General features: G+C 33.8%; 8 protein-coding genes, 1 long non-coding RNA gene and 2 pseudogenes across 10 annotated transcripts in view; 7 read left to right on the plus strand and 4 right to left on the minus strand.

Annotated features, from left to right (window-relative positions):
- Window positions 1–3,521: 3,521 nt before the first annotated feature.
- Window positions 3,522–6,481, minus strand: LOC144835633 (uncharacterized). The gene is made up of 2 exons (XM_078690713.1): window positions 6,350–6,481; window positions 3,522–5,503 (listed from the first exon to the last, which is right to left on the minus strand). The coding sequence occupies exon 2, from the start codon at window positions 5,427–5,429 to the stop codon at window positions 3,522–3,524; it is 1,908 nt and encodes a 635-aa protein (XP_078546839.1). The 5' UTR covers window positions 5,430–5,503; window positions 6,350–6,481.
- Window positions 6,482–6,777: 296 nt separating this feature from the next.
- LOC144834729 (uncharacterized) lies at window positions 6,778–10,016 on the minus strand. 2 transcript variants are annotated; one of them, XM_078689634.1, is made up of 3 exons: window positions 9,915–10,016; window positions 9,214–9,306; window positions 6,778–7,336 (listed from the first exon to the last, which is right to left on the minus strand). In XM_078689634.1, exon 3 carries the CDS (start codon window positions 7,327–7,329, stop codon window positions 6,793–6,795), a length of 537 nt encoding a protein of 178 aa, XP_078545760.1. In that variant the 5' UTR covers window positions 7,330–7,336; window positions 9,214–9,306; window positions 9,915–10,016; the 3' UTR covers window positions 6,778–6,792. The 2 variants fall into 2 exon arrangements, with proteins under 2 accessions (XP_078545760.1, XP_078545759.1); XM_078689633.1 differs by lacking the exon at window positions 9,915–10,016 and having other exon boundaries at window positions 9,214–9,672.
- Window positions 10,017–19,207: 9,191 nt separating this feature from the next.
- On the minus strand, window positions 19,208–48,975 carry LOC144834630 (uncharacterized). The gene is made up of 2 exons (XM_078689511.1): window positions 47,149–48,975; window positions 19,208–19,240 (listed from the first exon to the last, which is right to left on the minus strand). The coding sequence occupies exon 1, from the start codon at window positions 48,973–48,975 to the stop codon at window positions 47,428–47,430; it is 1,548 nt and encodes a 515-aa protein (XP_078545637.1). The 3' UTR covers window positions 19,208–19,240; window positions 47,149–47,427.
- On the plus strand, window positions 36,966–38,826 carry LOC144834731 (uncharacterized). Its single transcript, XR_013611002.1, has 3 exons — window positions 36,966–37,748; window positions 38,081–38,185; window positions 38,309–38,826. It is a non-coding gene; the product is annotated as an uncharacterized LOC144834731 (long non-coding RNA).
- Window positions 41,453–44,372, plus strand: LOC144835634 (lymphocyte-specific helicase-like; annotated as a pseudogene).
- On the plus strand, window positions 44,281–94,082 carry LOC144835635 (lymphoid-specific helicase-like; annotated as a pseudogene).
- Window positions 75,023–76,603, plus strand: LOC144834730 (lymphoid-specific helicase-like). Its single transcript, XM_078689635.1, has 2 exons — window positions 75,023–75,650; window positions 75,832–76,603. The coding sequence occupies exons 1-2, from the start codon at window positions 75,635–75,637 to the stop codon at window positions 76,284–76,286; spliced, it is 471 nt and encodes a 156-aa protein (XP_078545761.1). The 5' UTR covers window positions 75,023–75,634; the 3' UTR covers window positions 76,287–76,603.
- Window positions 89,965–91,127, plus strand: LOC144834637 (lymphocyte-specific helicase-like). Its single transcript, XM_078689520.1, has 4 exons — window positions 89,965–90,085; window positions 90,377–90,477; window positions 90,687–90,854; window positions 91,029–91,127. Exons 1-4 carry the CDS (start codon window positions 89,968–89,970, stop codon window positions 91,125–91,127), a joined length of 486 nt encoding a protein of 161 aa, XP_078545646.1. The 5' UTR covers window positions 89,965–89,967.
- Window positions 94,083–98,807: 4,725 nt separating the features above from the next.
- On the minus strand, window positions 98,808–101,035 carry LOC144834638 (uncharacterized). The gene is made up of 4 exons (XM_078689521.1): window positions 100,922–101,035; window positions 99,831–99,863; window positions 99,143–99,643; window positions 98,808–98,875 (listed from the first exon to the last, which is right to left on the minus strand). The coding sequence occupies exons 2-4, from the start codon at window positions 99,838–99,840 to the stop codon at window positions 98,808–98,810; spliced, it is 579 nt and encodes a 192-aa protein (XP_078545647.1). The 5' UTR covers window positions 99,841–99,863; window positions 100,922–101,035.
- A 12,084-nt stretch (window positions 101,036–113,119) lies between these two features.
- LOC144834639 (lymphocyte-specific helicase-like) lies at window positions 113,120–116,791 on the plus strand. Its single transcript, XM_078689522.1, has 7 exons — window positions 113,120–113,136; window positions 113,284–113,386; window positions 113,596–113,754; window positions 114,033–114,175; window positions 114,544–114,775; window positions 115,038–115,780; window positions 115,962–116,791. Exons 1-5 carry the CDS (start codon window positions 113,120–113,122, stop codon window positions 114,680–114,682), a joined length of 561 nt encoding a protein of 186 aa, XP_078545648.1. The 3' UTR covers window positions 114,683–114,775; window positions 115,038–115,780; window positions 115,962–116,791.
- Window positions 116,792–141,012: 24,221 nt separating this feature from the next.
- The window catches only part of LOC144834712 (uncharacterized), a 3,356-nt gene continuing 189 nt past the window's right edge, over window positions 141,013–144,179 (plus strand). Inside the window, exon 1 of the mRNA XM_078689608.1 lies at window positions 141,013–144,072. Within this exon, the coding sequence (XP_078545734.1) occupies window positions 141,379–144,072 (2,694 nt within the window). The 5' untranslated portion in view covers window positions 141,013–141,378. The remainder of the gene's footprint in view (window positions 144,073–144,179) is intronic.

The following is a 144,179-nucleotide window of genomic DNA, read 5'->3' on the forward strand; positions in this document are numbered from 1 at the left end:
AAAAAACGACTAGAGAGCAGGCGGTTTATGGTTTGGTATCAATTCACACACACAGCGCGGCCTTTATGAATAATATAAAAGGTGTAGGCCTAGCCTGTTCTTCTAAGAGCCACAAAACTTAGGTAAGCTGGTTGTTTATAGTTTTTTTCTGTTTTGGTATTACGATAGGCCTACTGGTGCCTGCCTGGCACCTAACTATATCACACACAGCCAGCCAGTAGGGTGTACCACTCTTTTCTCCCCTAGAGGCCTAGCTCACAAACAACTCTGGAGAGTCGGAGGGAAGTGTGAATTCTACTTTTAACTAGCCTAGCCTAGTTTAGTAGTCTACTACTAGGCCTAGGCCTAATTAACGTAGGTGACCTCAATGTCTGATCAGAATTGTCTTCATCTTCTCACAGCAGGATTACAGCTGCTATAACGACCATGGAGTTATTAAATATTAATTATATTACCTCCACCACGACCATGTAGGCCTACAGCTATACCTCCTGTTGGCTGTTGACAGGTAAGCACTCATGGATACAGAGTAAAGAAACAACTATGTTTTTGCCAATTTGTAAATGTAAATTATAGTTAATGCACAATTAATGGCCAGTTAATATAGACATTTCATTCATTCTGATTTTAGCAGCAACTAGGCCTACTGCATGCTGTATTATTACGTTTCTGTGTTTTTTTTTAAAGAATTAGTGCAAGAATGTTTTTACTGATAGACAACATGTAAGTATTTCAGAATACGTCAGAGTAAAGAGAAAACTTAATTCAGTTGGCCAATGTGTTTGTCTTCATTTTTACACGTCCAAGTAATGATAACTATCTTTAATACAATAATATCAGTTGGACTTGTAGCAGGCCACAGACCATGTTTTGTTTTGTTTTGTTTTTTCATAATAATAGCAGCCATGAATCACGTTAATTTGTTTTTCAATGATTAAAAAATAATGGAAGATTGTTTTCTTATCTTTCTCAGACTAGTAATTTCAGCAATGATCCTGATTATTTCATCTTTCTGCTTTTAACAAGAGTTGGTGGGTTAGGTATCAACTTGACAACAGCTGACCCAGTCATTATATATGACAGTGATTGGGTAAGTTAAATAAATAATTACTACATTTTATTACAGCCTGATCAATAATCTGCCATACGATTTACACACAGAGTGCAATATATGCTTTTTTGCTGCGCACTTTTTGCACTCAAGTGCATGATAGTGAAAAAATAAAGAGCGCACACGTGACTCATTTCAGCGCGTCTGATTGACTACATCCTTGAACCCATGTTATAATAATTAGTCACAAGCTTGTGGTGTAATGTTTGATTTAGTGTAGTGACTTTCAATACATTGTAAAGTAGCATTTATATAGTTGTAGAATCCAGTCAGATCTACAAGCCCAAGATAGATGCCACAGAATTGGTCAAGAAAAGCCAGTGATTGTGTACAGGTTAGTGACCATTAACACCATTGACCAGAAGATAGTGGAGAGAGCAGCTGCAAAGAGGAAGCTGGAGAAGATGGTCATTCATCAGTCAGTCAGTTTTGTCTTTCACACCTCCCTAAAAACCCTCCTGAACAATTCGAATAAATATGTTAAATTAATCATATGGTTTTATAGACTTCTACAGTAAAAAGCTGTGATGGATACCATGGAACTACTAAAAGTGTTACGCTCCACTGATCACTCTGGCATTATCAAAAACTGTGAAGAACAAGTCATCAGCGACGCAGATCTTGAGCTCCTATTGGATCGCAGCGACCTTGTTGAGAATAATGCGGGAAAAAAATTGAAACCAGTAAAGGAGAATGAAGTGTTTAAGGTTCTAGAATCCTGCGATGAGAATGTCATGGCGTTAAGGATCTCAGTACTGGGTTCACATACTGTATACCCAATATTGCACAAATTGAAATCTGGGATTGTTAATGGTATTTATGACATTTATTTCTATGCAAGTAGTTACTGTTGTTTTCTGCACAGCACAGTGTTCAGGTTTAAACTATTGTTAACACCAATTGTTATTACAAGTCAGCACAGTGTTCAGGTTTAAACTATTATTAACACCAAGTGTTATTACAAGTCAGCACAGTGTTCAGGTTTAAACTATTGTTAACACCAAGTGTTATTACAAGTCAGCACAGTGTTCAGGTTTAAACTATTGTTAACACCAAGTGTTATTACAAGTCAGCACAGTGTTCAGGTTTAAATTATTGTTAACACCAAGTGTTATTACAAGTCAGCACAGTGTTCAGGTTTAAACTATTGTTAACACCAAGTGTTATTACAAGTCAGCACAGTGTTCAGGTTTAAATTATTGTTAACACCAAGTGTTATTACAAGTCAGCACAGTGTTCAGGTTTAAATTATTGTTAACACCAAGTGTTATTACAAGTCAGCACAGTGTTCAGGTTTAAACTATTGTTAACACCAAGTGTTATTACAAGTCAGCACAGTGTTCAGGTTTAAATTATTGTTAACACCAAGTGTTATTACAAGTCAGCACAGTGTTCAGGTTTAAACTATTTTTAACACCAAGTGTTATTACTCTTACAACATAAAGAAAATCAAAGACTGTACACAAATATATCTGAACATTAAGGAGAACTTTTAATTATTCCAATCTATATATTTTCACCCTTAAATTTATTTTATACAGAATTATATTTCACTATTTCTACATCATAACATAAAAAATAAGTCTACATCCAAAAATATATTTAAAAACACCAATGAAACTAATTATTGATATCAAACTATATTATATAATGTCTTCATTGTTTGATTTTTGTCATTTTACAAATTCTACTACAACTTTGTTCTGTTGTTGTTACTGTGCCAAAGACATCTCATAATGTGTTTATTTGTTAATTTAATTTCTAATTACGTTTTCATTTAATAAAACTGCTTTTGATAACTAATTACGTTTCATCATTATGTTCATGTTATGTTTTGTAGTTTCAAGTTGTACCACTTTACTTTTAGTATTGGATGGTTAAAACCATCCAACCTAATTATAAAGAGTGAAATTACATTTACGATTTAATATTATTTTATCACATAATATTATCACATAATTACTTTAAAACACGCACAACCAATTCTATACAATATATCAAGTAAAAAACATTGCATTATTATAAAAGAATCATTATCATTAAATATGGCAGCACAGCTTATAAAGATTATAATGAATAAGAAACAAACATTCTTGTTTATCTGCATGTTACAGCTGTTAATAATTATTACTTCCGTTGCTAGTGTGCCGCGTGCGGAAGTACGCGCGCGCGCTCCGTCGATGAAGGTAAGTATGTCAAAATAAAATGTTTAAAAACATTTTATGTTTTAGATTATCATATTGATTTAATCTACTATACGATTTATATATAAAAGGTCGTTTTTATATTGATTACAAATTTAATGTTAGAAATGCAATTATTTGCGATATTAAAAATTGACACCTGCTTGCTGCGAGATTTAAAAATGTGTTTGTTATATAGTAGAAGTAACATACGTTATCAGTGAAAACTAACAATGATCAAATGTAATATTTCTTATTGCACACTTTTCAGACACGTGACGAATGTCGTCAGCTGATAGATTGCAATCCCTCATTCCAAGCCACCTCAGCTTAGGACACATAATGAGAAATGAAGAAAATGTATTAACATCAATGTTGTGAAGTTTACTATCAGAGATACCGAGAGCACGTGATGCTAATTGAACTTGTTTGAGAGAACATTCTGATACAAAGTCATTAACTACATCATGTGATAGATTCTCAATCCAAACACTGCCACATTTATCGTCAATGCCTAAAATGTGTGCAATAACTCTTCCCTTTCGCTCCAATGCCATCTTACTACAAAAGACACTGACACTATCACGATCATATTGCATACAATACAATTGCATAATTAGACGTATGAAATGCCCGTCACATTTTACACCTGGACTAATGTGATCAATAAACATTCTTATGGAGGTAGATATATCATCCAAATGATTATTTATTTCTAAATCTTTGCTTGTCATGTAATTAATTAATTCATTTACCACATCATCTTTATGTTGTTTTTTAACAAAGTTTAAATTTCTCGGCAGATTGCGATATGTTGACAAACTATTTGTAACCCAGTGCTTGAGGAAACCGCCAGCTTTATCACCAAGGAAACCAATTGCAAACTCTCTCGCTCTGTGTAAATGCTCACTCTCTCGTATCACCTCCCACTCATCATCATCCAATGGTGTAAGTAATGTTCGTACATCTGAGCACTCATTCTCCATACCTTCACTTTCACATAATTTGCACAAGTAAAATCCCACCAATGACTCTACTATCAATTTGTGAGGAGGCATAAAAACGTTATCAAAATTCGATTTTAAAATCGGTGTGTCTTCGTAAACAAATCCAAGTTTCACGGACATATCAACCAAATCTGTATTCGTATGTTTATCATTCAAATCTTTCATGTTTATTGAAAGTTGATTTACTTTCAAGCTATCATACATACATTTTCCTAGCAATATCATAGCATTTACGTATTTTGCTGGTGTGTCTTCAAATTTAGAAAGCTTTGCGAATTGTTTTTGTTTGTTGAACTGATTTAAAATATTACGAAATATTTCTTTAAAGAGTTCAGCTTTGTCTTTAGGAATGCTTTGACTGTCTTGCCATAGCAAACAGATTGAAAAAAGCAGCATTGGATTTTTGCACATTTCATACGCTTCAGGATGTTTTCTCCCAGCCCGGTAAGTGTCAATATCCAATTCGTTTCGAAGGGATTTTCTCAATTGTGGTTTTTCAAAATACTCAAAATGTTTGTCAATGTACTTTCCTATGCTCTCGTCATTAAATCCCTCAACCCTTACATGTACGTCACTCTCTTTTACGAATTCGTCTATGTTTTCAGATCGTGAAGTAAGTATCACGGTACTTTCTTCTAGGTTGTTCTTTTTGAACAGACTAATTACGCTTGGATTATTAAATCTCAATTCGTCTAACCCATCTAGTAGCAGTACAACTTTATCGTCATGTTTGTTTATGAATTTCTTAATTAACCGTGGATCATCTGGGAGATCTGTTTTTAAATTAAAATCTTCCATATCCAGTTGCTTTACAATGAGATCGGAAATGTTATCATCTTTGTCTAAATCCCGTACACTTAAAAGAAATACAATTTTACCTTCAAATGATTTAATTGATTTAATTGATTGAGTAGCCGTAGCCCAGTTGTATGATAAATGCCTTAATATGGTAGTTTTACCTATCCCACCCTCGCCATCAATAAGAGCTCTACATCCAGGTGTGGAGCTGATAACATCTACCACTTCTGTTAATGTTGTTGGTTTGCAGCCTTTATTCTTGTCACTTTCTTTGCGTAGTTCCAAATCAGTGAACATCTGTGAAATGTCAACTTTGTATCTATCACGCATTGTTGCTGGTGTAAATTTACTGGCCTGTCTACACAATTTCTCTTGTCTTTGAAGCAGATATTCTTCAATCTTGTCTAGATGCGAAGAAAAATGACAAAAACAATATTTAGTAAAATAAATTTATTTTATTTAATAATGGCATTGTAATTTCTAGTACTGTAATACAATAAGTAGTGCTGTGGCCGCGCCGAAGTAGTAAACCAAATAAATAATATAGAGGGCGACAAACATAATTTATTATCAATCAGAAAGAAAACTCTGTTAAACGACTGGTGGTCGCCAGCAAATCGTAACAACCGATAAATGTAGAGCAATCCACCTCCAGCTGTCCATAGCAACTACATTAGCTATGAACTGAAGTAACTCACTTGAATCTGATTTTATCAAGCCCAATCTTTTGAAAAAAGTAACAAAGCAAGATTTTCTTGATAATATCATGATTGTTGTTAATGCATAAGAATGTTTTATTGTTACAAAAACTTCGTTTTTCCATTGATTGTAGTATAGGCGGAATTGTAGAGGGCGGCAAACAAAATTTTTAATCCATCAGGGGTTGTCTAAATATGCTCAACAGAGGGCAGCAAACAGAAAAATAACAATTTTCAGAGCCGTACACCGTGCGGAGTGTTAGTGTATTAAAATACTAATAAAACATAAATATTTACTCTGAAAATCTAACTTTTTAGTAGACCTAATTTTATTTGTATTTAGTAAACAAACTTTGCAATACGGATTAGAATTAAGCTTATTGGATCTCAAAGAATAATAATATGTGTAAGTCTTACTTATTATGATGTTAACAACATTTCGTTTTCAAAACAATGAACCTTCCTAATTATTATATCGTTCTACATGTGGTCAGGATTGGAAATAAACATCAAAAAGGATTTTGTTTAAATATTATTCTGAAAGCAACAAACCTGTTTCTGATGTACCCTCTTTTCGAATTCCTTGTTTTTCTTTACTACTGGTTGCCACTTGCCCTGTTTTAATAATAGAATAATAATAATAAGAACAAAAATTAGAAATATTTATTCTACTTAAAAAACTACCGATTGAGAGCAAAATTATACTTATTAGTAACTAACCTGTTTCTGATTTAACTCCTTTTCGCTTTCCTTGTTCATACAATTATTTTACCTAAAAATCTACCGATTGGGAGCAAAATTATACGGTACACTTTTAGTAAACTAACCTGTTTCTGATTTAACCTCTTAATATTGTGTACTGTATATGTAAATCAAATATCTAAAAACCCGTTTTATAATAATATTATAAATAATAAACTTTGTTATATAGTTAAATACAAAAATTACGTAATTAATTAGGTTCTATTGAAATCAAATGATCTCAAGTAAGTGTATTATGCATAATAATGTGACGATCTACCTTTTAGAAAACTTTGTGCATGTTGGTTTATAAGCTTTGCAAAAGTGTCACGGTCGTCTTGTGAATTCAAGCGTCCAGCTTTCTCAATGTGATATACAACATCCCATATGTTGTTATAGTTGTAGGCACTCAGTTTGTAGAAACCAATAACCGTAATCAAATCGTCTTCGTCAGTGTTAGTTAGCACATTAAACATTGCTCTGCGATATGCTGTTAATCCTACACCTGCTGTATCGCTACTTTGGATAGTGTTTTTATATTTGTCTATGCGTTTTGTTGCTGAGGCCATCGTGGTTACTTCAGCAATGTCCGACAACAGCTTAACATCAGTTTTGGAAATACATCCACGGTCAGTAAGTTGATTAAATAAAACTAGGGCTGATTTTTCATCAAGAGTTCCAATGGGTATAATACCAAATAGAAGCATTCTCAGCCATCGCATCTTTACACCAGCATAGTATTCACTGAGTTCACTCAGAAATGTTTGGAATTCTACAACATTTTCATCCATTTTGAATCTGTAAAGAATAATAATAAATTTAATTTTGTCGAATTTTACTTTCTTACTGATTTTAGCAACTTCGATAGAAATGTCTTTTTTTCTACCGTTTTTAAAAATACTTTTTGAATTGTACACATTTTCAGAATATTATTAATAAGCATAATAGACCATTATTTGATTGTATTATAGAAATAATGCTCTCATTTTATGTTTTATTCAGTTGGACCAAAAATGTCAAAAGTCATTTGATTTCGCACAGTTCATTATACCAGTACATTTGTTTTTCATAGGCGTACGTTATTTACCATATACCTAGCAGCATTGTCTTGAGTTTTAAATATGAAATAGAACGAATATTATATAAAAACATTCATTACCGTATTTGTTATAGAACATCGAAATAGATTCTTGTCATTGCCACTGTCATTGTTCTGATCTCGTTGTGAAGGAGCGATCGCGTGGTGCGCGTCACAGAACAGACGGTGCTGTATTGGATATACGCGAAAAATGAAAAAAAAAGTACTTTTTCACGATCGGATAGTACGTACTATTTCACGCCATGTGATACAATCGAATGTATGTAGGTGTTATATAAAATTATTTAATTCATTGGATATCACCTTTTAAAATTAGTGGCACAGAAAAAAATCAAATATAAAATACATAAAACATAATATTATAAGAAGTAGGAATCAAAATAATATTCAAGAGTGAAAACACAATAAAAAAAAAATAGGTGGTTTTGATTGATTACAACTATTACGCTATGCTCGCTTTTGTACAGTATTATAGGAATTATATCAAGGTATCTCCAAAACAAACACAATTAAATGCACACATCAGGATTCACAATTTCTTTCCTTTCATTCCATAAAGCGCGGCGAAAAAATGTGAACACGGTCATACATATTTTATATTGATTCGTATTTTCGTTTGTAGACATTTTTTTATAGAATAGTAATTTTTTCCACGTACTTTAGTTGAAAAAGAGAATTCAAAAAAAAGTTTAACCATTCCATCGAAACATACAGTATTATAAGGTTATTATTGCTCGTTCATTCAGAATCAGAAGCCATTAGGGATGTCACTATTTGCCCAGTTCTTTTTTGTAGCCCTAGTTTTTACAAATCTACGCGCCACATTATAGAGGAGTTGAAACAAATCTAAACCATATGTGTTTGCACAATTATTTATCAATGTCATCAAACAGCGTCCCGTATCTTTTCTTTCGACTAAAAAGCATTTTTAGCGTATTTTATTTTCACGATTTGTCTAGAAAAAATGTTCAATTAACAATGACTTTCCTGAATGATACCTGCTAAGTTAGTAGTAATGTTTCCTTTTAACAAGAAGACCCTTAAGGGTATAATTTGGATAAATTTAGGTTTTATCTTAAAACATATTTACCTCTGTATGAGTCTGTTGGATCAGATCAATAGGGTTGGTGAAATATATGTCAAACTTATGAAGTGACGATCGTTTCATACCAAGTATTGAACTTGGTATGAAACGATCGTGTGCAGTTTGTTCATAGTCAATTAGTGACGAGCATCCGGGTAATTTATAATGTTCTTTATGTTTCGCACGCGTACTTAGTATTATATTGGATAGGTTGGGTAATCAGTGACGACAAACTGGAGTAACCTCACCAAAATGGAATAGTCAAGATTAAACGAATTTACTGTATTACACTAGCATAGTAAAATGATTAAAACAGAAATGTAAGTATTTTATCTGTTGTGTTTATTGTGATAGCCACATTCTGAATTGAGAGACGAGAAAATGCATGCGTTGTTGTTAAGAGTGTATACATTATATTATTAGCAAAGAAAGGTAAGAATGGACAAAGTCGATGATTCTCACCTCAAAACAGAAACAAATATGATTACTTACAGGTTAACGAGGTCGTCTGTTGCTATGAACAATGTTTCCTCTGAGTTCGTTGTCAGGGTCTTTTCACTTAAGTACCAACTGTTGTAATGTTTCCTTAAGTTGCAATACAAATGTATTATTGTAGTTGGCGGTGTTAGTATTGCGCAGAACGCAAGAGGAGTGAACACCCGCTACATTTATGATTAAGATCAGGTTCGGTAATCAGCCGAGAATTATGATCAGGTTCGGCAATCACCCGAGGATTATGATCAGGTTCGGTAATCACCCGAGGATTATGATCAGGTTCGGTAATCACCCGAGGATTATGATCAGGTTCGGCAATCACCCGAGGATTATGATCAGGTTCAGCAATCAGCCGAGGATTATGATCAGGTTCGGCAATCACTGGCAAAATGAGATTGAATGTTAGCTTTGTATAGGACCGTACTCAAATATAAAAAACATACATAAGTATTATAATTATCTTATAATATGATATATTTTGTGTGTTGTGATGGCATTCTTTTGTTACTCAGAGAAACTCGCCGTTTGTTGACGATTAGTGTGTGGTACACAGAATAGTACGTTCAGTGATATTAACAAGACCTTTACCACAACCCACACTCTACTCTAAATATCCATGGAAGCATAACCATCAGGACTATGCCTTATATTCTCATATTATTGTTCCGAACTATATTAATGAAATATTGTAAACTTACAATTTGGCTTAAGACTGGACTGTAACTGGATCTCGTATCTGGACTATCAATATACCGATACAGTAAAATGTGACGATTTGTAGCATCAACTGCACCACTCCCTTTGACGACAACTACTGTGTAATTATTATTCATAATCCACGTATGTATGCTATATTGACTTTGTCCGTGACGTCACAAAAGCTATTCCATGGTACAACGCTCTTTCTGTTGAAACACAATGTACACGATTATATCGGCAGCGTCGTACGATGTCTATAAATATTCCATTCAAAATTCCATAGAAAGTATTTTTAGAAAATTACCAGCTAAAATCTTTTTAAATAATATTTAAAAACTGCAAAATGAATGTTATGGAAACACCTAAATGGAATTGGTACTAAAAGAAATGAGAATTCACATTTGTGTATAAATATAGACGGCATTAACTGTTTTAATACTTGTACTATATCTAATCATTTTAATAACTATTTTAATATTGATTCTGATCTGGTATCTGAACTCTATTTGTGCAATACTTCATAATTATACTGACTCTAAATTTATTTAATCATTTTACAACTCTAGAAATGTGTTTCCGAACAAATTAGTTTTACCTGAAGTTACCGAAGAAAACATTTTAGATAAAATTCCAGTCAGATTCTTAAAAAGCCTTTAACGTTTATTATTAACAAATCTATAATTAAGAATTCTGTTCGTGGTGATATGGAATTAGCTAAGGTGTTGCCTCTCCATAAGGAAGGTCCCAAAGATAATATAAAGAATTACATATCAATTTGTATTTTAAGTACCGTATCTAAAATTTTGAAAAAAGTAGTTTATAAACAACGTGAAAAGTACTTGTCTGACAATAATTTATTGTCTACTTTTCAAAGTGGTTTTAGAAGAGGCTTCTCTACCGACTCAGTCCTCATTCACCTAAATGATTGTCTTATAAAAGGCTTCTCTACCAACTCAGTCTTCATTCACCTAAATGATTGTCTTATAAAAGGCTTCTCTACCGACTCAGTCCTCATTCACCTAAATGATTGTCTTATAAGAGGCTTCTCTACCGACTCAGTCCTCATTCACCTAAATGATTGTCTTATAAGAGGCTTCTCTACCGACTCAGTCCTCATTCACCTAAATGATTGTCTTATAAGAGGCTTCTCTACCGACTCAGTCCTCATTCACCTAAATGATTGTCTTATAAGAGGCTTCTCTACCGACTCAGTCCTCATTCACCTAAATGATTGTCTTATAAGAGGCTTCTCTACCGACTCAGTCCTCATTCACCTAAATGATTATCTTAGAAGAGGCTTCTCTACCGACTCAGTCCTCATTCACCTAAATGATTGTCTTATAAGTCAAATTTCAAAAGGTAATTTTGTAGGGGACACATTGCCCCTAGGGCACACATTGCCCCTATAGGGCACACATTGGTCCTAGGGGACACATTGGCTCTAGGGCACACATTGGCCCTAGGGCACACATTTCCCCTAGGGCACACATTGCCCATGGGCACACATTGGTCAGGACAACTAAAAGCTGTTAATTCTGAACATAAACAACTGAGTTAGATTTCTAAGATAGTCTTCAGGTATTATTATAGGTCCACGCCTATAAGATATACCATGATGTAGATTCCACTATTATAGGTCCACGCCTATAAGATATACCATGATGTAGATTACACTATTATGTCCACGCCTATAAGATATACCATGATGTAGATTACACTATTATATGTCCACGCCTATAAGATATACCATGATGTAGATTCCACTATTATAGGTCCACGTCTATAAGATAAACCATGATGTAGATTCCACTATTATAGGACCACGCCTATAAGATATACCATGATGTAGATTACACTATTATAGGTCCACGCCTATAAGATATACCATGATGTAGATTCCACTATTATAGGTCCACGCCTATAAGATATACCATGATGTAGGTTCCACTATTATAGGTCCACGCCTATAAGATATACCATGATGTAGATTACACTATTATAGGTCCACGCCTATAAGATATACCATGATGTAGATTACACTATTATAGGTCCACGCCTATAAGATATACCATGATGTAGATTACACTATTATAGGTCCACGCCTATAAGCTATACCGTGATGTAAATTACACTATTATAGGTCCACGCCTATAAGATATACCATGATGTAGATTACACTATTATAGGTCCACGCCTATAAGATATACCATGATGTAGATTACACTATTATAGGTCCACGCCTATAAGATATACCGTGATGTAAATTACACTATTATAGGTCCACGCCTATAAGATATACCTTGATGTAGATTACACTATTATAGGTCCACGCCTATAAGATATACCATGATGTAGATTACACTATTATACGCCACGCCTATAAGATATACCATGATGTAGATTCCACTTTTTTAGCAGACAATTTTACAAATATTTCTAAACAACATACGTACTGTACGAGGAAATTAAATGAACATTTTGTAATTCCTAATATCAAAGTGTTAGCTTCGAAAACATTTTATTATCATACTATATTAAAGATTGGAATAATGTTCCACCAAACATAAAAGGTATAAAAACACCTAATGAGTATAAACGTGTAGCTTTATGTTAGTAATGTGCATAGCTAGACTGATGTCTATGTTTTTGTTAAGGACCCCATTGGAAAGCTTAGATCTATGGGTAATCCTTGGTATGTTGATTGTACCGAATAAAACAAACAAACAAACAAATGTATCCGACATAGTAATAAAAAATTGCAATTCGTGATTGCAGATAATAATTTTTATGGTAGGTAGATTGATGATTGTATCCAAAAACACTTATACAAATATAAATTGCAAAAGAACTATTAATTATTCCAATATTCATTTGGAAGCAACTGCACCCTTTTTAGGTTTTAACTTTAATATCACGATCACATGTCGCTATTGACTTTGGCCTTGACGTCACAAAAGCTGTTTCACAGTTTAGTGCAGGTCTTTCTGTAGAAGCACAATAGGATTACTGAAGTCTATACTTATTCACTCAAAATTACACTAAACTATTTTTAGAAAAACACACAGAATCCTCGATTTAAATGTCAAGATCAATATACATAATATAATTTAAATAAAACGTACGGTAACCTATTTGGTTCTGAAAATGACGTGAGTTTCTCAACGTTTCGATCAATTATGCTTTGATGTTCATAGATAATTATGATCCGACGTCCTGCTTAAGAGTGAGGAGTTTGTTTTCTGATTCTCACAAACAGGATGATCAAAGTAAATTAATGATTGAAACGTCGAGAAACCCAACAATTCATTCATTTCAGAACTCATATATACGCGTACGTGGGTACTGCAGTAGTACAGTACAGTTTTGTTCCTCCCACTGATGCCAGTCGCATCCAAGAGGCAGTCTTCTCTAGCATCCAAATATATGCTGGGTCCGACTGTTGAAGGGCTTCCTTGACTGGGTTAGCTTCTTAGCTTGACTAGGATCGCACTGAAGGACATTGCTTAATTTGATCCATGGGTCACGATAGTATAGTTTTCGGGCTTGTGCAAAGAGCATTCGTTTTGTTAATGTGTTATTTGGTTCTCGACAGATATGGGCTATGTACTTCAGGTAGTGAACATATATATAATCTTTTAGTGGAGTTGCACCGAAGATATTTTCAACATCTTTATTTGAGAACAGGAGACTGAAAATTCCATCTTCTGTAGATTGCTCTTGGTTCCCTGTAACCTTCGCTTCTTTACATTTATATCCTCCTCTTATATACATTTGATTTCACCAAGCAAACCTTCAAACAATTCTCATATTGTTCCATTGTCTTTCTTTGTTCAGTCGGCATTCATCATTTTATACCTTTTATATAATTATTTGCTATAGTGTTTTTTATGCTAAAACTGGCATCTTTACCGTCATCATGATGATGACTCAGCATTATCGCATTGTCACTGCGCCGACAATATTACAAAACAATTGTTGTTGTATTGTATTTAAATTCTGGGTAGGAAAAAAAAAAAACGAATAGAGTTATATTTTGATATCGAAATAGTGATGAAAAATTAAATTGGTAAAATAAATTATTTTTAAAAAACTGGTACGGTGTCATGTTGTCCGTTGAAGGCGCTCTTTGGTTTCTATTTAAAACGAGTGGAGCAGGTGGTTATAGTTTGGTATCAATTCACACAGCGCGGCCTTTATGAAAAATAAAAAGGTGTAGGCCTAGGCCTAGGCCTACTAGGCCGGATGTAGTTTCTTCTAAGAGCCACAAAACTTAGGTAAGCTGGGTGTTAGTTTGTTTCTTTTTTGGTAATATGCTAGGCCTAGACTCTACTGGTGCCTGCATGGCACCCAACTTAGTAACTAACGTGACAATTATGAACACATCAATTGTTATATCCCTTCTACTAATAATAGGCTTCCACCACGACGCACAGGCAGCCAGCAGTAGTCGTGCGTGTACCATTTTTTCCCCTCTCTTTTCTAGCCCACACAAACTAGAGAGTCGCAGCGCAGGAGGGAAGTGTGACTTCTAACTAGCCTAGTTTAGTAGCCTACTACTATCTAGGCCTGGGTAGTAATTTTAGCAATGATCCTGATTATTTCATCTTTCTGCTTTCAACAAGAGCTGGTGGGTTAGGCATCAACTTGACAACAGCTGACACAGTCATTATTATATATGACAGTGATTGGGTAAGTTAAATAAATAATTACTACATTTTATTACAGCGTGATCAATAATCTGCCATACGATTTACACACAGAGTGTCATATGTAAAGAAGTATTTGTGCTGAGTGAAGTTGAGCCTAACCTAAATTGATTCTACCTAAATTGATTCTACCCAGCTTATATTTCACATACCAACTTAAGTCTGTTCATAACCTACTTACCTACCACTTTCACTGTTTGGAAACCACCATCATGTTTATAGAAATATCTCAACATGTTTGTAATGAATTTATAGCAGTGCAAATTTGCCTCCAACTTTATACAAGCTATTAAAATAATAAGGTGGTAAGATAAATTGTTTGATTTGTATTCAACTATGTTTATTTTAGAGAACTAAAGACGTACCAATCTGCCAACAGACTTCTACTTACTGGTACTCCACTTCAAAACAACCTGTCTGTGTTGTGGTCTATGCTAAACTTCTTACTACCAGAAGTGTTTGATAATCTACAAACGTAAGTATTAATTGTTATCAATTTGGATCCGGTCCTGCTCCAGTTGAGGTTCGCAACAGATTGTGCGTCGTACAGCATTAGTGACTTTTTTTTTCATGACGTGTCATGCAGCTACACGCATATCGAGGAAAAAGAACATGGAACATTGTGCGTCGTGAAAACAAAACAAAATGCGACATGATTTTTATTTTCCGGAGCAGGTGTGAAAGGCAAACATGTCAATCACTGCCCACCAAACAATTTCCCTCTGTATAAGAACAAAACTGATGTGGATGTTGTAAATTTTCTTTATTTTATTTTTCAGGTTTGAATCCTGGTTTGATTTTAATTCATTTTCAAGTCACGAAGATGAAGAAGCCATTGTAGCTAAGGAGAGAGAACAAGATGTTATATCCATGATGCACCAGGTACTGCCAACAAATCAGTTAACAGTTTCTTAGATCAAAAACGAAGGGAACGACCAATTATAGTCCCGATGAGATTGGAACAGATTATACTGGGCTTAAATGCATGCACAGATTAATGTTGATATTTTCAGTTTGTAATTTTATTCTGTATTAAAACTGTTTGTATCTTATAGATCTTGACGCCATTTTTATTATGACGCTTAAAGACAGATGTTGACCTGACAATACCTCCAAAGAAAGAGATCATTGTAAACGCACCAATGACGAGTATTCAACAAGAATTCTACGCATCAACTCTAGACAGGTCAATTATTGATAAGGTCAAACCCAAGGTAAGAACAGTGCATCACGTGCCATGGCTCTGTTATAATCAACCTAGCTGCCTACAAGCCAGAGTGGCTAGGGTTAGTTAACATGAAATTAGAAACACATGCTAAAATAAATGAGGCGAGATTCTGCAGCTGAAAAATTGCCATAAGAATTAGCCAATGATTGGTTGATAACTAAAAGTTAAAAAATCGAGTGCCACACTTTCTATAGTTTGTCTTTCTGCTGCCACCTAAGAAACCACAACTACTGTCGTCTAGATGGCAGCATGGCTTTTGCTGAGAGACAACAACAGGTATATGGTGAAGATGAAGAAATTTAGAATTATTTGGAAGAACTTGTAAATATAAATGATACTGAATTAAGTTGATACACACATTCTGATTTTAGCAACTACTGCTGTATTATGTTAATTAGTATTATGAATGTTTTTACTGAGAAAAAATGGAAAATGTGTTTGTCTTAATTTTTACCAAATGTCCACCTAATGCTAATTATCTTTAATATCAGTTGGTTGTAGCAGCCACAAATCATGTTTGTTTTTCTCAATTATTCAAAGTTAGTGGAAGAAACTTGTGTTATTATCTTTCTCAGATTAGTAATTTCAGCAATGATTCTGATTATTTCATCTTCTGCTTTCAACAAGAGCTGGTGGGTTAGGCATCAACTTGACAACAGCTGACACAGTCATTATATATGACAGTGATTGGGTAAGTTAAATAAATAATTACTAAATTTTTTATTACAGCGTGATCAATAATCTGCCATACGATTTACACACAGAGTGCAATATACTTTTTTGCTGCGCACTTTTTGCACTCAAGTGCATGATAGTGAAAAAATAAAGAGCGCACTAGTGACTAATTTCAGCGCGTCTGATTGGCTACATCCTTGAACCCATGTTATAATAATTAGTCACAAGCTTGTGGTGTAATGTTTGTTTTAGTGTAGTGACTTTCAATACATTGTAAAGTAACATTTATAGTTATATTATAGAATCCACAGTCAGATCTACAAGCCCAAGATAAGATAGATGCCACAGAATTGGTCAAGAAAAGCCAGTGATTGTGTACAGGTTAGTGACCATTAACACCATTGACCAGAAGATAGTGGAGAGAGCAGCTGCAAAGAGGAAGCTGGAGAAGATGGTCATTCATCAAGGTCAGTTTTGTCTTTCACACCTCCCTAAAAACCCTCCTGAACAATAAACGCCCGGGGCATTTATTCAAATGAATACGTTAAATTAATCATATTGTTTTATAGATTTCTACAGGAGTATGCAAACTTCTAGGCATTGATTGTTCTCATTCATTTCAAAAATTCATTATCTTGTTTTTTTTAGGTAAATTCAAAGGCAGTAAAACTATGGTGAGAGACTCAAAAGCTGTGATGGATCCCATGGAACTACTAAAAGTGTTACGCTCCACTGATCACTCTGCATTATCAAAAACTGTAAAGAACAAGTCATCAGCGACTCAGATCTTGAGCTCCTATTGGATCGCAGCGACCTTGTTGAGAATAACGCGGGAAAAAAATTGAAACCAGTAAAGGAGAATGAAGTGTTTAAGGTTCTAGAATCCTGCGATGAGAATGTCATGGCGTTAAGGATCTCAGTACTGGGTTCACATACTGTATACCCAATATTGCACAAATTGAAATCTGGGATCGTTAATGGTATTTATGACATTTATTTCTATGCAAGTAGTTACTGTTGTTTTCTGCACAGCACAGTGTTCAGGTTTAAACTATTGTTAACACCAAGTGTTATTAGAAGTCAGCACAGTGTTCAGGTTTAACACCAAGTCGTATTACAAGTCAGCACAGTGTTCAGGTTTAACACCAAGTCGTATTACAAGTCAGCACAGTGTTCAGGTTTAAACTATTGTTAACACCAAGTATTATTACAAGTCTGCACAGTGTTCAGGTTTAATCTATTGTTAACACCAAGTGTTATTACAGGGAATAATTTCGCCAGTGTAGCATAGCAAAAAGCTATACAAAACAACCTTATTGCTACACAGTTCTAAAATTGTGTAGCAAAAATTACAATACAAAACTATGTTTCTGGACTAAAAAATTAGTTTGATTAGCAATATTGCTAAACAAAATTTTAAAATGAAATTTTTCCCTGTATTACAAGTCAGCACAGTGTTCAGGTTTAAACTATTGTTAACACCAAGTGTTAATACAAGTCAGCACAGTGTTCAGGTTTAAACTATTGTTAACACCAAGTGTTATTACAAGTCAGCACAGTGTTCAGGTTTAAACTATTGTTAACACCAAGTGTTATTACAAGTCAGCACAGTGTTCAGGTTTAAACTATTGTTAACACCAAGTGTTATTACTCTTACAACATAAAGAAAATCAAAGACTGTACACAAATATATCTTATGTAGAACTTTTAATATAATACAAATAGTGATAAAAAAAATGGTAATCCATAACTTATCAACTTTAAATTTATTTTATACAGAATTATATTTCACTATTTCTACATCATATAGAAAAAATATTTCTACATCAAAAAATATATTAAAAACACAGCAATTAAATGAAACTAAATGCAAAATTCATTGATATCAAACTATATTATATAATGTCTTCATTCTTTGATTTTTGTCATTTTTAGTTTTACAAATTCTACTACAACTTTGTTCTGTTGTTACTGTGCCAAAGACATCTCATTATGTGTTTATTTGTTAATATAATTTCTAATTACGTTTTCATTTAATAAAACTGCTTTTGATAACAAATTACGTTTCATCATTAATATGTTAATGTTATGTTTTATAATTTCAAGTTGTACCGCTTTACTTTTGGTATTTAACCAGCCAACCTAATTATAAAGAGTTGTATTAATTACATTTAATATATAATACTATCACATAATTACTTAACCAATTCTATACAATATATCAAGTAAAAAACATTGCATTATTATAAAAGAATTATTTTCATTAAATATGGCAGCACAGCTTTTAAAGATTATAATGAATAAGAAACAAACATTCTTGTTTATCTGCATGCTACAGCTGTTAATAATTATTACTTCCGTTGCTAGTGTGCCGCGTGCGGAAGTACGCGCGCGCGCTCCGTCGATGAAGGTAAGTATGTCAAAATAAAATGTTTAAAAACATTTTATGTTTTAGATTATCATATTGATTTAATCTACTATACGATTTATATATAAAAGGTCGTTTTTATATTGATTACAAATTTAATGTTAGAAATGCAATTATTTGCGATATTAAAAATTGACACCTGCTTGCTGCGAGATTTTAAAATGTGTCTGTTATATAGTAGAAGTAACATACGTTATCAGTGAAAACTAACAATGATCAAATGTAATATTTCTTATTGCACACTTTTCAGACACGTGACGAATGACGTCAGCTGATAGATTGCAAAACCTCATGGCAAGCATCTCCAGCTCAGGACACATAATGAGAAATGAAGACAATGTATTAACATCAATGTTGCGAAGTTTACTATGATAGATATAGAGACGACGTAATGCTAATTGAACTTGTTTGAGAGAACATTCTGATACAAAGTCATTAAATACATCACGTGATAGATTCCGAATCCAAACATCGTCACATTTATCTACAATGCCTAAAATGTGTGCAATAACTCTTCCCTTTCGCTCCAATGCCATCTTACTACTAAAGTCACGGACACTACCACTATCAAATTTCATACAATACAATTGCATAATTAGACGTATGAAATGCCCATCACATTGTACACCTGGACTAATGTGATCAATAAACATTCTTATAGAGGTAGATATATCATCCAAATGATTATTTATTTCTAAATCTTTGCTTGTCATGTGATTAATTAATTCATTTACCAAAGCATCTATATGTTGTTTTTTAACAAAGTTTAAATTTCTCGGCAGATTGCGATATGTTGACAAACGATTTGTAACCCAGTGCTTGAGGAAACCGCCAGCTTTATCACCAAGGAAACCAGTTGCAAACTCTGTCGCTCTGTATAAATGCTCACTCTCTCGTATCACCTCCCACTCATCATCATCCAATGGTGTAAGTAATGTTTGTACATCTGAGCACTCATTCTCCATACCTTCACTTTCACATAATTTGCACAGGTAAAATCCCACCAATGACTCTACTATCAATTTGTGAGGAGGCATAAAAATAATTTCAAAATTCGATTTTAAAATCGGTGCTTCTTCATAAACAAATCCAAGTTTCACGGACATATCAACCAAATCTTTAGTCGTATGTTTATCATTCAAATCTTTCATGTTTATTGAAAGTTGATTTACTTTCAAGCTATCATACATACATTTTCCCAACAAAATCATAGCATTTACGTATTTTGCTGGTGTGTCTTCAAATTTAGAAAGCTTTGCGAATTGTTTTTGTTTGTTGAACTGATTTAAAATATTACGAAATATTTCTTTAAAGAGTTCAGCTTTATCTGTAGGAAGGCTTTGACTGTCTTGCCACAGCAAACAGATTGAAAAAAGCAGCATGGGATTTTTGCACATTGAATATACGTCTTCATGTTTACGTGTTTCCCAATACTCATAGTCTATGAAAATATCCAATTCGTTTCGAAGGGATTTTCCCAATTCTGGTTTTTCAAAATACTCAAAATGTGTGTCAATATACTTTCCTATGCTCTCGTCATTAAATCCCTTAACTCTTACATGTACGTTACTCTCTTTTACGAATTCATCTATGTTTTCTGATCGTGAAGTAAGTATCACGGTACTTTTTGCTAGGTTGTTCTTTTTGAACAGACTAATTACGCTTGGATTATTAAATCGCAATTCATCTAATCCGTCTAAGAAAAATACAAATTTATCGTCATTGGTTATTAGAAAATCTTGAATTAACTCTGAATTTCGTGGAAGTTTTGTGTTCCTGCTAAAGTCTTTCATATCAATTTGCTTTAAAATTAGATCAATGATGTCGTCATCTTTATCTAAATCCCGTACACTTAAAAGAAATACAATTTTACCTTTAAATGATTTAATTGATTGAGTAGCCGTAGCCCAGTTGTATGATAAATGCCTTAATATGGTAGTTTTACCTATCCCACCCTCGCCATCTATAAGAGCTCTACATCCAGGTTTGGAATTGATAACATCTACCACTTCTGTTAATGTTGTTGGTTTGCAGCCTTCATTCTTCTCACCTTCTTTCAGTAGTTCCATATCGGTAAACATCTGTGAAATGTCAACTTTGTATCTATCACGCATTGTTGCTGGTGTAAATCTACTGGCCTGGCTACACAATTTCCTTTGTCTTTGAAGCAGATATTCTTCAATCTTGTCTAGATACGAAGAAAAATGGCAAAAACAATATTTAGTTAATAAATGTATTTTATTTGCAATTTTCTATTATTATACAATAAGTAGTGCTGAAGCCGCGCCAAAGTAATAAACCAAGTAAATAATATAGAGGGCGACAAGCACAATTTATTATCAATCAGAAAGAAAACTCTGTTAAACGACTGGTGGTCGCCAGCAAATCGTAACAACCGATAAATGTAGAGCAATCCACCGCTTATGGTAAAACGATATCAATCATTGATGCTGATGGATGGCCGCTTTTAGGAAGAAAGCAAGGCGGTCGCTTTTTTTTAAACAAAGGTTCAATTTTGTAAAAAATATAATAATTCTATGCTGTCGATAGTAAAACTACATTAGCGTGAGGCAATTTCGTTACTCCATTAACTGTTGACTGTTCTACATAAGCTGTGTGTATTTCTACTAGCTGGAAGTTTTAGTAAAGCTGATTTTTCTAGATTCATTGTTTACAACATTAGCATTACGGTAACACGCATATATTCATTTTTTTGTAGGTGAAATAAAAAATGAGTTGTACAGTAGTATAACAAAATAAGATTTTTCATTCATCTCAGTACAACTTTTGTTGAAAGCAATAAAAAAATAACAGATATAATAGAAATTGCGTTCAAAGTAATAGTTTTGACAATTAACTTTAATAGTAAAAGTTAAAATTCCAATTAAATTTGCTTTTATTCAAAATTGAAATATTGCACGCGTGTACGAAATAATTGAATTAAAAACCTTGCCATAATATCCTAAATTAAAATTAACTGGTAATTATCGTGGAGCTTATGTTGTAAACACACGTTTGCAATATTAAATATAATTGATTTTACATATTCTATTCTTTGGTCTTTCGTGAAAAGAGTTATGATACACGACCCAGGGTGTGACATGTTGTTTTTTTATAATACCATGCATGTATGTTATTATGTTAAAAGGCTATTTGTTGCGTAAGATGTTTATGATTGAAACTTAATTCACAATTCTCTACGTCATAATCACATTTATTTATGATTATCCACAATTTTTTGCCAAATGGCATATACCATTGGGCATTTATAGGCCTTAATAAAATGCTCTATCCATCAAAATCAAAGGGATTATAGAGGGCGGCATACATAATAGATCATTAATTAGAACGAAACTTTAAACAATGTTATACATTTGAACTAAGATGATTGTAACTGCAGTACATGAAATATTACGGTGAATTACTATTTTTGAATTTGATTACAAAATCACATTAATTGTTTTATGAAGACATTTTATTTTCAAATTAATTATGATTTTATAATGAGCAAGACGATGTGATTTTATTATTCATTCAATCTTTTATTATTTAATCTCGGAATCTCTGGTCCATAGAAATTAAAATTACATATAAATGAATTAAAAATAAAAATTATTACTACTCATCTCATGTTTTTTAATGCTTTAAGAATGTTTGATTGTTACAGAAATGTAGTATGAGGCCAAGTATTCACTTACAAATTTTCCCATGTATATATTATTGTTGTTTATGTTTTCGCCAGTATCAGAAACTTTAATCACACACTTTATGGTTAATGGAGTTATTGTTGCAACTTTCGTGTTTTCATTGAATAACCCCTGGACCGCTTGTTGTCGAATAAAGAAATGAAATGAATTGTAGTATAAGCGGAATTATAGAGGGCGGCAAACACAAATTTTAATCTATCGGAACTAGTGACGTCCTCTTTTTAGTAGACCTATTATTTGTATTCAGTAAACAAACTTTGCAATGCGGATTAGAATTAAGCTTATTGGATCTCAAAGAATAATAATATGTGTAATATGAGTCTTACTTATTATGATGTTAACAACATTTCGTTTTTAAAACAATGAAGCTTCCTAATTATTATATCGTTCTACATTGTGGTCAGGATTGGAATTAAACATCCAAAAGGATTTTGTTTAAATATTATTCTGAGAGCAACTAACCTGTTTCTGATTTACCCTCTTTTCGAATTCCTTGTTCTTCATTACTACTGGTTGCCACTTGCCCTGTTTTAATAATAAAATAATAATAAGAATAAAAAAAATGAAATACTTATTCTACCTAAAAAACTACCGATTGAGAGCAAAATTATACGGTACATTATTAGTAACTAACCTGTTTCTGATTTAAATCTTTTTCGCATTCCTTGTTCTTCATTACTACTGGTCGCCACTTGACCTATTTTAATAATCAAATAATAGGAAAAAAAAATTAATAAACAATTATTATTTTTATTCTACCTAAAAAACTACCGATTGAGAGCAAAATTATACGGTACATTATTAGTAACTAACCTGTTTCTGATTTAACTTCTTTTGGCATTCCTTGTTCTTCATTACTACTGGTTGCCACTTGACCTATTTAATAAATGAAAGTAAAAAAACCTGAATTTACAATGAATGTTTTATACATCTTAATAATTCAATTATTGGGAGCATTAATTTAATATAAATTATGTTTCATTCAAATATAACTAACATAACAGAATATTTATGTTCATAACATGCACCTTTATTCGGACTTAACATGGGTGTTATTTTGTTTATTATTATTAATTTTGAAACTGTGAAACTGAGAAAAAACAAACTGGCCCAACCGAGATTGGTTTTATAATAATATTCGTAAGTAAGTGTATTATGCAAATAATGTGGCAATCTACCTTTTAGAAAACTTTGTGCATGTTGGTTTATAAGCTTTGCAAAAGTGTCACGGTCGTCTTGTGAATTCAAGCGTCCGGCTTTCTCAATGTGATATACAACATCCCATATGTTGTTATAGTTGTGGTCACTCAATTTGTAGAAACCAATAACCCTCATCAAATCGTCTTCGTCAGTGTTAGTTAGCACATTAAACATTGCTCTGCGATATGCTGTTAATCCTACACCCGCTGTTTCGCTACTTTGGATAGTGTTCTTATATTTGTCTATGCGTTTTGTTGCTAAGGCCATCATGGTTACTTCAGCAATGTCCGACAACAGCTTCACATCAGTTTTGGAAATACATCCACGGTCAGTAAGTTGATTAAATAAAACTAGGGCTGATTTTTCACCAAGAGTTCCAATGGGTATAATACTAAATAGAAGCATTCTCAGCCATCGCATCTTTACACCAGCATAGTATTCACTGAGTTCACTCAGAAATGTTTGGAATTCTACAACATTTTCATCCATTTTGAATCTGTAAAGAATAATAATAAATTTAATTTTGTCAAATTTTACTTTTTTACTGATTTTAGCAACTTCGATAGAAATGTTTTTTTTCTACCGTTTTTAAAAATACTTTTTGAATTGTACACATTTTCAGAATATTATTAATAAGCATAATAGACCAAATATTTGATTGTATATAGAAATAATGCTCTCATTTTATGTTTTATTCAGTTGGACCAAAAATGTCAAAAGTCATTGATTTCACACAGTTCATTATACCAGTACATTTTTTTTTCATAGGCGTACATTATTTACCATATACCTAGCAGCATCGTCTTGAGTTTTAAATATGAAATAGAACGAATATAAAAACATTCATTACCGTATTTGTTATAGAACATCGAAATAGATTCTTGTCATTGCCACTGTCATTGTTCTGATCTCGTTGTGAAGGAGCGATCGCGTGGTGCGCGTCACAGAACAGACGGTGCTGTATTGGATATACGCGAAAAAAAAAGTACTTTTTCACGATCGTTAAATAGTACGTACTATTTCACGCCATGTGATACAATCATCCAATCAAATGACATAAATGTATGTAGGTGTTATATAAAATTGTTTAATTCATTGGTTATCACCTTTTAAAATTAGTGGCACAAAAAAAAAATCAAATATAAAATACATAAAACATAATATTATAAGAAGTAGGAATCAAAATAATATTCAAGAGTGAAAACACAATAAAAAAAAAATAGGTAGTTTTGATTGATTACAACTATTATGCTATGCTCGCTTATGTACAGTATAGGCATTAATTATATCAAGGTATCTCCAAAACAAACACAATTAAATGCACACATCAGAAATCACAATTTAATTTCTTTCCTTTCATTCCATAAAGTGCGGCGAAAAAATGTGGTCATAAATATTTTATATTGATTCGTATTTTGGTTTGTAGACATTTTTTTATAGAATAGTAATTTTTTCCACGTACTTTAGTTGAAAAAGAGAATTAAAAAAAAAGTTTAACCATTCCATCGAAACATGCAGTATTATAAGGTTATTATTGCTCGTTCATTCAGAATCAGAAGCCATTATGGATGTCACCATTTGCCAAATTCTTTTTTGTAGCCCTAGTTTTTACAAATCTACGCACCACATTATAGAGGAGTTGAAACAAATCTAAACTATATGTGTTTGCACAATTATTTATCAATGTCATCAAACAGCGTCCCGTATCTTTTCTTTCGACTAAAAAGCATTTTTAGCGTATTTTATTTGCACGATTTGTCTAGAAAAAATGTTTCAATTAACAATGACTTTCCTGAATGATACCTGCTAAGTTAGTAGTAATAATTCCTTTTTAACAACCATTTTGGTATAATTTGGATAAATTTAGGTTTTATCTTATCTTTATCTTATTTACCTCTGTATGAGTCTGTTAGATTAGATCAAATAGGGTTGGTGAAATATGTCAAACTTATGAAGTGACGTTTCATACCAAGTATTGAACTTGGTATGAAACGATCGTGTGCAGTTTGTTCATAGTCAATTTAGTGACGAGCATTCGGGTAATTTATAATGTTCTTCATGTTTCGCACGCGTACTTAGGATTATATTGGATAGGTTGGGTAATCAGTGACAAACTGGAGTAACCTCACCAAAATGGAATAGTCAAGATTAAACGAATTTACTGTATTACACTAGCATAGTAAAATGATTAAAACAGAAATGTAAGTATTTTATCTGTTGTGTTTATTGTGATGGCCACATTCTGAATTAAGAGACGAGAAAATGCATGCGTTGTTGTTAAGAGTGTATACATTATATTATTAGCAAAGAAAGGTAAGAATGGACAAATTCGATGATTCTCACCTACAAAACAGAAACAAATATAGATTACTTACAGGTTAACGAGGTCGTCTGTTGCTATGAACAATGTTTCCTCTTTTGTCGTCGTCAGAGCCTTTTCACTTAAGTACCAACTGTTGTAATGTTTCCTTTAAGTTGCAATACAAATGTATTATTGTAGTTGGCGGTGTTAGTATTGCGCAGAACGCAAGAGGAGTGAACACCCGCTACATTTATGATTAAGATCAGGTTCGGTAATCAGCCGAGGATTATGATCAGGTTCGGCAATCACCCGAGGATTATGATCAGGTTCGGTAATCACCCGAGGATTATGATCAGGTTCAGCAATCAGCCGAGGATTATGATCAGGTTCGACAATCACCCGAGGATTATGATCAGGTTCGGCAATCACTGGCAAAATGAGATTGAATGTTAGCTTTGTATAGGACCGTACTCAAATATAAAAAACATACATAAGTATTATAATTATCTAGCTTATAATATGATATATTTTGTTTGTTGTGATGGCATTCTTTTGTTACTCAGAGAAACTCGCCGTTTGTTGACGATTAGTGTGTGGTACACAGAATAGTACGTTCAGTGATATTAACAAGACATTTACCACAACCCACACTCTACTCCAAATATCCATGGAAGCATAACCATCAGAACTATGCCTTATATTCTCATATTATTGTTCCGAACTATATTAATGAAATATTGTAAACTTACAAATTGGCTTAAGACTGGACTGTAACTGGATCTCGTATCTGGACTATCAATATACCGATACAGTCAAATGTGACGATTTATAGCATCAACTGCACCACTCCCTTTGACGACAACTACTGTGTAATTATTATTCATAATCCACGTATGTATGCTATATTGACTTTGTCCGTGACGTCACAAAAGCTATTCCATGGTACAACGCTCTTTCTGTTGAAACACAATGTACACGATTATATCGGCAGCGTCGTACGATGTCTATAAATATTCCATTCAAAATTCCATAGAAAGTATTTTTAGAAAATTACCAGCTAAAATCTTTTTAAATAATATTTAAAAACTGCAAAATGAATGTTATGGAAACACCTAAATGGAATTGGTTTAAATACTAAAAGAAATGAGAATTCACATTTGTGTATAAATATAGACGGCATTAACTGTTTTAATACTTGTACTATATCTAATCATTTTAATAACTATTTTTTTAATATTGATTCTGATCTGGTATCTGAACTCTATTTGTGCAATACTTCATAATTATACTGACTCTAAATTTATTTAATCATTTTACAACTCTAGAAATGTGTTTCCGAACAAATTAGTTTTACCTGAAGTTACCGAAGAAAACATTTTTGATAAAATTCCAGTCAGATTCTTAAAAAGCCTTTAACGTTTATTATTAACAAATCTATAATTAAGAATTCTGTTCGTGGTGATATGGAATTAGCTAAGGTGTTGCCTCTCCATAAGGAAGGTCCCAAAGATAATATAAAGAATTACATATCAATTTGTATTTTAAGTACCGTATCTAAAATTTTGGAAAAAGTAGTTTATAAAATCAACGTGAAAAGTACTTGTCTGACAATAATTTATTGTCTACTTTTCAAAGTGGTTTTAGAAGAGGCTTCTCTACCAACTCAGTCCTCATTCACCTAAATGATTGTCTTATAAAAGGCTTCTCTACCGACTCAGTCCTCATTCACCTAAATGATTGTCTTAGAAGAGGCTTCTCTACCGACTCAGTCCTTATTCACCTAAATGATTGTCTTAGAAGAGGCTTCTCTACCGACTCAGTCCTCATTCACCTAAATGATTGTCTTAGAAGAGGCTTCTCTACCGACTCAGTCCTCATTCACCTAAATGATTGTCTTATAAGAGGCTTCTCTACCGACTCAGTCCTCATTCACCTAAATGATTGTCTTATAAGAGGCTTCTCTACCGACTCAGTCCTCATTCACCTAAATGATTGTCTTATAAGAGGCTTCTCTACCGACTCAGTCCTCGTTCACCTAAATGATTGTCTTATAAGAGGCTTCTCTACCGACTCAGTCCTCATTCACCTAAATGATTGTCTTAGAAGAGGCTTCTCTACCGACTCAGTCCTCATTCACCTAAATGATTGTCTTATAAGAGGCTTCTCTACCGACTCAGTCCTCATTCACCTAAATGATTGTCTTATAAGAGGCTTCTCTACCGACTCAGTCCTCATTCACCTAAATGATTGTCTTAGAAGAGGCTTCTCTACCGACTCAGTCCTCATTCACCTAAATGATTGTCTTAGAAGAGGCTTCTCTACCGACTCAGTCCTCATTCACCTAAATGATTGTCTTATAAGAGGCTTCTCTACCGACTCAGTCCTCATTCACCTAAATGATTGTTTTATAAGAGGCTTCTCTACCGACTCAGTCCTCATTCACCTAAATGATTGTCTTAGAAGAGGCTTCTCTACCGACTCAGTCCTCATTCACCTAAATGATTGTCTTATAAGAGGCTTCTCTACCGACTCAGTCCTCATTCACCTAAATGATTGTCTTATAAGAGGCTTCTCTACCGACTCAGTCCTCATTCACCTAAATGATTGTCTTATAAGAGGCTTCTCTACCGACTCAGTCCTCATTCACCTAAATGATTGTCTTATAAGAGGCTTCTCTACCGACTCAGTCCTCATTCACCTAAATGATTGTCTTAGAAGAGGCTTCTCTACCGACTCAGTCCTCATTCACCTAAATGATTGTCTTAGAAGAGGCTTCTCTACCGACTCAGTCCTCATTCACCTAAATGATTGTCTTATAAAAGGCTTCTCTACCGACTCAGTCCTCATTCACCTAAATGATTGTCTTATAAGAGGCTTCTCTACCGACTCAGTCCTCATTCACCTAAATGATTGTCTTATAAGAGGCTTCTCTACCGACTCAGTCCTCATTCACCTAAATGATTGTCTTATAAGAGGCTTCTCTACCGACTCAGTCCTCATTCACCTAAATGATTGTCTTATAAGAGGCTTCTCTACCGACTCAGTCCTTATTCACCTAAATGATTGTCTTATAAGAGGCTTCTCTACCGACTCAGTCCTCATTTACCTAAATGATTGTCTTATAAGAGGCTTCTCTACCGACTCAGTCCTTATTCACCTAAATGATTGTCTTAGAAGAGGCTTCTCTACCGACTCAGTCCTCATTCACCTAAATGATTGTCTTATAAAAGGCTTCTCTACCGACTCAGTCCTCATTCACCTAAATGATTGTCTTAGAAGAAGCTTCTCTACCGACTCAGTCCTCATTCACCTAAATGATTGTCTTATAAAAGGCTTCTCTACCGACTCAGTCCTCATTCACCTAAATGATTGTCTTAGAAGAAGCTTCTCTACCGACTCAGTCCTCATTCACCTAAATGATTGTCTTATAAAAGGCTTCTCTACCGACTCAGTCCTCATTCACCTAAATGATTGTCTTATAAGAGGCTTCTCTACCGACTCAGTCCTCATTCACCTAAATGATTGTCTTATAAGAGGCTTCTCTACCGACTCAGTCCTCATTCACCTAAATGATTGTCTTAGAAGAGGCTTCTCTACCGACTCAGTCCTCATTCACCTAAATGATTGTCTTAGAAGAGGCTTCTCTACCGACTCAGTCCTCATTCACCTAAATGATTGTCTTAGAAGAGGCTTCTCTACCGACTCAGTCCTCATTCACCTAAATGATTGTCTTAGAAGAGGCTTCTCTACCGACTCAGTCCTCATTCACCTAAATGATTGTCTTATAAGAGGCTTCTCTACCGACTCAGTCCTCATTCACCTAAATGATTGTCTTATAAGAGGCTTCTCTACCGACTCAGTCCTCATTCACCTAAATGATTGTCTTAGAAGAGGCTTCTCTACCGACTCAGTCCTCATTCACCTAAATGATTGTCTTATAAGAGGCTTCTCTACCGACTCAGTCCTCATTCACCTAAATGATTGTCTTAGAAGAGGCTTCTCTACCGACTCAGTCCTCATTCACCTAAATGATTGTCTTAGAAGAGGCTTCTCTACCGACTCAGTCCTCATTCACCTAAATGATTGTCTTAGAAGAGGCTTCTCTACCGACTCAGTCCTCATTCACCTAAATGATTGTCTTAGAAGAGGCTTCTCTACCGACTCAGTCCTCATTCACCTAAATGATTGTCTTAGAAGAGGCTTCTCTACCGACTCAGTCCTCATTCACCTAAATGATTGTCTTATAAGAGGCTTCTCTACCGACTCAGTCCTCATTCACCTAAATGATTGTCTTAGAAGAGGCTTCTCTACCGACTCAGTCCTCATTTACCTAAATGATTGTCTTATAAGAGGCTTCTCTACCGACTCAGTCCTCATTCACCTAAATGATTGTCTTAGAAGAGGCTTCTCTACCGACTCAGTCCTCATTCACCTAAATGATTGTCTTATAAGAGGCTTCTCTACCGACTCAGTCCTCATTCACCTAAATGATTGTCTTATAAGAGGCTTCTCTACCGACTCAGTCCTCATTCACCTAAATGATTGTCTTATAAGAGGCTTCTCTACCGACTCAGTCCTCATTCACCTAAATGATTGTCTTAGAAGAGGCTTCTCTACCGACTCAGTCCTTATTCACCTAAATGATTGTCTTATAAGAGGCTTCTCTACCGACTCAGTCCTCATTCACCTAAATGATTGTCTTATAAGAGGCTTCTCTACCGACTCAGTCCTCATTCACCTAAATGATTGTCTTAGAAGAGGCTTCTCTACCGACTCAGTCCTCATTCACCTAAATGATTGTCTTATAAGAGGCTTCTCTACCGACTCAGTCCTCATTCACCTAAATGATTGTCTTATAAGAGGCTTCTCTACCGACTCAGTCCTCATTCACCTAAATGATTGTCTTATAAGAGGCTTCTCTACCGACTCAGTCCTTATTCACCTAAATGATTGTCTTATAAGAGGCTTCTCTACCGACTCAGTCCTCATTCACCTAAATGATTGTCTTATAAGAGGCTTCTCTACCGACTCAGTCCTTATTCACCTAAATGATTGTCTTATAAGAGGCTTCTCTACCGACTCAGTCCTCATTCACCTAAATGATTGTCTTATAAGAGGCTTCTCTACCGACTCAGTCCTCATTTACCTAAATGATTGTCTTATAAGAGGCTTCTCTACCGACTCAGTCCTCATTCACCTAAATGATTGTCTTATAAGAGGCTTCTCTACCGACTCAGTCCTCATTCACCTAAATGATTGTCTTATAAGAGGCTTCTCTACCGACTCAGTCCTTATTCACCTAAATGATTGTCTTATAAGAGGCTTCTCTACCGACTCAGTCCTCATTCACCTAAATGATTGTCTTATAAGAGGCTTCTCTACCGACTCAGTCCTTATTCACCTAAATGATTGTCTTATAAGAGGCTTCTCTACCGACTCAGTCCTCATTCACCTAAATGATTGTCTTATAAGAGGCTTCTCTACCGACTCAGTCCTCATTCACCTAAATGATTGTCTTAGAAGAGGCTTCTCTACCGACTCAGTCCTCATTCACCTAAATGATTGTCTTAGAAGAGGCTTCTCTACCGACTTAGTCCTCATTCACCTAAATGATTGTCTTATAAGAGGCTTCTCTACCGACTCAGTCCTCATTCACCTAAATGATTGTCTTATAAGAGGCTTCTCTACCGACTCAGTCCTCATTCACCTAAATGATTGTCTTATAAGAGGCTTCTCTACCGACTCAGTCCTCATTCACCTAAATGATTGTCTTATAAGAGGCTTCTCTACCGACTCAGTCCTCATTCACCTAAATGATTGTCTTAGAAGAGGCTTCTCTACCGACTCAGTCCTCATTCACCTAAATGATTGTCTTATAAGAGGCTTCTCTACCGACTCAGTCCTTATTCACCTAAATGATTGTCTTATAAGAGGCTTCTCTACCGACTCAGTCCTCATTCACTTAAATGATTGTCTTATAAGAGGCTTCTCTACCGACTCAGTCCTCATTCACCTAAATGATTGTCTTAGAAGTCAAATTTCAAAAGGTAATTTTGTAGACATGGTCATGCTTGACCTGCAGAAGGAGTTTGATACCGTTGACCACTCTATCCTTTGTAAGAAATTAGAGGCAATGGGGATTGGGTCGATCGATTGGTTTAGATCTTATTTATCAAATAGAGGACAAATTGTTTGTATTGATTAATATTTTCCCAACATTACAATGTACTCATGGAGTTTCACAGGGCAGTATTCTAGGCCCGCTCCTTTATATTTGTTATATTATCGATATGTCGTATTGATAATGATAGCAAACTATTGCCGATTGGTGGCTCATCGTGATCCATTATACATTTCACATAAACTAGGTCATGGTATGGAATTATGTTACAAGTGGTTAGTTCAAAATAAGTTTTGTCCATGCACCCACAAAAAACGGAGTGCATTTTGTTTGAAAGAAAAGTTAAAAATATTGAGAATTTCAAAATCACTTTTAATGATCAAATATCCTTAGTCATGATTCTATAAGCACCTTGATTTACTAATTGATAACTGCATTTCAAATGAAGAATATGTATTATGAAACTAAAGCAAATTCAACCAGATTGAAATTTCTGTACAGACAGGCTAGCTGTTTGGTTGGACAAGCAAAGTAGGAAACTTTTATGCTCTGCATTAATTCAGTGTATTTTCGACTATGCTGCAACATCCTGGTATTCTGGTATAACTTCATTCCTTCCAAATAAACTCCAGGTAACCCAAAACAAAATTGTACAGTTTATTCTCAACATTGGCCCTAGGGCTCACATTGCCCCTAGGGCATACATTGCCCCTAGGGCACACATTGCCCTTAGGACACACATTGGCCCTAGGGCACACATTGGCTCTAGGGCACACATTTCCCAAGGGCACACATTGGCTCTAGGGCACACATTGGCCCAAGGGCACACATTGCCCCTAGGGCACACATTGGCCCTAGGGCACACATTGGCCCTAGGGCACACATTGGCCCTAGGGCACACATTGACCCTAGGGCACACATTTCCCCTAGGGCACACATTGCCCCTAGGGCACACATTGACCCTAGGGCACACATTGGCCCTAGGGCACACATTGCCCCTAAGGCACACATTGGCCCTAGGGCACACATTGCCCCTAGGGCACACATTGCAGGAACAACTAAAAGCTGTTGGTTATCTGAACATAAACAACAGAGTTAGATTTCTAAAATAGACTTCAGGTATTATTATAGGTCCACGCCTATAAGATATACCATGATGTAGATTCCACTATTATAGGTCCACGCCTATAAGATATACCATGATGTAGATTCCACTATTATAGGTCCACGCCTATAAGATATACCATGATGTAGATTACACTATTATAGGTCCACGCCTATAAGATATACCATGATGTAGATTCGACTTTGTTAGCAGACAATTTTTACAAATATTTCTAAACAACATACGTACTGTACGAGGAAATTAAATGAACATTTTGTAATTCCTAATATCAAAGTGTTAGCTTCGAAAACATATTTTTATTATCATACTATATTAAAGATTGGAATAATCTTCCATCAAACATAAAAGGTATAAAAACACCTAATGAGTATAAACGTGTTATAAAGCTTTATGTTAGTAATGTTGTTATATTTTTGTGAAATTGTCTATGTTTTTGTTAAGGACCCCATCCCATTGGAAAGCTTAGATCTATGGGTAATCCTTGGTATGTTGATTGTACCGAATAAAACAAACAAACAAACAAATGTATCCGACATAGTAATAAAAAAATTGCAATTCGTGATTACAGATAATAATTTTTCTGGTAGGTAGATTGATGATTGTATCCAAAAATACTTATACAAATATAAATTGCAAAATTATTCCAATATTCATTTGGAAGCAACTTCACCCCTTAGGTCAACTTTAATATCACGATCACATGCCGCTATTGACGTTGGCCGCCCGGTTGGCCGTGACGTCACAAAAGCTGTTGCACAGTCTGGTGCAGGTCTTTCTGTAGATACACAATAGGATTACTGAAGTCTATCATTATTCACTCAAAATTACACTAAACTATTTTTAGAAAAACACACAGAATCCTCGATTTAAATGTCAAGATCAATATACATAATAGCATTTTTAAATAAAACGTACGGTATAACCTATTTGGTTCTGAAAATGACGTGAGCTCAACGTTTCGATCAATTATGCTTTGACGTTCATAGATAATTATGATCCGACGTCCTGCTTAAGAGTGAGGAGTTTGTTTTCTGATTCTCACAAACAGGATGATCAAAGTAAATTAATGATTGAAACGTCGAGAAACCCAACAATATTCATTCATTTCAGAACTCATATACGCGTACGTGGGTACTGCAAACTTTATATACATTTGATTTCGCCAAGCAAACCTTCAAACAATTCTCATATTCTTCCATTGTCTTTCTTTGTCCAGTCGGCATTCATCATCTTATACCTTTTACATATTTGCTACCGGTATAGTGTTTTTTATGCTAAAACTGACATCTTTCGGTCATCATGATGATGACTCAGCATTATCGCATCGTCACTGCGCCGGCAATATTACAAAACAATTTTTTATTTTTTATTTATTTATTTATAAACATATTTCTACTGGATGACAATATCAACGTTGTCCCACAAAGGGGACATTGTTGTTTTTCAAAAGGTCCAGCATAAAACATAACAATATACATAATTATATAATATAATAAAAATTGCTAAAATTAAACAGTCTAAAAATACTAAAATGTGAGAACCATACATTAAAAATACAAAATTATGATTAAAAATCCAAGTTAAAAAGATGTTCATAAAATTATTTAATACATAGTTTCTTAAAATAGTAAAATATGTTACAATTAAACAATTGTTGTTGTATTGTATTTAAATTCTGGGTAGGAAAAAAATAAACGAATTGAGTTATATTTTGATATCGAAATAGTGATGAAAAATTAAATTGGTAAAATAAATTATTTTTAAAAAACTGGTACGGTGTCATGTTGTCCGTTGAAGGCGCTCTTTGGTTTCTATTTAAAACGAGTAGAGCAGGTGGTTAATGGTTTGGTATCAATTCACACAGCGCGGCCTTTATGAATAATAAAAAGGTGTAGGTCTAGGCCTAGGCCTAGTAGGTAAGGCCTGTTGTAGTTTCTTCTAAGAGCCACAAAACTTAGGTAAGCTGGGTGTTAGTTTGTTTCTTTTTTGGTAATACGCTAGGCCTAGACTCTACTGGTGCCTGCATGGCACCTAACTAACGTGACAAATATTTATGAACACATCAATTGTTATCCCCCTACCTAGTACTAGTACTAGTAGGCCTCCACCACACACAGGCAGCTAGCAGTCGTGCGTGTGCCACTCTTTTTTTCTCTTTTTTCTAGCCCACACAAACTAGAGAGTCGCAGGAGGAAAGTGTGACTTCTAACTAGCCTAGTTTAGTAGCCTACTACTATCTAGGCCTGGGCCTAGATGGTTTACGATGAAATCGGTCGCGTCTGAAATCGGTCGCGTTTGAAATCGGTCGCGATAAAATCAACTTCCGGTATTTTGTATGGCGCGCCGCTAGAGCTAGCTATACTTTTGATGAAATCGGTCGCGTTTGAAATCGGTCGCGCTATTTTGTATGGATCGAGCCGCGCGGGATGCATGCTAGAGCGGGATAAACATTTTTCGTTTATATAGATTTAATTGATATTTTTTAGGAACTAGATTATTTATGTGGATATTTTTTACTTGGTTAATAAATATTTATTTATTATCAATCATTAAATTTTTTTTTTTTTTGTATTTCACAGGTCTCGGAGAAGGACTGTGTCTGTTCAAAATGGCCATTTCTAAACACGTTTAAATTATATTTGGCATAATGTTATATTAGGCATATAATAATTTACCTCTATTTATATGTACTGTAATTAATATATTATATAGAGAATATACGTCTGTCGTGTCTTTTATTATGCAAACAATTACATAAAAGAGAACAATTTATTTAAAAACAATAATTTTTACAATATAGCCCGTAAAGCCAGCGTATCCATTTTTATACTATAAACTGGCAGATTATATCATATCAATGTAGTTAACAACATACTATTCGATCACCTTATTTTTATTTCTATCCGTTATGTAGGATAATATTAAGTGTATAATGATTATTGTTGAGGCAAATGTGTATATATATTTCTAATGTTTAAAATAGTTTTTAGTAAAATGATCATTATATGCGGATGGTTAAAAGGCGAGTAACTGAAATAACCCCCCACATAAGCCATATCGGAGATGCGCCTTCTATGATCGTGCAGCTGTTTCCTCTAACAATACGTTATTTTGCTGACGGGGTTTCCCCTATTTAAAAAACACGCACTTGTTTGTGTGTCAACTCATGGACAAAACACGTACGATCGTTGTCCATGGCGAGGTAAAGATGACGTCTATTACTAATAACCATACGTTTGAAACGTCTATAGGCCTCCTGCACGTGTTTTTGTGAAACGATCCAATGAGCTATAGATGCTCGACGCGATTATGAGATCATGTTCATTCATTCTTTATTTAGCCTTTAAAATCGAAATACATTTAAAACATAGGTAACCAAATCAAGACACGTGGAAATCTAAGGAGGCAAGGATAAGCTAAAGCAATTAAACCGCTGTAGCTCACAGGCTTGCTTATCCATAATAATTCCGAACAAATCACTTTTTCTATTATTTGACAGCATGATTTATATATAATTTAATAATTATCTTTTATTTCTTCATTTATAATAATCATTTAAAATGGATATGAAAGAGTTCCTAGCAATATCATTTTATTGGCTCAACGTGTAGATCAATCAGTTTTAAGCTTGCCATAGTCATACTTAATGTTTTGGAGGACGACAACGCCCTCAAAACGCCCCTGGGAAACCTGTGAAAAACTTTTTGTGACGTCACTAAAAGTTATTTTTGTATTACAGAGATAGGAATTTAGGAGTAAATCATTGATTGATGCAAAAGCATGGTAGTAATTACTTATCGCTTTTATACTTTTATTCTTGGATAAGTATGTTAGCTTAATCGAATAAAATTAATTCATATTATCAACCATGTTTTTTTTTAAACGGATTTTAATTTCGTTTTTCAAGGCCACCTTTCACGAAATTCATAGCCAAATGCCTATCTTGCTGGGTACACGGAGTTATTTTGCGCATGCGTGAGAATCACAGAGTCGATCACCTTGGCGCGCCTCTCTCTCGACCCTCCTCTCGCGAGCGATGTTTATTTCGCTATTTAGTATACACGTATTATTGAAACATTCATTTTATTATTATTTCGTTGTAATTAACTGAAATTGATGGAAATTCGTCCACATCGTCTTGTTAACACGGGTGTTAACATCGTTTTGAAGAAACCGTTGGACGAGTAAATGGTGTTTGACAATGCCATGGCCTGGAGCTAGCTAGGCCTAGGCTAGGCCTTTTTAGTAGTGATGACTGCTGCTGGATACGATGTTTAGTCGCCCGGCCAGAGGTGAGCTGAGAGGGTATGCTCCTTGATGTATCGTTGAGGGTGTTAATGGTAGGCACAATTGTGTTACTGTATATGTATATATACACATTATTTATAAGTACGTTTATTAATATTGTTGTGTGCTGTAGTGTCCGTTTCTGACTAACGCATTAATATTAAAATATTTTTTTGTTATTACATGCCGCCCTAGGCTAGGCAACACTGAATACTAACTAAATATTAGGATTCCCAATAAAATGAATAGAGGTGGATTTTCTCTAATGTAGTAATAAAGGGTATAACAGGCCAGGCCAGGTCTAGTTAAGGGTATTTGAGCTTGTATCATATATTATTAATACAGTATAAATAAACAATTCATTTGTATTTTTACCTACCTACAGGTCTATAATTGGAGTGCAACTATGATAATTGATGGACGGGATAAGCAAATGTATTTATTGATTGGAATGGAAGCGCAAATGTTAGAGTCAAATTATAATATTAAGGTAACAGGATACTGAGCATTGCTATTTTAAACTGTTGATCAAACCTACATAATACATTATACTAAATTATTATTTTGTTTTGAGGGCAGATAAACATGTGCTTATTCATTTTCCTTTTTTCAGGTGAATAAAAAGATGCCCAGCGTACTTTATAATAGATGCTACTTGGATCATGCTTGCACGATACATATGCAGTATACTAAGACACCAAGTATAGAATGAGCGCAGACAATTAAAATTACAGAACTAAATATTTATGAAGAATAGTAAAATATGCATAATAGAATGCTTTAGACGTGAATGCTATGGTTACAGTCATACTGTAACTATGGTAATGTACTACCAGACAGTACACTAGTAGTAGGAGTGCATCATATAGTGTTTAACCATCTAAATGGGTCTGGGTATATAAACAAATAAACCACTACTGTACTTTTTTTTAAATTTATTTAGCCAAATACTATGTACAATGGACAATTATGAAAGAATCCATCTCTTGAATATGATGGAGCTGGCTGGTGTTGATAGAATTAAAATGTATCACTCAGGTCTCAAAAGTAATTTATGTCCCGTTTGAAAAATCCTGCTTGTTCCAAACTCATTATGATACATTTGTTCAATAAAATTCATTCCACACACTATTTCTGCCATATAATTTGAGTTCTTCAAAGCCATCTCATGTACTGTTGATTCCATAAATCTGCAAAGATAAGACCAATAAATGGATGGAAATGTACTATTATTTTTATTCAATCCTACCTAGGCCCTATATAGTATTATATTTTATGACTTGGTAACAAACAGAAGGAGGTTATTATTTAATTACAGTACTAACTAAACTATAATAATCCTCTCTGCCTCACCTCTGCTCTACTTTAATTATTAGTTTTATTATATTACTATATTAGTCGATAACAAAAGTCAGAGCCAAAAACAAGTTCAACACAAGCTTACCTTTTTTATTTACGTCGCCTTTTACATACGTCTACGCCCGCGCCTTGTCCACTTCCTGGAGGTTCGTCGGTGGACCGGCTACTACTACTCTCTTGTACTGTAGGCCATGGAGTAACTCTATGTGTAGGCCTAGTATAGTACTAGCGAATTTAGAAGAAACTATAGTCTACTAGACCTAGCCTACTTTGTAGTCTGCGTGAGTGGTTTAGTGTGAGATGTACAAATACACCCTTTCTTCTTTTCACGTACAATCTTTGCAGACATAACTTTTTATTGATTTGTGAAATATCGATATTTTCTACGACTGCAGCAACAGGGAGATTGCAACACGTGAGTTTCGTGTAGGATGGGTTTGTTTATTTTGTTTACACCACACAGTCCGCGAACGAGACAAGGCGGTGATTGGACTGTATTAAAATTCATTAACCAATCACAAAACGACTACTGCCGTGGCTACAACCCCGGGTGTTTCAAACTCTAAATTTGACGATCTCGTACGTGCGTATAGAACGTTCATAACAATTAAGATGGCGTGCCAGTTGGTCGGCCATTTTGCGGACGTTTTATACCAAAATTTAATTTGTTTATTTCTCAAGTTCTACTAGGTATTTGAATCTAATTTTTTGTGTGCTGTTTATTAAGATTAAAAGGATTCATACAAAGTCATTTTTGTGAAATTTTAAAATCCTTTCATATCCATTTTAATGTAAATTTAAGTAAGTGCAACTCAGTGTCTCACATTCATACGCCGTTCGTAAATATAAATGTTTAAATATCAGTGCAGATTACCTCTTTGAGAATCGTGTCCACCTTCATTATCCATACATTATTATTCTCACGTCAATCATTGTACATCATAGTCTTACTGTAGGCCGGTAGATTGATTTATAACGGCATATTATCTATATATTTTATTAATATCCTAAAACCATACGTAATTGTTTGCATAATAAAAGACACGACAGACGTATATTCTCTATATAATATATTAATTACAGTACATATAAATTATGCCTAATATAATATTTAAACGTGTTTAGAAATGGCCATTTTGAACAGACACAGTCCTTCTCCGAGACCTGTGAAATACAAAAAAAAAATTAATTTAATGATTGACAATAAATATTTATTAACCAAATAAAAAATATCCACATAAATAATCTAGTTCCTAAAAAATATCAATTAAATCTATATAAACGAAAAATGTATATCCCGCTCTAGCATGCATCCCGCTCGATCCATACAAAATAGCGCGACCGATTTCAAACGCGACCGATATAATCAAAAGTATAGCTCTAGCGGCGCGCCATACAAAATACCGGAAGTTGATTTTATCGCGACCGATTTCAAACGCGACCGATTTCAAGCGCGACCGATTTCATCTGACACCGCCTAGATGACCTCAATGTCTGATCTTAATTGTCCTCATCTTCTCACAGCAGGATGAAAGTGCGTGACATACTTGAAGATGGTTATCAGACGATCGGGACCACGGACGATCGGGCCCAGACGATCGGGCCCACTTCAAGACGATCGGGCCCAAATCGTGAGACGATCGGGCCCATCAAGGGTGAAAGACGATCGGGCCCAGAGACGATCGGGCCCAGACGATCGGGCCCAACAAACAAGACGATCGGACCCAAAACATTCTCGGAAAATTAAAAAAAAATAAATACGCAAATACAAACAACACAATAATAACAATCAAAATCAATCACATTTATTCATAAATCGAGAGTATTGGTAAGACATTTTTAAAACCAGTAGACGTGTTAATTATTAGGGGAAAATTATGATAAAATCAGAAAAAAATCTAATTAACCTTTTTAATTAAAATTTCCTGCTTTTATTTTTGATGTAAAGCGCATTGAGAGCCTGCTTATGCGCTATATAAGAACAGGCTATTATTAATTTAAATTATTATTATTATTAATTACGCAAGAAAAGCACGTTGACACTAGCACTAGGAATTAAAAATGATGAAATGTGGCACATTATTTTATATAACACAAACGACTATCGGGCCCAACGCTAAGACGATCGGGACCAACTGGTAAGACTATCGGGCCCAACGTGGTTCTGAAAACACTGGACGATCGGGCCCAACTGGTATGACGATCGGGCCAAACGCTGAAGACGATCGGGACCATCTTTTCTGGGCCCGATCGTCCGTGGTCCCGATCGTCCGTGGTCCCGATCGTCTGTTCCCCCTTGAAGATTACAGCTGCTACACATATACCTCCAAAACGAACATGTAGACCTACTCTACATACATATACCTCCATGTACAGAGACAGAACTACTGTCGTCTAGATGGCTGTTGACAGGTAAGCACCCATGGATACAGAGTAAAGAAACAACTATGTTTTTGCCAATTTGTAAATGTAAATTATAGTGAATGTACAATTAAGAATGGCCAGTTGATATAGACATTTCACATCCTGATTTTAGCAGCAACTAGGCCTACTGCTGTATTATTATGTTTTTTTTTGTTTTTTTTTAAATGAGTGCAAGAATGTTCTTACTGATAGACAACATGTAAGTATTCAAGAATACGACAGATTAAAGGTAAAGAGAAAACTTAATTCAGTTGGCAAATGTGTTAATTTTTACACGTCCAAGTAATAATAATTATCTTTAATAGAATATATCAGTTGGACTTGTAACAGGCCACAGACCATGTTTTGTTTTTTGTTTTTTTTTCATAATTAAATAGCAGCCAAGAATCATGTTAATTTGTTTTTCAATGATTAAAAATTAGTGGAAGAAAGTTGCGTTATTATCTTTGTCAGATTAGTAATTTCAGCAATGATCCTGATTATTTCATCTTTCTGATTTCAACAAGAGCTGGTGAGTTAGGCATCAACTTGACAACAGCTGACACAGTCATTATATATGACAGTGATTGGGTAAGTTAAACAAATAACTACTACATTTTCTTATAGCCTGATCAATAATCTGCCATACAATTTACACACAGAGTGTCATGTAAAGAAGTATTTGTGCTGAGTGAAGTTGAGCCTAACCTAAATTGATTCTACCCAGCTTATATTTCACATACCAACTTAAGTCTGTTCATAACCTTGTCTTACCTACCACTTTCACTGTTTGGAAACCACCATCATGTTTATAGAAATATCTCAACATGTTTGTAATGAATTTATAGCAGTACAACTTAGCCTCCAACTTTATACAAGCTATTAATATAATAAGGTGGTAAGATAAATTGTTTGATTTGTATTCAACTATGTTTATTTTAGAGAACTGAAGACGTACCAATCTGCCAACAGACTTCTACTTACTGGTACCCCACTTCAAAACAACCTGTCTTGAGTTGTGGTCTATGCTAAACTTCTTACTACCAAAAGTGTTTGATAATCTACAAACGTAAGTTTTAATTGTTATCAATTTGGATCCGGTCCTGCTCCAGTTGAGGTTCGCAACAGATTGTGCGTCGTACAGCATTAGTGACTTTTTGTTTTCATGACGTGTCATGCAGCTACACGCATATCGAGGAAAAAGAACATGGCACATGGTGCGTCGTGAAAACAAAACAAAATGCGACATGATTTTTATTTTCCCGAGCAGGTGTGAAAGGCAAACATGTCAATCACTGCCCACCAAACAATTTCCCTCTGTATAAGAACAAAACTGATGTGGATGTCAATTTTCTTTATTTTATTTTTCAGGTTTGAATCCTGGTTTGATTTTAATTCATTTTCAAGTCACGAAGATGAAGAAGCCATTGTAGCTAAGGAGAGAGAACAACATGTTATATCCATGATGCACCAGGTACTGCCAACAAATCAGTTAACAGTTTCTTAGATCGAAAACGAAGGGAACGGTAATTGCTCCATCTATCAGACCGAACGTTAAATCGACCAATTATAGTCCCGATGAGATTGGAACAGATTATACTGGGCATGCACAGATTAATGTTGATATTAAAACTGTTTGTATCTTATAGATCATTTATATTATGACGCTTAAAGACAGATGCTGAACTGACAATACCTCCAAAGAAAGAGATCATTGTAAATGCACCAATGATGAGTATTCAACAAGAATTCTACGCATCAACTCTAGACAGGTCAATTATTGATAAGGTCAAACCTAAGGTAAGAACAGTGCGTGCCATGGCTCTGTTATAATCAACCTAGCTGCCTACAAGCCAGAGTATCTAGGGTTAGTTAACATGAAATTAGAAACACCTGCTAAAATAAATGAGTCGAGATTCTGTAGCTAAAAAATTGCAGTAAGAATTAGCCAATGATTGGTTGATAACTAAAAGTTAAAAAATCGAGTGCCACACTTTCTATAGTTTGTTTAGGTGCCTTAGGTTATTAAGTTCCAAACTATTGAAGTGTATATAAAAAGAATGTTGTTGTCACTCATCTTGGTGTCCTTTTGTTCCACAGAAAAAAGAAGAGGTAACATTGACCCCAAAAGGTCGACCCAAGAGAGGATGCTCTAGAAGCGACTGCACCTGGTGAGAGGGTGTCCCTGTCCACCTCCACCACTACCAACATCCATGAGTACATTACTTTATGCCCCTTTTATTATTTATTTCAGAGAACCAACTGCACCTGGTGTGACCCCATCAAATACAGAATCAGTAGTTAATATTAAGCTTCAAAACATTGTAATGCAACTAAGAAAATGCTGTAACCATCCTTACCTACTGGAGTATCCACTTGATCCGGTCACGCAACAGTTCAATGTTGACGAGGATCTTGTCAAGTCATGCGGAAAGCTTTTAGTGTTGGAGAGAATGTTACCTAACTAAAGAAGCGTGGGCACAAGGTATCAATCTTAAATATTCATGTTAGTTTAAAAGAATGTAATAAGTTAATGAAATTGGCAATTGGTACCGGATTATTTTATAAAAACATCTGAATTATATGTCTGTTTGTCTGTAGGTCCTGATCTTTTCCCAGATGACCTCAATGTCTGATATGTTTGTCTGTAGGTTCTCATCTTTTCCCAGATGACCCAGATGACCTCCATGTCTGATCTGTTTGTCTATAGGTCCTTATCTTTTCCCAGATGACCTCCATGTTTGATCTGTTTGTCTGTTTGTCTGTAGGTCCTCATCTTTTCCCAGATGACCTCAATGCTTGACATACTTGAAGATTACTGCCACTTAAGAAACCACAACTACTGTCGTCTAGATGGCAGCATGGCTTTTGCTGAGAGACAACAACAGGTATATGGTGAAGATGAAGAAATTTAGAATTATTTGGAAGAACTTGTAAATATAAATGATACTGAATTAAGTTGATACACTCATTCTGATTTTAGCAACTACTGCTGTATTATGTTAATTAGTATTATGAATGTTTTTACTGAGAAAAAATAGAAAATGTGTTTGTCTTAATTTTTACCAAATGTCCACCTAATGCTAATTATCTTTAATATCAGTTGGTTGTAGCAGTTTTTTGTTTGTTTGTCTCAATTATTCAAAATTAGTGGAAGAAAGTTGTGTTATTATCTTTCTCAGACTAGTAATTTTAGCAATGGTCCTGATTATTTCATCTTTCTGCTTTCAACAAGAGCTGGTGGGTTAGGCATCAACTTGACATCAGCTGACACAGTCATTATATAATATGACAGTGATTGGGTAGGCATCAACTTGACAACAGCTGACACAGTCATTATATATGACAGTGATTGGGTAAGTTAAATAAATAATTACTACATTTTATTACAGCGTGATCAATAATCTGACATACGATTTACACACAGAGTGCAATATACTTTTTAGCTGCGCACTTTTTGCACTCAAGTGCATGATAGTGAAAAAATAAAGAGCGCACTAGTGACTCATTTCAGCGCGTCTGATTGGCTACATCCTTGAACCCATGTTATAATAATTAGTCACAAGCTTGTGGTGTAATCTTTGTTTTAGTGTAGTGACTTTCAATACATTGTAAAGTAGCATTTATAGTTATATTATAGAATCCACAGTCAGATCTACAAGCCCAAGATAGATGCCACAGAATTGGTCAAGAAAAGCCAGTGATTGTGTACAGGTTAGTGACCATTAACACCATTGGCCAGAAGATAGTGGAGAGAGCAGCTGCAAAGAGAAAGCTGGAGAAGATGGTCATTCATCAAGGTCAATTTTGTCTTTCACACCTCCTTAAAAACCCTCCTGAACAATAAACGCCCGGGGCGTTTATTCAAATGAATGCGTTAAATTAATCATATTGTTTTATAGACTTCTACAGTAGTATGCAAACTTCTAGGCATTGATTGTTCTCATTCATTTAAAAAATTCATTATCTTGTTTTTTTTAGGTAAATTCAAAGGCAGTAAAACTATGGTGAGAGACTCAAAAGCTGTGATGGATCCCATGGAACTACTAAAAGTGTTACGCTCCACTGATCACTCTGCAATTATCAAAAACTGTGAAGAACAAGTCATCAGCGACGCAGATCTTGAGCTCCTATTGGATCGCAGCGACCTTGTGTTTAAGGTTCTGGAATCCTGCGATGAGAATGTCATGGAGTTAAAGATCTCAGTACTGGGTTCACATACTGTATACCCAATATTGCACAAATTGAAATCTGTGATCGTTAATGGTATTTATGACATTTATTTCTATGCAAGTAGTTACTGTTGTTTTCGGCACAGCACAGTGTTCAGGTTTAAAATATTGTTAACACCAAGTGTTATTACAAGACAGCACAGTGTTCAGGTTTAAAATATTGTTAACACCAAATGTTATTACAAGTCAGCACAGTGTTCAGGTTTAAACTATTGTTAACACCAAGTGTTATTACAAGTCAGCACAGTGTTCAGGTTTAAACTATTGTTAACACCAAGTGTTATTACAAGTCAGCACAGTGTTCAGGTTTAAACTATTGTTAACACCAAGTGTTATTACAAGTCAGCACAGTGTTCAGGTTTAAACTATTGTTAACACCAAATGTTATTACAACATAAAGAAAATCAAAGACTGTATACAAATATATCTGAACATTAAGTAGAACTTTTAATTATTCCAATCTATATATTTTCACCCTTAAATTTATTTTATACATAATTATATTTCACTATTTCTACATCATAACATAAAAAATAAGTCTACATCAAAAAATATATTTAAAAACAAGAACATGAAACTAATCATTGATATCAAACTATATTATATAATGTCTTCATTGTTTGATTTTTGTCATTTTTAGTTTTAAAAATTCTACTACAACTTTGTTCTGTTGTTGTTACTGTGCCAAAGACATCTCATAATGTGTTTATTTGTTAATTTAATTTCTAATTACGTTTTCATTTAATAAAACTGCTTTTGATAACTAATTACGTTTCATCATTATGTTAATGTTATGTTTTGTAGTTTCAAGTTGTACCACTTTACTTTTAGTATTGGATGGTTAAAACCATCCAACCTAATTATAAAAAGTGAAATTACATTTATGATTTAATATTATTTTGACACATAATATCATCACATAATTACTTTAAAACACGCACAACCAATTCTATACAATATATCAAGTAAAAAACATTGCATTATTATAAAAGAATCATTTTCATTAAACATGGCAGCACAGCTTATAAAGATTATAATGAATAAGAAACAAACATTCTTGTTTATCTGCATTCTACAGCTGTTAATAATTATTACTTCCGTTGCTAGTGTGCCGCGTGCGGAAGTACGCGCGCGCGCTCCGTCGATGAAGGTAAGTATGTCAAAATAAAATGTTTAAAAACATTTTATGTTTTAGATTATCATATTGATTTAATCTACTATACGATTTATATATAAAAGGTCGTTTTTATATTGTATACACATTTAATGTTAGAAATGCAATTATTTGCGATATTAAAAATTGACACCAGCTTGCTGCGAGATTTAAAAATGTGTCTGTTATATAGTAGAAGTAACATACGTTATCAGTGAAAACTAACGAGGATCAAATCTAATATTTCTTATTGAACACTTTTCAGACACGTGACGAATGTCGTCAGCTGATAGATTGCAATACCACATGACAAGCCACTCCAGCTTAGGACACATAATGAGTAATGAAGACAATGTATTAACATCAATGTTGTGAAGTTTACTATCATAGATATCGAGACGACGTAATGCTAATTGAACTTGTTTGAGAGAACATTCTGATACAAAGTCACTAAATACATCACGTGATAGATTCCCAATCCCAACAAAGTCACATTTATCTTCAATGCCTAAAATGTGTGCAATAACTCTTCCCTTTCCCTCCAATGCCATCTTACTACAAAAGACATTGACACTATCAATATCATTATTGCATACAATACAAATGCATAATTAGACGTATGAAATGCCCATCACATTGTACACCTGGACTAATGTGATCAATAAACATTCTTATGGAGGCAGATATATCATCCAAATGATTATTAATTTCTAAATCTGTGCTTGCCATGTGACTAATTAATTCATTAACCACAGCATCTTTATGTTCTTTTTTAACAAAGTTTAAATATCTCAACAGATAGCGATATTTTGACAAACGATTTTTAACCCAGTGCTTGAGGAAACCGCCAGCTTTATCACCAAGGAAACCAATTGCAAACTCTCTCGCTCTGTGTAAATGCCTAATCTCTCGTATCACCTTCCACTCATCATCATCCAATGGTGTAAGTAATGTTCGTACATCTGAGCACTCATTATCCATACCTTCACTTTCACATAATTTGCACAGGTAAAATCCCACCAATGACTCTACTATCAACTTGTGAGGAGGCATATAAATGTTATCAAAATTCGATTTTAAATTCGGTGCGTCTTCGTAAACAAATCCAAGTTTCACGGAAATATCAACCAAATCTTTAGTGGTATGTTTAGCATTCAAATCTTTCATGTTTATTGAAAGTTGATTTACTTTCAAGCTATCATACATACATTTTCCTAGCAATATCATAGCATTTACGTATTTTGCTGGTGTGTCTTCAAATTTAGAAAGCTTTGCGAATTGTTTTTGTTTGTTGAACTGATTTAAAATATTACGAAATATTTCTTTAAAGAGTTCAGCTTTATCTGTAGGAAGGCTTTGACTGTCTTGCCATAGCAAACAGATTGAAAAAAGCAGCATGGGATTTTTGCACATTGAATATACGTCTTCATGTTTACGTGTTCGCGAAGACCACCCATCGTCTATGAACATATCTAATTCCTTTCTAAGGGACTTTCCCAATTCTGGTTTTTCAAAATACTCAAAATGTTTGTCAATATACTTTCCTATGCTCTCGTCATTAAATCCCTTAACCCTTACATGTACGTCACTCTCTTTTACGAATTCATCTATGCTTTCTGATCGTGAAGTAAGTATCACGGTACTTTCTTCTAGGTTGTTGTTTTTGAACAGACTAATTACGCTTGGATTATTAAATCTCAATTCGTCTAACCCATCTAGTAGCAGTACAACTTTATCGTCATGTTTGTTTATGAATTTCTTAATCAACCGTGGATCATCTGGGAGATCTGTTTTTAAATTAAAATCTTCCATATCCAGTTGCTTTACAATGAGATCGGAAATTTTATCATCTTTGTCTAAATCCCGTACACTTAAAAGAAATACAATTTTACCTTTAAATGTTTTAATCGATTGAGTAGCCGTAGCCCAGTTGTATGATAAATGCCTTAATAAGGTAGTTTTACCTATCCCACCCTCCCCATCTATAAGAGCTCTACATCCAGGTGTGGAGCTGATAACATCTACCACTTCTGTTAATGTTGTTGGTTTGCAGCCTTCATTCTTTTTAGCTTCTTTCAGTAGTTCCAAATCGGTGAACATCTGTGAAATGTCAACATTGTATCTATCACGCATTGTTGCTGGTGTAAATCTACTGGCCTGGCCGCACAATTTCTTTTGTCTTTGAAGCAGATATTCTTCAATCTTGTCTAGATGCGAAGAAAAATGGCAAAAACAATATTTAGTAAAATAAATTTATTTAATTTAATAAGGGCCTTGCAATTTCTAGTACTGTAATACAATAAGTAGTACTGGAGCCGCGCCGAAGTAGTAAACAAAGTAAATAATATAGAGGGCGACAAACATAATTTATTATCAATCAGAAAGAAAATTCGGTTAAACGACTGGTGGTCTCGTAGCAATCCACCGCTTAAACCTCCAGCTGTCCATAGCAACTACATTAGCTATGAGGCAATTTTGTTACTCCAATAACTACAGTAGATGGTGTTTTGTTTGTGTTTTTTTATTTACTACATAAGATGTTGATGTTTCAATATTAGTAGCTAGCTGGAGGTTTTTAAAGCTGATTTTTCACTGTTCACGACATTAGCGTTGTAACACGCATATATTCATTTTTTTGTAGGTGAAATAAAAAATGAGTTGTACAGTAGTAAAACAAATTAAATATTTTGTAGGCATCTCAGTACAACTTTTGTTTTTAATACGAAAGCAATAACAAATAACAGAAATAGAAAATGCGTTCAAAGTGATAGTTTTTACATTTAATTTTAATAGGAAACGTTAAAATTGTAAATAAATTTGCTTTTATTCAAAATTGAAATATTGCACCCGTGTACGAATTAATTTAATTAAAAACCTTGCCATTTATCCTAAATTAAAATTAGCTGGTAATTATCGTGGAGCTGCTGTTGTAAACACACGTTTGGAATATTAAATGTAATTGATTTTACATATTCTATTAACTTTGGTCTTTCGTGCATGAAACGAGTTAAATGATACACGACCCAGGGTGTGACATTTTGTTTGTTTTTTTTTTAAAATACCATGCATGTATGTTATTAGGTTAAAAGGCTATTTGTTGTGCAAGATGTTTATGATTGAAATTTTATGCCAAATGGCATATACCATTGTGCATTTATAGGCCTTAATAAATGCTGTATCCATGATGAAAATCAAAAGGATTATAGAGGGCGGCGTACATAATATATTATTAATCAGAACAAAACTTTAAACAATGTTATATATTTGACGGGGAATTACTATTTTTGAATCTGATTACAAAATCTCATTAAATGTTTTATGAAGACAATTTATTTTCAAATTAATTATGATTTTATAATGAGCAAGACGATGTGATTGTATTAATCATTCAATCTTTTATCTCGGAATCTCTGGTCCATAGAAAGTAAAATTACATATAAATGAATTAAAAAATAAAAATTATTACTACTCATCTCATGTTTTTAATGCTTTAAGATTGTTTGATTGTTACAGAAATGTAGTATGGTTTAAAAACCAACAAAAGAGTGTCTTAGATTATGGTCTTGTGACCTTTAATATTTACGAAAAAATTAATGAATTTTTAATCGATGACAATTGTCTGTACCACTTGGGTAGCGACCACAATGTAATTATTATTGACCTAAAACATGAATATAACAAGAAGAATGATACGGTTCATATTGATAGTAAACAAACTTACTGGAATATAAACCGAGATCAAAATTGGGAACCATTTCAGCAAGCTATTAAAACTAAATTTGTAAATTGGAATCCTTCAAATTTAAATGCAGATGAAGCATGGAGTCAGTGGAAAGATAATATCATATCCACTGCTGAATGTTGCTTTGGTTACAGATCAAAATCTAAAAAACACAAACCATGGTTTGATAAAGAAATTGAAGGGTTAATTTTGGAAAGACGAAACGCCTGTCAAGCGCACCGCCATTATTCCAAGAACAAAGATAATATTGACTTCGATAAAGATAGGTGTAATACATTATGGAACCATTATCAGCTTAAACGCAAAGAATGCAAATTAATAATAAATCAGAAAATTATGCTTAATCGAATAAATAAATGTACAAAGCTTGCTGAAAAGGGTGGCGCCCAATGTAGTGATTTTTGGTCGATGTTAAAAGGTAAACAGAAAAACAACAAAGCAAACTCTATTATTATTCCTAACACACAGAATGTAACGTCTGATAGGGAAACGATGAAATCATCAATAGCCGAATATTATAAGAACCTAGGTAAAACCAATTTAATATCAAATGATGATCATTTATCCATGTATTTAGAAGAGGATGATAATCCAGACTGTAACTGGGATAATGATAATAACCTAGATGAACTTAATCTCACTTTCGATGACGTTGCCAATGCAATCAAACATTGCAAAAACAACAAAAGTCCTGGCTTAGATACGATAACAAATGAAATGTTAAAAAATGGAGGTCATGCTCTTACAAATTCATTGTTTAATCTATTTAAGAGGTTATGTGAACTTAAAACTATCCCAAATGATTGGAACATGGGTACTATAATTCCGCTCTTAAAAAAAGGTGATCCTAGAGATCTAAACAACTACAGGGGTATAACGCTTAACTCATGTGTTGCTAAAGTTTATAACCGTATCATCTCCCAAACAGTGTCAAACTTCATCGAAGAATTCAACCTCTTGAGCGAAGTTCAGGGTGGTTTTAGAGCAGAAAGAAGATGTGAAGATCACATCTTCACACTTAAGAGCATTATAAGTGCAAGACAATCAGAAGGGAAAAAAACATTTCTCGCTTTTTTGGATTTTAAGAAAGCATTTGACACTGTTTGGAGAGATGGACTTTTTTCAGCTGTTAAGAGAATAGGTATTAGGGGTAATATGCTAGAAATTATTAAGAATCTTTATATGAATGTAAAAGGTAAAGTTAGGTTTGGTGATATTGAAACTGACTTTTTTAACATTGAAGAAGGTGTAAAACAAGGGTGTTCACTATCCCCAATTTTATTTTCCATCTTCATAAATGAACTTAGAACAATGATACGTACCAAAGACCTTGGAGTAAACATATTTGATGTTAGAATTGGAGCTCTCTTTTGGGCTGACGATGTAGTGTTAATCGGTGATGACGAAAGAGAATTGAACCTTCTTCTCCAAACAGCAAGTGAATTTTCCAGAAAGTGGAAGCTTGCTTTTAATTTTAACAAATCCAATGTCCTCATCACCGGACAACGGACAAACAAATATAAAAAGTGGAAATTAGGAAACCACTACATTACGGAAACTAATTCTTATAAATATCTTGGGATCTACATCTCTAACGTTAACACCGATTCACAACATGTTGAGGAAGTCCTAATGAAAGGTAATAGGATAATTGCATACATAAAATCTATAATTTACAACCAAGATGATTTTAATAGAGTGTATTTTGGTGATTTGCTTTGGAGAGTGATTGGCCTGCCCACTATCAATTATGGATGCTCCGTTTGGTTAAGTGGAGGGAAATCTGAAAAAATAGAAAACCTTCAGTATCAAATGGCAAGGATAATTCTAAAAGCACCTAGAAATACAGCTAAAGAAGCTCTCTATGGTGACCTAGGATGGTACTCACTTGCCACTATACATAACAACTTTAGAATAAAATATTTCCAACGGTTGAAGAAAGATGATGATAGGTGGCCACGTCTACTCTTCAAAGCAATCATGCAAAATCAAAATAACCTGAAATGGAAGTGGCTAAGCCATATTCGATGCCTACTTTCAAAATACGATTTGTGTAATTATTTTAATATAGATCCATCAGTTGACCTTTCGTTAAATTTTATGCCAGTAAATTGCAATAATGATGATCGAGAATGGTTCGAAAGAGCCCAAAAGAAATCAACATTAAACAATTATTTAATGTATAAAGATAAACCATCATTCGAAAAATACTTGGATGACAAAATTGACTTTAAAGGATTAAATTTAAAATTTAAAGCTAGGTCTAACTGTTTGGATCTTGAAGGAAGAAAGATTGGTTGGCACGAGAATTTCAATGGTTGTTGTAAATTATGTATTAATGGGTCAATTGAAAATATTAAACATTTCCTTTTAGAATGTCCTGGATTAAATAATATTAGGTATAAGGTGTTTGATGAAATTAAAAATTCTTTATATGAAAACAATCTACAAGAGTACTGGGACATATTTACAAATTGTTCTGCTGACCTAAAACTTCACTATTTACTTGATGATTTATTTTCTGAGAATGCCACACTTGGTTCAATTTTTGACAAGTTTTGTAAGATTTATTTAAAAGACTCTTGGAAAAAACGAACTGAAATTTTAAATAACCCTGCAAATAATGTTTAAATTGTTTTTTTTTTGTTTTTAACTGTATATTAATTGCTTTTAATTTGTACTTTGTTAGTGAGACTAGATCTCTTTTTTCTTTTTAATTTTGTTTTGGATGCACCGTTAGGTATTGTCTAACGTGTGCCACTGTTACTCAAGTGAATCCATTAAATTGTATTGTATTGTATTGAGGCCAAGTATTCACTTTAAAATTTTCCCATGTATATTATTGTTGTTTATTTTTTCGCCAGTATCAGAAACTTTAATCACACACTTTATGGTTAATGAAGTTATTGTTGCAACTTTCGGTTTTTCATTGAATTGTAGTACAGGCGGAATTATAGAGGGCGGCAAACACAATTTTTAATCCATCGGAACTAATAAAACGTCCTCTGAAAATCTAACTTTTAAGTATACTACTATTTTATTTTAATTCAGTAAACAAACTTTGTAATGCGGATTAGAATTAAGCTTATTGGATCTCAAAGAATAATAATATGTGTAATATGAGTCTTACTTATTATGATGTTAACAACATTTCGTTTTTAAAACGACGAAGCTTCCTAATTATTATATCAGGATTTGAATCAAACATCAAAGAGGATTTTGTTTAAATATTATTATTATTCTGAAAGCAACAAACCTGTTTCTGATTTACCGTCTGTTCGCATTCCTTGTTCTTCATTACTACTGGTTGCAACGTCTTGCTCTGTTTAAATAATAGAATAATAATAAGAACAAAAAATGAAAAGACAATTATTCTACCTAATAAAAATCTACCGATTGGGAGCAAAATGATACGGTACATTTTTAGTAACTAACCTGTTTCTGATTTAACCTTTTAATATTGTGTACTGTATATGTAAATCAAACCCGTTTTATAATAATATTATAACTAATAACTTCGTTTATTATAGTTAAATACACATTTCAAAATTACGTAATTAATTAGGTTCTATTTAAATCAATTCAACCAATGCATCATATCTACAGTTCGGAAATATGGACCATTACTAAGCGTCTAGAAAAAAGGCTGAGAGTATTACAGAAAGGGCAATGGAAAGAGTACTAATAGGTGTCACAAAGAAAGATAAAGTGTCAAATACAAATCTCAGATTTAGATCAGGAGTTCAGGACATAATAAGCAGCATAAAATCAAAGAAATGGAGGTGGGCAGGACATTTGGCCAGGAGATGTGACAACAGATGGACAGTCAGACTGACAAATTGGACTCCAAGAACCTACAAAAGAGGCAGAGGGAGGGATAAACTAACAACACATGGTCACGGTGGCATTGCATGGCAAAGAGTAGTTAGAGACAGAAGTAAATGGTCAATTGGTGAAGAGGTCGTCCGATCCTGCAGTGGAAAGAAATAGGTTAAGAAGAAGAAGAAATTAAATCAAATGATCTCAAGTAAGTGTATTATGCATAATAATGTGGCGATCTACCTTTTAGAAAACTTTGTGCATGTTGGTTTAAAAGCTTTGCAAAAGTGTCACGGTCGTCTTGTGATTTCAAGCGTCCGGCTTTCTCAATGTGATATACAACATCCCATATGTTGTTATAGTTGTGGTCACTCAGTGTGTAGAAACCAATAACCTTCATCAAATCGTCGTTGTCAGTGTTAGTTAGCACATTAAACATTGCTCTGCGATATGCTGTTAATCCTACACCTGCTGTATCGCTACTTTGGATAGTGTTCTTATATTTGTCTATGCGTTTTGTTGCTGAGGCCATCATGGTTACTTCAGCAATGTCCGACAACAGCTTAACATCAGTTTTGGAAATACATCCACGGTCAGTAAGTTGATTAAATAAAACTAGGGCTGATTTTTCATCAAGAGTTCCAATGGGTATAATACCAAATAGAAGCATTCTCAGCCATCGCATCTTTACACCAGAATAGTGTTCACTGAGTTCACTCAGAAATGTTTGGAATTCTACAACATTTTCATCCATTTTGAATCTGTAAAGAATAATAATAAATTTAATTTTGTCGAATTTTACTTTCTTACTGATTTTAGCAACTTCGATAGAAATGTTTTTTTTTTTCTACCGTTTTAAAAATACTTTTTGAATTGTACACATTTTCAGAATATTATTAATAAGCATAATAGACCATTATTTTGATTGTATTATAGAAATAATGCTCTCATTTTATGTTTTATTCAGTTGGACCAAAAATGTCAAAAGTCATTGATTTCACACAGTTCATTATACCAGTACATTTGTTTTTCATAGGCGTACGTTACTTACCATATACCTAGCAGCATCGTCTTGAGTTTTAAATATGAAATAGAACGAATATAAAAACATTCATTACCGTATTTGTTATAGAACATCGAAATAGATTCTTGTCATTGCCACTGTCATTCAGTCGGAGAGCCGCGTTGGGAAATATGACCGTTATCGCTGAATTTTCGACTTCGCATGACGTCATAAATTTTAGAAGCCCTCTCTCGGCACAGAAGCATCAACGTTTCGCGCGAAAACATTAGCATAAAGTATACGTCATTTAATAGCTGTTTAATAAACATTAGTAGGCGAAAAATTAACCATATATGGTAAGATCAGTTCCTTATATGTTTAAGATGTCGCAGGTCACCTAATTTTCTGAATAATTTGTTGGATTTGTTGTCAGCGACAATTTCTTTCCAAAGTTCGTGTGCGTCCGTCAAAACTGAAGTTTTCTAACAGGTGTTTGTTTACAAATTTTCCATTAGTGGGATTTGCATCCCATACAGTGAATTACCAAAAAACCGACGTATATGGATAGAGTAAGTATCAATAGTCTGTTTTACGTTAAAATTGGCTTGAAACCCTATTTAAGCTTCCTATAGCGAACATTTTAAAAAAGGTCCTCATGTCATATATTTTTACGTCTCGCGGCACTAGTTCCGTCGTGTGTGGTCCATGGTGTGTTGATTGTGGTTGTTGTAGGTGAGTATATGCACGACCTGGTGGATCGTTGTCGTATTATATCGGCCTAGGCCTAGTAACATGTTCTGTTAATAATTTAAATACTTTAGTTACAATTTAGTATTATTAAAGTATCGTTACAATCCTACTCTATATTGAAGATGCATTGGGAAGTTTTAAAAAGATAATTAAGCAAATCGCAGCCTGATACAGGTATAGGCCTACCTATTCTATAGTTAAATATTTATTTATAGTAAAATTATTGACAACTGAGGGGTACAATTTATTTATAATATTAATAATTATTACAATAAACAGACATAATGAAATTTTGTATTTGCTGCTTTTTCATGGTAGGCCTATATCTGAAAATGTTTTCAGGTTGTTGAATACTGTATAACGATGCAATGTTTTGTTCATATCATAGTGACAATTATTTAAATAGTTTCATTCATTACATTTCAGCTATTCATTTTCATTTTAGGTTTTTTGTTGGTATCAAGACTCGACGATTTTCTGTCTCGTTCTTCAATATGAGGTTGGACGGTGGAAGCTGTAATGGTTTTGTCGATTTCAATATCATTGCTGCAGCTGATAGTTTTTCATTTTATTCGCTAATAATAATATAACATATACATTCATACGCATTCAAGTTTTAGAAGCGTTTCAGATCAGTCAATGATAAGATATAAATTAAGTTGCAATTGATTGATTGATTTACTTTATCAACCAGAGTCACACAGATACATACAATATAAACATATAAAACAATCATAAAATCATTACAACCGTAAGACTCACGTAAGTTAATATGATATAGGCCTAGCTAGTTTGTTATGTTTGATGAACAAGGTGCTATTTAAATAAAAGCAAGTTTTTATATACAGTAGTAGTATTTACTATTTATATCAGTATTGTTTGAAAGATATTTGTATTAAAAACTGCTTTTTCACATTCTGTATACGTAAAAAAAAAATTGGTTGCTTGTGTGAAATGCAAGTTGTATCTAATAAAGTAATATTTATATACAAGTGTGACATTTACTGCCAGATACTGAAATACTGAGTACCAACCAATCACTGTAACAATACTCAAGTAAATGATGGACTTATATTTTTATATCTTGGTTTCAGCTGGGCCCATAATTATCTTTTTTAAAAACATGACCATATAAAAATACACGTTTGAGTCTCTGAAACAAACATGCCCGATTTTATAAAACATTCCCCATATTATATAAATTGAAAATGGGTTATTTTTTTTTTGTTTTTCCATTTATTGTTTTTTTAACAGTTTTTTATTTGTTCTGGGCCTAGTTTCTCCTTCAGGCTTCTTCTTGCTTGGTATATGAGCAGAGCTGGGATAGACCTACCACCAGCCTAGACTATAGAATACCCAGCTAATATTATTAACACTCACTAGGGTAGGCCTACCTATCTAATATTAGTATTATATCAGAATTACTCAGCCTAGCTAGGCCTAGAAAATACTATTTTTAGGCCTAGCTAGGCTAGAAATCAAGTAAGTAATTATAGTAGGTAGCCTTTCCTAGCTCAGAAACCAAATAGAACAATAATTGGGGAGCAAATTGAAATCTTAGGCCTATGACGTAATACGCCTGCATGAAAACTGTATTGAACACAGACACGATTCGGTCCGGGACGATTCGTACCAGCTTCGTAAAACGTAAACAAAGTTTCAAAATGGCGATTTTTCGATCGAAACAGAACAGAAATGTAGTAGGTTTGGTTTGATTAGTGGGAGTTGCATCCCAAGAAAGCTTAAAATTAGATTTTTATTTTAATAGATAGCTTAATAGTTTATCTTGAAAGGATTTTAAATTCGCTTTGAAACCTTATCTAGAAAATATGAAATTTAATGATTTTTTACCATCATTTAAAAAAAAATTAAAGTAAAAAAGTTTATACATAAAATAATGATATTTCTTGAAACAAAAAATCTGTGGAATTTAGATCACAGTTTTTATCATTATTTACGCTTGTAGTTCAACTATTGAAATACGTTTATTGATTTCATTTAATATCAAAATTATACCATTTTCTAAGTGTACTAAAATAGCAAAAATGCCAACATTTTCCACGAAGCGCGCCCTCACAATGAATGAAATCAGTGATGCGTTACCAACGCGGCTTTCTCCGACTGATTGTTGTGATCTCGTTGTGAAGGAGCGATCGCGTGGTGCGCGTCACAGAACAGACGGTGCTGTATTGGATATACGCGAAAAATGAAAAAAAAAGTACTTTTTCACGATCGTTAAATAGTACGTACCAGAGCCATATATATATATGGCTCTGGTACGTACTATTTCACGCCATGTGATACAATCGTCCAATCAAATGACATGAATGTATGTAGGTGTTATATAAAATTGCGTAGGAATCAAAATAATATTCAAGAGTGAAAACACAATAAAAAAAAGTAGATGGTTTGATTGATTACAACTATTACGCTATGCTCGCTTATGCACAGTATTATAGGTATATTATATCAAGGTATCTCCAAAACAAATACAATTAAAGGCACACACTACTACAGAAATCACAATTTAATTCCTTTGATCAGGTTCGGTAATCAGCCGAGGATTATGATCAGGTTCGGCAATCACCCGAGGATTATGATCAGGTTCGGTAATCACCCGAGGATTATGATCAGGAGATTGAATGTTAGCCTTGTATAGGACCGTACTTAAATATAAAAAACATACATAAGTATTATAATTATCTTATAATATGATATATTGTTTGTTGTGATGGCATTCTTTTGTTACTCAGAGAAACTCGCTGTTTGTTGACGATTAGTGTGTGGCACACAGAATAGTACGTTCAGTGATATTAGACATTACCACAACCCACACTCTACTTCAAATAACCATGGAAGCATAACCATCACAACTATGCCTTATATTCTCATATTATTGTTCCGAACTATATTAATGAAATATTGTAAACTTACAAATTGGCTTAAGACTAGACTGTAACTGGATCTCGTATTTGGACTATCAATATACCGATACAGTAAAATGTGACGATTTGTAGCAGCAACTGCGCCACTCCCTTTGACGTCAACTACTGTGTAATTATTATTCATAATCCACGTATATGTATGCTATATTGACTTTGGTCGTGACGTCACAAAAGCTATTCCACGGTCCAACGGTCTTTCTGTTGAAACACAATGTACACGAATATATCGTCGTCGTACGAAGTCTATAATTATTCCATTCAAAAATCCCTAGAAAGTATTTTTAGAAAATTACCTAGACTCTTTTTGAATAATATTTAAAAACTGCAGATTATTTTAGTATGTATTATATTTATGGTATCTTTTATTTGCGAAAGCATTAAAATACAGTGGCATCCAAAAGCTGAAATAAAGTATATTTTACAAATTACAATTAAAGATTAGTAAACACACAGCAATACAATTACATGGTACTTACTAAAACTAAAACTTGTAATATTAAATTAAGGGCAGCTTGTGATTGCAGATAATACTACTTTTTCTGATATGCATTGTACCCACACACACTTATACAAATGTGTAAATTGCAAAAGAACTATCAATATTCATTTCAATATTCCAATATTCATTTCGTAGCAACAATAATGCGCGCCACTCTCTTTGAGGTCAACTTTAATATCACGATCACATGTCGCTATTGACTTTGGTCGTGATGTCACAAAAGCTGTTCCACAGTCTGGCGCAGGTCTTTCTGTATACTTATTCACTCAAACTATTTTAGAAAAATACTTACAATTTCCTTCTGAAATGATATGGTTTTATCGAATATCGATTTAAATAATATCAATACCTATAATAATAGACTTTTTGAAAAAAGTTGGTGCCTATCGTTGAGTTTATTAAAACAGTCTTTTTTTTGTTATCACATACTAAAATTGGGTTGGTTACTGATTTTGGGGTTGGTTCTTCCATGTTCGGCTTTGTTTTCGCCGCCGAGTTAAATATACATATAAGGATTTTGTGTGAGTTCAATGATGAGCGACATGAAATGAACAAACAACAACGGTTTCAAGTCCTATTTCATGAGTAGGCCGTAGAAGCTGATGCCACAATAAAATAAGAATTATAGGTTCTTGATTTTAATATTTTATCAAAAAGTACCGACTTCCTTTGTGCATTCATGCGTGATGTTTCAATAATCACTAAAAAAAAACACATGATTTGTTAGTTCAAACTTCGTATTAAACAGTTTACCATATTTAATGATTTATGTTTTTTTTTTTGTACACATGTACGGAACAAATTTTATTTATTTGACCTAATATAAAGTCATTATAAAGTCATAAGGAGTGACGACGAGATTGCGAAGTAAAGAGTGGCTGCACTGAGTGACGTCGTCACATTAGGTTTTTTAGAAACTTCAGTAAATGAAGGACCTTTAAACACATGATTTGTAGCAGTTGTACAGTGTATTATTTTGATATTAACGTTTTTATTGAAGTCAAATATGATCTATGATTGTAATCTGTATCATAGTCTACATTGTATTCGCTGTGTAATCGTAATTGAGTTGTTTTTCTTCTCGTTATACGTCACAATGGGTTCTTGTTACTAGCACGCTATAAGGAAGTTATCAAAACGATCTCCCTTCCGATCTCTTTCCTTATAAATCCAAACTGGCAGAATGTTGTCTTTTTGGTGAAGGAAATAAAACTAATATTTAAAAGAAAAATGAAATAAATTCCAAGATCAGAACTTCAGATTATTATTACATCACGCATAGAGGCCTATCATAACATAAGGAAGTTAAGCACAATATTGTCTTATAGCCATCTTGTTTATAATAGATAACATTTCTCAACTTAATTGTTTTCTGATGTACTTGTTTACAACAGTGTTTATAAGAATAAATGTGCAATAAAATATTCTATTTATCAATATTTTCCTAAAGCTCTGTCCACACTATCAAACTAGTTTGACAAAAAATTGTGATGTGCCCAAATATGGTAGTGATATGACATCATCGTGTCCATATATGGGCACATCACATTTGTTGTCACATACAATTTGATAGTGTAGACAGAGCTTAAGAAGCAGAGCATTACAAACTACTGAGGATCAATGATCATGTTTCATGTCTGAATCCACCTCTTTGTTTACCTCACAATTGTTTTTGCAAATAACGTTACACAGTATCGATGGAATAGAAAAAAGAACCAAACATCTATCCCATTAGTTTACAATGTCTTATTCTGACGTCATTACTATTCCCGTAAGCGGTATTGACGTAACGTTTTGCTTCCCCACAGTGTTGTCTGCCTCTAAGCGAGGTACAAATTGTTTCCTATACATTAGAAAGGCATTCTGTAACAGACTTAGTATTTTGCGGCATGCATACCCTGAACCTTTAAGTAGAACATTTATTTTGCTGTCGCTTCATTTTTCAAACTTGGGGCAATTCATTCAGCATTCGAAGAATGGGAAAAAATGAAAATAAAGACATATATAATAATATTACTCATGCATCATAAAGGCCAATTTACACAGAAGGTAACGATACTGAAAATATAGAATCTATGCTATTCCGTATGACCGTTTACACACAACGCGGAGCGGACGGACGGTTTCCGCTCATGATAGATACAGATTCTACGTGGGACAAGCTACGCGGTATTCCACTCAGGATAGATACTGACTCTACGTGGGACAAGCTACGCGGTATTCCGCTCAGGATAAATACAGATTCTACGTGGGACAAGCTACGCGGTATTCCGCTTACCGTCTGTGTTGGCCTTTATTGTTTTGTCAATACACATTACTCTTGTCGATTGGCGTGCCATACATTACCCATGTAGAGAATGCACGTTGGAGAAAATAGTAATCCAAGTTCTCAAGTTCACTTTTATGTTCTTAATTGAATATATACTATGTATGTATGAACATTAATGTTTCTCGTTATGAGTAGGGATTTAGACAACATTTATGGGAAAACGTTGATATTATAGTAAAGTGTATTTTCGGTAAAATGGTGAATTTAATCTAATATTTCGACTAAACACTATTACATGATGATGCACGCGCACATGTATCAATAATAGCAAAATTTGTGTTTCCACGAAAAAAGAATGTTTAAATAGAGGGCGTCGATCTTGAATAAGGCAGGTCAAAGCTTGCGTATACGTCCGTTTCCAGTGTAAACATGCAAAGCATTAAGATGAAACATCCACGCCTTAATGACTTAGATTTGAACATTAGTAGGCCTACAGAGCTTGATGATTTAGATTTTGACGAGATTGCGAAAGTATTAAAAGAGTGAGCACTGACGTCACATTAGGTTTTAAAAACTTCAATAATGGAGGACCTTTTAAACACATGCATTTGTGGAAGTTGTATAAACATTGTTTTAATTGTGTTAATTATAATAATATTAACGTTTTATTAAAGTCAAAATATTATATGAGATTTCAATCTGTATCATATTGTATTACTTCGCTGTGTAACCGTAATTGAGTTGTTTTTCTTCTCGTTATACGTCACAATGGGTTCTTGTTACCATCGCGATATGAGAAGTTATCAAAACCATCTCTTTTCCGATCTCTTTCTTTATAAACCAAAACCGGCAGAATGTTGTCTTTCTGGTGAAGGAAATAGATCTAATATTACCTATATTTGTCTATAAGAATCAATGTGCAATAATCATTAGGGTATTCTATTTATCAATATTTTCTAAGAAGCAAAACATACCGGGCCTGTAACTATGTTGAGGATCATGCGATGGTCATTGCCTTTTGGTTGTACTCGCGCACAGTGATAATGAATAGGATACGATTAAAATCAGTGAGAAGCTTACCACTGTACGCTACAATACCCATGTTGGTTGTACTCGCGCACAGTGATAATGAATAAGATACGATTAAAATCAGTGAGAAGCTTACCACTGTGCGCTACTATACCCATGTTGGTTGTACTTGCGCACAGTGTGATAATGAATAGGATACGATTAAAATCAGTGAGAAGCTTACCACTGTGTGTTACTATACCCATTTTGGTTGGACTCGCGCACACGGATTAATGAATAGGATACGAATAAAATCAGTGAGAAGTTAGCACTGTGCGCTAATTAATACCCATTTTGGTTTAATACTATAGCGAACAGTAAAATGAATATGTCTGAATGTCTTTACTCTACCTAAAACAATAGATTCCACACGAAAAATAACGCGAAATAATAACACGCGAAAACAAATAAAGTTACTACGTGAAAAAATTAATAATTATTATAGCAATTTTGTTTCTTCTCATGCCTATTGCTTTTGAATATCACAATACGTTTTATTTGGCATCTGATTTGACTCTCAATCCTCCCTAAACAAAATATTTACCTTTTAGTTCGTGTGTCATTTTTATTTTATTATGTTGCCGCATACAAAATGTTGTATTTTCGTTTAAATTAATTGAAGCTGAAGTTTTTCAAGATTTTTCAAGAGCATTTGTTTTTACAATATTGACAATATAACAATACTGAACATTGTGATTATGATTAAAACATTTTAAAGATAATTTATTAGGTTAATTAAATTGTTTATTAATGGTAACATGATTGTATCAACATGAGTATAGCATATTACTGTGCGTCACTCTTGGGTCATCATCAATATAGTTAAATTGTTTATTAATGGTAACATGATTGCATCAACATGAGTATAACATAATACTGTACGTCACTCTTGGGTCATCATCAATATAGTTAAATTGTTTATTAATGGTAACATGATTGCATCAACATGAGTATAACATATTACTGTACGTCACTCTTGGGTCATCATCAATATAGTTAAATTGTTTATTAATGGTAACATGATTGTATCAACATGAGTATAACATATTACTGTACGTCACTCTTGGGTCATCATCAATATAGTTAAATTGTTTATTAATGGTAACATGATTGTATCAACATGAGTATAACATATTACTGTGCGTCACTCTTGGGTCATCATCAATATAGTACCGTGCTACTGCATAATAATTTAATGATGAAAATATCGAAATTTGAACATTTGAAAATAAAATTTGGTCCTTTTTAAATTCTGTTCGATGTTACCATAAAAACTCGTGCATGTAGTGAATATAACGAAAACACACATGATCCTCGATTTAAATGTATAATATCAATATATATTTGACAAGAATGACATTTGTACATCAGTTAAACTCAGGAATTACAGTACCGTAACAATTAAAAAAATAAAAATCTCTCAATTATTGAGAGATAGGCCTGGCTAACTGTATTATAAATTTATAGTAGAAAATAACGATGACCAGGTTGATCGACATTGCAGTAACAATATCAGCAGATAAGAGCTCAACGCATTAATATTTAAAGCTGTAAAATGTCTCATTAGCAAGTTAGTATAAACAAAATTAAATTTGTTTTGTTCTTAACCCGGACTTATTGAGTGAGTGAGTGACCGAGCGGTTAAGACAGTTGAACCGTAATTACGTAGCCATAACATCAGGGCTCCCTTGCTCTATGGGGAGTGAGTGAGTGACCGAGCGGTTGAGACAGTTGAACCGTAATTACGTAGCCATAACATCAGGGCTCCCTTGCTCTATAGTGAGTGAGTGAGTGACCGAGCGGTTAAAACAGTTGAACCGTAATTACGTAGCCATAACATCAGCAAAGCTTCGATGCGGCTCACTCGCTCTATGGTTCTGGTGGTAGAACGAGTCTTCTCGGATAAGGGCTATAAACCGGAATGGAAGTGAACAAAAGCATCACATAAAGCATTGTGATTCGCCATCAGAGCCATATATAGAGAGAGTTACGTCATTGCGTTCACGGATTTTAGAAAGTCACGTGGTGTGCACACCGGCCATGTTTGTGTCCAACTATGCCTATGTAGCGTATGGAGTCGAGTCATTTGCTTTAAAAATGTATAACATTCACAAGGCTTTAAATATCGAATTTAATATCAAAACAATCAATTTGTTTAAAGGCTTTTGTTAAGATAATAACGAAATCATAAAGTAACTGCGAACATGATTTTAAACAAGAAAATGTAAAAACAATGCATTACTATAGAGAATCGCTGTACAAACTAAACGCGCACGCGTAGAGCGTGCATGGAGCGCACAACCAGAGCCGTTCCGAAATTGCTATTTTTGTTGTTTAAAACCATGTTCGCAGTAACTTTATAATTTTTTTATTATTTTAACAAAAACCTTTAAACAAACTGATTGTTTTGATATTAAATTCGATAATTATAGCCTTTTGAATGTTATACATTTTCAAAATAAAACACTCAACTCCATACGCTACATAGGAATAGTTGGACACAAACATGGCTTCTAATCCATTCGAAGTCGTAACTCTCTCAATATATGGCTCTGTTCGCCATCACACTCGCACGCCCTCGTGTGTTGTTGTTGCAGTGCGCCACCTTGCGCCCTATCGACCGACCTCGTGGTCGCCATAATATGTGTTAGTTGGTTCTAGTAGGCTTAGTGTCGATTGATATTATTTTGGTTTATTAAAAGTGTTCATATCTACGTGAAAGTGATTAGTCTTTATTGCCGTGGTGGCAGCGCATTACCCACTACCGCGAAATCGCATCAACAAAAAGAAGACAGAGACTTTTCATACCTTTACAAATCACTGAACATTTTTCTAGGCTCCCGGACTCGATCCCGAAGTCTAGCTCGCATAGGCTAGATAATCCGATATATCGATCGCACTCTGTCCTCAGCCGACACGTGAGTAAAGCCTTGCCTTGTTACGTTACCGTCAACTGCTCACAACATGGCTACTGCGAAAGCCCCAGAACAATGGCAACTTACCAAAAATGAAACAGTTAACTCCTTTGAAAACTGGCGACAGAATTTATTATATATTTTTTCTCTTGACGCTAATCTTTCACCATTCCTTGCTGACGCATTCACTTGGAAAATGAAAACCGCAGGAAACCCCACAAGGGGAATACTTGACGATGAGAACACTGTCTCAGCCACATCGAGAAAAACCTCGCACCAAAAAAATATTCAACTGGAATATATGTTGAGCCAAATCGCCTACTTTTGCCCAGTTATATCCAGGAATACTTTTATTAAGCGATCGACATCTCTTTCTGACATCTGGCAAAAAATTTGCCAGCACTTTGGTTTCCAGTCTTTGGGAGCGCACAACTTGGATCTCCCAAACATCACTACGCTACCAGCCAAAAAACCTCAGGCCGACTCCAAAGCATGTCCCACAGCTATTGTCAACAAAGCACACTGGCCACAGTATAACAATTTTTCCAAACAAATGGCTCCTAACCAAGCCTTTTGTAAATCGTGCATTATGTGCCAATCTTCTCAACGACCACACACTTCACACTCAACAAGTCAGTGCAGATTTCTTCCAGCAGCTGATAGAAATAGTCTCGGCAATTCACATTTCGTACTCGCAGGGAACGACTATATCACACTCCCTGACGACGCAGAGAACGAATATACTGCACTCCCTGACGAAGAACTTTGTATCGAAGACCTCACTCAAGGTCCACAACATGATCTGCCCACCGGCCTAATCGACAAACCAGCTTCAACCAGCCAAGTCAATGTTATTCAAGCACCATCTTTGAACACATCTTTTCATCATTTCCCAGTGAAGGCGACACTTGACATTGATGCCACTACCAATTTCATTCCAGCATCACTTAGTTTTTTTGATTTGCCTATGACACTAGCAACTCAGATTGCCCAATTCTGTATACCATTGGACTATTATTTCTGTATTCCAGTTACTTGTCCATATTCTTTTATTTTGCTTTTATTGTGTTTTTTATTTTTTCAATTTTTGAAAGAAAGGTGGAAGGAAGTGGCGGTTGCGCCATCACACTCGCATGCCCTCGTGTGTTGTTGTTGCAGTGCGCCACCTTGCGCCCTATCGACCGACCTCGTGGTCGCCATAATATGTGTTAGTTGGTTCTAGTAGGCTTAGTGTCGATTGATATTATTTTGGTTTATTAAAAGTGTTCATATCTACGTGAAAGTGATTAGTCTTTATTGCCGATTGGTTTACATTTTAAGTATTACAAGTATTTAAAAAATGTATTTAAAAATGTAGAAACTTTAACAGAATATACAATTGTATCTACTGTATCTGCATTTGTTTGCACAGAAAAACAATTTTTAAATGTATTTAAAATTTGTAAATGTCAACATGCCATTAAATAATAATACAAACTTTAACAGAATATACAATTTTATCTATGTATCTGCATTTGTTTGCACAGACAAAACAATTTTTAAATGTATTTAAAATTTGTAAATGTCAACATGCCATTAAATAATAATACATCAATTCAAGTAATAATGTTTTCATTTTCAAACTACGAAAAAATTGCTATTTTAAGGTTATATTTGAAAGTACTTATTGTTTCAGATGTATAAAAATCAAATTGATAATTTTGGCTATTTTTATTTTAAAACAATGAAAATATTGTTATTTGAGAGACATTTTAAACTACTTATTTCTACATAATGTTATGAATGAATTTAATTTAACAAGTTATATCCACTTATATGTATATACTGTAGATGATAAAGCATTGAGACAATAAACATTCATATGAACAACTTGTTTTTAAGTATCTTTATTTCAGAAAGAAAGAAGTAGATATGTATAAAAATGAACTATAAAAACAGAATTGTAAATAAGCAAAAATGTACATATCGGTGGTACACTGTGATCCGGTTAAGAGTTTTTTAAACATCATTTGTTTATTTCCATAGAGATAATGCATTTTTAGTTGCTATAGCCTAGATACAGACATAGGTTCTTAACATATGAGACCATACAAAAACCAAACATAATAATATACTATATACGGAATCAACTCTCTCAAAATGGCATTCCCAGAATTCTATTCCCATCGATTCTAAAAACCAGATATAGACTGCATGTATTCATTAGAATCTAGTATAGCTGCTGTTTATCAAAATTCATGTTACATATATCATGCAACAACCCAATATAACATTTTGAATGTCTTTCAAGGTATTTTATATTAAAATGTTTGGTCCGTAACTAATACATTATACAAATATCCAAAAATCAACAAAATTCTGTCTATTTTTTATTAAACATTTGGAGTTGATAAATCGATTATTTACATATGATTGATAAACATTAGTAAAGTAAGTTTTGCATCATCTTGAAATTTAAAATTTACTGTTCCAATATCTTTCTTCCCACAAATCTTTGCTTTACTGCCTCCATATATTACGCTATATTTTTGTAATTATCATGAATTTTCAGAATATAATTAATTATGCATTCTAAATTGTAAAATAAAATCAACATTTCTTAATGATTTATGGTATATCAATATTTGTTCTAGATATGTATATAATGTATATATGTCTATTGCACTATGCAAATTATAATAGCATAAATGTTAATGTTTCATTTTTTACCAGTTTAGCATTTTATAGGAGGTTCAGGTGAGGGGATTATAAAAAACATGATATGTAAATAAAAAATTAAAAAAACACACACAAAACGAATCCAAATGAGTGTCGTGTTTCCGCTAAATATCAAATATCAACGAAAAATACACCCAAAATGTTTGTGTCGAGCGCATCATCTAATTTCGACTACTTTTGGTGTTGAGTCCGTAATCATTGTTATTATTCCAATACTTCACATCTTAATGTCTTCTTCATCATTAAAATGTTTTAATCTCTGCCGACTGATTGACAGAAGTCTGTCCCGCTCATGCACGTTGTCACTTTCTGAGGCGCACCCCAAATCCAGTATTGCTTTCATTTTGTAGCTTACATATACTTCAAAGTAAAGGAATACTCCGTGTATAACAAAATCAATGGCCGTAAATAGTTCCGAATTTTATAGTTGACAATTTAAAAAAAAACCAATTTGTCAGGGGCCGGGAAGCGATTTTTTATTTCGTACAGAAGTTGGGGCCCTTATGTGAAAGATAGCCGAACTACTTAAGTTCATAAATATAACTAAACCTAACCCTCTAAAATAATCTCTCTCTCATTATAAAGTAAAAAGAACTTGCTCATCGGATTCGAACCCCATACATCGACAAGTCCGACAGAAAACCTTTGTATTAGCGAATTGTTAGCTCATTTCTAACGTAGCTTAGGGACATGGTCCCCAAATTATGTAAGAAAAGAAATATCGTGGCCGGGAAAAGTACGCTTTTATTATTCTTAATAATCATGCCATGCGAATTATTATTAAGGTAGACAAACCGTACGGAGCACAGGTTTCTGGTAGACCACCCTTTAATTACAAAAGTAGCAAGTACGTAACAAATCTCCCATACAAAAAAATTGCAAAATATCAAAACCAGTGAAATAAAAAAAAATGTTTATGAATAAACTTAATTCGTGTTTCCGCATCAATGTGTTTTTCATTCGATTTTTTCCACTTTTTTTATCTCTACGTATCAAATAATTAATACACCACGAAAAACACCCAAAATAATATAGTTTGGCATTTTATACTTTCGTTATGTGTTTTCGCGCATCATCTAACAATTTTTCTTTAGCGTCTTTTATTTTCCAGTCAAAAGTAAAGTCAAAGTTCCATATCCACTGTACTATTGCTTTAATTTTTTAGCCTACATTATTATTGAAGTGAAGGAATAGTGTATAACAAACCAATAGCCGTAAAATACAGTAGTTCCGAATTTTATTCGTTATAACAATTTGTTTTTATTTTATATAATTTGTCGAAGTACTTTTATCAAAGTGCGCTGTTATTACCTGCCCATGCAAAGTATATAACAAGATATTAAGGCAGAAAAAGACCGTGCGGAGCACGGGTTACTGCTAGTTGAGTTTATTAAAACACGCACATACATACACATAGGCCTACAACATTTCATAAACAGCAACACAATAGCGATAGGACGGAAGTTGCCATAAGATACCGGAATTACTTGTATGCAATTGACACGAGTAATTTGAAGACAATTCCGTTTAAATCGTGTTTGTAGTTTGTTGACGCGCGCGTTGTTGATCAATGTATTTGGACCTTCCCATAATGCATTGGTGCGTGTGGATTAAGGTAGTCAGGATGATGTCAGGAATTGTTTTTTGATGATTTGTGAATTCTCATAATTATATAAAGTACAAGTAGGCCTACAAGTACATGTTCTGAAAAGAACTGACGTGAGTTTCTTAGCGTTTCGATCAATATTATGCTTTGATTGTCCCATCAATAGATATCATGATCGTCTTTATGAGTGAGGAGTAGTGTTCTGATTCTCCTGAGGACGATCAAATTATTTATTTGATTGAAATGTCGAGAAACTTAACAATTCATTCATTTCAGAACTTTATATACGCGTGGTGTACTGCAAACTTTATATAATCTTTGATTTCGTCATGAAAACCTTCAAACAATTCTCAAATTCTTCCATTTTCTTTCTTTGTCAAGTCGGCATTCATCATTTTATACCTTTTATATATTTTGCTATATTGTTTTTATGCTTAAAACCGGCATCTTTGCACCGTCCTCATGATGACTCAGCATTATCGCATCGTCACTGCGCCGACAATATTACAAAACAATTGTTGTTGTATTGTATTTAAATTCTGGGTAGAAAAAAAACCCGAATTTGGTTATATTTTGACATCGACATAGTGATAAAAATTAAATTGATAAAATAAATTATTTTTCAAAAACTGGTACGGCCGGTCTCATTGTCCGCTGAAGGCGCTCTTTGTTTTTTTTATTTAAAAAACGACTAGAGAGCAGGCGGTTTATGGTTTGGTATCAATTCACACACACAGCGCGGCCTTTATGAATAATATAAAAGGTGTAGGCCTAGCCTGTTCTTCTAAGAGCCACAAAACTTAGGTAAGCTGGGTGTTTATAGTTTCTTTTCTTTTATTACGATAGGCCTACTGGTGCCTGCCTGGCACCTAACTATTAATATTATCACACACAGCCAGCCAGCAGGGTGTACCACTCTTTTCTCCCCTAGAGGCCTAGCTCACAAACAACTCTGGAGAGTCGGAGGGAAGTGTGAATTCTACTTTTAACTAGCCTAGTTTAGTAGTCTACTACTAGGCCTAGGCCTAATTAACGTAGGTGACCTCAATGTCTGATCAGAATTGTCTTCATCTTCTCACAGCAGGATGACAGTGCGTGACATACGTGAAGATTACAGCTGCTATAACGACCATGGAGTTATTAAATATTAATTATATTACCTCCACCACGACCGGTAACGGGACGATTCGGCCCTGAGACGATTCGGCCCGGGACGATTCGGCCCTGGGACGATTCGGCCCGGGACTATTCGGCCCGGGACGATTCGGCCCTGAGACGATTCGGCACACTTACATTTATCGGCTTTGATATGCATTTTATAAGCAAAAATAAGTTTTTTCCCCAAACTTTATTTCAAGAAAGACTATGGGGTAGTACTACTAGGGATAAAGATGCAATAAAGCAAACATTTTGAAAACATTGTCGAAAATGATCAATTTTTAGTCACGCGAACGATGTAAACAAGTTACGCCCTCTGTTGGCCGCTTGGCGAATGCACGAAATAAACAAGGTTTTCGAAGTAATAAATTCATTATAAAATTACGTTTTTTTTAGTAATTTATTATATATATTATATCAAAATGTCAATATCAATAAAATACGGATTGTTAAACACCTTTAAAAACTTGATAAATACCCACAAAAATGAATATGAATTTGGTCTGAGGTGAGACGTTTCGGCCCACAAAGTGGGATGTTTCGGCCCGAAAGTGGGCCGAATCGTCCCACCAAAAGTGGGCCGAATAGTCCCGGGCCGAATCGTCTCAGGGCCGAATCGTCCCTGAACCACCACGACCATGTAGGCCTACAGCTACATATACCTCCTGTTGGCTGTTGACAGGTAAGCACTCTTGGATACAGAGTAAAGAAACAACTATGTTTTTGCCAATTTGTAAATGTAAATTATAGTTAATGCACAATTAATGGCCAGTAGACATTTCATTCATTCTGATTTTAGCAGCAACTAGGCCTACTGCTGTATTATTACGTTTCTGTGTTTTTTTTAAGAATGAGTGCAAGAATGTTTTTACTGATAGATAGACATGTAAGTATTTCAGAATACGTCAGAGTAAAGAGAAAACTTAATTCAGTTGGCAAATGTGTTTGTCTTCATTTTTACACGTCCAATTAATGGTAATACCTTTTAATACAATAATATCAGTTGGACTTGTAGCAGGCCACAGACCATGTTTTGTTTTGTTTTGTTTTTTTCATAATAATAGCAGCCATGAATCACGTGATCAATAATCTGCCATACGATTTACACACAGAGTGTCATATGTAAAGAAGTATTTGTGCTGAGTGAAGTTGAGCCTAACCTAAATTGATTCTACCCAGCTTATATTTCACATACCAACTTAAGTCTGTTCATAACCTAGCCTTACCTACCACTTTAACTGGAAACCACCATCATGTTTATAGAAATATCCCAACATGTTTGTAAGGAATTTATAGCAGTGCAAATTTGCCTCCAACTTTATACAAGCTATTAAAATAATAAGGTGGTAAGATAAATTGTTTGATTTGTATTCAACTATGTTTATTTTAGAGAACTGAAGACGTACCAATCTGCCAACAGACTTCTACTTACTGGTACCCCACTTCAAAACAACCTGTCTTGAGTTGTGGTCTATGCTAAACTTCTTACTACCAGAAGTGTTTGATAATCTACAAACGTAAGTTTTAGTTGTTATCAATTTGGATCCGGTCCTGCTCCAGTTGAGGTTCGCAACAGATTGTGCGTCGTACAGCATTAGTGACTTTTTGTTTTCATGACGTGTCATGCAGCTACACGCATATCGAGGAAAAAGAACATGGCACATGGTGCGTCGTGAAAACAAAACAAAATGCGACATGATTTTTATTTTCCGGAGCAGGTGTGAAAGGCAAACATGTCAATCACTGCCCACCAAACAATTTCCCTCTGTATAAGAACAAAACTGATGTGTATGTAAATTTTCTTTATTTTATTTTTCAGGTTTGAATCCTGGTTTGATTTTAATTCATTTTCAAGTCACGAAGATGAAGAAGCCATTGTAGCTAAGGAGAGACAACAACATGTTATATCCATGATGCACCAGGTACTGCCAACAAATCAGTTAACAGTTTCTTAGATCAAAAACGAAGGGAACGGTAATTGCTCCATCTATCAGACCGAACGTTAAATCGACCAATTATAGTCCCGATGAGAATGGTACAGATTATACTGGGCTTAAATGCATGCACAGATTAATGTTGATATTTTCTGTTTGTAATTTTAATCTGTATTAAAACTGTTTTTATCTTATAGATCTTGACGCCACTTTTATTACGACGCTTAAAGACAGATATTGACCTGACAATACCTCCAAAGAAAGAGATCATTGTAAATGCACCAATGATGAGTATTCAACAAGAATTCTACGCATCAACTCTAGACAGGTCAATTATTGATAAGGTCAAACCCAAGGTAAGAACAGTGCATCATGTGCCATGGCTCTGTTGTAATCAACCTAGCTGCCTACAAGCCAGAGTATCTAGGGTTAGTTAACATGAAATAAGAAACACATGCTAAAATAAATGAGGCGAGATTCTGCAGCTGAGAAATTGCAGTAAGAATTAGCCAATGATTGGTTGATAACTTTCTATAGTTTGTTTAGGTGCCTTAGGTTATTAAGTTCGAAACTATTGAAGTGTATATAAAAAGAATGTTGTTGTCACTCATCTTGGCGTCCTTTTGTTCCACAGAAAAGAGAAGAGGTAACATTGACCCCAAAAGGTCGACACAAGAGAGGATGCTCTACGGTCGACTGCTCCATTGTATTTAATGAAACTGAGGAATCTGATGATGTTGAAGATTGGTACAAAAAGATTAGAGACACATTTGCCAAGTGAGTTTATAATAGTAGTAGAGAAGTCTAGGCGTGAGAACCAACAAGTTAAGATTGAATGGAAAAAATATTTCGTTGTATTCAGGTGGCATGGGGTGAGTGCTTTGTTGAAATTATTCTTTGTATTATGGTGTTGGTTAGTGCTATATCTATAATGTCCTGTAGTCGGAACAGATGCTTAGCACCTGGTAGAGGGTGCCCATGTCAACCCCCACCACTACAACATCCATGAGTACATTACTTTATGCCCCTTTTATTATTTATTTCAGAGAAGTGACTGCACCTGGTGAGAGGGTGTCCCTGTCCACCTCCACCACTACAACATCCATGAGTACTTTACTTTATGCCCCTTTTATTATTTATATCAGAGAACCAACTGCACCTGGTGAGACCCCATCAAATACAGAATCAGTGGTTAATATTAAGCTTCAAAACATTGTAATGCAACTAAGAAAATGCTGTAATCATCCTTATCTACTGGAATATCCACTTGATCCGGTCACGTAACAGTTCAAAGTTGACGAGGATCTTGTCAAGTCATGCGGAAAGCTTTTAATGTTGGAGAGAATGTTACCTGAACTAAAGAAGCGTGGACACAAGGTATCAATCTTAAATATTTATGTTTAAAAGAATGTAATAAGTTAATGAAATTGGCAATTGGTACCAGCTTATTTTATAAAAACATCTGAATTATATGACTGTTTGTCTGTAGGTCCTGATCGTATCCCAGATGACCTCAATGTCTGATATGTTTGTCTGTAGGTCCTCATCTTTTCCCAGATGACCTCAATGTCTGATATGTTTGTCTGTAGGTCCTGATCTTATCCCAGATGACCTCAATGTCTGATATGTTTGTCTGTAGGTCCTCATCTTTTCCCAGATGACCTCAATGCTTGACATACTTGAAGATTACTGCCACCTAAGAAACCACAACTACTGTCGTCTAGATGGCAGCATGGCTTTTGCTGAGAGACAACAACAGATAAGCACCCGCATGAAGAAATTTAGAATTATTTGGAAGAACTTGTATATATAATGACTGTGTCAGCTGTTGTCAAGTTGATACCTACCCAATCACTGTCATATATAATGACTGTCAGCGGTTGTCAAGTTGATGCCTAACCCACCAGCTCTTGTTGAAAGCAGAAAGATGAAATAATCAGGATCATTGCTAAAATTACTAGTCTGAGAAAGATAATAACACAAATACTAACACATAATACTAATTAACATAATACAGCAGTAGTTGCTAAAATCAGAATGAGTGTATCAACTTAATTCAGTATCATTTATATTTACAAGTTCTTCCAAATAATTCTAAATTTCTTCATCTTCACCATGCAGACTATAAATGCTACTTTACAATGTATTGAAAGTCACTACACTAAAATTTAGTGTAGTGACTTTCAATACATTGTAAAGTAGCATTTATAGTTATATTATAGAATCCACAGTCAGATCTACAAGCCCAAGATAGATGCCACAGAATTGGTCAAGAAAAGCCAGTGATTGTGTACAGGTTAGTGACCATTAACACCATTGACCAGAAGATAGTGGAGAGAGCAGCTGCAAAGTGGAAGCTGGAGAAGATGGTCATTCATCAAGGTCAGTTTTGTCTTTCACACCTCCCTAAAAACCCTCCTAAACAATAAACGCCCGGGGCGTTTATTCAAATGAATACGTTAAATTAATCATATTGTTTTATAGACTTCTACAGTAGTATGCAAACTTCTAGGCATTGATTGTTCTCATTCATTTCAAAAATTCATTATCTTGTTTTTTTTAGGTAAATTCAAATGCAGTAAAACTATGGTGAGAGACTCAAAAGCTGTGATGGATCCCATGGAACTACTAAAAGTGTTATGCTCCACTGATCACTCTGGCATTATCAAAAACTGTGAAGAACAAGTCATCAGCGACGCAGATCTTGAGCTCCTATTGGATCGCAGCGACCTTGTTGGGAATAACGCGGGAAAAAAATTGAAACCAGTAAAGGAAAATGAAGTGTTTAAGGTTCTGGAATCCTGCGATGAGAATGTCATGGAATTAAAGATCTCAGTACTGGGTTCACATACTGTATACCCAATATTGCACAAATTGAAATCTGGGATTGTTAATGGTATTTATGACATTTATTTCTATGCAAGTAGTTACTGTTGTTTTCGGCACAGCACAGTGTTCAGGTTTAAACTATTGTTAACACCAAGTGTTATTACAAGTCAGCACAGTGTTCAGGTTTAAACTATTGTTAACACCAAGTGTTATTACAAGTCAGCACAGTGTTCAGGTTTAAACTATTGTTAACACCAAGTGTTATTACAAGTCAGCACATTGTTCAGGTTTAAACTATTGTTAACACCAAGTGTTATTACTCTTACAACATAAAGAAAATCAAAGACTGTATACAAATATATCTGAACATTAAGTAGAACTTTTAATTATTCCAATCTATATATTTTCACCCTTAAATTGATTTTATACAGGATTATATTTTACTGTTTCTACATCATAACATAAAAAATAAGTCTACATCAAAAAATATATTTAAAAACACACCAATGAAACTAATCATTGATATCAAACTATATTATATAATGTCTTCATTCTTTGATTTTTGTCATTTTTAGTTTTACAAATTCTACTACAACTTTGTTCTGTTGTTGTTACTGTGCCAAAGACATCTCATAATGTGTTTATTTGTTAATTTAATTTCAAATTACGTTTTCATTTAATAAAACTGCTTTTGATAACTAATTACGTTTCATCATTATGTTCATGTTATGTTTTGTAGTTTCAAGTTGTACCACTTTACTTTTAGTATTGGATGGTTAAAACCATTCAACCTAATTATAAAGAGTGAAATTACATTTATGATTTAATATTATTTTATCACATAATATTATCACATAATTACTTTAAAACACGCACAACCAATTCTGTACAATATATCAAGTAAAAAACATTGCATTATTATAAAAGAATCATTTTCATTAAATATGGCAGCACAGCTTATAAAGATTATAATGAATAAGAAACAAACATTCTTGTTTATCTGCATGCTACAGCTGTTAATAATTATTACTTCCGTTGCTAGTGTGCCGCGTGCGGAAGTACGCGCGCGCGCTCCGTCGATGAAGGTAAGTATGTCCAAATAAAATGTTTAAAAACATTTTATGTTTTAGATTATCATATTGATTTATTCTACTATACGATTTATATATAAAAGGTCGTTTTTATATTGTATACAAATTTAATGTTAGAAATACAATTATTTGCGATATTAAAAATTGACACCTGCTTGCTGCGAGATTTAAAAATATGTCTGTTATATAGTAGAAGTAACATACGTTATCAGTGAAAACTAACTAATGAGAAAATGTAATATTTCTTATTGAACACTTTTCAGACACGTGACGAATGTCGTCAGCTGATAGATTGCAATCAATCATGTCAAGCCACGTCAGCTCAGGACACATAATGAGAAATGAAGAAAATGTATTAACATCAATGTTGTGAAGTTTACTATCACGGATAATGAGACCAAGTAATGGTAATTGAACTTGTTTGAGAGAACATTCTGATACAAAGTCATTAAATACATCACGTGATAGATTCTCAATCCAAACATCGTAACATTCATCTTCAATGCCTAAAATGTGTGCAATAACTCTTCCCTTTCGCTCCAATGCCATCTTACTACAAAAGTCACGGACACTAACATAATCATATTGCATACAATACAATTGCATAATTAGACGTATGAAATGCCCGTCACATTGTACACCTGGACTAATGTAATCAATAAACATTCTTATGGAGGTAGATATATCATCCAAATGATTATTAATTTCTAAATCTTTGCTTGTCATGTAATTAATTAATTCATTTACCACAGCATCTTTATGTTCTTTTTTAACAAAGTTTAAATATCTCAACAGATAGCGATATGTTGACAAACTATTTGTAACCCAGTGCTTGAGAAAACCGCCAGCTTTATCACCAAGGAAACCAATTGCAAACTCTCTCGCTATGTATAAATGCTTACTCTCTCGTATCACCTTCCACTCATCATCATCCAATGGTGTAAGTAATGTTCGTACATCTGAGCACTCATTCTCCATACCTTCACTTTCACATAATTTGCACAAGTAAAATCCCACCAATGACTCTACTATCAATTTGTGAGGAGGCATAAAAATGTTATCAAAATTCGATTTTAAAATCGGTGCTTCTTCGTAAACAAATCCAAGTTTCACGGACATATCAACCAAATCTTTAGTCGTATGTTTATCATTCAAATCTTTCATGTTTATTGAAAGTTGATTTACTTTCAAGCTATCATACATACATTTTCCCAACAAAATCATAGCATTTACGTATTTTGCTGGTGTGTCTTCAAATTTAGAAAGCTTGGCGAATTGTTCCTGTTTGTTGAACTGATTTAAAATACTACGAAATATTTCTTTAAAAAGTTCAGCTTTATATTTAGGAAGGCTTTGGCTGTCTTCCCATAGCAAACAGATTGAAAAAAGCAGCATTGGATTTTTGCACATTGAATATACGTCTTCATGTTTACGTATTTCCCAATACCAATTGCCTATGAACATATCTAATTCCTTTCTAAGGGATTTTCCCAATTCTGGTTTTTCAAAATACTTAAAATGTTTGTCAATATACTTTCCTATGCTCTCGTCATTAAATCCCTTAACTCTTACATGTACGTCACTCTCTTTTACGAATTCATCTATGTTTTCTGATCGTGAAGTTAGTATCACGGTACTTTCTTCTAGGTTGTTCTTTTTGAACAGACTTATTACGCTTGGATTATTAAATCTCAATTCGTCTAACCCATCTAGTAGCAGTACAACTTTATCGTCATGTTTGTTTATGAATTTCTTAATCAACCGTGGATCATCTGGGAGATCTGTTTTTAAATTAAAATCTTCCATATCCAGTTGCTTTACAATGAGATCGGAAATGTTATCATCTTTGTCTAAATCCCGTACACTTAAAAGAAATACAATTTTACCTTTAAATGTTTTAATCGATTGAGTAGCCGTAGCCCAGTTGTATGATAAATGCCTTAATAAGGTAGTTTTACCTATCCCACCCTCCCCATCAATAAGAGCTCTACATCCAGGTGTGGAGCTGATAACATCTACCACTTCTGTTAATGTTGTTGGTTTGCTTCCTTTATTCGTTTTAGCTTCTTTGCGTAGTTCCAAATCAGTGAACATCTGTGAAATGTCAACATTGTATCTATCACGCATTGTTGCTGGTGTAAATCTACTGGCCTGGCCGCACAATTTCTTTTGTCTTTGAAGCAGATATTCTTCAATCTTGTCTAGATGCGAAGAAAAATGGCAAAAACAATATTTAGTAAAATAAATTTATTTTATTTAATAAGGGCCTTGCAATTTCTAGTACTGTAATACAATAAGTAGTGCTGAGGCCGCGCCGAAGTAGTAAACCAAGTAAATAATATAGAGGGCGACAAACATAATTTATTATCAATCAGAAAGAAAATTCGGTTAAACGACTGGTGGTCGCCAGCAAATCGTAGCAATCCACCGCTTAAACCTCCAGCTGTCCATAGTAACTACATTAGCTATGAGGCAAATTTTTTACTCCAATAACTACAGTAGATGGTGTTTTGTTTGTGTTTTTTTATTTACTACATAAGATGTTGATGTTTCAATATTAGTAGCTAGCTGGAGGTTTTTAAAGCTGATTTTTCACTGTTTACGACATTAGCCTTGTAACACGCATATATTCATTTTTTTGTAGGTGAAATAAAAAATGAGTTGTACAGTAGTAAAAAAAATTAAATATTTTTCATTCATCTCAGTACAACTTTTGTTTTTAATACGAAAGTAACAAATAACAGAAATAGAAAAAGCGTTCAAAGTGATAGTTTTTACATTTAATTTTAATAGGAAACGTTAAAATTGTAAATAAATTTGCTTTTATTCAAAATTGAAATATTGCACCTTTGTACGAATTAATTTAATTAAAAACCTTGACATTTATCCTAAATTAAAATTAGCTGGTAATTATCGTGGAGCTGCTGTTGTAAACACACGTTTGCAATATTAAATGTAACTGATTTTACATATTCTATTAACTTTGGTCTTTCGTGCATGAAACGAGTTAAATGATACACGACCCAGGGTGTGACATTTTGTTTGTTTTTTATTTACATACCATGCATGTATGTTATTAGGTTAAAAGGCTATTTGTTGTGTAAGATGTTTATGATAAAAATTTTATGCCAAATGGCATATACCATTGTGCATTTATATGCCGTAATAAATGCTGTATCCATGAAAATCAAAGGGATTATAGAGGGCAGCATACATAATATATTATTAATCAGAACAAAACTTTAAACAATGTTATATATTTGACGGTGAATTACTATTTTTGAATCTGATTACAAAATCTCATTAAATGTTTTATGAAGACATTTTATTTTCAAATTAATTATGATTTTATAATGAGCAAGACGATGTGATTGTATTAATCATTCAATCTTTTATCTCGGAATCTCTGGTCCATAGAAAGTAAAATTACATATAAATGAATTAAAAATAAAAATTATTACTACTCATCTCATGTTTTTAATGCTTTAAGAATGTTTGATTGTTACAGAAATGTAGTATGAAGCCAAGTATTCACTTTAAAATGTTCCCATGTATATATTATTGTAGTTTATTTTTTCGCCAGATCATAAACTTTAATCACACTTTATGGTTAATGAAGTTATTGTTGCAACTTTCGTTTTTTCATTGAATTGTAGTATAGGCGGAATTATAGAGGGCGGCAAACACAATTTTTAATCCATCAGAATTAATAAAACGTCCTCTGAAAATCTAACTTTTAGTAGACCTATTTTTATTTGTATTCAGTAAACAAACTTTGCAATGCGGATTAGAATTAAGCTTATTGGATCCCAAAGAATAATAATATGTGTAATATGAGTGGTACTTATTATGATGTTAACAACATTTCGTTTTTAAAACAATGAAGCTTCCTTATTATTAGGCCAAAAAAAAATAATTATTGTGTTGGCCACGCCCGACCGACCCTAAACTGCCGAAAATGAAGGTCGGCTTTTTTTTTTTTTTTTTTTTTTGTTGAGCCAAACGGCAATTTTGAAACCAAATGGTGAAAAAATATTGTCTTATTTGCCAAATTGGCGAACATATTTCACCTCCGCCGGACGTGTAAAAAAGAAGCGTGCAACCAACCGTGAATCAATCACGTGATAACCGGAATACGCGATTATTAATTTTTGGGGGATCCAGGTTTAAATTAAATAAACACTTAGATTACACAGTGGTTGAGACAGGTTTTTAATAGTTATCACATTTTTAAACACCCTCATAATTAATGGACTCTACCAATGTTGATCTGCAGCAAAAGAACAACAGATCGTACATCGCACGAGGTTGTTGATGCGGTGTTTTTTGGTTTTACTGTACAGTACTACGATCCCATTACGGACTTGTTAAATGATTTAAAAGGCATGGATTCGCCAAGCAAGTAGGCCTATATACGTTTAATAAAAATGTACCTAAGATTGTCGTAAGCTCTTTTGTTCAAACTTGTTATTTATATAGCGATAATCCATCCGTTCCGGCATGCACGCAAGGCTTCTAGCCGGACCTCTAGCCTCGATCGATCGATGTCGCTGGTGGGGAATTTCCCCGCGATAAGAAATCGGCGAAATATGGCTCATAAAACGGCCTAAATTTTAATGTTACATCTTTAATGCCAGTGTAATTACGTATGGATAAAACAATATAAAACTCAATATTTTTCATCTAGAATAATATGTTAACTTGCGTAATGTAGCATTAACACGGAAATAGTTTATTTCGATCTTGATTGTTTTTGTTGGCTTTAAAAATGGTAGCTAGGGCTAGCCTAGGCATTTTTGCCTCAAAAAGCTAGGCCTACGTTTATTTAATAAACCTTTTTTAAACTTTTGTTGAAAGAATTATAGCTAGCGTGAGTCTAGGGTGCTATGAAAAGTGTTTAAAAGTCTTTTTGTATCAATTGTGTAAATTGTTTATTATTTTGCCGGCAACACATTTTTGGTCTGGAAAAAAAAAAAAAAAAAAAAAAAAAACACTTTTCCTACCGACCTACCCATTTTTAGGATTTACCCAAAACGTGGCCAACACAATAATTTTTTTTTTTTGGCCTTATATCGTTCTACATTGTGGTCAGGATTGGAATTAAACATCAAAAAGTATTTTGTTTAAATTATTATTCTGAAAGCAACTAACCTGTTTCTGATTTAACCTCTTTTGACATTCCTTGTCCTTCATTACTGGTCGCTACTGTTTTAATAATAAAATATTAAGAACAAAAATTAAAAGACAATTATTAATATTTAAAAAACTAACGAGTGAGAGCAAAATTATACGGTACATTATTAGTAACTAACCTGTTTCTGATTTAACTTCTTTTCGCATTCCTTGTTCTTCATTACTACTGGTTGCCACTTGCCCTGTTTTAATAATAGAATAATAAGAACAAAAAATGAAAATACTTATTCTACCTAAAAAACAAACGATTGAGAGCAAAATTATACGGTACATTATTATTAACTAACCTGTTTCTGATTTAACTTCTTTTCGCATTCCTTGTTCGTCATTACTACTGGTTGCCACTTGCCCTGTTTTAATAAATGACAAACTGTAATGTACAATGATATTCTATAACTCTTTTTAAAAATGTCAGTAGGGAGCATTAATTCAACATGAGTATGTTTCATTATGTATAAGAAACTAACAAAAGAGAGATATTTATGTTCATAACATGCACCTTTATACCGACTGTAATTTTGTTATATTATAATATTTGGTACCATTTTGTCATAACGCTTCGCACTAACTTACCTTCAGTCGGAGGTTTCACTCTTGATTCCAGTCCAATCTTTCTTAGATCATTAATAAACTCTTCTTTTCTTTGTCTACAAATTATTTTTCTCTGTTCCAAATCCCACGTCATACTCCAAGCATCTTCATAATTCTTTAACGCACTGCCATTGTACAGTGCATCAATTTTGCCGATATCTTCTTTGGTCAGTGCATTTCCTAAATTGACAATCCAGTGTCGATATGGGGTGAAATGTGTAATCTTGATTTCTTGAACATCGAGAAAAGATTGTTGGAGAACTTTGATAACACCAAACGTTTGAGTTATTTTGATTGTTTGATAAAGTACTGTAAGCTTTTCTGAACTCAAATGTCCAAATTTAATTAATTGGTGTAGTAAGTCTATCGTTTTACGTGCTTTATCTATGTCCGCTACTGCAATTAAATCTCGGTATAAAACTTGCAGCTGTCGAAATAGGTGGTGGTCATCATACCAAGTTGAAACGTTCACTAAATCCAGATTAAAATCTACAATGATGTAAACATATAATTATAAAAATTGAAAATTCCAATACACTACCGTTACTCAATGCAACACAATAAACAATCATTATTTGTTACCTGTTGCCATGGTGTCTATTTTGTGTCTTCATTTCTGAAAAATAATTTAATTTACAAATAAATAAATCTACTTCCGGTAGGATGTATATTTAGGAAGTGTCGTTTCATACTCTTTCATGCTCTGTCTACACTATCAAACTAGTTTGACAAAAAAGTGTGATGTGCCCAATAATAATTAAATGATATACAGTATTAACAAGAACATAAATAATAAAATAATAATAAACAATATAATATTTAAATTAAATGACATCTTTAATAGGTCTAATAATATTTTCTTTAAAAAATAACATATTAATAACATTGATAATAATACTAATAATAAATAATAACACTCCATCAAAGTTAAGTATTGTACTTTTTTGCTCTTTAGTTTCTTTATTGTACAATCCGTTTCCTTTCTTATAAATGTTTATTTTTTATTTTCTCTTGTCACAAACTCCCTTTATGTATGTTTCCGAGCGGTTGAAAATACTTTAGGAACTCCCTTGTGACATAAAAGTATACACACAAAATCCACAAAGTTGTAAAATAACTCAAAACAAAGCTTTTATTTCAATAAACTTCAACTTTCAACAATCCAGTAAGCACTTTAAACAACAGCTTCACAATATTAACCTTTACAATCTAATATCCAACATCTAATATCCAATTACCTTCTTCAAAATAAATGCTTCAATCAAAAATCCTTCTCCCTCCTTACAATTGTCATACTTCCCCTTATATACAATATGTTCATAACCTTCTAGATCATTCCTTATACTTCTTACTCTATTGGATTACAGTTTATAGTATACTTCTGGAATGTTCCTGATTGTTCTTATATTAATTATACATGGTTTCTTAAATCTAAACATACTCTTATTCTAGAATGTTCATGTAGATACTATGTTACTGTATATGTTAGGGAATGGTAATTTATTACATCTCTTTATACTTTTATTTAGCCTTCAGGCTAACATAATGTATGTAAGAACGTGTGCCGCCGATTTAAAGGCTTATGTTCAATAAAGTTTTATTTTATTTATTTATTTTTTATTTTCTAGAAATCAAATACCAAAAACAAAGGAACTTAACCAATCAGCATCGATTAATTGACTTACAGGGTGGAGCCTAAACCCCCTATAAAGAGGCAATATATTGAAACAAAAAGAGTCCGAGTTTTAAGTCGAAAAAGAAAGTTCGAATGAGAGGGTCTAAGGCTTGATGCCAAAATGCTTCGTTCTGCTTGCATATACAGTTATAGTTTTATAAAAGGAGTATGTTAGGGAAGGCTGGTTCCCTGTCTGAATCATAGAGGAAAGGAGTGGGACAAGAGAATGAAAGAAACGGAAGAGAGACAAGAGAACCGAAAACATGTCTGCTCGAGATGATACGTAAGTATCTTAAGAAGGCTGGTTCCCTGTCTGACTCATGAAAAAGTGGGACAAGAAAAGAAAAGAAACGGAAGATAGACAAGAGAGCCGAAAACATACACAAAGACAAAGAAGCATCATTCCAGACTCCATTACAAAACGGTAGTCTGACTTCGTTTTTATTATTATTTTTCGGTCAAGTTGGACGAGAATAGAACTTTCAATGATTTCAAGATCTTTGATTCATTGCGTATGAGTATAAATTGAATGTAGCCTTATTACTAGAACCCTACTTAAAATATAAGCAGAAGTATTATATCTTATGCCTATATTATTATGATATATTGTTTATTGTGATCAGGGACAACTTCCTGTTGTGATGGCATTCTTCTGTTCAGAGAAACTCGCTGTTTATTGTTACGACTATTATGTGGAATAGGGCCTACGTTCAGTTATTTAACAAAACCACGTGAAGCCACACCCTATCCCCTAACTAAAAAACAAAGTCATCAGAACTACACCTATATTCTCATTGTTTTGCAAATAAATGTTCCGAACTAATTAAAATGAAATTGTAAACTTACAAATTGGCTTAAGACTGGACTGTAACTGGATCTCGTATCTGGACTATCAATATACCGATACAGTCAAATGTGACGATTTATAGCAGCAACTGCACCACTCCCTTTGACGTCAACTACTGTATAATTCAGTGTAAACTTACAAATGGCTTAAGACTGGACTGTAACTGGATCTCGTATCTGGACTATCAATATACCGATACAGTTAAATGTGACGATTTGTAGCAGCAACTGCACCACTCCCTTTACTGAGTAATTAGTATTCATAATCCACGTATATGTATGCTATATTGACTTTGTCCGTGACGTCACAAAAGCTTTTCCACGGTCCAACTGTCTTTCTGTTGAAACACAATGTACACGATTATTATATCGGCACCGTCGAATCGTACGACGTCTATAAATATTCCATTCAAAATTCCATAGAAAGTATTTTTAGAAAATTACCAGCTCAGAATCTTTTTAAATAATATTTAAAAACTGCAAAACGTCATGGTATGGAATTATGTTACAAGTGGTTAGAGTTGAATATACTTCGTCCATGCACCCACAAAAAACGGAGTGCATTTTGTTTAAAAGAAAAGTTTAAAATATTGAGAATTCCAAATCACTTTTAATGATCATAATATCCTTTAGTCATGATTCCATAAGTACCTTGGTTTACAAATTGATAACTGTATTTCAAATGAAGAATATGTTACATGTATTATTATGAAACAAAAGCAAATTCGACCAGATTGAAATTTCTGTACAGGCAGCAGGCTAGCTGTTTGGACAAGCAAAGTAGGAAACTGTTATGCTCTGCATTAATTCAGTGTATTTTCGACTATTTAGACTATTCTGCAACAGCCTGGTATTCTGGTATAACTTCATTCCTTCCAAATAAACTCCAGGTAACCCAAAACAAAATTGTACGGTTTATTCTCAACATTGCCTCTATTGGTCAGGAACAACCAAGGCTGTTGGTTATCTGAACATAAACAACAGAGTTAAATTTCTAAGATAGACTTCAGGTATTATAGGTCCACGCCTATAAGATATACCATGATGTAGATTCCACTTTTTTAGCAGACAATTTTACAAATATTTCTAAACAACATACGTACTGTACGAGGAAATTAATGAACATTTTGTAATTCCTAATATCAAAGTGTTGGATTCGAAAACATTCTATTATAATACTATTAAAGATTGGAATAATGTTCCATCAAACATAAAAGGTATAAAAACACCTAATGAGTATAAACATGTTATAAAGCTTTATCTTAGTAGGCCTAATGTGCATAGGGAGACTAATGCATTGTGAACTGTTGTTATATTTTTGAATTTTTCTATGTTTTTGTTATAATGACCCCATTGAATAGCTTAGCTCTATGGGTAATCCTTGGTATGTTGATTGTACCCCATTGGATAGCTTAGCTCTATGGGTAATCCTTGGTATGTTGATTGTACCCCATTGGAAAGCGCTTCTAGATCTAAGGATAATCCTTGGTATGTTGATTGTACCCCATTGGAAAGCTCTTCTAGATCTAAGGGTAATCCTTGGTATGTTGATTGTACCCCATTTGAAAGCTTTTCTAGATCTAAGGGTAATCCTTGGTATGTTGATTGTACCCCATTGGAAAGCTCTTAGATCTAAAGGTAATCCTTGGTATGTTGATTGTACCCCATTGGAAAGCTCTTCTAGATAGATCTAAGGGTAATCATTGGTATGTTGATTGTACCCCATTGGAAAGCGCTTCTAGATCTAAGGGTAATCATTGGTATGTTGATTGTACCCCATTGGAAAGCTCTTCTAGATCTAAGGGTAATCATTGGTATGTTGATTGTACCCCATTGGAAAGCTCTTCTAGATCTAAGGGTAATCCTTGGTATGTTGATTGTACCCCATTGGAAAGCTCTTCTAGATCTAAGGGTAATCATTGGTATGTTGATTGTACCGAATAAAACAAACAAACAAACAAAAATGTATCCGACTTACAGTAATGTTAAAATTGCAATTTGTGATTGAAGATAATATTTTTTCTGGTACAGTAGGTATATTGATGATTGTATCCAAACACACTTATACAAATATAAATTGCCAAAGAACTATCAATTATTCCAATATTCATTTGGAAGCAACTTCACCCCTTAGGTCAACTTTAATATCGGGATGACTTGCCGCTATTGACTTTGGCCGTGACGTCACAAAAGCTGTTCCACAGTCTAGTGCAGGTCTTTCTGTAGAAGCACAATAGGGTACTACTAAGTCTATACTTATTCACTCAAAATTACACAGAAACTATTTTTAGAAAAACACACAGAATCCTCGATTTAAATGTCAAGATCAATATACATAATAGAATTTTTAAATAAAACGTACGGTAACCTATTTGGTTCTGAAAATGACGTGAGTTTCTCAACGTTTCGATCAATTATGCTTTGATGTTCATAGATAATTATGATCCGACGTCCTGCTTAAGAGTGAGGAGTTTGTTTTCTGATTCTCACAAACAGGATGATCAAAGTAAATTAATGATTGAAACGTCGAGAAACCCAACAATTCATTCATTTCAGAACTAATATATACGCGTACGTGGGTACTGCAAACTTTATATACATTTGATTTCGCCAAGCAAACCTTCAAACAATTCTCATATTGTTCCATTGTCTTTCTTTGTCCAGTCGGCATTCATCATTTTATACCTTTTACATATTTGCTATAGTGTTTTTTATTACATGCTAAAACTGGAATCTTCACCGTCATCGTCACTGCGCCGGCAATATTACAAAACAATTGTTGTTGTACTGTATTTAAATGCTGGGTACGAAAAAACTAAACGAATTGAATTATATTTTGATATCGAAATAGTGAAATTGGTAAAATAAATTATTTTAAAAAAACTGGTACGGTGTCATGTTGTCCGTTGAAGGCGCTCTTTGGCTTCTATTTAAAACGAGTAGAGCAGGTGGTTAATGGTTTGGTATCAATTCACACAGCGCGGCCTTTATGAATAATAAAAAGGTGTAGGCCTAGGCCTAGGCCTGATGTAGTTTCTTCTAAGAGCCACAAAACTTAGGTAAGCTGGGTGTTAGTTTGTTTCTTTTTTGGTAATACGCTAGGCCTAGACTCTACTGGTGCCTGCATGGCACCTAACTAACGTGACAAATAATTATGAACACATCAATTGTTGTCCCTATAATACCATGATAATACTAAAATAGGCCTCCACCACACACAGGCAGCCAGCAGTCGTGTCGTTTTTCTCTCTTTTCTAGCCCACACAAACTAGAGAGTCGCAGGAGGGAAGTGTGACTTCTAACTAGCCTAGTTTAGTAGCCTACTACTATCTAGGCCTGGGCCTAGATGACCTCAATGTGTGATCAGAATTGTCTTCTCACAGCAGGATGACAGTGCGTGACATACGTGAAGATTACAGCTGCTATACAGACCATGGAGTTATTATGATATACCTCCACCACGACCATGTAGACCTACAGATACCTCCATGTACAGAGACAGAACTACTGTCGTCTAGATGGCTGTTGACAGGTAAGCACTCATGGATAGTTACAGAGTAAAGAAACAACTATATGTTGTTTTTGCCAATTTGTAAATGTAAATTATAGTTAATGCGCAATTAATGGCCAGTTGATATAGACATTTCACATTCTGATTTTAGCAGCAACTAGGCCTACTGCTGTATTATTACGTTTCTGTTTTCTTTTTTAGAATGAGTGCAAGAATGTTCTTACTGATAGACAACATGTAAGCATTCAAGAATACGCCAGAGTAAAGAGAAAACTTAATTCAGTTGGCAAATGTGTTTGTCTTCATTTTTACACGTCCAAGTAATGATAACTATCTTTAATACAATAATATCAGTTGGACTTGTAGCAGGCCACAGACCATGTTTTGTTTTGTTTTTTTTTCATAATAATAGCAGCCATGAATCATGTTAATTTGTTTTTCAATGATTAAAAAATAGTGGAAGATTGGTTTCTTATCTTTCTCAGACTAGTAATTTTAGCAATGATCCTGATTATTTCATCTTTCTGCTTTCAACAAGAGCTGGTGGGTTAGGCATCAACTTGACAACAGCTGACACAGTCATTATATGACAGTGATTGGGTAAGTTAAATAAATAATTACTACATTTTATTACAGCGTGATCAATAATCTGCCATACGATTTACACACAGAGTGTCATATGTAAAGAAGTATTTGTGCTGAGTGAAGTTGAGCCTAACCTAAATTGATTCTACCCAGCTTATATTTCACATACCAACTTAAGTCTGTTCATAACCTAGTCTTTCCTACCACTTTCACTGTTTGGAAACCACCATCATGTTTATAGAAATATCCCAACATGTTTGTAATGAATTTATAGCAATGTAAATTTGCCTCCAACTTTATACAAGCTGTTTAAATAATAAGGTGGTAAGATAAATTGTTTGATTTGTATTCAACTATGTTTATTTTAGAGAACTGAAGATGTACCAATCTGCCAACAGACTTCTACTTACTGGTACCCCACTTCAAAACAACCTGTCTGAGTTGTGGTCTATGCTAAACTTCTTACTACCAGAAGTGTTTGATAATCTACAAACGTAAGTATTAATTGTCAATTTGGATCCGGTCCTGCTCCAGTTGAGGTTCGCAACAGATTGTGCGTCGTACAGCATTAGTGACTTTTTGTTTTCATGACGTGTCATGCAGCTACACGCATTTCGAGGAAAAAGAACATGGAACATGGTGCGTCGTGAAAACAAAACAAAATGCGACATAATTTTTATTTTCCGGAGCAGGTGTGAAAGGCAAACATGTCAATCACTGCCCACCAAACAATTTCCCTCTGTATAAGAACAAAACTGATGTGTATGTAAATTTTCTTTATTTTATATTTCAGGTTTGAATTGTTTTAATTCATTTTCAAGTCACGAAGATGAAGAAGCCATTGTAGCTAAGGAGAGAGAACAACATGTTATATCCATGATGCACCAGGTACTGCCAACAAATCATTTAACAGTGTCTTAGATCAAAAACGAAAGGAACGGTAATTGCTCCATCTATCAGACCGATTGTTAAATCGACCAATTATAGTCCCGATGAGATTGGAACAGATTATACTGGGCTTAAATGCATGCACAGATTAATGTTGATATTTTCTGTTTGTAATTTTATTCTGTATTAAAACTGTTTGTATCTTATAGATCTTGACGCCATTTTTATTACGACGCTTAAAGACAGATGTTGACCTGACAATACCTTCAAAGAAAGAGATCATTGTAAACGCACCAATGATGAGTATTCAACAAGAATTCTACGCATCAACTCTAGACAGGTCAATTATTGATAAGGTCAAACCCAAGGTAAGAACAGTGCATCACGTGCCATGGCTCTCTTATAATCAACCTAGCTGCCTACAAGCCAGAGTATCTAGGGTTAGTTAACATGAAATTAGAAACACATGCTAAAATAAATGAGTCGAGATTCTGCAGCTGAGAAATTGCAGTAAGAACTAACCAATGATTAGTTGATAACTAAAAGAAGAGGTAACATTGACCCCAAAAGGTCGACCCAAGAGAGGATGCTCTAAAACGGTCGACTGCTCCATTGTATTTAATGAAACTGAGGAATCTGATGATGCTTAAGATTGGTACAAAAAGATTAGAGACACATTTGCCAAGTGAGTTTACAATAGTTGTAGTAGAGAAGTCTAGGCGTGAGTACCATAAAGTTAAGATTGAATGGGAAAAATATTTCGTTGTATTCAGGTGGCATGGGGTGGGTGCTTTGTTGAAATTATTCTTTGTAGTATGGTGTTGGTTAGTGCTATATCTATAATGTCCTGTAGTCGGAACAGATGCTTAGCACCTGGTGAGAGGGTGTCCCTGTCCACTTCCACCAGTACAACATCCATGAGTACATTACTTTATACCCCTTTTATTATTTATTTCAGAGAACCAACTGCACCTGGTGTGACCCCATCAAATACAGAATCAGTAGTTAATATTAAGCTTCAAAACATTGCAATGCAACTAAGAAAATGCTGTAACCATCCTTACCTACTGGAATATCCACTTGACCCGGTCACGCAACAGTTCAAAGTTGACGAGGATCTTGTCAAGTCATGCGGAAAGCTTTTAGTGTTGGAGAGGATGTTACCTGGACTAAAGAAGCGTGGACACAAGGTATCAATCTTAAATTTTCATGTTAGTTTAAAAGAATGTAATAAGTTAATGAAATTGGCAATTGGTACCAGATTATTTTATAAAAACATCTGAATTATATGTCTGTTTGTCTGTAGGTCCTGATCTTTTCCCAGATGACCTCAATGTCTGATATGTTTGTAGGTTCTCATCTTTTCCCAGATGACCCAGATGACCTCCATGTCTGATCTGTTTGTCTATAGGTCCTTATCTTTTCCCAGATGACCTCCATGTTTGATCTGTTTGTTTGTCTGTAGGTCCTCATCTTTTCCCAGATGACCTCAATGCTTGACATACTTGAAGATTACTGCCACTTAAGAAACCACAACTACTGTCGTCTTTGAGAGACAACAAAAGGTAAGCACCTGTATGGTGAAGATAAAGAAATTTAGAAGATTATTTGGAAGAACTTGTAAATATAAATGATACTGAATTAAGTTGATACACACATTCTGATTTTAGCAACTACTGCTGTATTATGTTAATTAGTATTATGAATGTTTTTACTTAGAAAAAATAAAAAATGTGTTTGTCTTAATTTTTACCAAATGTCAACCTAATGCTAATTATCTTTAATATCAGTTGGTTGTAGCAGCCAATTTTAGCAATGGTCCTGATTATTTCATCTTTCTGCTTTCAACAAGAGCTGGTGGGTTAGGCATCAACTTGACAACAGCTGACACAGTCATTATATATGACAGTGATTGGGCAAGTTAAATAAATAATTACTACATTTTATTACAGCGTGATCAATAATCTGACATACGATTTACACACAGAGTGCAATATACTTTTTTGCTGCGCACTTTTTGCACTCAAGTGCATGATAGTGAAAAAATAAAGAGCACACTAGTGACTCATTTCAGCGCGTCTGATTGGCTACATCCTTGAACCCATGTTATAATAATTAGTCACAAGCTTGTGGTGTAATGTTTGTTTTAGTGTAGTGACTTTCAATACATTGTAAAGTAGCATTTATAGTTATATTATAGAACCCACAGTCAGATCTACAAGCCCAAGATAAGATAGATTCCACAGAATTGGTCAAGAAAAGCCAGTGATTGTGTACAGGTTAGTGACCATTAACACCATTGACCAGAAGATAGTGGAGAGAGCAGCTGCAAAGAGGAAGCTGGAGAAGATGGTCATTCATCAAGGTCAGTTTTGTCTTTCACACCTCCCTAAAAACCCTCCTGAACAATAAACGATGAATACGTTAAATTAATCATATTGTTTTATAGACTTCTACAGTAGTATGCAAACTTCTAGGCATTGATTGTTCTCATTCATTTCAAGAATTCATTATCTTGTTTTTTTTAGGTAAATTCAAAGGCAGTAAAACTATGGTGAGAGACTCAAAAGCTGTGATGGATCCCATGGAACTACTAAAAGTGTTACGCTCCACTCATCACTCTTGCATTATCAAAAACTGTGAAGAACAAGTCATCAGCGACGCAGATCTTGAGCTCCTATTGGATCGCAGCGACCTTGTGTTTAAGGTTCTGGAATCCTGCGATGAGAATGTCATGGAGTTAAAGATCTCAGTACTGGGTTCACATACTGTATACCCAATATTGCACAAATTGAAATCTGGGATCGTTAATGGTATTTATGACATTTATTTCTATGCAAGTAGTTACTGTTGTTTTCGGCACAGCACAGTGTTCAGGTTTAAACTATTGTTAACACCAAGTGTTATTACAAGTCAGCACAGTGTTCAGGTTTAAACTATTGTTAACACCAAGTGTTATTACAAGTCAGCACAGTGTTCAGGTTTAAACTATTATTAACACCAAGTGTTATTACAAGTCAGCACAGTGTTCAGGTTTAAACTATTGTTAACACCAAGTGTTATTACAAGTCAGCACAGTGTTCAGGTTTAAACTATTGTTAACACCAAGTGTTATTACAAGTCAGCACAGTGTTCAGGTTTAAACTAAAGTGTTATTACTCTTACAACATAAAGAAAATCAAAGACTGTACACAAATATATCTGAACATTAAGTAGAACTTTTAATTATTCCAATCTATATATTTTCACCCTTAAATTTATTTTATACAGGATTATATTTCACTATTTCGACATCATAACATAAAAAATAAGTCTACATCAAAAAATATATTTAAAAACACACCAATGAAACTAATCATTGATATCAAACTATATTTTATAATGTCTTCATTGTTTGATTTTTGTCATTTTTAGTTTTACAAATTCTACTACAACTTTGTTCTGTTGTTGTTACTGTGCCAAAGACATCTCATAATGTGTTTATTTGTTAATTTAATTTCTAATTACGTTTTCATTTAATAAAACTGCTTTTGATAACTAATTACGTTTCATCATTATGTTCATGTTATGTTTTGTAGTTTCAAGTTGTACCACTTTACTTTTAGTATTGGATGGTTAAAACCATCCAATACTAAAAGTAAAGGGTGAAATTACATTTACGATTTAATATTATTTTATCACATAATATTATCACATAATTATTTTAAAACACGCACAACCAATTCTATACAATATATCAAGTAAAAAACATTGCATTATTATAAAAGAATCATTTTCATTAAATATGGCAGCACAGCTTATAAAGATTATAATGAATAAGAAACAAACATTCTTGTTTATCTGCATGCTACAGCTGTTAATAATTATTACTTCCGTTGCTAGTGTGCCGCGTGCGGAAGTACGCGCGCGCGCTCCGTCGATGAAGGTAAGTATGTCAAAATAAAATGTTTAAAAACATTTTATGTTTTAGATTATCATATTGATTTAATCTACTATACGATTTATATATAAAAGGTCGTTTTTATATTGAATACAAATTTAATGTTAGAAATGCAATTATTTGCGATATTAAAAATTGACACCAGCTTGCTGCGAGATTTAAAAATGTGTCTGTTATATAGTAGAAGTAACATACGTTATCAGTGAAAACTAACGATGATTAAATGTAATATTTCTTATTGAACACTTTTCAGACACGTGACGAATGTCGTCAGCTGATAGATTGCAACCCATCATGGTAAGGTACCTCAGCTCAGGACACATAATGAGAAATGAAGACAATGTATTAACATCAATGTTGTGAAGTTTACTACGATAGATAGTGAGAGTACGTAATGCTAATTGAACTTGTTTGAGAGAACATTCTGATACAAAGTCATTAAATACATCACGTGATAGATTGTGAATCCCAACATAGTCATATTTATCTTGAATGCCTAAAATGTGTGCAATAACTCTTCCCTTTCGCTCCAATGCCATCTTACTACAAAAGTCACTGACACTATACCAATCATATTGCATACAATACAATTGCATAATTAGACGTATGAAATGCCCGTCACATTGTACACCTGGACTAATGTAATCAATAAACATTCTTATGGAGGTAGATATATCATCCAAATGATTATTTATTTCTAAATCTTTGCTTGTCATGTGATTAATTAATTCATTTACCACATCATCTTTATGTTCTTTTTTAACAAAGTTTAAATATCTCAACAGATAGCGATATGTTGACAAACTATTTATAACCCAGTGCTTGAGGAAACCGCCAGCTTTATCACCAAGGAAACCAATTGCAAACTCTCTCGCTCTGTATAAATGCTCACTCTCTCGTATCACCTTCCACTCATCATCATCCAATGGTGTAAGTAATGTTTGTACATCTAAGCACTCATTCTCCGTACCTTCACTTTCACATAATTTGCACAAGTAAAATCCCACCAATGACTCTACTATCAATTTGTGAGGAGGCATAAAAATGATTTCAAAATTCGATTTTAAAATCGGTGTGTCTTCGTAAACAAATCCAAGTTTCACGGACATATCAACCAAATCTTTAGTCGTATGTTTATCATTCAAATCTTTCATGTTTATTGAAAGTTGATTTACTTTCAAGTTATCATACATACATTTTCCCAACAAAATCATAGCATTTACGTATTTTGCTGGTGTGTCTTCAAATTTAGAAAGCTTTGCGAATTGTTTTTGTTTGTTGAACTGATTTAAAATATTACGAAATATTTCTTTAAAAAGTTCAGCTTTATCTTTAGGAAGGCTTTGGCTGTCTTGCCATAGCAAACAGATTGAAAAAAGCAGCATGGGATTTTTGCACATTGAATATACGTCTTCATGTTTACGTTTTCGCGAATACCTATCGCCTATGAAAATATCTAATTCCTTTCTAAGGGACTTTCCCAATTCTGGTTTTTCAAAATACTCAAAATGTTTGTCAATGTACTTTCCTATGCTCTTGTTATTAAATCCCTTAACCCTTACATGTACGTTACTCTCTTTTACGAATTCATCTATGCTTTCTGATCGTGAAGTAAGTATCACGGTACTTTCTTCTAGGTTGTTCTTTTTGAACAGACTAATTACGCTTGGATTATTAAATCTCAATTCGTCTAACCCATCTAGTAGCAGTACAACTTTATCGTCATGTTTGTTTATGAATTTCTTAATTAACCGTGGATCATCTGGGAGATCTGTTTTTAAATTAAAATCTTCCATATCCAGTTGCTTTACAATGAGATCGGAAATGTTATCATCTTTGTCTAAATCCCGTACACTTAAAAGAAATACAATTTTACCTTCAAATGATTTAATTGATTGAGTAGCCGTAGCCCAGTTGTATGATAAATGCCTTAATAAGGTAGTTTTACCTATCCCACCCTCTCCATCAATAAGAGCTCTACATCCAGGTTTGGAACTGATGACATCTACCACTTCTGTTAATGTTGTTGGTTTGCAGCCTTCATTCTTGTCACCTTCTTTCAGTAGTTCCAAATCAGTAAACATCTGTGAAATGTCAACATTGTATCTATCACGCATTGTTGCTGGTGTAAATCTACTGGCCTACACAATTTCTCTTGTCTTTGAAGCAGATATTCTTCAATGTTGTCTAGATGCGAAGAAAAATGACAAAAACAATATTTAGTAAAATAAATTTATTTTATTTAATAATGGCATTGTAATTTCTAGTACTGTAATACAATAAGTAGTGCTGTGGCCGCGCCGAAGTAGTAAACCAAATAAATAATATAGAGACAAACATAATTTATTATCAATCAGAAAGAAAACTCTGTTAAACGACTGGTGGTCGCCAGCAAATTAATCGTAACAACCGTTTAATGTAGAGCAATCCACTGCTTATGGTAAAACCATATCAATCATTGATGCTGATGGCCGCTTTTAGGAAGAAAGCAAGGCGGTCGCTTTTTTTTAAACGAAGGTTCAATTTTGTAAAAAATATAATAATTCTATGCTGATCGTTGATAGTAAAACTACATTAGCGTGAGGCAATTTCGTTACTCCATTAACTTTTGACTGTTCTACATAAGCTGTGTGTGTTTCTACTAGCTGGAAGTTTTACTAAAGCTGATTTTTCTAGATTCACTGTTTACGAAATTAGCGTTGTAACACGCATATATTCATTTTTTGGTAGGTGAAATAAAAAAGGAGTTTTACAGTAGTATAACAAAATAAAGATTTTTCAGGCATCTCAGTACAACTTTTGTTCTTAATACGAAAGCAATAACAAATAATAAAAAAAATAATATAAATTGCGTTCAAAGTGATAGTTTTGACATTTACTTTAATAGGAAAAGTTACAAATCTAATTAAATTTGCTTTTATTCAAAATTGAAATATTGCACGCGTGTACGAATTAATTGAATTAAAAACCTTGTCATTTATCCTAAATTAAAATTAGCTGGTAATTATCGTGGAGCTGCTGTTGTATAAACACACGTTTGCAATATTAAATATAATTTATTTTACATATTCTATTCGTTGGTCTTTCGTGAAAAGAGTTATGATACACGACCCAGGTTGTGACGTGTTGTTTTTTTATAATACCATGCATGTATGTTACTAGGTTAAAAGGCTATTTGTTACGTAAGATGTTTATGATTGAAATTGAATTCACAATTCTCTACGTCATAATCACATTTATTTATGATTATCCTCAATTTTATGCCAAATGGCATGATACAATGTGCATTTATAGGCCTTAATTAACGCTGTATCCATGAAAATCAAAGGGATTATAGAGGGCGGCATACATAATATATCATTAATCAGAACGAAACTTTAAACAATGTTATATATTTGAACTAAGATGATTGTAACTACAGTACAGTACATGTAATATTACGGTGAATTACTATTTTTTAATTTGATTACAAAATCTCATTAATTGTTTTATGAAGACATTTTATTTTCAAATTAATTATGATTTTATAATGAGCAAGACGATGTGATTTTATTATTCATTCAATCTTTTATCTCGGAATCTCTGGTCCATAGAAAGTAAAATTAAATATAAATGATTACATAAATTATTACTGCTCATCTCATGTTTTTAATGCATTAAGAATTTTTGATTGTTATAGAAATGTAGTATGAGGCCATTATTCACTTTTAGATTTTCCCTTGTATATTATTGTTGTTTATTTTTTCGCCAGATCAGAAACTTTAATCACACTTTATGGTTAATGAAGTTATTGTTGCAACATTCGTTTTTTCATTGAATTGTAGTATAGGCGGAATTATAGAGGGCGGCAAACACAATGTTTAATCCATCGGAAATAATAAAACGTCCTCTGAAAATCTTAAAAACTTTTAAGTAGACCTATTTTTATTTTAATTCAGTAAACAAACTTTGCAATGCGGATTAGAATTAAGCTTATTGGATCCCAAAGAATAATGATATGTGTAATATGAGTCTTACTTTTTATGATGTTAACAACATTTCGTTTTTAAAACAATGAATCTTCCTAATTATTATATCGTTCTACACGTGGTTAGGATTGGAATTAAACATCAAAAAGGATTTTGTTTAATTATTATTATTCTGAAAGCAACTAAACTGTTTTTTGATTTAACCTCTTTTCGAATTCCTTGTTTTAAATTATACAGTACATTAGTACCTCACCTGTTTCTGATTTACCTTCTTTTCGCATTCCTTGTTCTTCATTACTACTGGTTGCCACTTGCCCTGTTTTAATAATAGAATAATAATAATAAGAAAAAAAAAATGAAATACTTATTCTACCTAAAAAACTACCGATTGAGAGCAAAATTATACGGTACATTATTAGTAACTAATCTGTTTCTGATTTAAATCTTTTTCGCATTCCTTGTTCTTCATTACTACTGGTTGCCACTTGCCCTATTTAATAAATGACAGGACAAAACCTGAATTTAGGCTACAATGATATTCTATACCGGTATGCTTCTTTAAAAATATCATTTATTACATTAATTCAACACAAATATTTTTCATTGTATATACAAAATAATAATAATTAACATAACAAAACAACTGCAATGTATTAACATGCACCTTCAGTCGGCGGACATGGATTTAATGTTGCCAGGCTGTTTTATATTTCTTTTTACCAAATTAATGTTTTTTACGCTTTTCTCACTAACATACCTTCAGTCAGATGTGTTACTCTTGATTCCAATCCAACTTGTCTTAAATTGTTAATAAATTCTTCAATTTTTTCTTCACAGATTTTTTTTCTCTGTTCCAAATCCAGAATCATACTCCAAGCATCTTTATAATTCTTTAACGCACTACCATTGTACAATGCATCTATTCTGTCCACATCAGCCTGTCTAAGTCCATTTCCGAAAGCTACAATTTGGAGTCGATATCGAGTGAACATAGTAATTTCTTGAACATCGAGAAAAGAATGTTTGAGACGATCTATGACACCAAACTGTTCAGTTACTTTTATTGTCTCGTATAACAATATACGATTGTCTGAACTTAAACGTCCATTTGCCCTTAATTCCTGTAGTAAGTGTATTGTGTTGGTGGCGCTGTCTATGTTCGATGCTGCAATCAAATCTTTGTACAAAACTTTCAGCTTTGTGACGAGATTACGTTCATCATACCAAGTTGAAACATTTACTAAATCTAGATCAAAATCTATAAAATGGTGAAAACAGAACAATATTAAAAATGTGTATTATTATTTAATGCAACACTAGGATTACTGTATATAATCATGTAGGCCTAAAGCGGACCGATCTTTTTTTATGTCGGTACTTATTATACTAATATATGTTTATAATTTTGTATTAAGTCTTTATGAGTAAATACATTATCAGTGTACCTGTTGCCATTTTTCAAATTTCTGTCTTCATTCCTGAAAAATAAGTGTTAAATCGGATCATATTCGCAAATATATCTACTTCCGATAGGCTGATGTATACTTATGACGTGATGATCGTTTCATACTAAGTTCAATGTAACGATAAGATCAATGATTGAACTGTCTGTAGTTTGTTTATAGTCAATAAGTGTGGAGCATCCCAGCAATTTATATAATGTTCTTTATGTCTTGCTACCCGTGCGTACTTCAGGATTGGACAGGACAGGTTGGGCATCAGTGACAAACTGAACACAAAGTAAACTTCACACATTAATGGAATATTAGTCAAAATTAAACGAATTTACTGTATTACACTATAGCATAGTTAAAATATAAAAACTGAAAGATGTATGTATCTGATTTGTTTATTGTGATGGCCACATTCTGAATTGAGAGATGAGAAAAATGTGTGCTTGTTTTTTTATAGGGTGTACAGATACGTTTAATTGACAGGAACATGTCATTTTCGATCCACAACCACACACTCGCTCCCTCCCATTAAACGTAAAAATAACTATAGTAAGCCTATAAATGGGGTCCGAGTAAATTTAATATTATTGTAGTTGGCGGTGTTAGTATTGCGCAGAACGCAAGAGGAGTGAACACCCGCTACATTTATGATTATGATCAGGTTCGGCAATCACCCGAGGATTATGATCAGGTTCGGCAATCACCCGAGGATTATGATCAGGTTCGGCAATCACCCGAGGATTATGATCAGGTTCGGCAATCACTGGCAAAATGAGATTGAATGTTAACCTTGTATAGAACCGTACTTAAATATAAAAAACATACATAAGTATTATAATTATCTTATAATATGATACATTGTTTGTTGTGATGGCATTCTTTTGTTGCTCAGAGAAACTCGCTGTTTGTTGACGATTATGTGTGGTACACAGGATAGTACGTTCAGTGATATTAACAAGATACCACAATCCACACTCTACTCCAAATAACAATGGAAGCATATTATCGGAATTATGCCTTTATTCTCATATTATTGTTTTGCAAATAAATTAAACTATATTAATGAAATATTGTAAACTTACAAATTGGCTTAAGACTGGACTGTAACTGGATCTCGTATCTGGACTATCAATATACCGATACAGTAAAATGTGACGATTTATAGCAGCAACTGCACCACTCCCTTTGACGTCAACTACTGTGTAATTATGATTCATAATCCACGTACATGTATGCTATATTGACTTTGTGTGTGACGTCACAAAAGCTATTCCATGGTCCAACTGTCTTTCTGTTGAAACACAATGTACACGAATATATCGTCGTCGTACGACGTCTATAATTATTCCATTCAAAAATCCCTAGAAAGCATTTTTAGAAAATTACCTAGACTCTTTTTGAATAATATTTAAAAACTGCAGATTATTTTAGTATATATTATATTCATGGTATTTTTTATTTGCAAAAACATTAAAATACAGTGGCAGCCAAAAGCTGAAATAAGTATCTTTTACAAATTACAATTAAAGATTAGTAAATAAACAGCAATACATTATATGGTACTTACTAAAACTAAAACTTGTAATATTAAAAAGGGCAATTTGTGATTGCAGATAATAATTACGATTAAAGATTAGTAAATTAACAACAGCAATACAATGGTACTTACTAAAACTAAAACTTGTAATATTCAAAGGGCAATTTAATTGTGATTGCAGATAATAATTGTTCTGATATGCATTGTACCAACACACATTTATACAAATGTGTAAATTGCAAAAGAACTATCAATATTCATTTCAATATTCCAATATTCATTTCGTAGCAACAATTAATGCGCGCCACTCTCTTTGAGGTCAACTTTAATATCACGATCACATGTCGCTATTGACTTTGGCCGTGACGTCACAAAAGCTGTTCCACAGTCTGGTGCAGGTCTTTCTGTATACTTATTCACTCAAAATTCTACAGAAACTATTTTAGAAAAATACTTACAATTTCCTTCTAAAATGATATGGTTTTATCGAATATCGATTTAAATAATATCAATACCTATAATAATACCTTTGCAACAAAATCATAAGAAATAAGGCTATGAAAATATGCGACGACTCAAACCACCCTTTAAATAAACATTATGTTAAAATGAGATCAAAAAGACTAAATGTGCTGAGATCGTGCAATAGCAGGGTTATGCGATATTTTAATTCTTTTGTTCCGTATTCTATTAGACTGTTAAATGATTTTGCATAATTTTTGAAATTTTTGATGTATTGCAGCTTTTTATTTTTTATTTTTTATTAAATATTGTAATTAATTATTTTTTATATGAAACGTTTTTATATATTTTTGTACAATTTTGTGAAAAGCACTCAAAATATTTTCCCATGTGGACGAAATAAAGTTAAAGTTAAAGTTAAAGTTAATAGACTTTTTGAAAAAAGTTGGTGCCTATCGTTGAGTTTATTAAAACACACACTTAAAATGATTGTTATAGTCTTTTTTTGTTATCACTAAAACTGGGTTGGTTTCTGATTTTGGGGTTAATGGTTCTTCCATGGAGAAATAAGATTTCTCCATGGTTCTTCCATGTTCGGCTTTCTGTTTTCGCCGCCCGAGTCAAATATACTTTTTTACTTGTTTTTTTTAGTACACAATATGTACGGAACAAATTTTATTTATTTGACATATTATTATAAAGTGCTATAACTTAAACAGACACACTCTGTGTAGGCGCGGATGCTGAAACCTCTGAACATTTCGTCATGTCAAAGGTCAAATGAACAACAATAATGTACGGTTTTGATTAAAGCATACAACAACTTAATGTGCACTATCAACATAAATATGTATATCTTTAGAATGAGTGACTAACAAAGAGACTACTGTGGTAGTCGTCGAGTGCAGCTTGTTGCAATACCTTGCATTTCGACTGTTACAACATTCTACGCAGATTTTAAAACAGGAAACATTGATCAATTTACTAATTATTGCTGAAAACATCTATCTATATATTAGGTAAAAATGATGAATTTCGATTCTCTAACATTTCGATTTAAAAACTACATTGTAAAATGATGATGATGATGATGACGATGATGATAATGATGATGATGATGATGATGATGATAATGACGATGATAATGATGATGATGATGATGCACATGTATCAACAATGCATAATTTGTGTTTCACCGAATAAGGAGTGACGACGAGATTGCGAAGTAAAGAGTGGCTGCACTGACGTCGTCACATTAGGTTTTTTAGAAACTTCAGTAAATGAAGGACCTTTAAACACATGATTTGTAGCAGTTGTACAGTGTATTATTTTGATATTAACGTTTTTATTGAAGTCAAATATGATCTATGATTGCAATCTGTATCATAGTCTACATTGTATTCGCTGTGTAATCGTATTGAGTTGTTTTTCTTCTCGTTATACGTCACAATGGGTTCTTGTTACTAGCACGCTATAAGGAAGTTATCAAAACGATCTTTTTTCCGACCTCTTTCCTTATAAATCTAAACTGGCAGAATGTTGTCTTTTTGGTGAAGGAAATAAAACTAATATTTAAAAGAAAAATGAAACAAATTCCAAGACCAGATCTTCAGATTATTATTACATCACGCATAGAGGCCTATCATAACATAAGGAAGTTAAGCACAATATTATCTTATAGCCATCTTGTTTATAATAGATAACATTTCTCAACTTATTTGTTTCTGATGTACTTGTTTACAACAGTGTTTATAAGAATAAATGTGCAATAAAATATTCTATTTATCAATATTTTCCTAAAGCTCTGTCCACACTATCAAACTAGTTTGACAAAAAAATGGTGATGTGCCCAAATATGGTAGTGATATGACATCATCGTGTCCATAATATGGGCACATCACATTTGTTGTCACATACAATTTGATAGTGTAGACAGAGCTTAAGAAGCAGAGCATTACAAACTACTGAGGATCAATGATGTTTCATGTCTGAATCCACCTCTTTGTTTACCTCACAATTGTTTTTGCAAATAACGTTACACAGTATCGATGGAATAGAAAAAAGAACCAAACATCTATCCCATTAGTTTACAATGTCTTATTCTGACGTCATTACTATTCCCGTAAGCGGTATTGACGTAACGTTTTGCTTCCCCACAGTGTTGTCTGCCTCTAAGCGAGGTACAAATTGTTTCCTATACATTAGAAAGGCATTCTGTATAACAGACTTAGTATTTTGCGGCATACATACCTTAAACCTTTAAGTAGAACATTTATTTTGCAGTCGCTTCATTTTTCAAACTTGGGGCAATTCATTCAGCATTCGAAGAATGGGAAAAAATGAAAATAAAGACATATATAATAATATTACTCATGCATCATAAAGGCCAATTTACACAGAAGGTAACGATACTGAAAATATAGAATCTATGTTATTCCGTATGACCGTTTACACACAACGCGGAGCGGACGGACGGTTTCCGCTCATGATAGATACAGATTCTACGTGGGACAAGCTACCCGGTATTCCACTCAGGATAGATACTGACTCTACGTGGGACAATCTACGCGGTATTCCGCTCAGGATAAATACAGATTCTACGTGGGACAAGCTACGCGGTATTCCGCTTACCGTCTGTGTTGGCCTTTATTGTTTTGTCAATACACATTACTCTTGTCGATTGGCGTGCCATACATTACCCATGTAGAGAATGCACGTTGGAGAAAATAGTAATCCAAGTTCTCAAGTTCACTTTTATGTTCTTAATTGAATATATACTATGTATGTATGAACATTAATGTTTCTCGTTATGAGTAGGGATTTAGACAACATTTATGGGAAAACGTTGATATTATAGTAAAGTGTATTTTCGGTAAAATGGTGAATTTAATCTAATATTTCGATTAAACACTATTACATGATGACGCACGCGCACAAAATTTGTGTTTCCACGAAAAAAGAATGTTTAAATAGAGGACGTCGATCTTGAATAAGGCAGGTCAAAGCTTGCGTCTACGTCCGTTTCCAGTGTAAACATGCAAAGCATTAAGATGAAACATCCACGCCTTAATAACTTAGATTTGAACATTAGTAGGCCTACAGAGCTTGATGATTTCGATTTTGACGAGATTGCGAAAGTATTAAAAGAGTGCAGCACTGACGTCACATTAGGTTTTAAAAACTTCAATAATGGAGGACCTTTTAAACACATGCATTTGTGGAAGTTGTATAAACATTGTTTTAATTGTGTTAATTATAATAATATTAACGTTTTATTAAAGTCAAAATATTATATGAGATTTCAATCTGTATCATATTGTATTACTTCGCTGTGTAACCGTAATTGAGTTGTTTTTCTTCTCGTTATACGTCACAATGGGTTCTTGTTACCATCGCGCTATGAGGAAGTTATCAAAACCATCTCTTTTCCGATCTCTTTCTTTATAAACCAAAGCCGGCAGAATGTTGTCTTTCTGGTGAAGGAAATATATCTAATATTACCTATATTTGTCTATAAGAATCAATGTGCAATAATCATTACGGTATTCTATTTATCAATATTTTCTAAGAAGCAAAACATACCGGGCCTGTAACTATGTTGAGGATCATGCGATGGTCATTGCATTTTGGTTTACTCGCGCACAGTGATAATGAATAGGATACGATTAAAATCAGTGAGAAGCTTACCACTGTGCGCTACTATACCCATGTTAGTTGTACTCGCGCACAGTGATAATGAATAGGATACGATTAAAATCAGTGAGAAGCTTACCACTGTACGCTACAATACCCATGTTGGTTGTACTCGCGCACAGTGATAATGAATAGGATACGCTTAAAATCAGTGAGAAGCTTAACACTGTGCCCTATTATACCCATGTTGGTTGTACTCGCGCACAGTGATAATGAATAGGATACGATTAAAATCAGTGAGAAGCTTTACCACAGTGCGCTAATACCCATGCTGGTTGTACTCGCGCACAGTGATAATGAATAGGATACGATTAAAATCAGTGAGAAGCTTATACCACTGTGCGCTACTATACCCATGTTGGTTGTACTTGCGCACAGTGATAATGAATAGGATACGATTAAAATCAGTGAGAAGCTTACCACTGTGTGTTACTATACCCATTTTGGTTGGACTCGCGCACACGGATTAATGAATAGGATACGAATAAAATCAGTGAGAAGTTTAGCACTGTGCGCTAATTAATACCCATTTTGGTTTAATACTATAGCGAATAGTAAAATGAATATGTCTGAATGTCTTTACTCTACCTAGAACAATTGATCGATGGAGTATAGATTCCACACGAAAATAACGCGAAATAATAACACGCGAAAACAAATAAAGTTACTACGTGAAAAAATTAATAATTATTATAGCAATTTTGTTTCTTCTCATGCCTATTGCTTTTGAATATCACAATACGTTTTATTTGGCATCTGATTTGACTCTCAATCCTCCCTAAACAAAATATTTACCTTTTAGTTCGTGTGTCATTTTTATTTTATTATGTTGCCGCATACAAAATGTTGTATTTTCGTTTAAATTAATTGAAGCTGAAGTTTTTCAAGATTTTTCAAGAGCATTTGTTTTTACAATATTGACAATATAACAATACTGAACATTATGACTATGATTAAAACATTTTAAAAATAATTGATTAGGTTTAATTAAATTGTTTATTAATGGTAACATGATTGCATCAACATGAGTATAACATATTACTGTGCGTCACTCTTGGGTCATCATCAATATAGTTAAATTGTTTATTAATGGTAACATGATTGCATCAACATGAGTATAACATATTACTGTACGTCACTCTTGGGTCATCATCAACATAGTTAAATTGTTTATTAATGGTAACATGATTGCATCAACATGAGTATAACATAATATTACTGTGCGTCACTCTTGGGTCATCATCAATATAGTACCGTACTGCATAATAATTTAATGATGAAAATATCGAAATTTGAACATTTGAAATTAAAATTTGGTCCTTTTTAAATTCTGTTCGATTTTACCATAAAAACTCGTGCATGTAGTGAATATAACGAAAACACACATGATCCTCGATTTAAATGTATAATATCAATATATATTTGACAAGAATGACATTTGTACATCAGTTAAACTCAGGAATTACAGTACCGTAACAATTAAAAAAAATAAAAATCTCTCAATTATTGAGAGATAGGCCTGGCTAACTGTATTATAAATTTATAGTAGAAAATAACGATGACCAGGTTGATCGACATTGCAGTAACAATATCAGCAGATAAGAGCTCAACGCACTAATATTTAAAGCTATAAAATGTCTCATTAGCAAGTTAGTATAAACAAAATTAAATTTGTTTTGTTCTTAACCCGGACTTATTGAGTGAGTGAGTGAGTGACCGAGCGGGACAGTTGAACCGTAATTACGTAGCCATAACATCAGCAAAGCTTCGAGGCGGCTCCATTGCTCTATGGTTCTGGTGGTAGAACGAGTCTTCTCGGATAAGGACTATAAACCGGAATGGAAGTGAACACAAGCATCACATAGAGCATTGTGATTGATTTACATTTTAAGAGTTACAAGTATTTTAAAAATGTATTTAAAAATGTAGATATTTTAACAGAATATACAATTGTATCTACTGTATCTGCATTTGTTTGCACAGAAAAAACAATTTTTAAATGTATTTAAAATTTGTAAATGTCAACATGCCATTAAATAATAATACATCAATTCAAGTAATAATGTTTTCATTTTCAAACTACGAAAAAATTGCTATTTTAAGGTTATATTTGAAAGTACTTATTGTTTCAGATGTATAAAAATCAAATTGATAATTTTGGCTATTTTTATTTTAAAACAATGAAAATATTGTTATTTGAGAGACATTTTAAACTACTTATTTCTACATAATGTTATGAATGAATTTAATTTAACAAGTTATATCCACTTATATGTATATACTGTAGATGATAAAGCATTGAGACAATAAACATCCATATGAACAACTTGTTTTTAAGTATCTTTATTTCAGAAAGAAAGAAGTAGATATGTATAAAAATGAACTATAAAAACAGAATTGTAAATAAGCAAAAATGTACATATCGGTGGTACACTGTGATCCGGTTAAGAGTTTTTTAAACATCATTTGTTTATTTCCATAGAGATAATGCATTTTTAGTTGCTATAGCCTAGATACAGACTTAGGTTCTCAACATATGAGACCATACAAAAACCAAACATAATAATATACTATATACGGAATCAACTCTCTCAAAATGGCATTCCCAAAATTCTATTCCCATCGATTCTAAAAACCAGATATAGACTGCATGTATTCATTAGAATCTAGTATAGCTGCTGTTTATCAAAATTCATGTTACATATATCATGCAACACCCCGATAAAACATTTTGAATGTCTTTCAAGGTATTTTATATTAAAATGTTTGGTCCGTAACTAATACATTATACAAATATCCAAAAATCAACAAAATTCTGTCTATTTTTTATTAAACATTTGGAGTTGATAAATCGATTATTTACATATGATTGATAAACATTAGTAAAGTAAGTTTTGCATCATCTTGAAATTTAAAATTTACTGTTCCAATATCTTTCTTCCCACAAATCTTTGCTTTACTGCCTCCATATATTACGCTATATTTTTGTAATTATCATGAATTTTCAGAATATAATTAATTATGCATTCTAAATTGTAAAATAAAATCAACATTTCTTAATGATTTATGGTATATCAATATTTGTTCTAGATATGTATATAATGTATATATGTCTATTGCACTATGCAAATTATAATAGCATAAATGTTAATGTTTCATTTTTTACCTGTTTAGCATTTTATAGGAGGTTCAGGTGAGGGGATTATAAAAAACATGATATGTAAATAAAAAATTAAAAAAACACACACAAAACGAATCCAAATGAGTGTCGTGTTTCCGCTAAATATCAAATATCAACGAAAAATACACCCAAAATGTTTGTGTCGAGCGCATCATCTAATTTCGACTACTTTTGGTGTTGAGTCCGTAATCATTGTTATTATTCCAATACTTCACATCTTAATGTCTTCTTCATCATTAAAATGTTTTAATCTCTGCCGACTGATTGACAGAAGTCTGTCCCGCTCATGCACGTTGTCACTTTCTGAGGCGCACCCCAAATCCAGTATTGCTTTCATTTTGTAGCTTACATATACTTCAAAGTAAAGGAATACTCCGTGTATAACAAAATCAATGGCCGTAAATAGTTCCGAATTTTATAGTTGACAATTTAAAAAAAAACCAATTTGTCAGGGGCCGGGAAGCGATTTTTTATTTCGTACAGAAGGTGGGGCCCTTATGTGAAAGATAGCCGAACTACTTAAGTTCATAAATATAACTAAACCTAACCCTCTAAAATAATCTCTCTCTCATTATAAAGTAAAAAGAACTTGCTCATCGGATTCGAACCCCATACATCGACAAGTCCGACAGAAAACCTTTGTATTAGCGAATTGTTAGCTCATTTCTAACGTAGCTTAGGGACATGGTCCCCAAATTATGTAAGAAAAGAAATATCGTGGCCGGGAAAAGTACGCTTTTATTATTCTTAATAATCATGCCATGCGAATTATTATTAAGGTAGACAAACCGTACGGAGCACAGGTTTCTGGTAGACCACCCTTTAATTACAAAAGTAGCAAGTACGTAACAAATCTCCCATACAAAAAAATTGCAAAATATCAAAACCAGTGAAATAAAAAAAAATGTTTATGAATAAACTTAATTCGTGTTTCCGCATCAATGTGTTTTTCATTCGATTTTTTCCACTTTTTTTATCTCTACGTATCAAATAATTAATACACCACGAAAAACACCCAAAATAATATAGTTTGGCATTTTATACTTTCGTTATGTGTTTGCGCGCATCATCTAACAATTTTTCTTTAGCGTCTTTTATTTTCCAGTCAAAAGTAAAGTCAAAGTTCCATATCCACTGTACTATTGCTTTAATTTTTTAGCCTACATTATTATTGAAGTGAAGGAATAGTGTATAACAAACCAATAGCCGTAAAATACAGTAGTTCCGAATTTTATTCGTTATAACAATTTGTTTTTATTTTATATAATTTGTCGAAGTACTTTTATCAAAGTGCGCTGTTATTACCTGCCCATGCAAAGTATATAACAAGATATTAAGGCAGAAAAAGACCGTGCGGAGCACGGGTTACTGCTAGTTGAGTTTATTAAAACACGCACATACATACACATAGGCCTACAACATTTCATAAACAGCAACACAATAGCGATAGGACGGAAGTTGCCATAAGATACCGGAATTACTTGTATGCAATTGACACGAGTAATTTGAAGACAATTCCGTTTAAATCGTGTTTGTAGTTTGTTGACGCGCGCGTTGTTGATCAATGTATTTGGACCTTCCCATAATGCATTGGTGCGTGTGGATTAAGGTAGTCAGGATGATGTCAGGAATTGTTTTTTGATGATTTGTGAATTCTCATAATTATATAAAGTACAAGTAGGCCTACAAGTACATGTTCTGAAAAGAACTGACGTGAGTTTCTTAGCGTTTCGATCAATATTATGCTTTGATTGTCCCATCAATAGATATCATGATCGTCTTTATGAGTGAGGAGTAGTGTTCTGATTCTCCTCAGGACGATCAAATTATTTATTTGATTGAAATGTCGAGAAACTTAACAATTCATTCATTTCAGAACTTTATATACGCGTGGTGTACTGCAAACTTTATATAATCTTTGATTTCGTCATGAAAACCTTCAAACAATTCTCAAATTCTTCCATTTTCTTTCTTTGTCAAGTCGGCATTCATCATTTTATACCTTTTATATATTTTGCTATATTGTTTTTATGCTTAAAACCGGCATCTTTGCACCGTCCTCATGATGACTCAGCATTATCGCATCGTCACTGCGCCGACAATATTACAAAACAATTGTTGTTGTATTGTATTTAAATTCTGGGTAGAAAAAAAACCCGAATTTGGTTATATTTTGACATCGACATAGTGATAAAAATTAAATTGATAAAATAAATTATTTTTCAAAAACTGGTACGGCCGGTCTCATTGTCCGCTGAAGGCGCTCTTTGTTTTTTTTATTTAAAAAACGACTAGAGAGCAGGCGGTTTATGGTTTGGTATCAATTCACACACACAGCGCGGCCTTTATGAATAATATAAAAGGTGTAGGCCTAGCCTGTTCTTCTAAGAGCCACAAAACTTAGGTAAGCTGGGTGTTTATAGTTTCTTTTCTTTTATTACGATAGGCCTACTGGTGCCTGCCTGGCACCTAACTATTATCACACACAGCCAGCCAGCAGGGTGTACCACTCTTTTCTCCCCTAGAGGCCTAGCTCACAAACAACTCTGGAGAGTCGGAGGGAAGTGTGAATTCTACTTTTAACTAGCCTAGTTTAGTAGTCTACTACTAGGCCTAGGCCTAATTAACGTAGGTGACCTCAATGTCTGATCAGAATTGTCTTCATCTTCTCACAGCAGGATGACAGTGCGTGACATACGTGAAGATTACAGCTGCTATAACGACCATGGAGTTATTAAATATTAATTATATTACCTCCAACCCGACCGGTAACGGGACGATTCGGCCCTGAGACGATTCGGCCCGGGACGATTCGGCCCTGGGACGATTCGGCCCGGGACTATTCGGCCCGGGACGATTCGGCCCTGAGACGATTCGGCACACTTACATTTATCGGCTTTGATATGCATTTTATAAGCAAAAATAAGTTTTTTCCCCAAACTTTATTTCAAGAAAGACTATGGGGTAGTACTACTAGGGATAAAGATGCAATAAAGCAAACATTTTGAAAACATTGTCGAAAATGATCAATTTTTAGTCACGCGAACGATGTAAACAAGTTACGCCCTCTGTTGGCCGCTTGGCGAATGCACGAAATAAACAAGGTTTTCGAAGTAATAAATTCATTATAAAATTACGTTTTTTTTAGTAATTTATTATATATATTATATCAAAATGTCAATATCAATAAAATACGGATTGTTAAACACCTTTAAAAACTTGATAAATACCCACAAAAATGAATATGAATTTGGTCTGAGGTGAGACGTTTCGGCCCACAAAGTGGGATGTTTCGGCCCGAAAGTGGGCCGAATCGTCCCACCAAAAGTGGGCCGAATAGTCCCGGGCCGAATCGTCTCAGGGCCGAATCGTCCCTGAACCACCACGACCATGTAGGCCTACAGCTACATATACCTCCTGTTGGCTGTTGACAGGTAAGCACTCTTGGATACAGAGTAAAGAAACAACTATGTTTTTGCCAATTTGTAAATGTAAATTATAGTTAATGCACAATTAATGGCCAGTAGACATTTCATTCATTCTGATTTTAGCAGCAACTAGGCCTACTGCTGTATTATTACGTTTCTGTGTTTTTTTTAAGAATGAGTGCAAGAATGTTTTTACTGATAGATAGACATGTAAGTATTTCAGAATACGTCAGAGTAAAGAGAAAACTTAATTCAGTTGGCAAATGTGTTTGTCTTCATTTTTACACGTCCAATTAATGGTAATACCTTTTAATACAATAATATCAGTTGGACTTGTAGCAGGCCACAGACCATGTTTTGTTTTGTTTTGTTTTTTTCATAATAATAGCAGCCATGAATCACGTGATCAATAATCTGCCATACGATTTACACACAGAGTGTCATATGTAAAGAAGTATTTGTGCTGAGTGAAGTTGAGCCTAACCTAAATTGATTCTACCCAGCTTATATTTCACATACCAACTTAAGTCTGTTCATAACCTAGCCTTACCTACCACTTTAACTGGAAACCACCATCATGTTTATAGAAATATCCCAACATGTTTGTAAGGAATTTATAGCAGTGCAAATTTGCCTCCAACTTTATACAAGCTATTAAAATAATAAGGTGGTAAGATAAATTGTTTGATTTGTATTCAACTATGTTTATTTTAGAGAACTGAAGACGTACCAATCTGCCAACAGACTTCTACTTACTGGTACCCCACTTCAAAACAACCTGTCTTGAGTTGTGGTCTATGCTAAACTTCTTACTACCAGAAGTGTTTGATAATCTACAAACGTAAGTTTTAGTTGTTATCAATTTGGATCCGGTCCTGCTCCAGTTGAGGTTCGCAACAGATTGTGCGTCGTACAGCATTAGTGACTTTTTGTTTTCATGACGTGTCATGCAGCTACACGCATATCGAGGAAAAAGAACATGGCACATGGTGCGTCGTGAAAACAAAACAAAATGCGACATGATTTTTATTTTCCGGAGCAGGTGTGAAAGGCAAACATGTCAATCACTGCCCACCAAACAATTTCCCTCTGTATAAGAACAAAACTGATGTGTATGTAAATTTTCTTTATTTTATTTTTCAGGTTTGAATCCTGGTTTGATTTTAATTCATTTTCAAGTCACGAAGATGAAGAAGCCATTGTAGCTAAGGAGAGACAACAACATGTTATATCCATGATGCACCAGGTACTGCCAACAAATCAGTTAACAGTTTCTTAGATCAAAAACGAAGGGAACGGTAATTGCTCCATCTATCAGACCGAACGTTAAATCGACCAATTATAGTCCCGATGAGAATGGTACAGATTATACTGGGCTTAAATGCATGCACAGATTAATGTTGATATTTTCTGTTTGTAATTTTAATCTGTATTAAAACTGTTTTTATCTTATAGATCTTGACGCCACTTTTATTACGACGCTTAAAGACAGATATTGACCTGACAATACCTCCAAAGAAAGAGATCATTGTAAATGCACCAATGATGAGTATTCAACAAGAATTCTACGCATCAACTCTAGACAGGTCAATTATTGATAAGGTCAAACCCAAGGTAAGAACAGTGCATCATGTGCCATGGCTCTGTTGTAATCAACCTAGCTGCCTACAAGCCAGAGTATCTAGGGTTAGTTAACATGAAATAAGAAACACATGCTAAAATAAATGAGGCGAGATTCTGCAGCTGAGAAATTGCAGTAAGAATTAGCCAATGATTGGTTGATAACTTTCTATAGTTTGTTTAGGTGCCTTAGGTTATTAAGTTCGAAACTATTGAAGTGTATATAAAAAGAATGTTGTTGTCACTCATCTTGGCGTCCTTTTGTTCCACAGAAAAGAGAAGAGGTAACATTGACCCCAAAAGGTCGACACAAGAGAGGATGCTCTACGGTCGACTGCTCCATTGTATTTAATGAAACTGAGGAATCTGATGATGTTGAAGATTGGTACAAAAAGATTAGAGACACATTTGCCAAGTGAGTTTATAATAGTAGTAGAGAAGTCTAGGCGTGAGAACCAACAAGTTAAGATTGAATGGAAAAAATATTTCGTTGTATTCAGGTGGCATGGGGTGAGTGCTTTGTTGAAATTATTCTTTGTATTATGGTGTTGGTTAGTGCTATATCTATAATGTCCTGTAGTCGGAACAGATGCTTAGCACCTGGTAGAGGGTGCCCATGTCAACCCCCACCACTACAACATCCATGAGTACATTACTTTATGCCCCTTTTATTATTTATTTCAGAGAAGTGACTGCACCTGGTGAGAGGGTGTCCCTGTCCACCTCCACCACTACAACATCCATGAGTACTTTACTTTATGCCCCTTTTATTATTTATATCAGAGAACCAACTGCACCTGGTGAGACCCCATCAAATACAGAATCAGTGGTTAATATTAAGCTTCAAAACATTGTAATGCAACTAAGAAAATGCTGTAATCATCCTTATCTACTGGAATATCCACTTGATCCGGTCACGTAACAGTTCAAAGTTGACGAGGATCTTGTCAAGTCATGCGGAAAGCTTTTAATGTTGGAGAGAATGTTACCTGAACTAAAGAAGCGTGGACACAAGGTATCAATCTTAAATATTTATGTTTAAAAGAATGTAATAAGTTAATGAAATTGGCAATTGGTACCAGCTTATTTTATAAAAACATCTGAATTATATGACTGTTTGTCTGTAGGTCCTGATCGTATCCCAGATGACCTCAATGTCTGATATGTTTGTCTGTAGGTCCTCATCTTTTCCCAGATGACCTCAATGTCTGATATGTTTGTCTGTAGGTCCTGATCTTATCCCAGATGACCTCAATGTCTGATATGTTTGTCTGTAGGTCCTCATCTTTTCCCAGATGACCTCAATGCTTGACATACTTGAAGATTACTGCCACCTAAGAAACCACAACTACTGTCGTCTAGATGGCAGCATGGCTTTTGCTGAGAGACAACAACAGATAAGCACCCGCATGAAGAAATTTAGAATTATTTGGAAGAACTTGTATATATAATGACTGTGTCAGCTGTTGTCAAGTTGATACCTACCCAATCACTGTCATATATAATGACTGTCAGCTGTTGTCAAGTTGATGCCTAACCCACCAGCTCTTGTTGAAAGCAGAAAGATGAAATAATCAGGATCATTGCTAAAATTACTAGTCTGAGAAAGATAATAACACAAATACTAACACATAATACTAATTAACATAATACAGCAGTAGTTGCTAAAATCAGAATGAGTGTATCAACTTAATTCAGTATCATTTATATTTACAAGTTCTTCCAAATAATTCTAAATTTCTTCATCTTCACCATGCAGACTATAAATGCTACTTTACAATGTATTGAAAGTCACTACACTAAAATTTAGTGTAGTGACTTTCAATACATTGTAAAGTAGCATTTATAGTTATATTATAGAATCCACAGTCAGATCTACAAGCCCAAGATAGATGCCACAGAATTGGTCAAGAAAAGCCAGTGATTGTGTACAGGTTAGTGACCATTAACACCATTGACCAGAAGATAGTGGAGAGAGCAGCTGCAAAGTGGAAGCTGGAGAAGATGGTCATTCATCAAGGTCAGTTTTGTCTTTCACACCTCCCTAAAAACCCTCCTAAACAATAAACGCCCGGGGCGTTTATTCAAATGAATACGTTAAATTAATCATATTGTTTTATAGACTTCTACAGTAGTATGCAAACTTCTAGGCATTGATTGTTCTCATTCATTTCAAAAATTCATTATCTTGTTTTTTTTAGGTAAATTCAAATGCAGTAAAACTATGGTGAGAGACTCAAAAGCTGTGATGGATCCCATGGAACTACTAAAAGTGTTATGCTCCACTGATCACTCTGGCATTATCAAAAACTGTGAAGAACAAGTCATCAGCGACGCAGATCTTGAGCTCCTATTGGATCGCAGCGACCTTGTTGGGAATAACGCGGGAAAAAAATTGAAACCAGTAAAGGAAAATGAAGTGTTTAAGGTTCTGGAATCCTGCGATGAGAATGTCATGGAATTAAAGATCTCAGTACTGGGTTCACATACTGTATACCCAATATTGCACAAATTGAAATCTGGGATTGTTAATGGTATTTATGACATTTATTTCTATGCAAGTAGTTACTGTTGTTTTCGGCACAGCACAGTGTTCAGGTTTAAACTATTGTTAACACCAAGTGTTATTACAAGTCAGCACAGTGTTCAGGTTTAAACTATTGTTAACACCAAGTGTTATTACAAGTCAGCACAGTGTTCAGGTTTAAACTATTGTTAACACCAAGTGTTATTACAAGTCAGCACAGTGTTCATGTTTAAACTATTGTTAACACCAAGTGTTATTACAAGTCAGCACATTGTTCAGGTTTAAACTATTTTTAACACCAAGTGTTATTACTCTTACAACATAAAGAAAATCAAAGACTGTACACAAATATATCTGAACATTAAGTAGAACTTTTAATTATTCCAATCTATATATTTTCACCCTTAAATTGATTTTATACAGGATTATATTTTACTGTTTCTACATCATAACATAAAAAATAAGTCTACATCAAAAAATATATTTAAAAACACACCAATGAAACTAATCATTGATATCAAACTATATTATATAATGTCTTCATTGTTTGATTTTTGTCATTTTTAGTTTTACTACTACAACTTTGTTCTGTTGTTGTTACTGTGCCAAAGACATCTCATAATGTGTTTATTTGTTAATTTAATTTCAAATTACGTTTTCATTTAATAAAACTGCTTTTGATAACTAATTACGTTTCATCATTATGTTCATGTTATGTTTTGTAGTTTCAAGTTGTACCACTTTACTTTTAGTATTGGATGGTTAAAACCATTCAACCTAATTATAAAGAGTGAAATTACATTTATGATTTAATATTATTTTATCACATAATATTATCACATAATTACTTTAAAACACGCACAACCAATTCTATACAATATATCAAGTAAAAAACATTGCATTATTATAAAAGAATCATTTTCATTAAATATGGCAGCACAGCTTATAAAGATTATAATGAATAAGAAACAAACATTCTTGTTTATCTGCATGCTACAGCTGTTAATAATTATTACTTCCGTTGCTAGTGTGCCGCGTGCGGAAGTACGCGCGCGCGCTCCGTCGATGAAGGTAAGTATGTCCAAATAAAATGTTTAAAAACATTTTATGTTTTAGATTATCATATTGATTTATTCTACTATACGATTTATATATAAAAGGTCGTTTTTATATTGTATACAAATTTAATGTTAGAAATGCAATTATTTGCGATATTAAAAATTGACACCTGCTTGCTGCGAGATTTAAAAATGTGTCTGTTATATAGTAGAAGTAACATACGTTATCAGTGAAAACTAATAATGATCAAATGTAATATTTCTTATTGAACACTTTTCAGACACGTGACGAATGTCGTCAGCTGATAGATTGCAATCATCCATGTCAAGGTCCCTCAGCTCAGGACACATAATGAGAAATGAAGACAATGTATTAACATCAATGTTGTGAAGTTTACTATGAAGGATAGTGAGAATACGTAATGCTAATTGAACTTGTTTGAGAGAACATTCTGATACAAAGTCATTAAATACATCACGTGATAGATTCTCAATCCAAACACCGACACATTTATCGTCAATGCCTAAAATGTGTGCAATAACTCTTCCCTTTCGCTCCAATGCCATCTTACTACAAAAGTCACCGACACTACCATATTGCATACAATACAATTGCATAATTAGACGTATGAAATGCCCGTCACATTGTACACCTGGACTAATGTGATGAATAAACATTCTTATGGAGGTAGATATATCATCCAAATGATTATTTATTTCTAAATCTTTGCTTGTCATGTAATTAATTAATTCATTTACCACATCATCTTTATGTTCTTTTTTAACAAAGTTTAAATTTCTCGGCAGATTGCGATATGTTGACAAACTATTTGTAACCCAGTGCTTGAGGAAACCGCCAGCTTTATCACCAAGGAAACCAATTGCAAACTCTCTCGCTCTGTGTAAATGCTCGCTCTCTCGTATCACCTTCCACTCATCATCATCCAATGGTGTAAGTAATGTTCGTACATCTGAGCACTCAATCTCCATACCTTCACTTTCACATAATTTGCACAAGTAAAATCCTACCAATGACTCTACTATCAACTTGTGAGGAGGCATATAAATGTTATCAAAATTGGATTTTGAATTCGGTGCGTCTTCGTAAACAAATCCAAGTTTCACGGAAATATCAACCAAATCTTTAGTCGTATGTTTAGCATTCAAATCTTTCATGTTTATTGAAAGTTGATTTACTTTCAAGCTATCATACATACATTTTCCTAGCAATATCATAGCATTTACGTATTTTGCTGGTGTGTCTTCAAATTTAGAAAGCTTTGCGAATTGTTCTTGTTTGTTGAACTGATTTAAAATATTACGAAATATTTCTTTAAAGAGTTCAGCTTTATCTGTAGGAAGGCTTTGGCTGTCTTGCCATAGCAAACAGATTGAACAAAGCAGCATTGGATTTTTGCACATTGAATATACGTCTTCATGTTTACGTTCAGGTTCTAGGCTATACCCATCGTATATGAAAATATCCAATTCGTTTTTAAGGGATTCTCCCAATTGTGGTTCCTCAAAAAACTCGAAGTGTTTGTCAATGTAATTTCCTATGCTCTCGTCATTAAATCCCTTAACCCTTACATGTACGTCACTCTCTTTTACGAATTCATCAATGTTTTCTGATCGTGAAGTAAGTATTACGGTACTTTTTGCTAGGTTGTTCTTGTTGAACAGACTAATTACGCTTGGATTATTAAATCTCAATTCGTCTAACCCATCTAGTAGCAGTACAACTTTATCGTCATTTTTCTTTATGAATTTCTTAATTAACCGTGGGTCCTCTGGGAGATCTGTATCTAAATTAAAATCTGTCATATTAATTTGGTTTACAATTTGATCGAAAATGTTGTCATCCTTTTCTAAATCCCTTACACTTAAAAGAAATACAATTTTACCTTCAAATAATTTAATTGATTGAGTAGCCGTAGCCCAGTTGTATGATAAATGCCTTAATAAGGTAGTTTTACCTATCCCACCCTCTCCATCTATAAGAGCTCTACATCCAGGTGTGGAACTGATAACATCTACCACTTCTGTTAATGTTGTTGGTTTGCAGCCTTTATTATTTTTAGCTTCTTTGCGTAGTTCCAAATCAGTGAACATCTGCGAAATGTCAACTGTGTATCTACCACGCATTGTTGGTGGTGTAAAATTACTGGCCTGACTACACAATTCCCTTTGTCTTTGAAGCAGATATTCTTCTATCTTGTCTAGATACGAAGAAAAATGGCGAAAATAATATTTAGTAAAATAAATTTATTTTATTTAATAAGGATCTTGCAATTTCTAGTACTGTAATTACTAATAATAAGTAGTGCTGGAGCCGCGCAGAGTAGTAAACCAAGTAAATAATAAAGAGGGCGACAAACACAATTTATTATCAATCAGAAATAAAACTCGGTTGAAACGACTGGTGGTCACCAGCAAATCTGGTAAACCCTCCAGCTAATGATCATTGATGATGGCCGCTTATAAGAAGAAAGCAAGGCGGTCGTTTTTTTAAAACAAAGGTCCAATTTTGTAAAAAATATAATAATTATAATTATGGTGTCGATAGTAAAATTACATTAGCGTGAGTAAATTTCGGTACTCCATTAACTGTTGACTGTTCTACATAAGCTGTGTGTGTTTCTACTAGCTGGAAGTTTTACTAAAGCTGCTTTTTCTAGATTCACTGTTTACGACATTAGCGTTGTTACACGCATATTATATTCATTTTTTTTGTAGGTGAAATAATAAATGAGTTGTACAGTAGTAGCCTATAACAAATTAAAGATTTTTCATTCATCTCATACTAACAACTTTTGTTCTTAATACGAAAGCAATAACAAATAACAGATATAATAGAAAATGCGTTCAAAGTGATAGTTTTGACATTTAATTTTATAGGAAAAGTTAAAATTGGAATTAAATTTGCTTTTATTCAAAATTGAAATATTGCAGGCGTGTACGAATAATAATTTAATTAAAAACCTTACCATTTATCCTAAATTAAAATTAACTGGTAATTGTCGTAGAGCTGCTGTTTGAAACACACGTTTGCAATATTAAATATAATTGATTTTACATATTCTATTCTTTGGTCTTTCGTGAAAAGAGTTAAATGATACACGACCCAGGGTGTGACATGTTGTTTTTTTTTTATTTTTAAATACCATGCATGTATGTTATTAGGTTAAAAGGCTATTTGTTGCGTAAGATATTTATGATTGAAACTGAATTCACAATTCTCTACGTCATAATCACATTTATTTATGATTATCCTCAATTTGATGCCAAATGGCATGATACAATTGTTCATTTATAGGCCTAAATTAATGCTGTATCCATGAAAATCAAAGGGATTATAGAGGGCGGCATACATAATATATCATTAATCAGAACGAAATTTCAAACAATGTTATATATTTGAACTAAGATGATTGTAACTGCAGTACATGAAATATTACGTTGCATTACTATTTTTTAATTTGATTACAAAATCTCATTAATTGTTTTATGAAGACATTTTATTTTCAAATTAATTATGATTTTATAGTGAGCAAGACGATGTGATTTTATTATTCATTCAATCTTTTATCTCGGAATCTCTGGTCCATAGAAATTAAAATTACATATAAATGAATTAAAAATAAAAATTACTACTACTCATCTTATGTTTTTTAATGCTTTAAGAATGTTTGATTGTTACAGAAATGTAGTATAAGGCCAAGTACTCACTTTAAAATTTTCCCATGTATTGTTTACTTTTTTGCCAGATCAGAAACTTTAATCACAAACTTTATGGACTGAAGTAATTATTGTTGCAACTTTCGATTTTTCATTGAATTGTAGTATAGGCGGAATTATAGAGGGCGGCAAACACAATTTTCAATCTATCGGAACTAAAAAACGTCCTCTGAAAATCTAACATTTTAGTAGACCTATTTGTATTCAGTAAACAAACTTTGTAATGCGGATTAGAATTAAGCTTATTGGATCTCAAAGAATAATAATATGTGTAATATGAGTCTTACTTATTATGATGTTAACAACATTTTGTTTTTAAAACAATGAAGCTTCCTAATTATTATATCGTTCTACATGTGGTCTATAATTTGAATTAAACATCAAAAAGGATTTTGTTTAAATATTATTATTCTGAAAGCAACTAACCTGTTTCTGAGTTAACCTCTTTTGACATTCTTTGTCCTTCATTACTGGTCGCCACTTGCCCTGTTTTAATAATAAAATAATAAGAACAAAAATTAAAAGACAATTATTAATATTTAAAAAACTAACGATTGAGAGCAAAATTATACGGTACATTATTAGTAACTAACCTGTTTCTGATTTAAATCTTTTTCGCATTCCTTGTTCTTCATTACTAGTGGTTGCCACTTGCCCTGTTTAATAAATGACAGGACAAAACCTGAATTTAGGCTACAATGATATTCTATACCGGTATACTTCTTAAAAATATCATTTATTACATTAATTCAACACAAATGTTTTTCATTGTATATACAAAATAATAATAATTAACATAACAAAACAGCAGCAATGTATTAACATGCACCTTCAGTCGGCCGACATGGATTTAATGTTGTCAGACTGTTTTTTTATTTCTTTTTACCAAATTGTTTTTTACGCTTTTCGCACTAACATACCTTCAGTCAGAGGTGTTACTCTTGATTCCAGTCCAACTTGTCTTAAATTGTTAATAAATTCTTCAATTTTTTCTTCACAGATTATTTTTCTCTGTTCCAAATCCAGAATCATACTCCAAGCATCTTTATAATTCTTTAACGCACTACCATTGTACAAAGCATCGATTCTGTCCACATCAGCCTGTCTAAGTCCATTTCCGAAAGCTACAATTTGTAGTCGATATCGAGTGAACTTTGTAATTTCTTGAACTTCAAGAAAAGAATGTTTGAGACGATCTATGACACCAAACTGTTCAGTTACTTTTATTGTCTCGTATAACAATATACGATTGTCTGAACTTAAACGTCCATTTGCCCTTAATTCCTGTAGTAAGTGTATTGTGTTGGTGGCGCTGTCTATTTTAGATGCTGCAATCAAATCTTGGTACAAAACTTTCAGCTTTGTGACGAGATTACGTTCATCATACCAAGTTGAAACCTTTACTAAATCTAGATCAAAATCTATAAAATGGTGAAAATAGAACAATATTAAAAAAGTGTATTATTATTATTTAATGCAACACTGATTACTGTATATAATCATATATGTAAAGCGGACCGATCTTTTTTATGTCAGTACTTATTATACTAATATGTTTATAATATTGTAGTCTTTAAAAGTGAATACATTATCAGTGTACCTGTTGCCATTTTTCAAATTTCTGTCTTCATTCCTGAAAAATAAGTGTTTAAATCGGACCATAATTCACAAATATATCTACTTCCGATAGGCTATGATATATATACTTATGAAGTGATGATTGTTTCATACTAAGTAATAATCAATGTAACGATAAGATCAATGATTGAACTGTCTGCAGTTTGTTTATAGTCAATAAGTGTGGAGCATCCCAGCAATAATGTTCTTTATGTCTTGCTACCCGTGCGTAGGATTGGCCAGGACAGGTTGGGCATCAGTGACAAACTGAACTCAAAGTAACTTCACAGTAATGGAATATCAGTCAAAATTAAACGAATGTACTGTATTACACTAGCATAGTTAAAATATAAAAACTGAAAGATAAGTATGTATCTGATTTGTTTATTGTGATGGCCACATTCTGGATTGAGAGATGAGAAAAATGTTTGCTTGTTCTTTATAGGGTGTACGTTTAATTAACAGGAACATGTCATTTTCGATCCACAACCACATACTCGCTCCCTCCCATTAAACGTAAAAATAACTATAGTAAGTCTATAAATGGGGTCCGAATAAATTTAATATTATTGTAGTTGGCGGTGTTAGTATTGCGCAGAACGCAAGAGGAGTGAACAAACATTTATGATTATTATCAGGTTCAGTATTCACCCGAGGATTATGATCAGGTTCGGTAATCACCCGAGGATTATGATCAGGTTCGGCAATCACCCGAGGATTATGATCAGGTTCGGTAATCACCCGAGGATTATGATCAGGTTCGGTAATCACCCGAGGATTATCATCAGCTTCGGTAATCACCCGAGGATTATGACCGGGTTCGGTAATCACCCGAGGATTATGATCAGGTTCGGTAATCACCCGAGGATTATCATCAGGTTCGGCAATCACCCGAGGATTATCATCAGGTTCGGCAATCACCTGAGGATTAAGATCAGGTTCGGAAATCACCCGAGGATGATCAGGTTCGGAAATCACTCGAGGATTATGATCAGGTTCGGCAATCACCCGAGGATTATAATCAGGTTCGGCAATCACCCGAAGATTATGATCAGGTTCGGTAATCACTCGAGGATTATGATCAGGTTCGGTATCACCCGAGGATTATGATCAGGTTCGGCAATCACCCGAGGATTATGATCAGGTTCGGCAATAACCCGAGGATTATGATCAGGTTCGGCAATAACCCGAGGATTATGATCAGGTTCGGCAATCACCCGCGGATTATGATCAGGTTCGGCAATAACCCGAGGATTATGATCAGGTTCGGCAATCACTGGCAAAATGAGATTGAATGTTAGCCTTGTATAGAACCGTACTTAAATATAAAAAACATACATAAGTATTAAAATTATCTTATAATATGATATATTGTTTGCTGTGATGGAATTCTTTGCAAACTCGCTGTTTGTTGACGATTATGTGTGGCACAAGAATAGTACGTTCAGTGATATTAACAAGACATATACCACAACCCACACATGGAAGCATATTATCAGAATTATGCCTATATTCTCAAATCATTGTTTTGCAATAAATTAAACTATATTAATGAAATGTTGTAAACTTACAATTGGCTTAACTGGATCTTTGTATATGGACTATCAATACAGTAAAATGTGACGATTTGTAGCAGCAACTGTGCCACTCCCTTTCACGTCAACTACTGTGTAATTATGATTCATCACTCCACGTATTATGTATGCTATATTGACTTTGGCTGTGGACGCCACCAACTGTCTTTCTGTTGAAACACAATGTACACGATTATAATTATATCGTCGTCGTACGACGTCTATTATTCCATTCAAAAATCCCTAGAAAGTATTTTTAGAAAATTACCTAGATTATTTTAGTATATATTATAATCATGGTATTTTTTATTTGCAAAAACGTTAAAATACAGTGGCAGCCAAAAGCTGAGATAAAGTATCTTTTACAAATTACAATTGAAGATTAGTAAATGAACAGCAATACAATGACATGGTACTTACTAAAACTAAAATTTGTAATATTAAAAGGGCAATTTGTGATTGCAGATAATATTTACGATTAAAGATTAGTAAATAAACAGCAATTACATTATATGGTACAGGTAGCCTACTTACTAAAACTAAAACTTGTAATATCAAAAAGGGCAATTTGTGATTGCAGATAATAATTACGATTAAAGATTAGTAAATTAACAACAGCAATACAATGGTACTTACTAAAACTAAAACTTGTAATATTAAAAAGGCCAATTTGTCACTGCAGATAATACTTTTTCTGATATGCATTGTACCCACACACACTTATACAAATGTAATATTAAAAGGGCAATTTATACAGATTATACAAATGTGTAAATTGCAAAAAGAACTGTCAATAGTCATTTCAATATTCCAATATTCATTTCGTAGCAAGAACTGCGCCACTCTCTTTGAGATCAACTTTAATCGAACTTTAATCTGTATCATCGAATACTGACACGAATACCACTAAAAAGGATGTAAATGATGTAACCAACGATGTGATCTTGTATAATGGTCCTGTTTGTGTAATTAATGAGTTATTATGTTATATACTGAATAACATGAATTCCATGACCTTTGACCAACTTTTAGATATTTGCCTCAATCATTTCTCCGAGCTGGACATAAGGGAAGCGAAAGAAACACTATGTCTATATGTTAAGGATTGCAATAGCATTGTACATAGACCAAGAAGGCAACTTAAAATAATGATTAATGATATTTTGACATATTTAGTCAATGCTGATGTAACGTGCCTACCTACGTTTGCAGCAGCTAATTTGTCAAAAATACCATTTGTGCCGATTGAAAAGATTGATGCAACTTTGTTGTTTCGTGAGATCCAAAAGCTCAAAACTGACTTACAAGTAGTCCGATCTGACATTGCCTATGCTGCTAGTCAAAGAAATGATATTTCTAAGCAAGTACATCAGGTAATACAATTAAATAATTCCAAACCGGACTCAACTAATGTGAGTGATTGTCCCAAATCGTTTGCCCAAGCAGTTGCCAAGCAACAGATTGGTAGTAAGGCGGTCATGAGCAGGCGAATGGGGAATCCCCATTCGACCATAGAATGTAATAGCCTCCTCTCGGCGGATGACATTACACGGAAGAGTGATGATAATGCTTCTATACTGCCAGACAGGAACCGGGACCATGTATCGACTGATGACAGTAATGGAAATCGTGCTGTTTTTGAGGACGAAGATGGATTTCGATTTCAACGTCACTCCCAGCGCCGACGTAAAAATAAAAATAAACGTGGAACTGGTGTAAATATTGCACTCAAGGGTAGACCGCCTCCTCCATGCAAGTTTTACCTGGGTAACATGTCTCCCGATAATACCACTGATGATATTAAATTGCATTTAAAAACCACTAAGGACATTGATGCCGATGTTTCTTCGTTGCCCTGTAAAGTTAATGACTGTGCTTCTTTTCTGATTAAATGTGATGCAGTGCATATAAGTGATGTCTATGATACAGAACTATGGCCATTGAATGCAATAATAAGACGGTATTATGATACAAGAAACACTAAACGTGATGATGGAGGATGGTCCTACAGTACATGCGAAAATCTACCTATAGTTTCATGCAACGTATGTTGAATAGTGGTAACATCCTTGTTGCTTGTGTTTGCAAACATATGCTCCATAACTCCAAAATGTATTGTAGATGGAGAAGCATTCTATATACTTAAGTTTAGTTTTATGGTTTATAAGTTTATTTATATGGATGATATTTCCGAAATAAAATGAAATTGAATTGAATTGAATATCACGATCACATGCCGCTATTGACTTTGGCCGTGACGTCACAAAAGCTGTTCCACAGTCTGGTGCAGGTCTTTCTGTCTTAATCACTCAAAATTCTACAGAAACTATTTTAGAAAAATACTTTTTCCTTCTGAAATGATATGGTTTTATCGAATATCGATTTAAATAATATCAATACCTATAATAATAGACTTTTTGAAAAAAGTTGGTGCCTATTTGAGTTTATTAAAACACACACTTAAAATGATTGTTATAGTCTTTTTTTGTTATCACTAAAACTGGGTTGGTTTCTGATTTTGGGGTTAATGGTTCTTCCATGGAGAAATAAGATTTCTCCATGGTTCTTCCATGTTCGGCTTTCTGTTTTCGCCGCCCGAGTCAAATATACTTATAAGGATTTTGTGTGAGTTCAATGATGAGCTACATGAAATGAACAAACAACAACGGTTTTCAAGTCCTATTTCATGAGTAGGCCGTAGAAGCTGATACCACAATAATATAAGAATTCTAGGTTCTTGATTTTAATATTTCATCAAAAAGGAAGTACCGCTTCCTTTGTGCATTCATGCATGGCGTGATGTTTAAATAATCACTAAAAAAAACCCACATGATTTGTTAGTTCAAACTTCGTATTATAACAGTTTACCATATTTAATGATTTATGTTTTGTTTTTTTTAGTACACATGTACGGAACAAATTTTATTTATTTGACATATTATTATAAAGTGTTATAACTACAGACACACTCTGTGTAGGCGCGGATGCTGAAACCTCTGAACATTTCGTCATGTCAAAGGTCAAATGAACAACAATAATGTACGATTTTGATTAAAGCATACAACAACTTAATGTGCACTATCAACATAAATATGTATATCTTTAGAATGAGTGACTAACAGACAGACTACTGTAGGTAGTCGTTAATGAGTGACTAACAAACAGACTATAATGTGGTAGTCGTCGAGTGCAGCTTGTTGCAATACCTTGCATTTCGACTGTTACAACATTCTACGCAGATTTTAAAACAGGAAACATTGATCAATGTACTAATTATTGCTGAAAACATCTATCTATATATTAGGTAAAATGATGAATTTCGATTCTCTAACATTTCGATTTAAAAACTACATAGTAAAATGATGATGATGATGACGATGATGATGAGGATGATGATAACGATGATGATGATGATGATGATAATGACGATGATAATGATGATGATGATGACGATGCACATGTATCAACAATGCATAATTTGTGTTTCCAACAAAAAAGAGTGACGACGAGATTGCGAAGTAAAGAGTGGCTGCACTGACGTCACATTAGGTTTTTTGGAAACTTCAGTAAATGAAGGACCTTTAAACACATGATTTGTGGCAGTTGTACATTGTATTATTTTGATATTAACGTTTTTATTAAAGTCAAATATGATCTACGATTGCAATCTGTATCATAGTCTACATTGTATTCGTGCAATCGTAATTGAGTTGTTTTTCTTCTCGTTATACGTCACAATGGGTTCTTGTTACTAGCACGCTATAAGGAAGTTATCAAAACGATCTCCCTTCCGATCTCTTTCCTTATAAATCCAAACTGGCAGAATGTTGTCTTTTTGGTGAAGGAAATAAAACTAATGTTTAAAAGAAAAATGAAACAAATTCCAAGATCAGATCTTCAGAATATTGTTACATCACGCATAGAGGCCTATCATAACATAAGGAAGTTAAGCACAATATTGTCTTATAGCCATCTTGTTTATAATAGATAACATTTCTCAACTTAATTGTTTTCTGATGTACTTGTTTACAACAGTGTTTATAAGAATAAATGTGCAATAAAATATTCTATTTATCAATATTTTCCTAAAGCTCTGTCCACACTATCAAACTAGTTTGACAAAAAATTGTGATGTGCCCAAATATGGTAGTGATATGACATCATCGTGTCCATAATATGGGCACATCACATTTGTTGTTACATACAATTTGATAGTGTAGACAGAGCTTAAGAAGCAGAGCATTACAAACTACTGAGGATCAATGATCATGTTTCATGTCTGAATCCACCTCTTTGTTTACCTCACAATTGTTTTTGCAAATAACGTTACACAGTATCGATTGAATAGAAAAAAGAACCAAACATCTATACCATTAGTTTACAATGTCTTATTCTGACGTCATTACTATTCCCGTAAGCGGTATTGACGTAACGTTTTGCTTCCCCACAGTGTTGTCTGCCTATAAGCGAGGTACAAATTGTTTCCTATACATTAGAAAGGCATTCTGTAACTGACTTAGTATTTTGCGGCATAGGCCTACATACCTTGACCCTTTAAGAACATTTATTTTGCAGTCGCTTCATTTTTCAAACTTGGGGCAATTCATTCAGCATTCGAAGAATGGGAAACAATGAAAATAAAGACATATATAATAATATTACTCATGCATCATAAAGGCCAATTTACACAGAAGGTAACGATAATGAAAATATAGCATGTTATTCCTTATGACCGTTTACACACAACGCGGAGCGGACGGGCGGTATTCCGCTCAGGATAGATACAGATTCTACGTGGGACAATCTACGCGGTATTCCGCTCATGATAGATACAGATTCTACGTGGGACAAGCTACGCGGTATTCCGCTCAGGATAGATACAGATTTTACATGGGACAAGCTACGCGGTATTCCGCTCATGATAGATACAGATTCTACGTGGGACAAGCTACGCGGTATTCCGCTCAGGATAGATACTGTCTCTACGTGGGACAAGCTACGCGGTATTCCGCTCAGGATAGATACTGACTACGTGGGACAAGCTACGCGGTATTCCGCTCAGGATAAATACAGATTCTACGTGGGACAAGCTACGCGGTATTCCGCTCATGATAGATACAGATTCTACGTGGGACAAGCTACGCGGTATTCCGTTTAGGATAGATACTGACTCTACGTGGGACAAGCTACGCGGTATTCCGCTCAGGATAGATAATGACTACGTGGGACAAGCTACGCGGTATTCCGCTCAGGATAAATACAGATTCTACGTGGGACAAGCTACGCGGTATTCCGCTTACCGTCTGTGTTGGCCTTTATTGTTTTGTCAATACATATTACTCTTGTCGGGTTGGCGTGCCATACATTACCCATGTACAGAATGCACGTTGGAGAAAATAGTAATCCAAGTTCTCAAGTTCACTTTTATGTTCTTAATTGAATATATACTATGTATGTATCAACATTAATGTTTCTCGTTATGAGTAGGGATTTAGACAACATTTATGGGAAAACGTTGATATTATAGTAAAGTGTATTTTCGGTAAAATGGTGAATTTAATCTAATATTTCGATTAAACACTATTACATGATGATGATGACGCACGCGCACATGTATCAATAATAGCAACATTTGTGTTTGGCACGAAAAAAGAATGTTTAAATAGAGGGCGTCGATCTTGAATAAGGCAGGTCAAAGCTTGCGTCTACGTCCGTTTCCAGTGTAAACATGCAAAGCATTAAGATGAAACATCCACGCCTTAATGACTTAGATTTGAACATTAGTAGGCCTACAGAGCTTGATGATTTAGATTTTGACGAGATTGCGAAAGTATTAAAAGAGTGAGCACTGACGTCACATTAGGTTTTAAAAACTTCAATAATGGAGGACCTTTTAAACACATGCATTTGTGGAAGTTGTATAAACATTGTTTTAGTTATAATAATATTAACGTTTTATTAAAGTCAAAATATGATATGAGATTTCAATCTGTATCATATTGTATTATTTCGCTGTGTAACCGTAATTGAGTTGTTTTTCTTTTCGTTATACGTCACAATGGGTTCTTGTTACCATCGCATTATGAGGAAGTTATCAAAACCATCTCTTTTCCGATCTCTTTCCTTATAAACCAAAACCGGCAGAATGTTGTCTTTCTGGTGAAGCAAATAGATCTAATATTACCTATATTTGTCTATAAGAATCAATGTGCAATAATCATTACGGTATTCTATTTATCAATATTTTCTAAGAAGCAAAACATACCGGGCCTGTAACTATGTTGAGGATCATGCGATGGTCATTGCATTTTGGTTGTACTCGCGCACAGTGATAATGAATAGGATACGATTAAACAGTGAGAAGCTTTACCACTGTGCGCTACTATACCCATGTTGGTTGTACTCGCGCACAGTGATAATGAATAGGATACGATTAAAATCAATGAGAAGCTTACCACTGTGCGCTACTATACCCATGTTGGTTGTACTTGCGCACAGTGATAATGAATAGGATACGATTAAAATCAGTGAGAAGCTTTACCACTGTGCGCTATTATACCCATGTTGGTTGTACTCGCGCACAGTGATAATGAATAGGATACGATTAAAATCAGTGAGAAGCTTTACCACTGTGCGCTACTATACCCATGTTGGTTGTACTCGCGCACAGTGATAATGAATAGGATACGATTAAAATCAATGAGAAGCTTACCACTGTGCGCTACTATACCCATGTTGGTTGTACTTGCGCACAGTGATAATGAATAGGATACGATTAAAATCAGTGAGAAGCTTACCACTGTGTGCTACTATACCCATGTTGGTTGTACTCGCGCACACGGATTAATGAATAGGATACGAATAAAATCAGTGAGAAGTTTAGCACTGTGCGCTAATTAATACCCATTTTGGTTTAATACTATAGCGAACAGTAAAATGAATATGTCTGAATCCACCCCTTTCTTTACTCTACCTAGAACAATTGATTGATGGAGTATAGATTCCACACGAAAAATAACGCGAAATAATAACACGCGAAAACAAATAAAGTTACTACGCGAAAAAATTAATAATTATTATAGCAATTTTGTTTCTTCTCATGCCTAAATGTTGTATTTTCGTTTAAATTAATTGAAGCTGAAGTTTTTCAAGATTTTTCAAGAGCATTTATTTTTACAAGATTGACAATATAACAATACTGAACATTATGATTAAAACATTTTAAAAATAATTGATTAGGTTTAATTAAATTGTTTATTAATGGTAACATGATTGCATCAACATGAGTATAACATACTGTGCGTCACTCTTGGGTCATCATCATCATAGTTAAATTGTTTATTAATGGTAACATGATTGTATCAACATGAGTATAGCATATTACTGTACGTCACTCTTGGGTCATCATCATCATAGTTAAATTGTTTATTAATGGTAACATCATTCCATCAACATGAGTATAACATATTACTGTGCGTCACTCTTGGGTCATCATCATCATAGTTAAATTGTTTATTAATGGTAACATCATTCCATCAACATGAGTATAACATATTACTGTGCGTCACTCTTGGGTCATCATCATCATAGTTAAATTGTTTATTAATGGTAACATGATTGCATCAACATGAGTATAACATATTACTGTACGTCACTCTTGGGTCATCATCAATATAGTTAAATTGTTTATTAATGGTAACATGTTGCGTCAACATGAGTATAACATATTACTGTACGTCACTCTTGGGTCATCATCATCATAGTTAAATTGTTTATTAATGGTAACATGATTGCATCAACATGAGTATAACATATTACTGTACGTCACTCTTGGGTCATCATCATCATAGTTAAATTGTTTATTAATGGTAACATGATTGTATCAACATGAGTATAACATATTACTGTGCGTCACTCTCGGGTCATCATCAATATAGTACCGTGCTGCTGCATAATAATTTAATGATGAAAATATCGAAATTTGAACATTTGAAATTGAAATTTGGTCCTTTTTATATTCTGTTCGATTTTACCATAAAAACTCGTGCATGTAGTGAATATAACGAAAACACACATGGTCCTCGATTTAAATGTATAATATCAATATATATTTGACAAGAATGACATTTGTACTTCAGTTAAACTCAGGAATTACAGTACCGTAATAATTAAAAAAATAAAAATCTCTCAATTAATGAGAGATAGGCCTAGGCTACTGTCTATAAATTTATAGTAGAAAATAACGATGACCAGGTTGATCGACATTGCAGTAACAATATCAAAGAGAAGACAATAATTCAATGTCCATTAAAAAATAATTAAAAACTTTCAATTAAAATGAGAAAGTTGGACAGCCAAAATACTGAAGACATTTTCCGATTATTATATGATGATATACTACTAATATACTACTAATCTTTTGTCTGAATGTGGGACGATTCGGCCGTATTGATTTATTTTGCAACTTGCATATAAAAATCAAGATAATTTTGGCTATTTTCATTTTTAAACTATGAACATATTGTTATTTGAGAGACATATTTTAAACTACTTATTATTTCTACATAATTTTATATCCACTAAAAGTGGGCCGAATAGTCCGGGGCCGAATCATCTCAGGGCCGAATAGTCCTGGGCCGAATCATCTCAGGGCCGAATCGTCCTGGACAGGATGCAGACAGCGGATAAGAGCTCAACGCACTAATATTTAAAGCTGTAAAATGTCTCATTAGCAAGTTAGTATAAACAAAATTAAATTAGTTTTGTTCTTAACCCGGACTTATTGAGTGAGTGAGTGACCGAGCGGTTAAGACAGGTGAACCGTAATTACGTAGCCATAACATCAGCAAAGCTTCGAAGCTCCCAAGCTTGGTCTATGGTTCTGGTGGTAGAACGAGTCTTCTCGGATAAGGACTATAAACCGGAATGGAAGTGAACAAAAGCATTACATAGAGCATTGTGATTGGTTTACATTTTAAATATTACAAGTATTTTAAAAATGTATTTAAAAATGTAGAAACTTTAACAGAATATACAATTGTATCTACTGTATCTGCATTTGTTTGCACAGAAAAACAATTTTTAAATGTATTTAAAATTTGTAAATGTCAACATGCCATTAAATAATAATACAAACTTTAACAGAATATACAATTTTATCTATGTATCTGCATTTGTTTGCACAGACAAAACAATTTTTAAATGTATTTAAAATTTGTAAATGTCAACATGCCATTAAATAATAATACATCAATTCAAGTAATAATGTTTTCATTTTCAAATTACGAAAAAATTGCTATTTTAAGGTTATATTTGAAAGTACTTATTGTTTCAGATGTATAAAAATCAAATTGATAATTTTGGCTATTTTTATTTTAAAACAATGAAAATATTGTTATTTGAGAGACATTTTAAACTACTTAATATGAATGAATTTAATTTAACAAGTTATATCCACTTATATGTATATACTGTAGATGATAAAGCATTGAGACAATAAACATCCATATGAACAACTTATTTTTAAGTATCTTTATTTCAGAAAGAAAGAAGTAGATATGTATAAAAATGAACTATAAAAACAGAATTGTAAATGAGCAAAAATGTACATATCGGTGGTACACTGTGATCCGGTTAAGAGTTTTTTAAACATCATTTGTTTATTTCCATAGAGATAATGCATTTTAGTTGCTATAGATACAGACATAGGTTCTTAACATATGAGACCATACAAAAACCAAACATAACTAGATTTAATTCGTCACTATGACGAATTATAGGTTATATGCATTGATTAAAATAAAGATAATTGATTTGTAAAAGATATATTGATTGATTGATTTTCTCAGAATCTTTAATTATTTATAATATATGCTAGGATCTTACTAACGCAAATACAATAGCCGGTATCGCAATCCGATCAAAGATCCCTCTGCGTATAATGTCATAAACCACATTTGTTACATAATAATAAAGACATAAGTTTCTTTTTATCTAGATTTCATTATAAATCATGTGTATAATCTATACACTAAGAAATAAAATTGAACAAACAATACAAATAATTAAAAAAAATCTTACTACTATACTACACTATACTATACTATATACGGAATCAACTCTCTCAAAATGGCATTCCCAGAATTCTATTTCCATCGATTCTAAAAACCAGATATAGACTGCATGTATTCATTAGAATCTAGTATAGCTGCTGTTTATCAAAATTCATGTTACATATATCATGCAACAACCCAATAAAACATTTTGAATGTCTTTCAAGGTATTTTATATTAAAATGTTTGGTCCGTAACTAATACATTATACAAATATCCAAAAATCAACAAAATTCTGTCTATTTTTTATTAAACATTTGGAGTTGATAAATCGATTATTTACATATTGTTAGATAAACATTAGTACAGCAAGTTCTGCATCATCTTGAAATTTAAATGTACTGTTCCAATATCTTTCTTCCCGCACATTGTTGCTTCATGCCTCCATATTTTACGCTATATTTTTGTAATTATCATGAATTTTTAGAATATAATTATGCATTCTAAATTGTAAAATAAAATCAACATTTCTTAATGATTTATAATATATCAATATTTGTTCTAGATATGTATATATCTATATATGTCTATTGCACTATGCAAATTATAATAGCATGAATGTTGTTTCATTTTGTAGCTGTTTAGCATTTTATGGGAGGATCAGGTGAGGGGATTATAAAAAACCATGAAATGTAAATAAAAATAAAAAAAAACACACACAAAACGAATCCAAATGAATGTCGTGTTTCCGCTAAATATCAAATATCAACGAAAAATAGACCCACAATGTTTGTGTCGAGCGCATCATCTAATTTCGACTACTTTTGGTGTTGAGTCCGTAATCATTGTTATTATTCCAATACTTCACATCTTAATGTCTTCTTCATCATTAACATGTTTTAATCTCTGCCGACTGATTGACAGAAGTCTGTCCCGCTCATGCACGATGTCACTTTCTGAGGCGCACCCCAAATCCAGAATTGCTTTCATTTTGTAGCTTACATATACTTCAAAGTAAAGGAATACTCCGTGTATAACAAAATCAATGGCCGTAAATAGTTCCGAATTTTATAGTTGACAATTTAAAAAAAAAACAATTTGTCAGGGGCCGGGAAGCGATTTTTTATTTCGTACAGAAGTTGGGGCCCTTATGTGAAAGATAGCCGAACTACTTAAGTTCATAAATATAACTAAACCTAACCCTCTAAAATAATCTCTCTCTCATTATAAAGTAAAAAGAACTTGCTCATCGGATTCGAACCCCATACATCGACAAGTCCGACAGAAAACCTTTGTATTAGCGAATTGTTAGCTCATTTCTAACGTAGCTTAGGGACATGGTCCCCAAATTATGTAAGAAAAGAAATATCGTGGCCGGGAAAAGTACGCTTTTATTATTCTTAATAATCATGCCATGCGAATTATTATTAAGGTAGACAAACCGTACGGAGCACAGGTTTCTGGTAGACCACACTTTAATTACAAAAGTAGCAAGTACTGTACGTAACAAATCTCCAATACAAAACAAATTGCAAAATATCAAAACCAGTGAAATAAAAAAAAATGTTTATGAATAAACTTAATTCGTGTTTCCGCATCAATGTGTTTTTCATTCGATTTTTTCCACTTTTTTTATCTCTACGTATCAAATAATTAATACACCACGAAAAACACCCAAAATAATATAGTTTGGCATTTTATACTTTCGTTATGTGTTTGCGCGCATCATCTAATTTACACAGCACAATTTTTCTTTAGCGTCTTTTATTTTCCAGTCAAAAGTAAAGTCAAAGTTCTATATCCACTCTATATACTATATTGCTTTAATTTTTTAGCCTACATATATATTGAAGTGAAGGATTAGTGTATAACAAACCAATAGCCGTAAAATACAGTAGTTCCGAATTTTATTCGTTATAACAATTTGTTTTTATTTTATATAATTTGTCGAAGTACTTTTATCAAAGTGCGCTGTTATTACCTGCCCATGCAAAGTATATAACAAGATATTAAGGCAGAAAAAGACCGTGTGGAGCACGGGTTACTGCTAGTTGAGTTTATTAAAACACGCACATACATACACATAGGCCTACAACATTTCATAAACAGCAACACAATAGCGATAGGACGGAAGTTGCCATAAGATACCGGAATTACTTGTATGCAATTGACACGAGTAATTTGAAGACAATTCCGTTTAAATCGTGTTTGTAGTTTGTTGACGCGCGCGTTGTTGATCAATGTATTTGGACCTTCCCATAATGCATTGGTGCGTGTGGATTAAGGTAGTCAGGATGATGTCAGGAATTGTTTTTTGATGATTTGTGAATTCTCATATTATATAAAGTACAAGTAGGCCTACAAGTACATGTTCTGAAAAGAACTGACGTGAGTTTCTTAGCGTTTCGATCAATATTATGCTTTTTTGTCCCATCAATAGATATCATGATCGTCTTTATGAGTGAGGAGTAGTGTTCTGATTCTCCTGAGGACGATCAAATTATTTATTTGATTGAAATGTCGAGAAACTTAACAATTCATTCATTTCAGAACTTTATATACGCGTGGTGTACTGCAAACTTTATATAATCTTTGATTTCGTCATGAAAACCTTCAAACAATTCTCAAATTCTTCCATTTTCTTTCTTTGTCCAGTCGGCATTCATCATTTTATACCTTTTATATATTTTGCTATAAACCGCTTAAAACCGGCATCTTTGCACCGTCCTCATGATGACTCAGCATTATCGCATCGTCACTGCGCCGACAATATTACAAAACAATTGTTGTTGTATTGTATTTAAATTCTGGGTAGAAAAAAAAACCCGAATTTGGTTATATTTTGACATCGACATAGTGATAAAAATTAAATTGATAAAATAAATTATTTTTCAAAAACTGGTACGGTCTCATTGTCCGCTGAAGGCGCTCTTTGTTTTTTTTATTTAAAAAACGACTAGAGAGCAGGCGGTTTATGGTTTGGTATCAATTCACACACACAGCGCGGCCTTTATGAATAATATAAAAGGTGTAGGCCTAGCCTGTTCTTCTAAGAGCCACAAAACTTAGGTAAGCTGGGTGTTTATAGTTTTTTTCAGTTTTGGTATTACGATAGGCCTACTGGTGCCTGCCTGGCACCTAACTATTATCACACACAGCCAGCCAGCAGGAGGAGGATGTACCACTCTTTTCTCCACTAGAGGCCTAGGCCTAGCTCACAAACAACTCTGGAGAGTCGGAGGGAAGTGTGAATTCTACTTTTAACTAGCCTAGTTTAGTAGTCTACTACTAGGCCTAGGCCTAATTAACGTAGGTGACCTCAATGTCTGATCAGAATTGTCTTCATCTTCTCACAGCAGGATGACAGTGCGTGACATACGTGAAGATTACAGCTGCTATACAGACCATGGAGTTAATAATACCTCCACCACGACCATGTAGACCTACATATACCTCCATGTACAGAGACAGAACTACTGTCGTCTACATGGCTGTTGACAAGTAAGCACTCATGGATACAGAGTAAAGAAACAACTATGTTTTTGCCAATTTGTAAATGTAAATTATAGTTAATGCACAATAATAATGGCCAGTTGATATAGACATTTCATTCATTCTGATTTTAGCAGCAACTAGGCCTACTGCATGCTGTATTATTACGTTTCTGTGTTTTTTTTAAGAATGAGTGCAAGAATGGTTTTACTGATAGACAACATGTAAGTATTTCAGAATATGTCAGAGTAAAGAGAAAACTTAATTCAGTTGGCAAATGTGTTTGTCTTCATTTTTACACGTCCAATTAATGATAATATCTTTAATACAATAATATCAGTTGGACTTGTAGCAGGCCACAGACCATGTTTTGTTTTGTTTTGTTTTTTTTCATAATAATAGCAGCCATGAATCACGTTAATTTGTTTTTCAATGATTAAAAAATAATGGAAGATTGTTTTCTTATCTTTCTCAGACTAGTAATTTCAGCAATGATCTTGATTATTTCATCTTTCTGCTTTTAACAAGAGCTGGTGGGTTAGGTATCAACTTGACAACAGCTGACACAGTCACTATACGACAGTGATTGGGTAAGTTAAATAAATAATTACTACATTTTATTACAGCGTGATCAATAATCTGACATACGATTTACACACAGAGTGCAATATGCTTTTTTGCTGCGCACTTTTTGCACTCAAGTGCATGATAGTGAAAAAATAAAGAGCGCACTAGTGACTCATTTCAGCGCGTCTGATTGGCTACATCCTTGAACCCATGTTATAATAATTAGTTACAAGCTTGTGGTGTAATGTTTGTTTTAGTGTAGTGACTTTCAATACATTGTAAAGTAGCATTTATAGTTATATTATAGAATCCACAGTCAGATCTACAAGCCCAAGATAGATGCCACAGAATTGGTCAAGAAAAGCCAGTGATAGTGTACAGGTTAGTGACCATTAACACCATATTGACCAGAAGATAGTGGAGAGAGCAGCTGCAAAGAGGAAGCTGGAGAAGATGGTCATTCATCAAGGTCAGTTTTGTCTTTCACACCTCCCTAAAAACCCTCCTGAACAATAAACGCCCGGGGCGTTTATTCAAATGAATACGTTAAATTAATCATATTGTTTTATAGACTTCTACAGTAGTATGCAAACTTCTAGGCATTGATTGTTCTCATTTATTTAAAAAATTCATTATCTTGTTTTTTTTAAGGTAAATTCAAAGGCAGTAAAACTATGGTGAGAGACTCAAAAGCTGTGATGGATCCCATGGAACTATTAAAAGTGTTACGCTCCACTGATCACTCTGGCATTATCAAAAACTGTGAAGAACAAGTCATCAGCGACGCAGATCTTGATCTCCTATTGGATCGCAGCGACCTTGTTGGGAATAACGCGGGAAAGAAATTGAAACCAGTAAAGGAGAATGAAGTGTTTAAGGTTCTGGAATCCTGCGATGAGAATGTCATGGAGTTAAAGATCTCAGTACTGGGTTCACATACTGTATACCCAATATTGCACAAATTGAAATCTGGGATTGTTAATGGTATTTATGACATTTATTTCTATGCATGTAGTTACTGTTGTTTTCTGCACAGCACAGTGTTCAGGTTTAAACTATTGTTAACACCAAGTGTTATTACAAGTCAGCACAGTGTTCAGGTTTAAACTATTGTTAACACCAAGTGTTATTACAAGTCAGCACAGTGTTCAGGTTTAAACTATTGTTAACACCAAGTGTTATCAAGTTTCAAGTTTCAAGTTTATTGTTTCACACAATATAATACAATATGAACAGAAACATAAATTAATAAATACAATTGTGCGAGGAGGACACATTAAGCCAAGGCTTTAAGTTTGGTCCTCCAGATAAGTAATATATTTAATTATCTAATTTAAGTGAGAGAACAAAAAAAAAAAAGTTCTTCCTTTCGTCAAATTGACAAATAAAACTAAACAAAAAGGCACAAAAAAGAAACAAAAAAACAGTCTTAAGGCAATTGTGAATTACTAATGTTCTAAATAGTTTGAAATAAGTGTTTGTTTGTATTTTGTTTTAAATGTATTTATGATGGTTATTGCTTTTAGATTGAGCGGTAAGTTGTTCCATATATACGGTCCATTGTAAATAAAAGATGTTCTTCTAAGTAATATGGTATGCTTTTCATATATTAGATTTTTTGCAGTTGAAGATCTGGTGTTGTAAGAATGATTAAAATTTTGAAAATAGGAGTAAAATTGAGTTGGTAATTTATTATGATTTAGGCGGAACATGAATAAAGCTGTTTGGAGTTTATTTATATCAAATATATTTAAAGTATTGAGAGAATAAAAAAGTGGTTTAGTGTGAGATTTTGGAGGTGCTCCCGAACAGATTCTGATAGCCTTTTTTTGTAATTTAAAGAGAGAATTAATTTTCGTGTTATCAGAACCTGTCCAGGGGCAGCATCCAGTAAATTTATCTACAGTTGTAGCCCAAGCAACATTGCAGTATGATAAATAGGGTAAAATAAGGGTATTATACAGGGAAAATAAGATGTTTAAAGGAAGTATGTACTTCAATTTACTTAACATTCCAACGTTTCTCGAGATTATTTTAGTTAAATATGTTATGTGAGGTTTCCAGTTTAGTTCCGAGTCAATAGTGACTCCAAGAAATTTTAAGTTTTCTGTTCTCTTTATTTGGTTACCATTGATATATAATTGCTCTGTTAGCTGTTTGTTACTTTTTTTATTAATATTAAAATAAATATAATTTGTTTTTGAAATATTCAGTGATAACTTATTTGCTTTAAACCAAAGAGACACTTTGTTAAGTTCATTATTAATTATAGACACAAGATTATTTTTGTTTTCGTGAGAAATAATAACATTTGTGTCATCTGCAAATAAGATAAAATTAAATAATTTTGAAACATTTGGAAGATCATTAACGTAAATTAAAAAGAGTAGTGGGCCAAGGATTGACCCTTGTGGTACCCCACAGGTAACATGCAAGAGTTGAGAATTGGTTGAGTTTATTGATGTATATTGTTGGCGAAATGATAAGTAGTCTTTTAAAAGTAGTAGTGGAAGACCTCTGACACCATAATTCGATAATTTAGAAATAATAATGTTATGATTTATGGTGTCAAATGCTTTTGACAGATCTAAAAAGATCTGATGTATCAATACTCGATCTAACTCGTCTTGGAAGAAAAAACCATGAGGGAAAACCAAGGTTGATCAAAGTTAAGCTGGCGTCATCAGAAAATAAACAAAAGGTATTAAAATTAGCAAGGAATTTACGTAGCAGCGTCAGTAAGGTTCTCTCCAATGTGTACATTTCGCCTGATCTAAATTATGAGGAAAGGAAAAGAGGCAGGGAGCTACGAGAAGAGCTAAAAATAAAAAGAAAAGATGGGCAGAAATGGAAGATAGAGAAAAACAAAGTTGTTCTAGTCACAACCAAGAAGGATAACAACATTATGAAAGAAACTCCTGTAAAGGGTGCTGTACCTAAAGAAAAAATGGTAGGAAGAAAATCATTTACTGATTCAGAAGATAGTGAGGAGGATGAGATATATGTGGAACGTCAACCTCATCAGCCCTTTCGGAGAGCGAAAGGAACAGATGAGAGACGTTAGAAAACATGCAGAAGCTATAGAAAATGTAAATATTGTAAATAGAGAGTCTTTAAATGTTTATTACACAAATGCACAAAGTATTGTAAAAAAGATGGATGAACTCAAAATGGATATTGAACTCTACAAGCCACACATTATTGGAATTACTGAAACGTGGGGCAAGCAAACAGTAACAGACGGTATACTTTCTATTCCTGATTACGACCTTTTCCGAAGGGATCATGATGGCGAAACCTCAGCAGGAGGAGTAATGTTGCTCTGTCACAAATCCTTGCAGGCCACTCCGTGCTATGTGCTAAATGAGAATCAGTTCAACGAAAGTATTTGGTGCAAAATCAAGTTAACATTATATGAAACACTATTGGTTGGAGTATGTTACCGAAGCTGTGTCAGTAGCTCAAGACAAAACAACAGAGCCCTCAATATACTAATCGAGGAATCCATGAAGCAGAATGTAACTCATAGACTGTTAATGGGAGACTTTAATTATCCCCAGATCAAGTGGGAGGAATATAGAGTGGAAGCTGAAGGCATAAAGGGAGATGATGCTGAGAGTTTCTACGAAACAAGCCAAGACTTATTTTTACATCAGCATGTAATTGAGATGACAAGACACAAAGAAGGACAAAGGCCATCAATGCTTGACCTGGTATTGACAAATGATGAAAGTGCAATTGAAGAGATACAACATTGTAGCCCACTTGGGAAAAGTGATCATGATGTATTGTTTTTTGAGTATACCTGTTCAAGAAATCCTATTGGAAGTGATGAGAAAAAACAAAAGAATTACGCAAAAGGTGATTATGAGAAACTAAATGATTCATTTGGGAAATTAAATTGGGATGCTCTGCTTGATGCTAAAAGTTGTAACCAGGCATGGGAAACATTTATGGAAATCTACAACGAAGAAACTGAAAAATATATACCTAAGAGGTCAATGAGAAAGAACATGAAACCTGTATGGCTGAAAGCTAGAATAAAGAAGAGTATAAAGAAGAAACACAAATTATACAAAAAGTACAGACAGACAAACCAGTACAAGGACTACCTTGAGTACAAGAAACAGAGGAATGTCGCAAGTGCAAACGTGAGAAAGGCACGTATAGAACATGAGCAAAAGTTAATGAAGAACTTTAAGAAAAATCCTAAGCCAGTGTACAAGTACATTAGGGAACAACAAAAAGTAAAAGAAGGTATAACTAATCTTGTAAAGGAAGATGGAAGTTTGACCGAAAGTGACCAGGAAGCAGTTGAAATGTTGAGCAAATTTTTTCAATCTGTATATACCCATGAACCAGATGGTGACCTACCCCAGTTTGATAGCAGAAACAGCGACAACATTCTTGAAAATATTGTATTTTCGGAAGAAGATGTTCAGAAGAAATTAAATCAACAGCAACCAAACAAAGCTCCTGGTCCAGATGGTGTCCATCCTATGGTTCTGAACCAATGTGCCAGTTCTCTAGCTCATCCACTTACTATCATTTTCAAGCTCTCACTTGAGACAGGTAAATTACCAAAAGATTGGAAGACTGCAAATGTCACACCAATTTTCAAGAAAGGATCCAAGAAGAAAGCTGAAAATTATCGGCCCATCAGCCTAACATCAATACCATGTAAAGTTTTTGAATCAATCATCAAAGACAATGTGCTTGGCTTTGTTAAAGGAAGTAGAATGCTGTCTAGGTGTCAACATGGATTCCTAAGTGGTAGGTCTTGTCTTACAAATTTGCTACAAACATTCGAAACAGTCACTGAAGCTCTAGATAGTGGTGAAGATGTGGATATCGTATACCTTGATTATATGAAGGCGTTCGATAGCGTTCCACATCGAAGACTAATTCACAAGCTGATAGGCTATGGAATATCTGGTAAGACTATAAATTGGATAGCTGAGTTTCTGGCAGGAAGAACACAGAAAGTAATTGTAAGAAATACAACATCCAAGCCGGTAGATGTAGTGAGTGGAGTCCCACAAGGATCAGTCCTTGGCCCAATCCTATTCATCCTCTTCATAAACGATCTTCCAGATAAAATTATCAGCGCAGACTTTAACATGTTTGCAGATGATGCAAAGATTATAAAGACCATCAAAGAAAAATCGGATTCAAGAAAACTTCAAATTGATCTTGATAGGGCTCAGGAATGGTCAGAAGACTGGCTACTAAAATTCAATACCAAGAAATGCGAAGTGCTCCATGTTGGCAGAAAGACAGAGAAATCAGAATATTGTCTAAATGGGGAAACGTTATTGGCAGTAAACGAAGAAAAAGACCTTGGTGTTATCTTCACTAGCGACTGCAAGCCAAGCCGACAGTGTGCTGCAGCAGCAGCTAGAGCGACGAATAGTATGAGAACTGTCAAAAGAACATTCAAAAATATTGACAAAGAAAGTTTTCAGGTCATGTACAAGGCATACATCCGTCCACATATGGAATACTGTATACAGTCCTGGTCTCCTTACTATAACAAAGACAAAGAAATCTTGGAGAAGGTGCAGAGAAGAGCTACAAAGATGGTTAAGTCAATAAGTGATCTACCATATGATAAAAGGTTAGAATATCTTGATCTTCAACCATTAGAGACAAGAAGACTACGAGGAGATTTGATTGAAGCTTTCAAAATTTTGAAAGGCTTTGAGGATATTGACCCAAAAGATTTATTTAAATTGTCTCACAACATCAGAACCAGGGGACACAGCTTAAAACTATATCGTCCAAAACTTAGAGG

The sequence above is a fragment of the Antedon bifida genome, chromosome 2 (assembly GCF_963402885.1).
Source record: "Antedon bifida chromosome 2, ecAntBifi1.1, whole genome shotgun sequence".
In the NCBI taxonomy this organism is placed as follows: domain Eukaryota; kingdom Metazoa; phylum Echinodermata; class Crinoidea; order Comatulida; family Antedonidae; genus Antedon; species Antedon bifida.

Coding starts and splice junctions, on each gene's coding strand:
- LOC144835633 (XM_078690713.1), bottom strand. CDS start 5,429: ATGCGTGATAGATACAAAGTTGACATTTCACAGATGTTCACTGATTTG.
- LOC144834729 (XM_078689634.1), bottom strand. CDS start 7,329: ATGGATGAAAATGTTGTAGAATTCCAAACATTTCTGAGTGAACTCAGT.
- LOC144834630 (XM_078689511.1), bottom strand. CDS start 48,975: ATGCGTGATAGATACAATGTTGACATTTCACAGATGTTCACCGATTTG.
- LOC144834637 (XM_078689520.1), top strand. CDS start 89,968: ATGTACCAATCTGCCAACAGACTTCTACTTACTGGTACCCCACTTCAA. Junction 90,086..90,376: donor GTTTGATAATCTACAAACGT/AAGTATTAATTG, acceptor CTTTATTTTATA/TTTCAGGTTTGAATTGTTTT. Junction 90,855..91,028: donor TCAAACCCAAGGTAAGAACA/GTGCATCACGTG, acceptor CTAAAAGAAGAG/GTAACATTGACCCCAAAAGG.
- LOC144834638 (XM_078689521.1), bottom strand. Junction 98,876..99,142: donor AGTAACACATCTGACTGAAG/GTATGTTAGTGA, acceptor TTTATTAAATAG/GGCAAGTGGCAACCAGTAGT.
- LOC144834639 (XM_078689522.1), top strand. Junction 113,755..114,032: donor TTGATAAGGTCAAACCCAAG/GTAAGAACAGTG, acceptor TTTGTTCCACAG/AAAAGAGAAGAGGTAACATT. Junction 114,176..114,543: donor ATTAGAGACACATTTGCCAA/GTGAGTTTATAA, acceptor TATTTATATCAG/AGAACCAACTGCACCTGGTG.